At 33.6% G+C, this 144,179-nt stretch overlaps 12 protein-coding genes, 3 long non-coding RNA genes and 2 pseudogenes across 27 annotated transcripts; 6 read left to right on the plus strand and 11 right to left on the minus strand.

Moving 5' to 3' along the window:
* Positions 1-2,808: 2,808 nt before the first annotated feature.
* On the minus strand, positions 2,809-5,540 carry LOC123889457 (tyrosine-protein phosphatase DSP3). Its single transcript, XM_045938795.1, has 5 exons — positions 5,072-5,540; positions 4,849-4,942; positions 3,564-3,621; positions 3,414-3,457; positions 2,809-3,299 (listed from the first exon to the last, which is right to left on the minus strand). The coding sequence occupies exons 1-5, from the start codon at positions 5,227-5,229 to the stop codon at positions 3,045-3,047; spliced, it is 609 nt and encodes a 202-aa protein (XP_045794751.1). The 5' UTR covers positions 5,230-5,540; the 3' UTR covers positions 2,809-3,044.
* A 21,032-nt stretch (positions 5,541-26,572) lies between these two features.
* LOC123889754 lies at positions 26,573-28,182 on the minus strand. The gene is made up of 2 exons (XR_006802636.1): positions 26,988-28,182; positions 26,573-26,887 (listed from the first exon to the last, which is right to left on the minus strand). It is a non-coding gene; the product is annotated as an uncharacterized LOC123889754 (long non-coding RNA).
* A 5,116-nt stretch (positions 28,183-33,298) lies between these two features.
* Positions 33,299-34,933, plus strand: LOC123888603 (photosystem I reaction center subunit XI, chloroplastic). The gene is made up of 2 exons (XM_045937684.1): positions 33,299-33,505; positions 34,312-34,933. The coding sequence occupies exons 1-2, from the start codon at positions 33,347-33,349 to the stop codon at positions 34,801-34,803; spliced, it is 651 nt and encodes a 216-aa protein (XP_045793640.1). The 5' UTR covers positions 33,299-33,346; the 3' UTR covers positions 34,804-34,933.
* A 5,742-nt stretch (positions 34,934-40,675) lies between these two features.
* LOC123888604 (CRIB domain-containing protein RIC4-like) lies at positions 40,676-42,655 on the minus strand. The gene is made up of 3 exons (XM_045937685.1): positions 42,355-42,655; positions 41,582-41,725; positions 40,676-41,078 (listed from the first exon to the last, which is right to left on the minus strand). The coding sequence occupies exons 1-3, from the start codon at positions 42,488-42,490 to the stop codon at positions 40,846-40,848; spliced, it is 513 nt and encodes a 170-aa protein (XP_045793641.1). The 5' UTR covers positions 42,491-42,655; the 3' UTR covers positions 40,676-40,845.
* A 4,616-nt stretch (positions 42,656-47,271) lies between these two features.
* On the minus strand, positions 47,272-50,545 carry LOC123888605 (putative pentatricopeptide repeat-containing protein At3g23330). 2 transcript variants are annotated; one of them, XM_045937687.1, is made up of 3 exons: positions 47,959-50,545; positions 47,805-47,886; positions 47,272-47,450 (listed from the first exon to the last, which is right to left on the minus strand). In XM_045937687.1, the coding sequence occupies exon 1, from the start codon at positions 50,455-50,457 to the stop codon at positions 48,154-48,156; it is 2,304 nt and encodes a 767-aa protein (XP_045793643.1). In that variant the 5' UTR covers positions 50,458-50,545; the 3' UTR covers positions 47,272-47,450; positions 47,805-47,886; positions 47,959-48,153. The 2 variants fall into 2 exon arrangements, with proteins under 2 accessions (XP_045793643.1, XP_045793642.1); XM_045937686.1 differs by having other exon boundaries at positions 47,805-50,545.
* A 4,314-nt stretch (positions 50,546-54,859) lies between these two features.
* LOC123888606 (GDT1-like protein 3) lies at positions 54,860-58,450 on the minus strand. The gene is made up of 9 exons (XM_045937688.1): positions 57,945-58,450; positions 57,797-57,862; positions 57,588-57,701; positions 56,694-56,792; positions 56,502-56,574; positions 56,101-56,186; positions 55,559-55,642; positions 55,420-55,479; positions 54,860-55,269 (listed from the first exon to the last, which is right to left on the minus strand). Exons 1-9 carry the CDS (start codon positions 58,029-58,031, stop codon positions 55,078-55,080), a joined length of 861 nt encoding a protein of 286 aa, XP_045793644.1. The 5' UTR covers positions 58,032-58,450; the 3' UTR covers positions 54,860-55,077.
* A 1,573-nt stretch (positions 58,451-60,023) lies between these two features.
* LOC123888608 (L10-interacting MYB domain-containing protein-like) lies at positions 60,024-65,249 on the plus strand. Of its 2 annotated transcripts, none has more exons than XM_045937689.1 (3): positions 60,024-60,261; positions 63,855-64,202; positions 64,304-65,126. In XM_045937689.1, exons 2-3 carry the CDS (start codon positions 63,855-63,857, stop codon positions 64,688-64,690), a joined length of 735 nt encoding a protein of 244 aa, XP_045793645.1. In that variant the 5' UTR covers positions 60,024-60,261; the 3' UTR covers positions 64,691-65,126. The 2 variants fall into 2 exon arrangements, with proteins under 2 accessions (XP_045793645.1, XP_045793646.1); XM_045937690.1 differs by lacking the exon at positions 60,024-60,261 and adding an exon at positions 62,076-63,056 and having other exon boundaries at positions 63,148-64,202; positions 64,304-65,249.
* On the plus strand, positions 61,009-63,593 carry LOC123892319. The gene is made up of 4 exons (XM_045942111.1): positions 61,009-61,650; positions 62,696-62,766; positions 62,947-63,056; positions 63,148-63,593. Exons 1-4 carry the CDS (start codon positions 61,009-61,011, stop codon positions 63,591-63,593), a joined length of 1,269 nt encoding a protein of 422 aa, XP_045798067.1.
* Positions 65,250-82,917: 17,668 nt separating the features above from the next.
* Positions 82,918-89,696, plus strand: LOC123889251 (zinc finger CCCH domain-containing protein ZFN-like). The gene is given in 8 exon segments (XM_045938509.1): positions 82,918-83,240; positions 84,136-84,293; positions 84,954-85,016; positions 86,220-86,339; positions 86,641-86,931; positions 87,551-87,662; positions 87,665-87,867; positions 89,066-89,696. Coding segments are annotated over 8 exon segments (1,257 nt in total). The 5' UTR covers positions 82,918-83,212; the 3' UTR covers positions 89,348-89,696.
* A 7,757-nt stretch (positions 89,697-97,453) lies between these two features.
* Positions 97,454-101,107, plus strand: LOC123890586. Of its 2 annotated transcripts, none has more exons than XR_006802876.1 (7): positions 97,454-98,097; positions 98,519-98,676; positions 98,760-98,824; positions 99,533-99,584; positions 99,764-99,926; positions 100,203-100,274; positions 100,470-101,107. It is a non-coding gene; the product is annotated as an uncharacterized LOC123890586 (long non-coding RNA). The 2 variants fall into 2 exon arrangements; XR_006802875.1 differs by having other exon boundaries at positions 97,533-98,097; positions 100,484-101,107.
* A 2,127-nt stretch (positions 101,108-103,234) lies between these two features.
* Positions 103,235-104,287, plus strand: LOC123889797. Its single transcript, XM_045939293.1, has 2 exons — positions 103,235-103,708; positions 103,828-104,287. The coding sequence occupies exons 1-2, from the start codon at positions 103,631-103,633 to the stop codon at positions 104,080-104,082; spliced, it is 333 nt and encodes a 110-aa protein (XP_045795249.1). The 5' UTR covers positions 103,235-103,630; the 3' UTR covers positions 104,083-104,287.
* Positions 104,288-108,834: 4,547 nt separating this feature from the next.
* Positions 108,835-109,463, minus strand: LOC123892320. The gene is made up of 2 exons (XM_045942112.1): positions 109,417-109,463; positions 108,835-109,303 (listed from the first exon to the last, which is right to left on the minus strand). Exons 1-2 carry the CDS (start codon positions 109,431-109,433, stop codon positions 108,835-108,837), a joined length of 486 nt encoding a protein of 161 aa, XP_045798068.1. The 5' UTR covers positions 109,434-109,463.
* Positions 109,464-112,758: 3,295 nt separating this feature from the next.
* Positions 112,759-114,069, minus strand: LOC123891237. Its single transcript, XR_006803033.1, has 2 exons — positions 113,699-114,069; positions 112,759-113,416 (listed from the first exon to the last, which is right to left on the minus strand). It is a non-coding gene; the product is annotated as an uncharacterized LOC123891237 (long non-coding RNA).
* Positions 114,070-117,055: 2,986 nt separating this feature from the next.
* LOC123892321 lies at positions 117,056-118,039 on the minus strand (annotated as a pseudogene).
* Positions 118,040-118,173: 134 nt separating this feature from the next.
* On the minus strand, positions 118,174-120,236 carry LOC123890220 (annotated as a pseudogene).
* A 2,610-nt stretch (positions 120,237-122,846) lies between these two features.
* On the minus strand, positions 122,847-129,453 carry LOC123892966 (auxin efflux carrier component 5). The gene is made up of 5 exons (XM_045942876.1): positions 128,642-129,453; positions 125,083-125,168; positions 124,738-124,895; positions 124,255-124,331; positions 122,847-123,232 (listed from the first exon to the last, which is right to left on the minus strand). Exons 1-5 carry the CDS (start codon positions 129,343-129,345, stop codon positions 123,160-123,162), a joined length of 1,098 nt encoding a protein of 365 aa, XP_045798832.1. The 5' UTR covers positions 129,346-129,453; the 3' UTR covers positions 122,847-123,159.
* Positions 129,454-137,867: 8,414 nt separating this feature from the next.
* On the minus strand, positions 137,868-141,368 carry LOC123892575. Of its 10 annotated transcripts, XM_045942391.1 has the most exons (5): positions 141,059-141,368; positions 140,105-140,196; positions 139,775-139,866; positions 139,295-139,357; positions 137,868-138,936 (listed from the first exon to the last, which is right to left on the minus strand). In XM_045942391.1, the coding sequence occupies exons 1-4, from the start codon at positions 141,211-141,213 to the stop codon at positions 139,322-139,324; spliced, it is 375 nt and encodes a 124-aa protein (XP_045798347.1). In that variant the 5' UTR covers positions 141,214-141,368; the 3' UTR covers positions 137,868-138,936; positions 139,295-139,321. The 10 variants fall into 10 exon arrangements, 6 of the variants coding, with proteins under 6 accessions (XP_045798347.1, XP_045798348.1, XP_045798344.1 ...); XM_045942392.1 differs by lacking the exon at positions 139,295-139,357 and having other exon boundaries at positions 140,105-140,191; XM_045942388.1 differs by lacking the exon at positions 139,295-139,357.
* Positions 141,369-144,179: the final 2,811 nt, after the last annotated feature.

Consider the following 144,179-nt stretch of genomic DNA (forward strand, 5'->3'; position numbering starts at 1 on the left):
AGAGACAGACGTTTTTTTTTATTAAATTCAGCTCTTTAAGGGATTGATCAAAGAGGTTTGGAATATCAAAGTGACTCACTTGCTTGAAATATAATGATTCCTTTTTTATATTAGTATTAGTATTGAAAGAATTCCAATAGTCATGAATATTTTGTGGTTCTATAAATCTTATATATTAGTTGGTCCATTTTAATTTAATAATTTTTCATTTTAGTTAGTTGGTCCCTTTTAAGAAGTTATATAGTGATAATTTGATATATTGATAATTAAAATTAAAATGATTTAATTAAAGATAATTAAAATTAAAATGATTTAATCAAAGGAGATGATGAAAAGGTTTTTTAATAGAGATTGTAAACTTGATAATTTGATATATTGATAATTAAAATTAAAATGATTTAATTAAAGGAGATGATGAAAATGTTTTTTAATAGAGATTGTAAACTTTTCTTGTAGAGTGCCACATCATCAAAATACTTGATTGTGAGCAACTCAACATTTTTTTTACTTGTAAAAGATTAGATCTATCATATGCTCCTTATTTTGACAGGTGGTCTTATTTTTTGAGGAAAAAACTAAATGGAACAACCGAAGAACATCCCAGGCAAATCTCCTTCAGTTTTTTTTCTTTTTATTTAAAAAAAATAAAAAATTAAACCAAAAAAAAATTCCAATAACTCTTTTTTTTTTTTTTAATAAATTCCAATAACTTCTGTGTAGTGAACTAATGATCTAAAATACTATCAAGTAAATTGAAAAGGACTAATGTAATAGTGATTAAAGACTCAAATTAAGAATAGTTACAAAGCATAGTAGCATACATTGAGTGAACTGCATATTTAACGAGCAACCGATCAAAAAATCATCATTCCAATAATTGATACCGTCAACTTCTCTCTCTTCTTTTGGGGTTGTTCTTGACCAAATTCATCCTTGATAGAGTTCGGCCATGTGACTACTTATACCTCTTCTTTTTCAATTGTTGTCGAGTCTATCCAATTTAAAATTTTAGTATTTTTTGTCTTTTTTTTTTCTTTTAAGGATTGATATGGACCATTAAGCTATATTGGATGGTAACAATATGTTGTATATTGCATTTGGATCGGATCCTCTTCTATCTTTCTTCTCCATTTTTTTGTCATCCACTGATTTGAACTGTCAATCAATTATACTAGAGTATAAAGTGTCAAAATTTAATGAAAATTAAAGATTGAGATCCATACGATTTAGTAGTTGAAGAGCATCTAAATCCTATTATTGTCACAAGCCCAATAGAGTAGTATCTCTATATATTGGACTTTTGTATCTGGTCTAAATTGTCTATGATAATAAAATCATGCGGTTAGCCGCTGTTTTAGATATCGGCCTTTGATTTGTAATCGGACGGTTTGAATCATGCAGCACAAATTTCTATAATTTCTCACGGTTTAAGATTTCAACCACTCATTTTAGATTGAACGATCCTGATCAATTACTGTGTTAACACAGTTACGACACAAAATCCTTTTCCCCAAGTATATGTGCTTGGAGTTTATGATCTAAAGGCTTAAACATATTGGACTTTCACCTCACCTTGCTTGGAAAGCCATTTAATCTAATTATTTCTCTGACTAAAAAAAGTCTAATCATTTCATGAAATTTTATTTTGTTACTCACGTGCCTTACGTCTTTTCCATTTTAAATAACGGACGTTATAAAACTGAGAATTTTTTAAAAATGTCATCCGTTACTTAAGTAGTGGACGTTATAAAGGTAGAGTGTTTTAGGGAGTATCCGCTACTTAAGTAACAGACAAAAGTATTTTGTTAATTTTGTAAAACGCGCATGGAAAGCAGTAGAGTGACCAAAGCAAACCTCTTATTTCATCTAATGCATGCCTTCATTTGCAAAAATTAGATTGCAGTTTAAAGTTCTTAGTATCTCCCATTAAATAACTGATCCACAAGAGTTTAAATTTTTTTATCATCCACCTGTTTTGGTTATAGTGGAAATGTTTTTCTATATGTTCATTAGGTACATCATCTATTCATCGGACCCTGACGTTTTACTCATGCTTTGCATTACAAGTTGCCCGAATCAAAAACACTAATAGCTATTAGCTAATAATAATATGGAACACGTGGATTTCATTCTCAGGAAGATATCCTTGTGATTCTTGCCTTCTGCTCAGGGTAGCTTAGTCTGCTTTGTTTTTAGTTTTTATTTTTACAATTTTTTTTTGTCAATTAGCCTAGTAGCTAGAAAATCCACCTTAATTGTGAATAAGTAGAGTGTCATGAGTTCGAACCCGGGCTTCTACACATATAGTGTGATGCCCCTACCAACTGAGATAAACTCACGGGAACATTTTTACAGTTATGAAAACTTAGTTACAGTGCCTTAGGCATAGCTTTAATGCGTTGTCTGAATCATTTTAAGATGCATGCTTTAATGCACGGTTTTGACAGTTTTGGTAAAAATCAACACAGAACTGGATGAACAGTTCATAAGGAACTGAATGTAAGTATTTTCCAACTTATATTTACATTAAAAAAAAAAAAAAAAGAATTTTCTTTCGTAGAAGTAGTGGTAAGACTTTGGTTAAAGCATTATTACCTTATTTTTCTTAAATATAAAGAGTGAGTCTGACCTTTATTTAGATTGTGACCTATAAATCATTAGTGTTTCATCCTCCATTTTGAGTTACCAACACACATCTTCAATCAATCATTCTCCTTTTTACACGAAAAGAAGAGTGAAAGAAAGATGTGCACTCAGATGGATTCGATTCTTGGAACAACAGAATAAAACTTATACACAAAGAAAGGCTCAAGATATGTGGCTTACGAAGCCTACAATTAATCTCATAAACGTTGGTAAAAAGAAGTACTATTTGCAAATTGCACCAATGTATTTGTTTGATGTTTAAAACAATTAAATTTGGAAGCCAAACAAAAGACAAATATGCATGTTAATAACAGCACTTAAAAAATCTTTGGAAATCCTAAAAATATGAAGTATGTGTATTCTACTAAATCAAATAATGGAGTCGAAACCCGGTGCAGTTAAAATGATGTCAGCCGAGGTTTCTGTAAATTCTCATCTTGGTACATCAATCTGCGCTTCTTTGAAGCACCTTGGTACTGGTAGATGATGCTGTAGAGGCACTGCCTAAGACTTAAGACGTCAAACATCTCTATAAATGTTAAATCCGCTGTCCTGGACTTAACACCGGCGAATCGCTGATACTCCTCAAACACAGAAGACAAACACCAATTCTGCAACTTTCTGAAGCATCCAACAAGGGAACCTGTTCTATGCTGCATAGAGAAGAAAAAATCATCATTAGATTTAGAACAAATACAAAAAAGATTAGAAGGAATTAAAAAACAAATGAGAATTGAGAAGATAAATTTGCAGGTCAATCTTTATACCTTTCCTCGTTTGCAATGAATCAAAATAGGGTGATTTCTCACATCTGAAACCAAACAAAATGAAGGAATTAAACATCTAGCAAACTAACAATATAGATGTACAAAAATTCTGCATCTCAAAGTTGACTGAGCTTGTTAGAAATTCATTACCAATCAAAACTTTCAAAGCCTCCATAATAGAATCCTTGAGAACGGGCAAGGAAACTTCCTGCAAATAATACAAAAACTCATTACTAACTCTCAATCTCAAATAAAATAAGGCAGACAAAACCAAAATTGAGTCAGCAACCCACATGCCTCAAATTTCACAACCATCCACAACACATGACAGTAACTAAGACCAACCCATACTTTTATGATAAAAGCTATAAAGCCCTGATACGTGACACGGTACCAATACGATACGACACCGATACGGGAAATTTTTTAAAATTCCCGATACGATATGTCCGGGATACGTTATTTAAAAATTAAATTTAAAATTAAATATATAAATGCACAATATATAAACATAACTAAAATCAATAATGATAAAAATTAACATTCAAATTACTCAAAATAAGAAAACAAGTGACAATTACATATATTAAGTTAAGTACTACCCAAAAAGGGGGTGGGATGGGTAGCTTAACTGGTTAAGCTAGTTGAGCTAAGGGTTAAAGAGTTGAAGGTCCACAGTTCAAGTCATGACAAGGAGAAAAACTAATAAAGACATAGTTGGTAACATCATACTCTAACATTCAATACTTAAGATAAAATACGAATTGTATCCGTCTCCTCTCCTACGTTTCCATCATCAAAGAGCTTTAATTGCCCGATACTTTTTCGATCGATACGCATATCGGAAAAGTATCCGACAAGTATTGGTTATATTTTATTTTAAAAAAATAATATTAATTGTCAATACTTCTCGGATACGATACTTCTCTGATACGTGTATCGAACGATTATCGGTATCGAGTACCTATCGGACACGATACTTTGCCATTTTTGGAACATCCGGGCTTCACAGGATAAAACCCAAATTCTCTTTCCCCTAATTACACTACCAAACACAAAACCATAATCTAATGACCCAACAAGCGCCTTTTGAATTAAAACTTTTGCATTGAAAGTAGTGTATTTATTACTTTGACAAGTATTTGGGAGACAAAATTTCCTTTCAGAGATTCTTTAAACAGTTTATTTAAGACACTTGTTAGCATACGTATTTCAATGGAATTTAAACTTTGAGGTAATACATATTTCAATGGAATTTTCATCAAAAAAACTCAGGATGCAGATAACCTAATAATAATAATAATAATAATAATAATAATAATAATAATAATAATAATTGAAACAATGACAGCCTTTAACAAGAATCATAAATCAATTGAAAATAACATGATTAAACACATATATTATTATATGATGAAAAGAATATAAAAATTACCGTTTTCCCCTCAATTCCAAATTGAAATAAGCGAATATTCTGTGAGTTTAGGAACTCCAAATTCTCTTCCGGATAGGATTCAGGACACAAGTATCTGCATAAATTCCCAAATAAGATTTTGTACCCTAACTAACCATATATATAACATCAATCAACAATATCAATAAATTAAGAATTAAAAACATAGAATTTTGAAAGAATGAAAGAAAGAAAAAAAACTAACATGATTGAACGAAGGTTAAGGGTTCTGAGGAAAGGAAAACTGGAAGGTTGAGGAAGACTAGATCGGTAAATGCAATCTTCAACCATTGAGAAATTGGATGGAGGAATCAAAACGGCGTCGTCTTGATCAACGTTTTCAACTTCCACTATTAGACCCATGATGATGAATTGAATGAATGAGTATAGTAGTTAGTGTTGTTGTGTGTGTGTGATTGAAGTAGTTTGAATGAAGATTCAGAATCCAGTACCTAATAATAATAATAATAATAATAATAATAATAATAATAATAATAATAATAATAATAATGCTATAATAATAATTATAACTTGTTCAATGAAGGTTCCATCTTCTTCTATTCGACTTTATAGAAGAAGAAGATTTGGTTAGTTAAGGCGTCGTTTTAGAATTGGGGATTGTTCGTTTGTTTGTGACTAATGAATGAATCGTGTTTGTTTTTCTGAATCTAAAACGGATTACAACTAGATTGCTATTGGCGGGGTGCGGGGAAAGCGCAGCAAATATTTCTCATTTTTCGATTATTATTTATTATTATTATTATTATTATTATTATTATTATTATTATTATTATTATTTATTTTTATTTTTTTGAAGAAATTAATTTTATTTTTTTTTGGTACATAAAATTATTATTATTATTATTATTATTACTATTAATTTTGTATTATGGGATTCTAGAACTACTTCTACTCTTTTATTCCTTCATTGGTTCATTTATTTTTATTTTTGACGTGAATAATTCTTTCACTTTAATAGATATCCACTGATTCCCGTAAGCTTAGTTCAATTGGTTGGGATATCGCACAATATATGCAGGAGTTGAGGTTCGAACTTTAGACACTTCACTTATTAATCTTTAAAATAAATTTTTTAATGATTAGACTACTTAACAAAAAAAATAGATATTCACCGGTGTAAATTAGTTTTATACTACTTATCTCTTCACCAATATAATACATGTAGTGAAGTGGTTTGACAAAATATATAATTATTATTGATTCTAATGGATTTCAATTGGAATATGTGATGTAAAATTATACGTTAAATTACAACATAACGATATTTGAGGAAAAAAATTAAGTAACATATAAAAGTGACATTATAATTAATGTACACTAATTTCTTTACTAATTATTATAATATTGGTATAAAATTTTCACGACTATTAGCAATATTTTTTTATATATAATATATTTTACTAAGCATTATTAGTATTTTTTTTTTATAATTGTTTCTCTTTCTCGTATGTGATAGTGATATTTATCTATATAGTTTTATTTTTTTAAAAAAGAAAGAAATGATAATGCCAAGAAGATAACGATGGGTGATTTCTGTTAGAAAAATAAAACAAACAAACAAGCAAAGGGTGAATGTCAGCAACGATATTTTGTTATCAGTAAAAATAAAAATAAAACGATTTTATTTTTTGAATTTTCACCAATTTTATTTTTGTTGTTACATTTTTTTCACCAAATATATGATATATAACAAACTCTCATTTTACTCCTTCAAAAAAAAACAAACACTTATTTTACGTCAAATAACAAACTCTGATTATACGATGGAAATTTGAGAAATTTGTTACATTGTTACCTTTTTTGTTACATTGTTATTTTTTTTGTGGTGAGAAAATTTGTTACAATGTTAATTTGTTGTTAGGATCTTGCGTTCGTTTTTTTTTATATATAAAAAATGATTTAGTAGTTAATTTTTTTTTTATGATAATTTAAAATCATTTAAAATTTCACTTTGTCTGCATAACTAAGTTGACAGGAAATTGTATTATATGCAAGTTGTCGGTGTTCGAATCGGTCATTCCACTCTTATACATTTTAATGGTGAATTTTTTTTTTCACACTCTGTTTCCTAGGAAAATGGGCCCTAGTAGTCCATGTTAGAAATAATATAAAACCATTGATATGGCTCTATCCTAACACCTTAAGGTTTTGGGATAATCGGTTATTTAACATGGTATCAGAGCCTCTATGACTAAGTGGTCTAGAGTTCGATCCCCGCTCCCCTCACTTTCTAATTAAAAAGTGGAATTTAAGCATATGGTAGGTGGGCCTATGCATTATCCACGCTTCAAGCCCAAGTGGGCTCTTGCGTGAGGGGACGTGTTAGAAATAATATAAAACCATTGATATGGCTCTATCCTAACACCTTAAGGTTTTGGGATAATCGGTTATTTAACAGTCCAGAGTTCGGGGCGAGTTCTGGCATCAAGTGGTTCAAGTCCCCTCCCAAATGCAGTTGTGAAAGATCGAACTGTGATCCTCCCTACCAAGTTCAGCGTCAATCATCATTGAACCAACTAACATTTGGTAATGGTGGAATTTTAACTTATAGATTACTTGACAAAATAACTCCACTTTTTAATAGGTTTTAAAGCTACTTTAAGAATAAAGTTGAAAATAAAAAATTTAAAGTTGAAGTTTTTTTATTTGGGTACTGTTTGACCTGACTTTTAATTACTTTAAAACAAAGTTCAAATTAATTACCTTAGAAATAAAGTTAAAGTTGTTTGCATACTATGGTTATCGATGCTTCCGCATTATTTCTAAACATGTCATTGAATCTTCCAATCAATTACGACCATTCCATAGTATAAGCACTTTTCCGCGGTGTACCATATGGTTTGATATCATATTAACACCAGAAATGGTTACAAAAACCACATTAGTTGAGTAATACTTTCAATTTCTATTTATTATTATTTTATTATTCATTTTTTTTAACTATATCTGACTATTTTTTAAAAAAAATTTGTAGGATTTACAAAAATCATTTAGTCAATTTATCAGATTATATTCATTCGATGAATTAAAAATCTGTACTGATGATGGTCGAGATAACAAATTTTATGTTATTAAGAAGAATTATCCAAGGAAGAAAACAAAATTAGGATATCAATGGAATGATGTTTATAGCAGAAACAATTTTCTGCCAGGAATTACTCTACGATTTAAATTTTGTAACTTATATAGATGTCATCTTTTTCAAATTTCATTATAATTTATGACATTTATATATTTGCATATCATGATAAATTATCCAACATTATATATTTATATATTTTGTAACTTTTTTCCTTATATATTTCCGTTTTGTTTATTAAATATATTTCATTTTTTCATAATTTTATTGAATATTTTTAATGTAATTAAATACTTTTTTCTTACTTTTTATATATAAATTTCAAATTAAAATAAAAAAATGCAGCCGACGACTTAAGTAACGCGCCGCAGGCGCGACCCGTGCGGACGCACGGGTACTATCCTAGTTACCTTAGAAATAAAGTTAAAGTTGTTTGGTGATTTGTTTTTAAAAATCTTAAATTGAATTCTAATTTAATTTTTTTTAGCCCAACTTTTTTTGTTTTCATATAATAAACAAATAAAACAATTTAAAAATATAATAAACAAATATTAACGTTTTATGTGCAATATTTTATCTTCAATTTCTAAGTCTATATATAATATTTAACTAATATTATTTTATAAAATCTACCGTTTGATTAGAAGTATATATTATAGATCATTTATTTAATTTTTTACACGAATCTAAAACAATTTGAAATGTTATTGATATTCATAAAAATTAAAAATGTTCAATAAAAATGCATAAATTCTTAATTTTAGTGGGTCTCGATAACATATAAAATTATTCTAATTTTTTGTAAAATTTTACATAAATAATCTAAATGATGTAAATTTTAAATCCAGTAAATATTTTATAAAATTTATATTTGTTAAAATAGTCATAACATCATCGGTATAATTTTATCCATCATATATAGTTATTGTAATGAATAATTTCATAATTTAAAGAAGTAGAAAAAAACACACTTTTTTGGACAAGAGTAGAAGAAAAACACTATTGTGCATGGTGCTACATTTTATTTTATTATTTTAATTAATAGCAGTATACACTTTTATTGTAAAGGTAAAAATAATAATGCATTTTTCAAAATAAGTAATTCATGTAATAACAATACTGCACTTGAAAAAAAAAAGTAAAAATAATATTGCACGATGCAAATATCATTTAAATATATAAATATGGATTTAATTGATATGTATCGACGGTGTAAAATAATTTTACATTGTCAACCAATATCAACCATGTTTTTCGCCACATCACTCCACTTCATCCTACTTTCTTGATATGACATGGCAAAATGATGATTATTTATTAGATGATCGTGTAAAACTAATTTACACCGTTAGTGATATCAATTAAACTCTATAAATATATATGATTTGCTTGTAGCGGGATTCAGAGGTGGATATTGCCGAAAAGCTAGTTTTGTTTAGAAAAAGTTCATTATATTAACTTTATCAAAAACTTATTATTGATGTATTTTACACATAAAAATAAGCAACTTTTTTTATCAGGCACTTTTAAAAAAGAATTTAATTTATATGTACCGTCGGTGTAAAGTTATTTTGCACATGCATTCAATAATATACCGACATATCATGTATGGTAATTAAAAACACATGATGTGTGACATTCATTAAATGGTGTGGCAACGCGTCATTGAATGTATGTGTAACAAAAAATACACCGACGGTGTACAACAATTAAACCCTTTAAAAAAACCTGTTTGGCCTGACTTTTCCTTTTATGGAGTAAAAAGTTAACAATAAGCTGGGTCAAACGGTACCTTAATGTCCATTTGGCCCTACTTATTTAAGACTTAAAAATTACTTTAAGAATAAAGTTTAAAATAAAAATGTTAAACTTAAAGTTGAAATTGTTTGGTAATTTATTATTTTTTTCAACTTAATTTAAAAGACAATAATTTTAATAATAACAAAATTAAAAAAGATAATAACTAACTAATAATAACAACTTAAAAAAGATAATTATCGAGCACTAAAAAAAAAGATAATTATCATAATTTTTTTAAGTCATTTTATTGTGTTTTCTTCGTTAAAAAAAGACACTTCTTATTTCTTATTTTCAATAACTTTATCAAAATTGTGTTTGACGATACTTCTCCTTAAAAGAAGTAGAGAAGTAAAAAAATAAGTGAGGTCAAACGTGCACTTATTATTTTTTTCAACTTAACTATCACTTTTAAGTTAAAATCTGTTTGGTAAAATATTTTTATAAAAGTTTTGATATTTTAATACAAATTTATCATAAATAATTGGATTATGAAATTCGTGTTTTTTTAATAAAAAAAGATTGTATTATTTAGAGACTAGGGGCGGCAAAATGGGTCGAGTCAGTCAAACCGACACGCTTGACGTTTTTGCGGGCCAAGCTATAACATCTAAGTTAAATATCTAGAATATAACAGGTTTGTACATAATTAATACTTGGTACATTAAGTTTACAATTCCTGACATAATTAAAATGGCACACATAAGTGCTATAACATAAGTATAAAGTCATATACAGTACATGCCATGATCAAAATACATGATAGAAGTACAAAAAGGCATCTAAACATAATTCATCCAGCTGCAGCAGCTACTCCATAGCCTGCTTACCATGTGATTTCTGCTTATCTGAAAAAAATTAATAAGCGTGGGATGAGACTACTAAGCCTCAGTGAGTTCTACTACCCAACTAACGGTGACTACACCGGTGTACCTGAATGTCAGTCCATAGCATAATTTTCATAACATAATTCATAACATAGCATAAAATCATAAATGTGTATCACAATTTATCATCTTGTTCATTTTAACATAACTAAGACACTCTGAGGTGAGCCATTCTCAGAGGCCTGACATATCCGTCGTCGATGATTATACGCATCGGCACGGCATGAAGCTCACAATTATAACATGATTGGATTCATCGAATCCCATAACGTGGTACAAAAGTATCCACCATGATTGACTGACTAACTAAACTGTCCTGAGTTTTTATCCTGCCCATGATTCCCTTCCGGGGCATAACTAACATATTCTAATTTCTTGATTATCGTATACTTAACGTGTAATTAACATTGTAATTATGTATTTTACTTGCGGTAGTCACATAAAATAGCTAGAAGGCTTAGGGATTCAAAAAGAGTGAGATTGTTGTGTTTAAAAAATTCTGCAGGTAATGACCTGCTACTTTGTTTTCATATTTTTCACCAAATTTTTGCAGCAACTCTCACCACAATCCTTTTTCCTACTAGCCATGAATATTACAGCATATAATACATATTTAAAATGGAGAGAAGCTTTGGGATTAAGCTCCTCTCATACACAATTTGATCCTAAACTTATGTTGGCATACAAAGTTCATAATTTGGGGCAATTAACTAACTAAACTTAAGAACCCACCTGATAAATGGAGCTTAATCCTAGCCTTGAAACTTGGTTACAGATCTGAAATGAGAGCTTCAGCTCCCTCTTGAGCTTTGGCCTTCAATTCCACTTCCTAAATCACCACATAAAAACAAATAAGCCCCATTTCATTACATGTATGTAAAGGTCATAATTTGGGTCTTAAGAGAATGAATGAACAGTGCACGAATCCAAGAGATTGAAATTGAATTTGGAACACATGAACTTACCACTAGTGAGATTGGAGCTTGAGGAATTTAAAACACTACATACATGAGAGTTTTATGAGGAAGTTTAGAGAGATTGAGATGGTTGGGTGTTGTTGTTTTGTTAAACAAGAGAGATGAGATGAGAGAAGGGAGTATTCTGATTATGCAGGAAAAGAAAAATGAAAGTGAACTAAGGGGTTTGGTACTTTAGTAATAGCGTGAGGTCCACTACAGGTTATCTCATTGGTTACACTTGGTCTTTATTTTCTAGTATTTGGTCATGTCATAATATGATACTCATAATATCTCTAATTGATACATAATACTCATAAAGAAAATGAGGATGTTACAACTTACCCTCCTTAAAGAAATTTCGTCCGCGAAATTTAAAATTTACCTGAGAAAAGATAAGAATAGTTTTTCATCATTTCGGATTCTAACTCCCAAGTGAACTCGCCATCCGGTGACTGAGCCCATTGAACCTTAACTATTGGAATTGTCTTGTTCCGAAGAGTCTTAACATCACGGTCTACAATGCGAACGGGATTGGGCTGATACGTTAAATCTGGTTTCAAGTCTATGGTTTCCAATTCTACTGGCTGGAACGGATCTGGAATGAATTTCCTGAGTTGAGACACATGGAATACATCATGCATCCCTGACATAGATGGAGGCAATGCTAACTGATAGGCCACAGGACCGACACGCCTAAGGATCTGATATGGTCCAATGTACCTTGGACAAAGTTTCTTAGTTTTGAAAACACCGCGCAAACCCAATTTAGGCGTTACGCGTAAGAAAACATGGTCACCCTCATTGAACTCTAAAGGTCTCCTTCTGTGATCAGCATAACTCTTTTGTCTACTCTGAGCAATTTTCATATTCTCCTTGACTGATTTGATCTTCAAAGTAGTCTCTTGAATAATATCCGGTCCTAACAGTCCTTTATCACCTACTTCCGTCCAACACAACGGTGTCCGGCATTTTCTTCCATAAAGAGCTTCATATGGTGCCATTCCGATACTAGCATGATAACTGTTGTTGTATGCGAACTCAATGAGATGCAAATGTTTACTCCAAGTACCACCGTCCTCTAAAACACAAGCTCGGAGCATATCTTCCAAGGTCTGAATTGTTCTTTCCGATTGACCATCTGTCTGAGGATGATACGAAGTACTCATCTTAAGTCGTGTCCCCAATGCTCTTTGGAAAGCATGCCAAAAGTGTGAAGTGAAGATGGGATCTCTATCTGATACAATACTGAGTGGCACACCATGCAGCTTCACAATTTCCTCTATGAAAAGTTCTGCATACTGTGGAGCCTTATAGGTTGATTTCACTGCAATGAAGTGGGCTGACTTCGTTAAACGATCCACAATTACCCAAATTGAATCTTGTCCCTTTTGATTGCGGGGTAGTCCGCTCACAAAATCCATAGTAATGTGTTCCCACTTCCATTCGGGTATCTCTAAAGGTTGCAATGGACCGGCTGGTTTTTGGTGTTCAATCTTAACTTGTTGACATACGATACATCTTGACACAAACTCCGCAATTTCTGCCTTCATGTTTGGCCACCAGTAATTCTTCCTCAAATCATGATACATTTTGGTGGAACCGGGGTGAATTGAAAATCCGCTCTTATGTGCTTCTTCTAAAATTAATCTCTTTAATTCAACATCATTAGGCACACAAATTCTTCCTTCAAACTGAATTATACCGTCTTCAGATACGGTGAACTCTGGTTTACCAATTCTATTTTGCAAGTTCATATCAAACGCTTGTGCACGGCCTATCATAGATCGTAGATCACATGATAACTCAATTCTATTCAGCCTAACTCCATTCTTCTGGTAAGTGACATTCAAATCAAGGTCTCTAAATTTCTCGTATAATCCACACCGATGCATTAATAACTCTGACGCATACAGTGCCTTTCTACTCAAAGCATCAGCTACCACATTTGCTTTTCCCGGGTGATAGTTCAATTCAAAATCAAAGTCCTTCAAGTATTCCATCCACCTTCGTTGTCTCATATTTAATTCTTTTTGATCAAACAAATATCTCAAACTCTTGTGGTCGCTGTACAAGTCAAACTGCACACCATACAAATGATGTCTCCAAATTTTCAATGCGAAAATAATGGCTGCAAGTTCCAGGTCATGGGTGGGGTAATTCTCTTCATGTGGTTTCAACTGTCTTGATGCATACGCCACTACTGCACCATCTTGCATAAGCACGCATCCCAGTCCTTTATTTGAAGCATCACAGTACACGACGTACTTCTTGTTTGGATCTGGAATAACTAACACCGGTGCACTGGTCAATTTCTCTTTCAACATGTTGAAACTTTGTTCACATGCTGCATCCCAATCAAACGAAACTCCTTTTCTAGTTAGATGTGTTAAGGGCAACGCCATTTCCGAAAATCCCAAAATGAATCTTCGGTAATAACCTGCCAAGCCTAGAAAACTTCTAACTTCTGAAACATTTCTAGGTCTTTCCCAATTAAGCACTGCTTCTACTTTCGACTGATCCACTGACACACCTCCTTGAGATATGACATGGCCTAGGAATTTAACTTCCGTAAGCCAAAATTCACATTTACTGAACTTAGCATAAAGTTGCTTCTCTCTTAGAATTTCTAGTACTATCCTTAGATGTTCAGCATGCTCCTGAGAATTTCTCGAATAGATTAGAATATCATCGATGAAGATTACGACAAACTTGTCAAGATAAGGTTGGAAAATCCGATTCATATAGTCCATAAACACTGCTGGTGCGTTGGTCAAACCAAATGGCATGACTAGGAACTCGTAATGGCCATAACGGGTCCTGAAGGCAGTCTTTGACACATCAGAAGTCTTGATGCGAATTTGATGATATCCAGATCTAAGGTCAATTTTTGAAAAGATAGTGGCTCCTCTGAGTTGATCTAGCAAATCATCAATACGGGGTAAAGGATATTTGTTCTTAATCGTGACTTTATTGAGCTGGCGGTAATCAATGCACAACCGCATAGTGCCGTCTTTCTTCTTGACTAACAGAACCGGTGCACCCCATGGTGAAACACTAGGGCGAATGAAGTGTTTTTGAAGCAGTTCTTCTAACTGAGATTTTAACTCTCTGAGCTCTAAAGGAGACATTCTATAAGGTGCAATAGAGATAGGCTGAGATCCTGGAACAAGATCAATGGAGAATTCAATTTCTCTTTCCGGTGGTAAACTAGTTACTTCTTCCGGAAATACATCTAAGTATTCATTGACAATAGGAATGTCGCTGGGACGTAAGTTAGGTTCTGGATTCATTGTGAACATGATACTAAAGCATTTATTCTCGGCAAAGAGATACTGAATCATCTGATGAGTGTTCTGCAGCAGAGCAGTAAGGGCTCTACTCTCTGCAGTGATGTCAATGGGGACATAAAGATTTTTCTCGGCACAACCGATGTACACAGTATTGGCAGAAAGCCAATCCATGCCTAAAACTATATCCATATCCTTGATAGGCAGACAAATTAGATCAACATAATAAATTTTCCCAGAAACGTTGACAGGACAGTTCTGACACACCCGCTTGGATGTAACTTTGCCACCAGTAGCGACAACGACAGTCATTGGAGGAATTAAGGAGGTTGACGGTAATCCTAACCGTATAACGCAATCAACAGCAATAAAAGAATTTGTGGCTCCACAATCAAACAACACAAAAACTTCGGACTGATCCAGCAAACATATATCAGTAATTAAGGCATTATTAGTTTTTGCGTTCTTACCATCAAGTGAATACACCCTTCCTTTGCTCTTGGTAGTCCCGCTGGCATCTCCTTGCTTTTGCAGTTTAGGACAATCACTCCTGTAATGTCCCGGCTGCTTACAATAAAAGCACACATCTTTTCCTTTCATGCATTCTCCGCTGTGAGGAATACCACAATCTGGACACTTCCTTGGAGATCGAGGAGAGTAATTCTGTTTGTTCTTACTTGGGGAACTCTTAGGCTTCAGATGCATGTTATACTTTTCAGAATCCTTCTTCTTTTGGGCAATCTCACCCCTTTCCCTTCTAATATCATTAAGACTTGCCTCAGCATGATAACTTTTCTGGATTAAATCACCAAGATTGGTAACTGGCTGCATGAACACATCATGTGCAATATCGGCCCGCAATCCAAAGCGGTACTTCTTCATCTTCCACGCCTCCGTTGGCACATCATTACCATCGGCCACATAACGAACTAACTCATTGAACCTTGTAGTGTACTCAGCAACTGACATGCTTCCTTGTTTCAACTCGGTCAATTCTCGCTCCATTTGCAATTGATAGCTTTCGGGAATATAGTGGGATATGAATTGCCGTCTGAAATTTTCCCAATTCACTTCAGTTTGGCTTGACAACATGGATGCTCGGGCGCCATCCCACCAATTGCAAGCAGCTCCGCGAAAAAATCTGGTCGCGAAAGTAACTTTCTCGGCTTCTGTGCATTCCATGGATTCAAGGATACCACTCATTCTTTGAATCCATTCTCTTGCAGTGGCGGGAACATACTCTCCAATGAACTCAGGTGGATTCATGCGACAAAACTCTCTGAAAGCTGCACTTCCCATGTTTTGATTTTGTGCATTATTCATTTGCTGCTGGAACATCATCATCATCTCCTGATGTTGTTGGGCTTGCTGGGCTTGGAACTGCTGGTGTTGATGCATCATGTGTGCCCACATATTAGCATTCGCTTCTCCCTCATATTCATAAGTCTCTTCTTCCGCCACATTACGCCTCGGCCTTCCGCGTCCGCGTCCTCTTGGAGCTCCAAACATAGTACTCTAACTGTCATAATCAAATCGAGTTAGCTAGGCTCAAAGTGATATAACATCTAGAATAAACGTGAGGAAATCCAAAAGTCCACACTAGATTGATATTGTACTCTTAATAACCAAAGGCACAGTCTGAATCGACCTGCTCTGATACCAATTATAACATCTAAGTTAAATATCTAGAATATAACAGGTTTGTACATAATTAATACTTGGTACATTAAGTTTACAATTCCTGACATAATTAAAATGGCACACATAAGTGCTATAACATAAGTATAAAGTCATATACAGTACATGCCATGATCAAAATACATGATAGAAGTACAAAAAGGCATCTAAACATAATTCATCCAGCTGCAGCAGCTACTCCATAGCCTGCTTACCATGTGATTTCTGCTTATCTGAAAAAAATTAATAAGCGTGGGATGAGACTACTAAGCCTCAGTGAGTTCTACTACCCAACTAACGGTGACTACACCGGTGTACCTGAATGTCAGTCCATAGCATAATTTTCATAACATAATTCATAACATAGCATAAAATCATAAATGTGTATCACAATTTATCATCTTGTTCATTTTAACATAACTAAGACACTCTGAGGTGAGCCATTCTCAGAGGCCTGACATATCCGTCGTCGATGATTATACGCATCGGCACGGCATGAAGCTCACAATTATAACATGATTGGATTCATCGAATCCCATAACGTGGTACAAAAGTATCCACCATGATTGACTGACTAACTAAACTGTCCTGAGTTTTTATCCTGCCCATGATTCCCTTCCGGGGCATAACTAACATATTCTAATTTCTTGATTATCGTATACTTAACGTGTAATTAACATTGTAATTATGTATTTTACTTGCGGTAGTCACATAAAATAGCTAGAAGGCTTAGGGATTCAAAAAGAGTGAGATTGTTGTGTTTAAAAAATTCTGCAGGTACTGACCTGCTACTTTGTTTTCATATTTTTCACCAAATTTTTGCAGCAACTCTCACCACAATCCTTTTTCCTACTAGCCATGAATATTACAGCATATAATACATATTTAAAATGGAGAGAAGTTTTGGGATTAAGCTCCTCTCATACACAATTTGATCCTAAACTTATGTTGGCATACAAAGTTCATAATTTGGGGCAATTAACTAACTAAACTTAAGAACCCACCTGATAAATGGAGCTTAATCCTAGCCTTGAAACTTGGTTACAGATCTGAAATGAGAGCTTCAGCTCCCTCTTGAGCTTTGGCCTTCAATTCCACTTCCTAAATCACCACATAAAAACAAATAAGCCCCATTTCATTACATGTATGTAAAGGTCATAATTTGGGTCTTAAGAGAATGAATGAACAGTGCACGAATCCAAGAGATTGAAATTGAATTTGGAACACATGAACTTACCACTAGTGAGATTGGAGCTTGAGGAATTTAAAACACTACATACATGAGAGTTTTATGAGGAAGTTTAGAGAGATTGAGATGGTTGGGTGTTGTTGTTTTGTTAAACAAGAGAGATGAGATGAGAGAAGGGAGTATTCTGATTATGCAGGAAAAGAAAAATGAAAGTGAACTAAGGGGTTTGGTACTTTAGTAATAGCGTGGGGTCCACTACAGGTTATCTCATTGGTTACACTTGGTCTTTATTTTCTAGTATTTGGTCATGTCATAATATGATACTCATAATATCTCTAATTGATACATAATACTCATAAAGAAAATGAGGATGTTACACAAGCTGGGGTTTTCGACTTGGTATTTTAAGTTGTCTCGCCTAGCCCACTTAAAAAACGGGCAGTAGCGGGGGAATTTTGTCCATATACTTTAATTTTTTATTTATCATTTTCTTTTACTTAAAATGAAATTTGGGTTTTAAGTATATGACACATCATTTTTTTTCTTAAAAAGTGCATTGTGGTATGAGGACTGAGGAGCTCCATCCACACTATTTTTTTTTCTTTCTCTTTACCTCTTCCTTATATAAATATACTTATATGTCATATACTTCCAAAACTATGTTTTATTGCTTTTGGTGTTATAGTTAAGTTGTTTTGTTTATGCCGAAGAATATGACATTGACATTAAAACTTGTTGAATTTTATTTTGATTTTGTTTGGTCTTTGTTGAAGTTCTATTATGCGATATTAAAAAATATCTTTTGTCGGTCCGGCCCATCAATTATCTTAATAATAACAAACTTAAAAAACGATGTAAACAATATTTGGATAAACATCGAAAAAATATAATAATAATAATAATAATAATAATAATAACAAAGACAAAAAAAAAAAACAGATAATTATCCTAATAATAACAAACGTAAGTAAAAAAAAAACTAAAAATAACAACTTAAAAAGATAATTATCATAAATTATATTTTTTAAAGTCACCTATATTATGTTTTCTTTATTAAAAAAATATCAGGTGAAAAAATGTGTGAAAATAAATAGAACTGGGGAAAAAAGAGTGAACCTTGTAAAAATCAATTACTTTTGTCCCCTCTACCCTTCTCTCATCCTCATGAAACAATTTTGATTGAAACACGATTTGAAAGTTAAAGTGTGTACGAGAGAGTGATTAAAAAAAAAGTTTCAATTTATAGAATTATACATACATAATTACCATGAAGCTACTAATTGTCAGCTGATGCACATAGCCACAAAATATTTTTTTTTCTATAGTGTGTGATCGGTCGATATTGTCATAGCCGCTCCAGTGACCAATCAAAATATAATATTGGACGGTGGTCACATTTTTATAAATTCATCTTCACTCTTCTTTCGTCTCCCGTGAAATAATTTTGATTGAAACATAGTTTAGAAGTTAAAGTGTGAACCTTCATTCACCCCCAAAAAAATATTTTGAGTGAAACAGTGTATGAGCAAATGATTAAAAAAATAAAAGAACCGTTTCAATTTATAGAATTATATTTCGTGTGTATTGAATTATCATGTACATAATTATCAATAAACTATAAATTTTGATAGTTCTCAATAACATATAAAATGATTTTCAATTTTTCTAAATTTTTTTATGGATGATCTATATGATATAAACTTTCAATCTAATAATAAATTTTGTAAAATTCGTATTCGTTATAATCAGAGACGGATCCAGAAACTAATCAAACAGGGGGCTGACCATTTTTTTATAAGAAATATTACATAAAATTTAATTGTAATTTATATGAATAGAGATCAAATTATACCGATATAAAATTATTTATACTGATTTATTTATCGGAATTAATTTACACTATAAATATACATACAAATTAATAATAATTATATATAAAAAACAACTTTGAAGATATAATATATACACCATTGGGGGTGGGACGGAGGGGCCGAAGCCCACCCTTTCGTTTGGATCTTTCCTGGTTGCTTTTGCTATATATATTTCGGATTGCCTTCTTCCTCCATCATTATCCGCTTTCGCTCTCTCTCTTTCTCTCTCTTTCTTGCTTGTTTTGTGTCTGCTTTCGATTTTCCGGATGGCTGGTAAGTTCGATTCTTTGTGCGATGCAGTTCCCGGAAGGACTTCCTGGCGGTTCAAAGTTCGGGTTGCAAGGCTCTGGGAGACAGCTGGTTTATCTCAGATCTGATCAGGTTAACTCTGTTGAGATGGTTCTTCTTGATTTCAGTGTATGTTTACTCCTTTCATTTTTTACCTGGTTGTTGGTTTACAGTTTCGTACCGATTTTGTTTTTGTATGTTTGCTTGTTGGTGATTTGTTGCTTTACTTGCAAAAAAATAAAATAACAAGTTCTGATTCGTTTTGGATGTCTAGGGTGGCAAGATACATGCTACTGTTCGAAAACAACTGCTGTATCTTTTTCAGAACAAGTTGGAGGAAGGGCTTGTTTATGTCATGTCCTTCTTTACTGTGGCTCCTAGCTCTGGTGCCTATCGAAGCACGCACCATCCATATAAGCTTGTTTTCCAGATGAAGACTCGGGTTGAGTTGTGTGAGGGCCCGGAGATTGCTCGCTATGGTCTTTCCTTGAGTACCATTGGTCAGATTACTGCTCATCCTCCTGATTATGACTACTTAGTTGGTGCGCTTTTTATTCTTTTGTTGTGGTTGTATTTTTCTCTTTGGGGTTGTGCTTGTGTTGTTTTCTTTGTTCATGTTTTTCTCTTGCTCGCTTTCAGAAGTAAAAAACGAAATCACCACCACAACAAAGCAAAAAGAATAACAAAAATCCCACACAACACAGCATAACAAACAAACACAAAAATCAACAATAAATGAACCATAAATCAACACAAGGGGATTGAACCGAATGGGAGCTAAGAGCCCTCCCTCGTGCGTGGCCTTCACGCATCAATTCGGCTTCAAGTCGCTGCGTGGCCTTCACGCCCGCGTCGCCTCTCCTCAGGTCTCCTTCGTTCCCTTTTCGTTCTGTAAGCTTTTCGCGTTCTCCTTTTGGGTTCGTCTGGATTCGGCGGAAAGGTTTGTGCAGAAAACTTTCGATTTCTATCTCCTTTTCAATTTCCTTTTTGATCTCCTTTTCAATTTCCTTTTCGATTTCCTTTGTCTCCTTTTTGATATATATGGATGGGTTTGGGTTTCGTTTTCATTCATTCGCTCTCTCTCTCTCTCTCTCTCTCTCTCTCTCTCTCTTTCTTTGTTGTTTGTTTTGGGGTTGTCTCAGATGGCTAGTAGGTTTGTGCGATGCAGTGCCCGGAAGAACTTCCTGACGTTTCAAGGTCTGGGTCTCAAGGATTTGGGAGGTAACTGGTTATCTGAGTTCGTCTTGATTCCAAGGTTTATTTTCTTGCTTTATTTATTGATGATTTTTTATTTATTGTTCGATTTTGGGATTGTGGTTGATTCTCGTGTTTTCCTGTTGGCTTGATCATGATTTTGTTGTTCCATTTTTTGTACTATGCAGTGTCGGGAAGAACTTCTTGGCGTTTATCACCCCTTAAATCCGTCCCTGATTATAATGTTATTCATGACTGAATTTTTCACATATAGAATACTTTATGCGCAAAACTGAGCGAGGTCAAATTTAATGCGCAAAACTTTATGGTCAATTGAAGTATTTTGGACGGTCAAGTTAATGCGGCAAACAAAACTTTTGATGTCATTAAAATTGTCATCTTTTCTCTAATGGAGCAACCCAAATACAATTATCCATAAAATGCAAGTAAAGTCAATCAAATTCTCAAGAATTCAAAAGAATGTTCCAATATTAATAAACCATCAAATGCAAGTGATAATAAGAGTTTTGGTCCCCTTAAACATGTGGTTAGAGATTTTCGATTTTTAACTCATGCGTATGAAAAAATAAATCAGTTGGGAGGGGATAATTCATCTTGTATGCTGCATAGATTCCTCGACAGTGATTAATCATCGTTAATGACAGTAAAAACTTCATACCAATATCATGATAACCAAAAAATGTTAAATCCATATTACAATCCTGTACTTAAATATTCTTAATAAATTAAATATTTAAATTTTTTCATAAATTTGTCCTTACTTGTGAATCCAATCCAACAACAACCATGTAAAAAGTATCTGCACAATAGTGACAACTTGAGTACCCAACCTATAAAATTGGGCTACTTGACCCATTCTAATTGTCATAAATATAGTGGTTTAAAGTATCACTTTTATGATTTTTAATTATAGCAATATCACTTTTAATAATTGCAAATTGAGCCCATTTTGAAGCATTTGATTTGCACATTATCCCATGAGTCAATGCTTATACTTACGAGAAGGAATTCACACGGTTCCTTTACAACACTGCTTTCAAAACACAAATTGGCATTTGTCAAAAAAAAAATATATATATAAAAACACACAAATTGGCATAGTAGTAGTAATTAAGGACACAAGTTTTTTTTACTAAGTTTTGCTTCTCTTTTTCTTCATTTCATTTAACCTTCACCCAAAACCAAAAATAAGGGGTTTGAGTAGTACGTTATAAGTTTGGGTTCGATCTACAGCTCATTGTAAAAAAAAAAAAACCAAAAATAAGCAAGGCAAAGTTTATTTCCATACTTTTATTTATTTTAAAACTTTTTTTATTTTAATAAGAGATTAATGTGTATACACTTGTGGTGTAAAAAATTTAAATTTTACACATGTATTTATAGGTTTTTTTTTAAGTTGTTATATATATTATATTTTTTTGTTTGATACTTTATGATTTTTATTGAATTACTATTTTTTATCGTAGTTTATGTTATGATATTTATGCTAGATTCCCTTTTAAATTATTTTTCCCCCTATTTTTATGTTTTGTATTTTTTTTCTTCTTATTTTTATGTTTTGTATCTTTTTTATTTAATTTTTAGAGGTAAAATTACATTTAAGGTATGAGGTTTGAAAAATGATTAAGTCCCCCGCTTTAAAAAACGATGATGATTAAGTTCACGGGGTTACAAATACTGTGGATCCTCTGACTCTCAGTATTTGTAGATGGTTGTCTCTTGTCCTGTGCCGGTGGGGAATCCGCTCCCGTCTTCGCTTGCGTCTTATGGCCTGTCCTTTAGGCACCTTTTGAAGGAAAGGAGCGTGACAACGTACAAAACTTCCCTTTACTCCATATGCATTCTCATCGGTTGCAGTTGCAGGGTTTGGTGGCCAGGATTTAGCCTGGCTTCGCCAAAAAGCATAATCTCTATAAGGCCGGCTCGCGATGCGTCTCTCTCGTAGTAGGGTTCCAAACCTCGCCTCACTCTTGTGACATGTGTTGTTTCCCTTTCTTCACTCCCAGGTAAAGGGTGAGTCTTATGCGTCCGTTTTTTGATCGCGGTCTCACGCACTAATCCCTACAGGTGCCTTAGACCATCCTACCTAAATCAATCATCATATCGATATTCCTAGACATAGTCTTTTGTGTGTGAACTGCCTCATTAAAAACCTTACTAGGAAAATCCAGTGGAATAAAACCATAGTGAAGGAAAAAAGAGTGCAGAACATATTTATATCTCCCCTTGATAAATACAAATATATCTAAGAAGAAAAATGTCAAATAATCTCCAATATTAGTTGCTCCAAAGCTTTGATGATTGGTGATGATGTGTTGACAATCTTATATCTTCGTAATTAATTATATTCTTCTTCAAATTAGCAGTGTTTGTGATATGATCTTCATGTTGAATTGTAGCAAAAACCCTTTATAAGAAAAATCACAACCCCTTGTATCACGCAATGTATATTAATTCAAATTAATTAAATAATATTTAACTATTTCTAAATATAATAATTAAATTGATAATTTATTTTAATATATTTTCAGTAGATATAATAATTTTAAATTTTATAATCAAATATATATTGTGCAGACTTGACTGGAGTTTTCTCAATTGTCGGATTGAGGACAGGGGAATTTTTTGTAGGACAATTGGGGCTCAAAGCTACTTCAAGCAACGTGGCGCTAAAAAATTTAGATTTTTTTTAAAAAAAATGAATTTAATATGAATTTTTAAGTACAAAAAAACTTAAAATTTATAATTAATTCAACCCTTGTTAAAAAATATTAAACTTTTGTGAGAGATTTCTATAATTATACTGAATATTGCCGTAGAAAAAATCTAAATTTTAAATGATACATATGAGTTGACTTAAAAACACAGACAAAAAATTAAAATGAAAAATATTTGAGGATCAAAACTTGTTGAAAAAGATTTTATAATGGACTAAAACTGTGTACAAAATATTTTATATGGATTAAAAATGCAGTAAAAATTAAGTAAGGACTAACTGATAAGTGTCTCATTTTGCAGGAACTAAAAATATATTTAACCTTAATAAAAAAAATTATATTCTATTGTATTTTTATTTTTACCTCTATCTTCTACCACATCTTTATCATATCTGACGATCAAAGAGAATTAAGTGACTAAATAAATAAAAAAAAAGAAAAATCATGAGACTAAGTGACCAAATACAAAAGAGAACTCAAAATAATTATAGTTGTAGAAGTTTGTGTGGTCACTATTATAAAAATATCACACATTTTTACAATACAAGTAGCCAATATCGACCGTTAATTAAAAATAGAACGGTTCAAAATTTAAAATTCAGTTTTACATTGTAAAACAATCTCAACCATCATTTAAAAATCGGATGACTGAGATACATTACAGCGTATTACATTGATTGCGGCGAATCAAATTGAGTGAGAAAAGACCAATTTTACAAATTTGGATTTCATTATTCTATAAAAAAATTTATCAATATTTTTTTTGGTTAAGTAGTCTAGTGGCTAAAAATTCCACCCTTAAGTGGATAAGTGGGATGACCGAAGTTCGAACTCCGACTCCCTGCATATATAATTCAATGCCCTACTAACTGAGCTAAGATCACAGAACATAATAATTTATGAATATTTGATGCAACTGTTCATCACAAAATTCTCCCTTAAATTTTCACAAAATAAAGTTGACTAATTCGATAAGCAAAATAAAATGAATTTTGTTATTGAAAAATTATATCAAATGTTTAAAAAAAAAGCAACAACAATATATTTAAAATGTAGAAAATATTTATTTGAAAAAAGAAGTGGTGGTGCTCACTGCCCTCCTTTCTATTATCGTTTTGGTCAAAGTGCTAGAAAAAAACAATTCCCACAAATCAAAATTGACTTGGAAATGAAAGACTACAATTAATATATTTGGGGTAAATGTGCAATTATAAAAACCTGGCATCTAATAATAACAATATCAAACAAAGACTCATAAATATTTCTACCTTTGACAACTAGGATGGGTAGAGTAGCCCAATTCTTATGGATGGGTAGTTAAGAATTTGCCCCGCACAATTTTCTTTTTTCATCCAACTTTATTAAAAGGTGTTTATATAAAAGATAAAGTGACAGATTCAAATTTCTAAAAAAATAGACTTATTATATAGGCGTATTATATAATAACGCGATTTATGATGTTTTTTTGACCGAAACGTGATTTATGATGTTGTTAATGATATTTTATTGACAAAATTATATTAAATGTTATTTATCTTATTTATTTGTATTATATTTGGCCTTTATCTTCTTGTTTTTATATAGGTCATTTATCTTCATAAACATGCACGTGTTGATCATTTATCTTATTTATTTGTAGCATAACAAATGTTTGAAATATGGACACGGAGGGTTTCAAATATTTCATTAAACCTCAATTTTTTTAAGTCCGGTATATATATATATATATATTTAGGGTCTGTTTGGTTCTATGAAAAGAAAGTGGGAGGAAATAAAATTACGCAAACTAATGCATGAACTTGAACTAAAGTTTGTTTGTCTAAGTTCATGTTTTGTGTAATTTTCTTTTCTTTCACTTTCTTTCTATAAAACCAAACGAACCATAGAGTTTATTGAGAAGGGGTGCACAATTTTTTTTGGGAAACTGAAAACTATATTTCCAAGCGATAGCGAATATAATCAAGGTTAAAGTAGCTTATTGGAAGTGTGTCATGTTGTCGGTTATGAGTGGGTACAATTTAAATCGATCAATCATTCACGACATGCGAGTCTACTCTTTTCATATTTATGATTGGCCGCAACCTCTGCTGAAAAGCTTAATATTTGGATTTGTGATTTCATATGGAGTGATGTTAGTACGAGGAAAATTTGTACGAACACGATTGAACCTAAAATCAATGATTCCCTTGTGCTCCTACGAGGAAAATTTGTCCGAACACGATTGAACCTAAGATCAATGATTCCCTTGTGCTCCATCTTTGTTGGAAGTAATTCATGTCTAGCAAAGATCAATGGGCAAATCTAATGGTATGCACTACAACAAAAAAGGGGCTTTAATAGCACTTGTTTTGACTTTTAATAGCGCTTAAAAACGCTATTATTGATACCACTATTATAGGTTATGTACCTATAATAGCGCTTAAAAATGCTATCATTTGTCATCATTTAATAGCGCTTATTTATAAAACCGCTGTCGTATGTTGTTTTCTGCTTTCTTGGAAAGAGATTTAATAGCGCTTTATTGTGAAACAGCTATTATAGGTCATATATTTAATAGCGCCCGTGCATAAAGCGCTATTATAGTCTTCAAATATACTAGCTTTAATAGCGCCCGCACCTACCTATAATAACGCTTTCTTGAATAAACGCTATTAAAAGTCTTTTTTAAAATAAAAAAAAATCCATTTTCTTTATCAGGCTATACTTGAATACAACAAAAAAAGAGCCAACAAATTTCATTGATTATAATTAAACACCACATAAGACATTCGAAGAGGTACCATACAAAAGTATTGGTTAGAAAATATGCTACTCAAATCTCTTTACAAGTTACTAGAATACAATGGATATCTTCAAATCCAAATATAATTTACATTTAAACTAATCAATATATGAATTACAGAGCATTAAATGCATTGCTAAGCATTGATAAAGCCAAAATTCGAAAGCATGCCTTCACGAACAGTCCATATTCCTGCACAAACTCAGCTTCAGACCCTCCACTTCGAAATCATGCCTAGAGCTCAATATAACTCTGAATTCCACCAAATCAACACCCAGACGAAGATAATTTCGTTATCTATCCATAGAAACAAACCACACTAAGTTCAGAGTTACAGAGAGAGATTTATTACCGTTTGAGTGGAGCCCTGTCCCAAATACGGATTTTACACAACTTAAGCAATTCCTCTTGTTTTCTTGTTCCATCAACAGTCCTTCCAAGCTCCGACCTTCAATTCTTTTCTCCATTTCAATATCAGTTCCCTAGCACTTTCAATTACCCCAATTTACAGAGTATGTGTACATGCAATTGACCCCAAATGAGTGAAGGCTTTAAGGGTGAGTTTAGGGTTCATAAAAAGAGGGAAAGAGAGTGGAATTGAAATTACTAATTTTACCTTAGCTTTTAATACTCAAAACCAGCAGATTAAGATTGTTTCCAACACATGCAACCCTTTGGCCATGAGAGCACATGAAACTGGTTCAAGGTGTGGAGAGGAGAGAATCACGTTGCCTGAGAGAGAGAAAAACAAGGGAAAGGTGAGTTCATGAAGAAGGGCAAATGAATCTGAAGCTACACATGCATTTCTCTTTGGTTGAGATTTGGATTTTTGTGTGGGGTGGAGTTAAGAAAGGGAATGAACGGACAGAGAAGAAAGAAGGGAATGGGTCTTCACTATACTGATGTTTGCTTCCTCCCAATACATACCTGTAATACTAGTCTTACTAGTAATGATACTTGTCCACTTTACCCTCCAACTTATTACTAAAACATGTTTATGCCTTTGAACTATCTCATACTTTGAGCAATAATTCTTCGAGTAACTTCAATCACCATTTCTAATTAATATTACTTATTTTAATTAAAGTCGGGTTGTTACACTTCATGACTGTAATAATAGAATGAGGTTACTATTGCAGCAACCATGGTAGAATGCAAATGATAACAGAACCGGTTGATTATGAATCTAAAGAAGGGGATTTTACCTTGAGAGTAGCAAAGATATACCTGAAGCCAAATGTAAGATGAAGTAAATAAATAACACTTGCAAACCACAAAACAGAAGAAAAGTAGAGAAGACAAGACCTGCCACCATCTTGTTTCTTACATTGTACCTGTTCAAACTTAAAATAGAGCAATTATACTTAATACTATTCAATTCCAACATTCTTCGGCTCCCTGGTAACCACTTAATCTTAACTATCTTTTGATTTTCTATAGAAGAATCACAGTTTATATCAAAGAAAGAATCTAGAAACACACACACACCAATACAGTTTCACATAAAACTAAAAGATGTATACTTCTATATATTTGATTAACAAAGCTTATTCTCAAATTCACAAAGCACAAAATACACTGTGCCTCAAAACAGAAGCACTGCAAGGCCAATAAAACACACATAGTAACGACCAGCAGGCACCGGAAGAAGCATATACAGGGATCAAAAAAACACCCAAAAAGAAAGTAATAGCAGGCCTCTTCGACGAACAACAACAAGAACAACAAAATTGAGAAAGCTGCTAGTTACCATACCTAATCATAAAGGACGACATCCTAGTAGCGATGTCAACACAGCTGTAATATATGGCAACCACAAACAAACCAAAACTACCCATTCTCAATACATACCACAAACACCAACCACACACCTAAATTGTAAGGCACCAAAAACCAGCCAAAGATACAACATTTCTAGCACCAAATGCCCAAGATGGAGACAAAAAAACAGAAGGCACACTAAAAAAAGCTAGCTACATCCAAACAAAGTACCCCTCTCTAAAGCTACAAAAACAAATCCAATACAAAACTCTAATGCAGTCCGAATAGCAAAAAAAACACAGGCAGTAGCTACACATCAAAAAATTGTAGCAACACAAAAATATAGAACAGCAGTAGCTAAAACACTAAGCATCACAGCTTGAAGATTTTGTTTGCCAAATTCACAACTTCTAAAGCATGATAAGAAATCAAACATTGTAGGCATAGTCTATTTTTTTTTTTTGACTAAATGGTAGGCATGGTCTTATCCTCCCTTTAATTTGATTTCAAAGCATCTTTTTCTAAAGTTCTAATTCTAATATATATCAAATATATTCTTTGTAAATATGAAGTTCAATACACATGATGGGCATAATAGGTTCACTAGTCCAAATATGAAAAATAACAAACCACAAATACAAAACAATCGCTTTAAACCCTAAATTAATTGTAGTAACAAACCACAAACACAAACCAATCACCTAAAACCCTAAATCAATTGTAGTAACTAGAGCTGTCAAAGGGGCCGGTCCGGTCCGGCCTGGCCCGGCCTGCAGGGGCCCGGTCAAATAAAGGGGCCGGCCCGATTAGCCCGACCCGATAAGCAAAAGCCTACATGGCCCGATGGGCCGGCCCACTAATTTTCATAGTATTTTTTTTTTGAAAAAAAAAATATTCTACTAATTTTATGTTATATTTCTCAACTAAATCTTCAAGAAGGTAATTCGTATCCCTATATTTTCTCACATAATCTCCCAAACAACAATATCTTCCTCTTTATCCTCATCAAACAAACAAACAAATCTCTAACAAATAATCTCATTCTAATCCAATAAGTTTTTCGTCATATTATTATTATTACTACCAAAAAAAATTCCAAGTTTTATATCTTTCATTCATCCATTGTAATTTAAGTAAAAATAAAAATATAGAAAGAATATAAAAAAAATATAAAAGGCTAAATTGCAGTTTTGGCCCCCCACGTTTCATAATTGTGCGATTTTGGCCCCCCATGTTTCAAATGTGCGATTTTGGCCTCCCACGTTTCATAATTGTGCGCTTTTGGCCCCCCACGTTTCAAATGTGCGATTTTGATCCCCACGTTTGCCCCCTTTTGCATTTCTTGGTCCCGTTGACTATTTTGACCAAAAAATTGATGACATGGAATATTTTTTAATAAATTTTGGTTGGCCAATACAATTAAGACACGTGTAAAAAATATTCCATGTCATCAATTTTTTGGTCAAAATAGTCAACGGGGACCAAGAAATGCAAAAGGGGGCAAACGTGGGGGACCAAAATCGCACATTTGAAACGTGGGGGGCCAAAATCGCACAATTATGAAACGTGGGGGGCCAAAACTGCAATTTAGCCAATATAAAAAGATGATCTGCTTAAAAATAGGAATAAAACAGATTATAGATAGGAACAAAACACAAATAATAACAATAAAACAACAAAAATAATAATAAAAAATTATATATGAATTTATGCATAAAAATAGGACCAAAATATAACAATAAAAAGATTATAATTTTTTTTAATTATTTAAGGGGCCGGCCCAAAAGCTTGTGGGCCGGCCCATGACGGCCCATGAAAAGCCTGACCCAATAAGGCCCGGCCCCCTTTTTATGAAGCTCGGCCCGTGTAAAATGATAGGGCTAATGGGCCGGCCCGATAGCCCGACCCTTTTTGACAGCTCTAGTAGTAACATACAACAAAGAGCAAAAGTGGAGGAAGAAGAGGCATCCTGCAGTAGTCAGAGCTAAAAAATTCAAAGAAATCTGCAATTGAACATAGGGCTCAACATCAAATTTCTACAACTCAGGCAAAATTGAAAAGTGAAAACAAGAATGAACAGAAAAGAAAGCAGAAATAAATTGATCAAAGGAATGACCTGTTTCGTATAATTGTTCGCAGTGAGGGAGAAGGGAGGCGTAGCTGTTGATAACCAAAACAGAGTGGATGAAAATTTGAGTACTGTGTTGCTATTTTTAGGATTTATGAGTTCTGGGTTCAATTGATTTTTGTTTTAGGGTTCAAAGGAGGGAAACGATGGAGAGAAGGTAGTTTCTAGGGTTCAGGTGAGTTTGACTGAGAAAAGACAGTTTATGAGTTCGACAGAGAGAAGAACGGAGAGGACAAAGGTTTCTAGGGTTGAAGTGATCGAACTGCTGAGGGAGAGAAGAAGAAAGATGAGTTCGATAGAGAGAGTGATGGGTTTCTGAATTTTGCGTGATTTCTTATTTATTTTTATTCGATAAAATTCCTATGATAACGCTTCACAAAAAGCGCTAACAAAGGACTACCTCTGTAATAGCGTTTATCCACAAAGCGCTATTAAATGCCACCTTTATTTTTCAATTAGCAACCTATAATAGCGTGTTTTCAAACAGCGCTATTATAAGCGACATCTATAATAGCGCCCGACCCAAAAACGCTGTTATAAGTCGCGGGGTGTAATTTTTAATAGTGTTTTACATAAAAGCGCTATTAAATTGGCGCTATTATATGTCAAAATTGTAGTAGTGATGTTTGGTTTTGATGGATGAACTTAGACTAGTGTCCGTTTCTTGAGATATGGTGTGCTGCCTACCCCCACTTTTTTTTTTATTTTTTTAATTTGTGTTCTTCCAAGTGAAAAATAAAACATCAACATTCTAAAAAGTAAAAACAGTAAAATATAAATATATTTAGAATGTATATGAGAGGGAAACATATCATCTCCGGTGAGTTTTTTTTACCGGAAAGTGTTTAAATGTTTAATGCAAATTATGACTCAAAAAAAAAAATTCTTTAAGGTTTCACAATAGTCCCTTAAAGAAAAAAAATTTCGTCTAAGTCCCTTAAAGATACCTCTGTTAGTCATAACAATCCTTTCCGTTACTTTTTAACTTTAAATATCTTAGGTGGACCAATATTATCGATGGTCCACCATAGACCTCATTAATTTTTTTAATTTAAACCATTTGATTTTTTCTATAAAAAAACACCCTTGGATCTGTAAGGTGCATTGTATCTACCTGTGAACTACCAACACTTAATACTTCTTCATCTTCTTCACCCTCCTTCTTCGTCAATTTCATCAAACAACCCCCATTTCTTCAAACAACAAACCCAATAAAAAATATCTCAAATCAAAAAATATCACTCTTTCTCATTTCAGATCTGAATTTCTGGTTTCACTCAAAAAAATTCTGGTTCCAGATCTGAAATTCTGAATTTTTGAATCTTGCCCATCCAATGTCAATGCAACCTTCATCGGCTCCCATTCCCTTGGGGTTTTTCTGGATCAATCAAGATAATGTGAGTTCTACAAGTATTATACTTGCTTGTTGTTTTGGTGTTTCTGTACCCTTGTGTTCTTGCATACAAATACACATAATTTGAACGTCCACTGTCTAAGCACACTTGAAGCTTTGCAGGTCCTGTGTTCAACATACTTGATGATTTATCTGAATTTTCCGAATCTGAATTTATGTGTTTGATTTTAATTTTCTGGGTTGATGAAGATGAAGGAAGGGAGAAGATGAGGAACAACTGAAGGAAGATGAAGGAAGGGAGAAGATGAAGAACAACTGAAGGAAGACGAAGGAAGGGAAAAAATTGGATGTTGGTAGTACACTATTAGTAATAGTGGACTTAACAGTTTTTTGAAAAAAATTGACGGAAAGGATCATTTTGACTGACAGAGACGTCTTTAAGGACTAAAGCGAATTTTATTTTCCATTGTGAAACCTAAAATGTCTTTAAAAGATCATTTTACTAAATAAGCCAAAATTAAATTAGGTACACTTCAAAAGATCTTTATCGGTCCCTAATTTCCTAACTAGCAAACCTTAAATTTGATATGCCAACATTTCTTTTTCGCCTCTAATTACATCTTGTAGGAACTACAAGAAGTAATTGAAACATCTTTTTTACACACACGTGCGCACACACACACAAACAAACACACACAAACTGGAATTCTATAAATTGAAATATTGTTTTTCATTTTTCAATCACTACAAAGATGTAATTGAAACATCTTTTTTACACACACGTGCGCGCACACACACAAACAAACACACACACACACACACACACACAAACTGGAATTATATAAATTGAAATATTGTTTTTCATTTTTCAATCACTCACTCGTATGATGTTTCATTCAAAATGTTTTTATGAAAGTGAGGGAAGGGTTCGCATTTTAACTTGTGAACGGTGTTTCATTTAGAATATTTTCACGGGGTAATGAAAGGGTAAGGGCGACAGAAGAATTAGGTTTTTATAAAGTTCGCTAGTTAAAGGGTGAGGGTGAGGAAATGGTGAGTTCTCACTTTAAATAGCGAACTGTGAATTTTTTTTAATTTCTTTTGTATTTGCACACTCGCTACTTAACTTGCGAAGGGAATAAAAATTGAAGCGCATGAGCACTTGAGAAGGTCGGGGGCGCAAAAAGAATTCCTTTTGAAGTATTAATGGGTGGATCAATTGAGTGGGCCTTCAAAGATGGGCTTTACTCAACCCAAAATGTTCATAAAAAAAATGAAAAAAATATCAGCCAAATACTAAAGGTTTAAATTTTGGATAAGGGATAAGATTTTTGAAATGCATTTCAGCCAATAAGAAGTGAGGAGCTTCAACAGCCACAACCTTGAATTTGCATTGAACTAAAATGGAAGTACTTAGCCACTCGGGTCCCTCATTTCAACAACTTGTGGAATCAAAAAAACTTAAGCTATGGCAGCTGCTTCTCCAATGGCAAGTCAATTACTCAAGTCCAGCTTCACTAGACCTTTGGTCACACCTAAGGGACTTTGTGGCTCTTCACCACTTCATCAATTTACTTCTTCTAGAAGGCAATTTAACTTCACTGTTAAAGCCATCCAATCTGAAAAGGTAGGATACTTCCCTTCTTCTAAAGATACTTTAATTCATGTTGCTTCAATTATAAGAATAAATGATGTTTTAGATTAAGATTTACAAACTATAATATGTTCATTATTTAATGATAAATATGTTGTGAAAATATATATAATATGTTCATCACTTGGCACCTATTACATTAGTAAACTAGACTATTGAATTTTTATTAGCATTAGTTAATTTCTATAATTGAATAGGATATAAAACATATTACGCACCATTATGCAGAGGAACACATTGTTTTGTTTAATTTAAGGAATCTTATCATTAACATTCAATAAGAAGCCATTATTATGATTGGTTAAGATAAAATTCTGACCCCTTATCTTAATTTTGTTAGTTTTTTTTAGTCATATAACTCTTAAAATGTTCAATTGTGTCATTTATTTATATTTAGTTTAGATTTAAAAAAAAAATTGTAATAGAAAAAAATCATCATCTTGGTATAATAACTTTTATAAAATTGAGACCTGCGCATGCAATCAAGGGTGCTGACTGCACCCAATTCAGGTCCCCCATTTTACAACTTAAACGGGGAGTAGATTCGTTCAACTTTTACGTACACTGCCATTCAATAACACATGTATATTTCATAAAATCATCTCACTACACTTTATTTTAATTTAATGGTGTGATGTGGAAAAATAGCTGGACGTAAACACATATCTATTAAACTCAAATAAAATATAAATTAAAACTTTTCAAAAGTTAATAAGGGACTAAAAATGTATTTTAACGTTAATGTTTTGTTGTTAAATTGGCAAATTCCATTGTTGCAGCCCACATACCAAGTGATTCAACCAATCAACGGTGACCCATTCATTGGAAGCCTTGAAACTCCAGTCACATCAAGCCCATTGGTGGCATGGTACCTCTCCAACCTACCAGCCTATAGAACTGCAGTCAACCCACTACTTCGTGGCATCGAAGTGGGCTTAGCTCATGGGTTCCTCCTCGTAGGCCCATTCGTGAAAGCCGGGCCTCTAAGGAACACCGAATATGCTGGATCAGCGGGCTCTCTCGCAGCTGCCGGGCTTGTTGTTATCCTTAGCCTTACCCTAACAATCTACGGGATTTCTTCCTTCAACGAAGGCGATCCATCGACCGCACCATCATTGACCTTAACGGGCCGTAAGAAGCAGCCCGATCCGCTTCAAACAGCTGATGGTTGGGCCAAGTTCACTGGTGGGTTTTTCTTTGGAGGCATTTCTGGTGTTACTTGGGCTTACTTCCTTCTTTATGTTTTGGATCTTCCATACTTTGTCAAGTAAAAAAAAAATAATTACTCTCTTAATTTCTAATGCTTTTGTGTGCTAATGAGATGATGGATGTACATGTTGTATTTTATGAATCTCATTTTGTTACTACAATGTTAAGTTAAATACTCTCTTATGTTTTTCATTTGTTTTCTGATAATATTTGTTTTCCGTCTTTTATTAGAATTATTGAACTATGTACAATTGATGGAAATGGAGTCTTTGCAGTAAAAACGCGACTATAGGGATGATATTGACATTGATAATTGAAATTGGTTTGCTAAATTTATGATACTTGTCTGATTTTTCACCAAGGATGGTGATATACTTGACTGTATGGAATTGTGATTGCGGACAATCCATGTCCCAAACGTATCACGAATGAATGACGAGTCTTAATTATATTTAAATATAGCATTCAACTTCTTCAGAACATCAGCAACACAGAAAGAAAGCATACAAATCAACAATGTGAACTATGGCAAGTGAAAAGAAATCGCAAACACAAAAGCGTGAGGGAAGAAGTTTTAGCATGATGTCTCCGCTGTGGTGATTGCTTGCAGTAATGGAGAAAGAGTGATAGAGGCAAAAGGAGGAACCGAACAAAACACGAAATGCATTCACTAGAAATTAACTTCATTACAAACACGAATTGACATTCAATTAAAACATGTCACAAGAACCGTGTTGGCAACATTGTCAGCATTGTCGATGTTGAGGGATAACAATCACAATGAATGAATTCTTACAGTGAAGTAGCTAGGTACTAAAAGTAGTTTCTAATCAACTTATCACTATGACTTTTTACAATAAAGTAACTACACCATGTTCATTCAATTCAGTTCAGTTCAGTTTAAACTTTAAACAACAACAGTAGTACAAAAGGAACAATAATGTACCAGAACATCATCGTAGGCAAATAGCTTTCATCAAAGAAAATGTCATCTTTGAGAACACAAAAAAGAAGAGTTTTAAGAACACAAAAAATGAAAATTTCGATTTATTAATTTTCATCTTTGAGAACACAAAAAAGACATTAGGTACTTATATAGGTACCCATTAGGTACTACCATTGCAGCAATACCCATTAGGTACTTATGTAGGTACTTTGAGAAACAATACCTATTAGGTACTCAATGGGTATTGCTACAATGGTAATATCTAATAAGTACCTACATAAGTACCTATCATTGGAGAGGTCTTAGGGTTCTCGTGCCTTCACTAGTAGTAGGTCAGTTTCTTCTTCGAGAATGTTCTATTTGTATCCCTCTTTTTTGCTTTTTAAATGCATGACACCAGATTTACCTATATTGCGGAGACTGAATATTTTTCTATAATTTCATGCATTTTGAACCATTTCTTCATAGGGGTGGCAGGGTTAGCGCAAGCTTGTTCATGCCATGTTAATAGTCATTGTAGAATGAGGTGAAGAGCACCTATAACTATTTTTCAGATTGGTGAGTAAACCAGTACCTAATTTTATAGGAATTGTTTAATTTTCCATATTTTGTTTGTATGTTGATTAATTTTATCATTGGATTCATCTCTAACTGAAATAGTGACATGCCATTTAGAGATGGAATATTAATTTTGACTTTTCTAGTCATATTTTCTTCTCTTTTCTATGTCACTAATCAGCTTTTCTATTGGTACCATAGAATTAGGAGTGCTGATTGGAAAAGGTGGCTGTTTTGGAAATGTATTAAAAATTAGGCCTTTCTTATGTTTCAGCCAAGAAGATGCAGGTTACATATGTCTCTAATAAGGGTCCCATTGGTTCGAGGTAGATGGAGGGGAGGAGGGTATTCTTGACAAAAAAAAAATTCTTTTTATTAAATCATTTTTTAAAAAAAAAATGTTTTTTATTCTTGAAAAAAAGAAACAAAATTTAAAAACATTTTTTTTTTAAAATGTTCCCTCACAATTTAAAATGTTCTATGAATTTAAAATATTCTTTTTGCCAATTTAAAACGTTTTTTTAACCAATCAAATTTCTCTAATAATTGAGATTTTTTGTTTTTGTTTTTTAATTTTTTTTCAAGAATAAAAAAAGTTTTTTTTTAAAAAAAATATTTAATAAAAATAAATTTTTTTTTGTCAAGATTACTCCCCCACCTCCCCTCTCCTCCCCTTCATCTACCTCAAACCAATCGGGCCCTAATTCTCTCTTTTGTTAACATTACATAAACAAATAGTCTGTGGCGGAGCTAGCCCAAAAAGTTGGGGAGGGCCGCTATAAATATAAATCGAATACTCTGAAAAAATTACTAAAAAAATAGCATATCATATTGAGGGTGTGTCTAATATGAATATCTCAAAATAGTCAAAAGATCGACCATTACCAATTTTAATAAATAAATTTTTAAAATATATTTTATGTCAATTGATGTGTAAACTTGATACTTTTTAATTAGTTCTTGTATTTATATTTATAATATTATATGAATCTCTCTAACAAAAAATTAAAATTATTTAACAAACGATTGATCAAACATGAATTTTTATACACTAAAACTCATATTTTCAATAAAAACGTGAGTACATTTTTCTCAATTTTTTTTTTGAATATTTTGACAAAATAAATTGTACATTTTAAAACATCTATAAATTATTAAACAACAAAACATTTGAAGGGAACCTTCAAAAAGTACATTAGACTTATTAATAATAGAAAAAAAGTTTAAAACAATTTAAAGGAGATTAATAACCCTCTAAATAAGAATGTACAATTCCAAATAGAGGGGGTTTGAAACCCCCACAAACTAGAAAGCTGTTACAGAATTGTGAGGTCATCCAAATAGCAGAGGTTAGAAACCCCAGCAAACATGAAAGCAGACAAACAACATAGACTATTTAGCAGGGGTTCATAACCGCCGCTAAATAGTATACCTATGAAGAAAAAGAATCTGGGGCGGACCATGTCTCTGCCTAGCCCATGAGGGGCTCCGCCACTGTAAACAGTACTAGTCAATGTCTTGTAACTTTTTAATTTTTTGGGTGCAAATTTCCTAGTGGATGCTATGGACTACACATTATCTAAAATGTTAAGTTTAAATTAGATTGAAGTGTTAGTTGAACCTACAATTTATCAATGTTTTTTTTTTTCCAGATATATTAATAGCTGTCTTGGTTCAGGTTGGAATTGTAGCTGCAATTATTTAATTATGGTATTGGTGAGCTTAGAAAGTAAGGATTTGTTGAGTTGTTGCTCGAGGACATTATTCAAGACTATTAAATGAAATCATATTTATAGTCAGTGAGATTTAAGCATTATGGTTTCATGATATGGTGCGTGGTCTATGTAATTCCATTTGTACTTTCTTCTCTGTTGTTGTATCATTTCATATAAGTTATAGTTTTTTTGTTAAGATTGCTGGATCTTGATTTAGGTGTAGTTCTGCATTATTGTCAATGCAGAGCAACTAATCAAATATTTTGTAATTTTGGCACTTCAAAGTATTCTCTGTGCTTTGTGGTTGTCTTTCATTTTAATGTAAGTGTTGTTTATTCAAAAAAATAAAATAGATTATTATCTATTTAGACTCAACCAAGTAAAGTTTCTCAATTTTACATGCAGGCTTTAAGTCCATATAGTTGCAACAACAATAGTGGAAATTATTTTAGAGCTGAAATTATTTTTTGATGTGATCCTAAAATTCTATCCCTTAACAAGAAGAATTATTCGGTCATGGAATAAAAAGAATCAAAGTTGAAGATTATCATCCAAGCATGTGATAGTGGAAAATAAAGAGCTCCTCCACTAAGCATATGAAAGTGGTGCACCAAGCAATAAAAGAGCACCACTATCTCTTCTTTTATTTTGCATTTTCCTTGTAATAATTCAGGCCCACTATCATGATAGTTAGTGGCTGAAATCCTTTTGTTTTCTTAGGAGTTACTTTTTGCTTATTACATCATCATAAGTCATTCTTATATATAGGAGGCATGTAACTGTTGTTAAAAGATATTTTGGATTGAGTAAAAATATGAGATTTATTCTCTTTGGTTCTCTGAACCTCATTTTTAGCTTATCGGCTTGCCGTGACGCTAATCTTTGACTTATCAACCGGAGCCTCCATAGCCGGTTGTGGCGTCCTCACGACTTATCAATAGGGTTTTTCCATCCCGGTTGTGGCGTCTTTCCACCACCTCTATCATCACAACTCTTGTTTTGTTCCAACCGCTCCGCGATTCTCATCATTTGGTATCAGAGCTCAGGTTCAAATCAGGTGTTATCTATCCTTTTCAATTTTGTTGTTGGTTTTATTTTTGTTTTTCATAGTTTGAAAAAAAAAGTGAAAAAAAAACCGGAAAGAAAAAAGATGGATGAAGAAATGCTGCAAGTCTTCACCAATGAGTTAGAGAAGTTATTTCATAGTGAGTTTAAAAAAATTCATGAAAAGTTCAACCGCATAGAGAGAAAATATAGAAGAAATTATGATAAAAGAGATAGAGAAAAGGAGATAGAAGAAAGAAAAGTGAGGAACAAATAAAAAGTCATATGACAAGTTTTGAAGTATTGTGGGAGAATTATCTCCTAAAAAATCTAGAGAAGAAGGATAAAGAAAATGAAAAAAAAAGGTGTAAGGAGATACTTGAAAGTGAGGTGAACGAAAAAGAGATAATTGTGAAAGAGGTGAACAATAAAGAAATTTATGAAGAAGAAGAAGAGCAGATGAAAAATAAAGAAAAAATAGAGATCAATGAGAGGGAGAAAGAGAAAAGTGTTGAGAAGTTATTGCATGCAACTACACTAGTCCCTTCTTCTAAGTTGGTTTGTATGATTAAGTGTTGGGACTCTTCTAATCATATTGATTTGTCTAACATTTCTCGTTTATGTCATGAAGGGAACAAAGTAAATGAAGAAGAATTTCCTCAACCAGTGGAAACAAATTACGAGTCTTGGAAAGATCATTTTGTCTGTGAATCACAATGTATAAAAGGGCAAACATATCTTTTAAATCAAAATGAAAACTTATCAAAGGTGAAAGTTATATGTGATGGATTCTTTAGATTTATTTTTGTCTCAGGAGGTATTTAAGCTACAAATTCGAGGTCGAATTCTCTTAAAGAGGGAGGGAATGATGTGATCCTAAAATTCTATCCCTTAACAAGAAGAATTACTTCGGTCATGGAATAAAAAGAACCAAAGTTGAAGATTATCATCCAAGCATGTGATAGTGGAAAATAAAGAGCTCCTCCACTAAGCATATGAAAGTGGTGCACCAAGCAATAAAAGAGCACCACTATCTCTTCTTTTATTTTGCATTTTCCTTGTAATAATTCAGGCCCACTATCATGATAGTTAGTGGCTGAAATCCTTTTGTTTTCTTAGGAGTTACTTTTTGCTTATTATATCATCATAAGTCATTCCTATATATAGGAGACATGTAACTCTTGCTAAAAGAGATTTTGGATTGAGTAAAAATATGAGATTTATTCTCTATGGTTCTCTGAACCTCATTTTTAGCTTATCGGCTTGTCGTGACGCTAATATTTGACTTATCAATCGGAGCCTCCATAGCCGGTTGTGGCGTCCTCACGACTTATCAATCGGGTTTTTCCATCCCGATTGTGGCGTCTTTCCACCAACTCTATCATCACAACTCTTGTTTTGTTCCAACCGCTCCGTGATTCTCATCATTTTTTAAAAAATAATATTATTATTAGAGACGAATTATTTTCCAAGTAGTTTAATGACTAGAATTTCTGTGGTTCAAATCCCAACCCTATATATAAAATGCAATATTCTATATTCACGAGAACTCTGACAATGACATATTATCCACACCTTATCACTGAATACATATTATATTGGTCATATTTTACTCCTTCTAGTTCTAGCATTAATTAAGAGAGTTGGGAACTTCTTATGTTGGTTTAAGTATACATTAATATATCATATGTTATGTCTAACATTAATACAAATGAAACTCGCCATAATATATACTGTACTTATAAAATATTTGTATATATCATCCAGCACAATCAAATCACACTTTCGTGTTTCTAGTTTCTCATATATATCATCATGCAAAAGATACAATCTTCAATTAATTATGCAATAGAAGGCATGATGGGAGATGAAGTTTCATGTTTTGGCCGTAAAGATTGAGAGGCTGCTAGAGAAAGGAGCTCGGGAGGAATAAGAGCATCCCATCCCCTCATTGAGTCAGCAGCATTACAGCTTGTAACACCATCCCAACCAATGTGTGTCACATGTTGCACATCTGTTGGGCACCCTATTTCCATGTCCATTTCTACTTCTTCTAATTCCTCTTCTTTCTCCCCTACAATCATTCATATAAAAAAAATTACAAAACTAGAATTTAAACAAAAATTAAAACTTAAATATATAAAATGTTATGTGTGTAATTAATTTTTCATTATGAATTTTTATGATAACTCGTTCTAGCTAGTTTTTCTCATTAATATCTATTTATTTAAAGATGTCGTAATTATCATAAATACATGTTACTATTGTCGCATAAGATTAATAATGTCAAATTGACATGCACTTTTACTGAAAATATTTATTGGGCGCATAATTTTTACAAAAACTTATAAGTGATCAAAACTTATAATAGTTTTAACGTTGCTACATGCTCAAAACAAATATTGAACTCAAGATTTTGATTAAATTAGAAGATACTCACATCATTGCATCTAATCAGTGCTCTTGAATAATATATTAAATGAAATAAAAACATAGGGATCATAATTAAAAGAGATAATTTAATATAGGGATCATAAAGTTAATATGTTAAAACCATATACACGTGCATATACTCACCAAACAATTGAGAAAGGTTCTTGAAGCCTTTGAACAACTTGTTGAAGGACATGTTAGGCTTTGGAACAACATCAAGGAGTCTCAACGAATTCTTCATACTTTCACCAGACAAATCATCTGAATCCTCGACTCCTTTAGATCCTTCTAATCTTATCATATCATCATCTAATTAGTAACAGATCATGTACAAAATATATACATAAATTTAAACATATCATGATTTTGAAATATATTACCAAAGATATTAGAAAGAAAATAATATCAAATGCTAAATATTTTTGCACACCAATTTTTAGATTAACTTTTTCTTGAATTACCATGTTTTATGTACGAATTTTATCGTCGTTTTACACTGACTAATTTCTGTCGGAGATTCTATGAGACAAACAACGTGGATCAAACTTCTGACTATTTGGCCAAGGAACCTAAGACCTTTATCACTTGGATCAATTCATTTTTGGTATTTTTTTTATGTACATTTTCTCATGCCTATTCTTGTTTGGGGCAACAAAAAAAAGATTTCATAAACGATTGAAAAACTACACAATTGATGAAGACAACAAATTAGACCATATATGATGAAAATACATAATATTAATATAGTACATATATTTAAACTATTGTAGATAAATATGTTTGTGTTTGTCTTATTTTATTTTATTAGCTAAATAAAAGAAAGGGAAACAATACAAAGAATTAATGATGTGCTAATTAAAAATAGCACGTAATATATGATTAATGTTTATATCATATTAAAAGAGAGAGGGAGAGACTTATTGCATCATGTGGTGAATTGGTATCTACATGTTTTGATCTTCTTTGTTGTGGAACACCAACAGCAACACTAGCCTCGGAAATACAACCAGAAGAGAAAGGAAGAATGACAAGCCTTTCCATTCGTTGTCTCATTCTTTCTTAGGTATTGAAGATCAATTGAAATTGGATCCACCAAAAAAATGCAACCCTTTGTATTGAGATATGACAACTATAATATATAGATAGATAGCTACTCGAGAAAATGTTGTTGTTATAATATAGTAAGACACACATGGGGTATGATCCCTTTGGATTCAATTTGTTGTGAAGCATGCTATGATTACGTATATAAATTAGTCAAGCTACATATTATTAATAAATTCGTTTGGTGAGTGAAGGTGACATACACACACATACGCAATAGTGGAATACACATGATTTGGACAATTCTTTAAAGTTATTATTAAGAGAAATATTAATGGGACATTCTTTATATATTGGCTTATCATTTAAAACATTGCTTAATATTGAGATTGTTTAGGTTTCTTTCAACTTAATCAGATGACATTGGTTCAAATTCGATCTTATGAATATAATAATGTCAAAACTCTTAAGGAGAGTTGTACAATCTCCGGTACGGCCTTACTCGGCCCTACATTTTTATGCAGGGAGGCCTAATTTTATACATGGAAAAAATGTAAAACACTTTAATTAGGAAATCAAACATATAAGATTATTTTTTTGGTTAACTAATACGAAGTATCCACTGACTTTGTCGGTAACTAATATCTGTTGAATACTTGACTGATCACTTTTAGTAGAACAAAGACCTTGCTTAAGAAATCCGAGTCACATTTCACCCGGATCAATGAAATATCAGTAATCAAACATATAAGATGTTGAATTTGACTCATCTAAAGTAGTTAAGTGAAAAATCAATGATTAATATTATAACCACGCGTGATTAATTATTGATTATCGAAAGTTGATATTGTTGGGTTTTTGTATGTTGGCTACATTTTGCAAAAACATATTTTAGCCAAGTGTTGAGACATATGTGTTGACCCCAAGTGTTGTGACAAATGTTGGTACACTTTGGAACAACACCTGTCTGTCTGACTGTGCGCGCCAGCTAGCGGGTTTTAATTTCTACTCAATCTTTTGAAGATTTGATTGAAGAATTGTTTCAAGGTTTCTTACAGAGGAAGGCGCACGTGTTTAATGTGTTTCAGGAGGCAGCCGAAACCCTAGTTATATTTTCTAAAGGAATTATATTTTTGGAAAATATATTTTTGTGTTTCAAAAATAGAACTATTATTTTCAAAAATATATCATTGCTGTCGCAATTCAAGAAGCCCTAATTTTGTCTTGAAGCCCAAGTCGTTCTACTACTATAAATACGAAGGCAAGCATATGGTTTCAAGCATCTAAAATCGTGTCTTACAAAGCGTGTGTTTTTAGGGATTTTAGAGTGTTAATTGTGAGTCTTTCTTGTGTCTCATTGATGCAAGCTTAGGACTTGTGTTTATTGAGTTGTAAGTGTGAACTTCTCCTAAGCTTTGAAGTACGGAGATTGTTCTATTGTGTTGTGTGGTTTGCTCGCAAGCTTTTAAGCAAGAGTGAATCCTAGTTTCTTAGGAGTGTGTCTCCACCTTTTGTAATCGTTGAAGTTTATAACAACGCTGTCTGTGTTGTTAAGGTGGGAATTGGGACGGGGTCTCATATCTAGGAGTTCCTAGGTAGAAGTGTCATTGGGTAGTGATTAAGTGAGAAGTTGTAAACGGGTGAGTTTAGCTTCGAAGTAATACTGCTGATAGTGGACTTCATTCCTGGATTGGTATCCCCCAGAGTAGGCTTTAGGCTGAACTGAGTTAACAACTCTTGTGTGTTATTTACTTTACTGTTTTTATTGTTTTATGTTAAGTGCTCTGTTTATAGACAAGTGTTGGCGCACCGGTAACAACATCTGTCTACAACAGACAAGTGTTGATACACCTTGATCAACACCTGTCCACTGTGTGGCAGGAATTTCAGATATTATTCATTTTACTTTGTCAAAAAATAATCATTTTACTCTTTAAAAATAAATTGTTGTCTTTGTCCATAAGATGAGTGTGTTGATTTAAAAAAAGATGGAGCAATCACAAAGAGTGTTATTCAGTTGAGTGTGTTTGTAGTACATAATTTTATTTTATTTTTATTTTATAAAAGTACATGATATTTTAATGAAGTGTATAATTCTATAAAATCATTTCACTTATAACGAACATTACGTTACATAGGAAAAGTTGGTTGAGTAGTGAATGAATAAAGTGAAACCAATACCAATGCACATTGAGATAATAGATCACATCATAATTTTCTCATTCAAGTGCCTCTCCGTATCTACTTTAATCAATCTCCATAATTCATTCACTTACCTCTCTTCTACAATAAGTCATCAACAATATTTAATTATTTTTTATTTATCTTTTCCTTGTAATTGGTTTGTTTATAAAATACATTTAACTTTTATTTTAAACAAAATTCCCTTATATATCTAATACTCCTTTTCAATGTTTTAAGAACCGGACCGGACCGGCCGGTTCAACTGGTTCAACCGGGAACCGGACACAGCAGCGGTCCGGGCTAGTGTTGAGAACCGGTAGTCTGCAGAACCGGAAAAAAACCGCTTAAAATCGGTACGAACCGTCCGGAACCGTTCGAACCGGTGAACCGGAGGCTGTTTGAAAAAACCGGCCGGTTCGGAATCTTTTGAAAACTAAAAATAAAAAAAAAATTGAAAATGGGGAATTAGATATATAAGTGAATTTTTTTTTTTTTTTCGTAGAGAAGAGATTAAATTGAAAATGGGGAAAAACAGCTTCACCGGCGAGACGGCAGCGAAATTCCGGCCGACAAGCAAGGTGGTTGTCGGCGACATGCACAAACAATGGATTAGCCAGATCCATTGTCACTCGGAGCTTATCTGTGAAAAAATGAACTAATCACCGGAAAATCGGAGAATCGCCGCACCGGAGAGTCATGACTGAGAAAATGGAGAAATAAATGGCTATTAACAAGCTTGATGAGTTGCTGGAAAATCCTTGCTTCGTTCATAGTTGTTGCCTTGTAAGTTGGTATGAAAGGTGGAAAGAGAAAAACAGTACCAGTAAAAAGAAAGAGATGAGCGTTACATATTCTTTTAATATATTTTAATTAACATTTATCTGCATCTCTCTTCAATCAAGGCAAAATAAGTGGGACCCATTCACTTTAGTGTTTCTTAAATAGTGCTCCAGGGGCACTGTTTAGCATTTGCCTTTAATATAATTGATATACTTTTTTGATATGCATTGACCAGCATTATTTACATGTCTACCTTATTGATATGCATTAATATGCATTCATTGATATCTTGATATTTGCCATAATTGTATAATATATTCTTAATTCTTAACAAACAATTTTAAGTTTATATGATTATGTAAAGTTTATATGATTTTGTCCAATTTAAAGTTTAACAATTTATATGAATTATGAATTTCAAATTTATGTATAATTATTTGGTATAAATTATGCATTTTGGATTTATGATTTCTTTATTTTAAGTTTCTTATTTTGTTAATGTTACTTTATTAATTTGTTTATTAGTTGTGAAATAAGAAAGTTATATGAACGGTTCAATATAAACGGTTTAATAACGATTGAACCGGTCCGTCCGGTTGACCCTTGAACCAGTAGCCACACCGGTTCGACCTCCGGTCCGGTTCTTAAAACATTGCTCCTTTTTGTTTACTTGTTTTGCACTCGAGCTAGGAGTATTGCATTCCAAGCAAAACTTCCAAATAAATCTCCACCATTCTGAAGATAGAGACCAAATCTGATATATACTAGTATATTTCTTCAATGCAAAAGAAGCATCATTTTTTTTTTATAAGCACAAAAGAAGCATCATTGATTGTAAGAATCGAAAATGGGTTTGTTGAAGCAGGTTGAGTTGTCTACCTTTGAGTGCGTTACTTATACCTGATGTATGTTTATTAACGAAGATTAGCAAATTAACAAAGCTTAATTTAAATCTTAATTAATTAGAGTAACAAATCCATATTGTGACGATATATTGTGCAGGTCAAACTGATCATGTAATGTTAATTAATTAAGCACAAAAAAAAAATGTAATTTTGTCTTTTATCTTAACCAACAATGTTGTTTGTTCATCTAGACCATCATTAGTGCAAAGTAGTAAGAACTAAGAACAATTAAGCTCAACAGTTACTTTTACTAGACCAAACAAATGCTATGTAAGGAAGGTTTAATAACTCCAGCATGTTTTCACTTCAAGATATTAATCCTTAAGAACAAAAATTGATCTTGTGATGTGATTGAACCTGCATTATATATAGATAGTCTCCTGATGAGACCATCTTTTGATTTTTATGTTAATTTTGAGGCAAAATTACACTACACGTCTTTTATCTTATTTTTTTGTAACATTTTAGTCTTTTATCTTTTTTTTATAACAATTTGGTCCTTTATCTTTTTTTTTTGTAAGATTTTGGTCCTTATTTATTTATAAAAAATAAAGGACCAAAGTGTTACAAATAAAAAAAGATAAAGAGCCAAACTGTTACAAAAATATGGACTAAAGTGTTACAAATAAAAAAAAATAAAGGACTAAAGTGTTACAAATAAAAGATAAAGGACCAAAATATTACAAAAAAAGATAAAGGATCAAAATGTTACAAAAAAAAATAAAAAAATAAAGACCTTAGTGTAATTTTGCCTAATTTTAATGTTGTGAGTAGAGACTATAGATTGACAGAGATGAATTGTTTAGTGCTTAATTTAAGTGATTAATTTGTTATTTCTCAACTTTTTGAGGGAATTATCTGTTAAATTTAAAGGGACTAATTTGTTATTTTTCAAATTTAAGAAGATTAAATTGTGGGACACTTACAATTTCAAGCATATAATACTGATTTGATCTTATAATAATGCTTAACTACTAAAGCCACAGATCACTAGAAGAATACAAAGGAATAATAAAAGTGCTACAAATTTAAAACTTGTGCCAGAGCATCCTTGATGTACACTCCCTTAAGCATCAAGATTCAAGAGAATTAGGTGAGTCCTGTGTCAGAATAAACAAGTAAACAACAAAAACTTTTAACTGAATCCAATAAAAAATCTGCTTTCTTCACCCATTTTTTTAATCCAATAGGATCCATTTTGATTCTTTGGCAAACTGTAAGTTTTTGTCTGCAAAGTTGAGTAATTAAGTTCTAATCCAGAACCTTCAGAAGGTGCTTCAACATATTTTTACTTATACTGCTTCTATATGAAATTCTTCCATGATTTAATTATGTTTTTATGCCATCGGGTATTCTAAAATAAGCTGAACACTTATTTTTTTAAAAATTGGTAGACTATACAAGTTGACTTGTTTTTAGCATACAACAATATAAGGCCAAATCAGGAACACAACCTTATAGGGTCTTGTGAATGTCTCATCCTAGCCCAGTCCTGATTTAACTGGCCCGGCTAAGCCAGGCCAGGCCATTTGAATGCTGAATACACAAAAATCATAATATATCAGGAAAAATTAAATCTTTGGTTACAAATACTGATACAATACATACCAGGGTCATGTTTTGAGCATAACTTAGATGATTAAGTCTCGGAATGTAACTTTCATCCGATTTGATGCTCTACTTCATCAACACTTTGTAACAACTTAGATGATTGAGTCTCGGAATATAGATGATATCGATATTGAAATGATTGGTCATGGTCAGTCTAGCATCTACTGTTGTATAGATACATTTTACCTTATGTCACCAATAGTCTCCACAAGAGCAATTACCCTGCTTAAAATGATGGAACCTATGTGTATCTCTGACAATTATGTCACGTTCTAGAAGTTGAGATGCATACTTGATGAAGTTATGGCAATCGGTACAAATCCGGAGGTTCTTCATGATTCGAATTGGAGTCCTCTGTGATGTGTTAATGATACCAAACACAAGTGCAAGTTTTTCACTGTGATGACTAATAAGTACTTCCCTTTGTTCTTCTTCTACATCCTGCATGACCAATTTTACATCGAGGGAATATCCAATTTCCTTCAATCTTCCTATTAAAGAATCAAGATGTGAATATATTTCCTTGTCTTGTGGGTGAGACCTATCTCCCACTATAAAAGTGTGGATTTGATCCTTTAGTTGAATCCAAGATTGACCAGGCTGCTTCTTAACACCTCTTTGATGCATTAAACCCCTTACTTTGGCAGCTTCGTCCCATCTATGATTCGAAGAACACATGTTTGATAGCAAAATATACGCGTCTGGATCAGACGGCGCACTTTGAAGTAGCATTTCAGAAACCGACTTTCCCATCTCAATATTTTTATGAAGACGACACGAAGATAAAAATGACCTCCATACAGGAGTCAAGTGAGAGATGCCATTTTCAAAGATGAAGTTTTTTGCCTCAAACAAGTGACCTGATCTACCATAAAGATTGACCATAGAAGTGTAGTGCTCAACTTCAGGGTTGATGTGATAAATATCTTTCATCATCTTAAAATATCTACATCCTTCTTCAATAAGCCCTACATGGCTGCATGCATTTAAAACCGCTACAAAACTAACCTCATTTGGAATGATACCCTGATGCAACATTCCTTCAAAGAGACTAATTGCATTCCTTCCTTGACCATGTAGAGCACAGCCAGATATCATTGAAGTCCACAAGACAACATTTGGTTCATTGATTCGTCTGAAAATCATCCAAGCGTCGTCCAAGCTACCAGATTTAGAATACATATCAATTAACGAAGAACCAACGTAAGCATCTATCCTAAGCCCGATTTTCTGAATGTATGCATGAATCTGTTTACCAAACTCCAAAATTCCAGCATTAGCACAGGCCGAAATAATGGTTACAACAGTTCGAATGTCGACTACAACCAGTTCGCGAACCATTGACCTGAAAATTTTCATACCATCTTCATACTTTCCATTCCAAACATAACCAGAAACCATTGAACTCCATGAAACCATTCCTGCCTTTGGTTCCTTGCAAGTAACTCCAAAATTCTCTTTTCTCAAAAAATTGAGAGGTACATCTTTGAGAATTGTAGATGCCTTATCCATTCTCCCACACTTGCCATACATTTCCACAAGTGAACTCCTTATAAAGCCATCACTGTTGAGACCAAATTTTAAGACCCTTCCATGAAGTTGTCTCCCAACTTCCACAAGTGACAAAGAGGACGCCAAAATGAGAGCTATGGAGAAAGTGATAGCAGAGAATTCAGTCCCATATTCCACCATACGATAGAGTTGTTCCAAAGCCAGTCTTTCATAACCGCATTGCATAAACCCGTCTATGATAGTATTCCAACTCACAACATCCTTGTAAGGAAACTTCCTGAACATGTCAAGAGACTTCTCCACATCTCCTACACGGAGATATGAACCGGTCATTATATTCCACGACACAATGTCTTTCTCAATCATCAACTCAAAAAAACTTTCAGCATATTCAAAAGCCTTGCATTTCAAGTAAAGATCAAGAATAGAATTCTCCAGCACAACATCTCCATCAACCCCATTCCTGAGAACCCACGCATGGATTCCTTTACCCATTTGAAGATTGTTTTCAGCTGAACAACACTTGAAAACACTAGACAATGTATACTGATTTGGAAGAGCACCCTTTGCCTGCATTTCTCTAAAAAGGTTAAAGACCATCTCTGAGGAGCCAGCTCTAGCAAAACCTGATATAAGGATTGTCCATGTCTGAGTGTTTTTATGGGGAATTTCATAGAACAGCTTATGGGCATGGTTCATATTGCTGGATTTAACATAGAGAGACAAAAGATAGTTAGCCAAGTTCAAATTTTGAAGAGAGCCATTCTTGAGTAAGTGGGAATGATATGCACCCAATGGTGGTGGTGACCCAAATGATATGGTGGAGTAAAGAAACGAACATGGGTGGCGCGGCAATGGAGTGGTAACAATGTGAAAATTGTTCCGTAAAACAGGGTTGGTGAATCTACTACAAGACACAACAATGTGATAACCCATAAAAAGGAGTGTTGCCCCCACAACCTTAGCTTTGGAAAGCTTAGTCATTCATAGATATACAAATTTCAGCACGTAATGTTAGGCTGGTTTATTGAGTGAGAAAAGTTTTTATAACCGAAAAATGAAACAAAAGAGTTTTCACTAATATAATCTTCTTGCACCCTCATGATAATTTTTTGGCTTAATTGTAGACTTCATCATCTTAATTATAGATTTCATGGTCTCCTTATTTTAAAATCATTAAATTTTGATTGTTTTCTTGAAAAATATATTATCCAAACCCCTCACCACTGGACCAAACCTAATAAAACAAAATAATTTTAAAATAAGTTGATTGACTTTGGGTAAATCTTACCAAGAGATATTTTTTTAATAGTACTTTGTTTAGTGTGAGCAATGCAGGGACAAAGAGTAACCTTATTATTTTAATTCAACAATCCTAGAAAAATTGACCAAGAACTTTTAGTGATCAGTCACTTTGTCAAATTTGTATGACTAGCCAATATTTTCCTATTAAATCATTACTTACATCTTAAATTATTTTAGTATATTCACTTTGTTTACATAAAAACACGATATTTTTATTAATTTACAATTCATAACAAATTTGGGAAGCAAGTCTTCTATTCACAATTAGAAGGTCAAATTAATAATTGTGCTGTAGAGTTCCTGGTCAAAAAGTCATTCTTGCAATCGTGTTCGTTGGCTGCTGCCGTACTCCTTGAAATTTGCATGAATATCTTGATCTATGGACGACCATTATCTATTGATCCACTTTAGAATATCCGGCTAATGCTACGGTGAACCACCTTGAGACGGGAAAATAGATTCTAGGAACGAAACCGATAGAATCAAGTCTCAAAGTAGGAATTCTAACAAATTGAATAGAATTCCGTACAAATGAGATTATGCAAACATAAATGAGAGAGTTTTGAGAGAATAAGATAATTGTTCATTGATTGATTGATTATCAAATGAGGCTCAAGGCCTTTAAATACAACCCTAGAGGATAAAAATGTAAAATGACATAAAATAAACTATTAATTGATACTTAATTCTTGTCACAATACCCTCCCCTTCAAACATCCTTGTCCTCAAGGATGAAAATTTCTAAGTATCATGCTTAGGAGGTAAGGTCTTTCATTTGAGCACAACTAAAGGAACATGAACACTTCCCCTTTCGATCATTTTCCTATGTAGAATAGCCACAACAAAATATTCTTGATAGTCAAACATAATCATAGAGATGAAACCATCTTCCTGATAATGCTGAGCACATTTGAAATTCAGCTCTAGAGTTTCACCGTCGCTTTCTTTGTCCGTAGAAGCATCACTCAGAGAAGCAAATGACTTTGCAACTTGGAGATAGCTTGTGATATATAGCCCCATAAAAAATTCAAAGTTAGCATAAAACTCCACACCCATCACAGGGTAATAATTTCTCACCCTCTTATTGATAATTAAGGTAACCTCATTGACTAAACCCACATGGTTGCTACTGAAAAAACTGCAGAACTGGTAGCTTGGTATATTGTGATTCCAAGGGAGATTGGTATTTCCTCAAGACAGCACATGCCCTTAAAATAATTCAGTTTCATATGAGCAGACATGAGAGCCCTCCAATAAATTGTCTCCCTATTAACCACTGTATTAAATACTCTCAAGGACCAGTGCAAAGATCCACCATTCGAATGCATAATTATCATGGGGGTATTCTCTAAAGAAATGTTCAAATATGATCCATGTGTTGAAAACCAATCCTTCCACTTGCTTAACACTTTTAGAGCATAAAAATGACCATTGTAGATCATCTTCCTATGCAAAACGATCACCAATTTTGTGTGTTGAAAGATTAGCAACAATTTCTTAGTTAAACAGTGATAAGTATCATAAAGTGGTGCTAAACATGGTTTCCACGCAGGAGAATTATAGACATCAACCAACCACTTTTTTGCACTATCCAAATTAGCTTCAACCCACGAGTCTACATAAATCATAACCATCGGTAACAGAAAACCATAAGTTCTCGCTATCATATTATAATAGAATGCAACACCATCAATTAATCTTACACTGCGATCAAAATAACCTTGACGATCCACCAAAACATAACCATAATCATCAAGAAAAAGAGCATTCAAGTAATTCCAAATGTGAACGTGTAGTGCAATTGACAACTCATGGAACTGTTGCAGATTAAATTCATTTATTTCTAAAGAATCAAAACTACCATTATTTTTAATGGTATTAGCATGCTTTTGAATACAAGCATAAATATTTGGTACTTCAGTCTGCCAATTTGTACCCAAGAGTTCTGCACCAGTGCACAACAATTTAATAGGAATTTGATCAAATTCAAATTTTGGAGTTTGATCTTGAGTGTTAGAATCACTGTCATAATAGAAATTGGTGAACCCAGTCACAAACTTGACATTGCTGAACATGGATGTAAGTTCAACAAGATTAGGTGTATCTTGTAATGAGGCTAAATTAACAAGTTGTGTTTCCAAAAAATAGCAAGACATATCAAACACTTGGAGGGTATAATCAGGGTCTTCAAGTGGATTATGGTAAGTACAATTTATAAACAAATTTGCCTCCACATAGTTCAGTAAATAAATCCACATCCTTCTTAAAAGCAATTAAGTATCAATTAATAGTTTATTTTATGTCATTTTACATTATAATAAATCCAAACACAATTAGAGTCACAACCATTAATAAGGAAATGGTATTGAAAAACCTGGAATAACACTTTCATCGACTGAAAATGTTGATATGGTGGTATTGGCGGTGATGTCGGAATCTCCGTGACATTATAATTGTCGTTCGGTGGTGTGTTGAACAACAACCTTTCAAATATGGCACGTTTAAGCTTTTCCCAATCCAATATTGGGTCTGTAATTCTCAACTCCTTTACCCAAAACCATGGCAGTTTCATCCTCCATGTTGGTGCGAGGCTTGCTTGCAACTGCAATAGATTTTCACACGTTGTCGAATCTCGGGGTTTGGTCTTTGGCAAACTCTCCTCTATAGCAGCTTGGTGGATGTTTCTCGATGAAACTGAGGCGGCGACCTTGTCTGGTGGTTCCGGCAGCGGAATTATTGTCGGAATCGAAACGGGGAGAACACAGTGGGTGTCGTAACAATCGCTTAAGATGGACGAGGTTTTGTCAAGACACTCCATTTTCGTGTTGAGTTCCATGATTTTCTCTTTACCATGCAATTTATCAGTGTCGTTGTCACCGAACTTCAATGGGTCGAAGGAAAAGATTTTAGTGGAATTGTGGTTGAACTAGGGGTTTTCTGAATTTGCTCGTCTCTTTCTGGTTCATGAACATTTGTGTTGTGGTTGAATGTGTCTATACCTTGTGATTTAGGAGTAACTGTGGTGGTTCCGGTGGTGAGGGAATAAGCTTCTGCAGATTTAGAACCATGTCCCTCATTCTGCTTCTGCTCTATAGGACCTTCACTGTCCAGTTCAGTTTCTTCTTCATTTTCCTTCATTATCATTTGAATATTTGTGTGATGAAGCAATTGATGTTCTACAGTAAAAGGTTTATCACATATGAAACATATACCCATTTCCATCTTTTCTCCAGCTTCCTCAACGGTACAAATTCTCACCAATTTGTATTTTGCACCCATTAGCGCTGAATCGAAGCTCTAGATACCAATTGAGACGGGAAAATAGATTCTAGGGACGAAACCGATAGAATCAAGTCTCAAAGTAGGAATTCTAACAAATTGAATAGAATTCGGTACAAATGAGATTATGCAAACATAAATGAGAGTTTTGAGAGAATAAGATAATTGTTCATTGATTGATTGATTATCAAATGAGGCTCAAGGCCTTTAAATACAACCCTAGAGGATAAAAATGTAAAATGACATAAAATAAACTATTAATTGATACTTAATTCCTGTCACACACCTTCACAAGTGATTCACCGTGGACAAATGATCTATCGAATATGAATTTTACAAAATTCACTATTGGATTGAAAGTTTATATCGTATAGATCATACATAAATTTTTTAAATTTTTTTGAAAATCATTTGATATGTTATTGAGACCCATCAAAATTTACGTTATTTAATAAACCGTTAATCTTGATGTGTCTAATAACATATCAAATGATTTTCAATTTTTCTAAATTTTTCTATGGATGATCTATATGATCTAAACTTTCAATCCAACAGTGCATTTTGTAAAATTCGTATTCGTTATAATGTTATTCGTAGTCCACCATGGACCATTTGATAAAGTGATCCATATTAAAATTTACCTAGAATATTCACTTACGAAATTCCAAAATTCAAAAGTAGGAGGGAGTCCATCAAATCAAAATAAGGCTAAAACTAATTCTGCATAAAGCTGGATCAAAATTCAACGAAGTGTGGAGATTAAAGGGATATACTTTTACCTGCTTTTGCCCTTGGAAAATAATGACAATAACAATGGCTGTCTATTAAAAAATATATTTTACAAAAAAGAATGGGATACAAAATCTTATATTCCAATTAGGATCGAGCTTTCCTAGGGAGTAGATACTACATACATACAACAAAACAAATTCTATAGCAAGGACAACCATCGAGTAAAAAAAATTAAGGTAAAAAGGAGCACAAACAAGCCATTAGGAATAAGATTAATCTGCACTTGTATTAATCTAGCGGAGGGTAGAAGTAAGAAGACAAAGAAAAACCAAGGAAGAGAAGGCCACCGACAGTGGCTACAGAACGCTGGGAAATCCTAGATGCCAACATGCTTCCTCCCACCACTGCCACTGAGGTACAGATTGTGTGTCCTATAGTGGCCCCAGTTGCTACTCCGAGTGCGTTTTTGTGTGTTGCCAGCTGCACAAGGAAAAGGACATGAACAAAAGTACAAAACAAACATAGAACAGAAACAAAATCCACCGACAAAAATTAAGTACTGAAGTCATTAAAATTTAAAAGCAGAAAATGTGCAAATATTTAGGGTGTTGAAAAGATAGAGTTTCTTACTGCAATTGTTGCAATCTGGCTACGGTCACCCCACTCAGCAAGGAATGTTAAAACAAAAGACTGCATAAGTTATAAGAAAGTGTTACCATAAAGTTACTACTCACATAAGTCAAATGAATGATGCAAGAATTGTGCTTACCTCCAAAAATATGGGTGTACAAAATCTTGAAAAGAACCGCCGAAATGAAGTTTTCCCTTGTCCACTTTCTAGTTTTTCTTCAACCTGGTTAAACAAGAGCAAATTCTTAGCAATTACAAAGTTTGACTCTTTTAACTGAACCAACTAATGCATCATCATCAACCATCCAATCCCTGCATGCTAGAGCATGTTTAGAGGTAATTAATTGAGCTCCACTATCCATGGCAAAGTGACCAGGTGGAGCAATAAGGAAACTACAACAGAAACAAAGTAACAACCTGAAGAGTTGCATCTATATCAGGATTCCAGATCGTAACATATTTAAACAACCATTAAAGCCAGTCATCAGTATATTTGAATTTTTAACTAACACAAATACAGTAACTGTTAAACAAATGTGCCATTTAGAATAAAGGCACTCGAAGCAATACATTTCCATGCCTGTACAAGTATAAAGCCATAGTATAAATGCATATCATTGAACTTTGGAAATGCATATCAAGATTCTATAGTATAGAGCTATAAAGGCACTAAAAGCATACTTCTTCCATTTCTTTCTTCTGTGAAGATTTTGGATCTGATCTCCAAGCAATGTACAGCAGTCGTAACCCAAAGAAAAGATAGAGAACTGCATATGACAAAAAAATAAGGGATAGGCTTAGTACAAAAAAATTAAAGTTATAAATGAAAGTAGCAACTATCCATGAACAGAAGAAGATAATGGATGGAAATTTGGAAACAATTATATCAGTCAATCCCACAGGCAGGGCATAGATGGAATGAAACAAACACAGTCAAGCAATATTGAAACAAATAACAACAGTACATAGAATTAAACAGAAACACCTAAACAATGCTAATTATAGTAGCTTTTGTCACAGGTGCCGAATATAGACTCTGCCATTATGATTCAAGAATGCATCAGTATCACCGACAATTTTACCTGTGGCAGCACTATTTGTATGCTTCTTTGAAATCAAATTTGGCACAATCCTTCCTAGTCCAGTAGAAAGTACCTAATAGATGCGTACAAATAACTTTAATCTCGATACCATTGATAATAGGAATTAGAGCATCCCTTAGTTAGAACCAAAAAGCAGGAACATTAAAGCTAACACGTTACTGTTGCGCTTACCGTCATTATAATCAAGGCGGAGAGTGCACCAGACAAGACAATTGACTTAGGATGACGCATAGCCATAAGAGCTGCTATAATAAATGTTTCATCCCCAATCTAGCATTAAAAAAGGTTTTCAGTTAAAAGGCATAACCCAAACATAACTAAACATAGAACCAGCAAACCATTCTTAACAATCCAATTGCTCTTACTTGTTACATTATAGCTAGAAGCACTGGTTACTTGTTACATTAGAGACTTAGTTGAATAAAGATCTAAAGAACATTTTTAGAAAGAAAACACTAAAAGAATCTTACAGAATGCAATAATTATTAGTTTTTTAAACAACCCATTCTCGAATGAGTGGAATGATTAGCTCCTGCATCTCAATTTTTCAGAACATCTCATTTAATTTCAACATCTATAAGCTTATAAGAACTTTTTTCGTTGACTTATTATAACAGAGAGACCTGTATACTAAACGCTAATCCATGCCGAGCTTGAGTTTGATAACAAATACTGTAGTTAGAAATTAGTTAGGTTAATTTAGGTTGCAGAATGCAGAGTCAACAAATAGTTACTACACTGTTTCTTTCTGTATAAGCTGGCTTATTAATTTTATACAACACACTTTTACTTATTCAACCAATTTCAGATTCCTCTAAGGACATTTTGTCTTTTGAAATCCTCTTGCTCCTATCACAGTTCACAACTTAAAAATTTCTGCAACAGTTTATACAATGCAATATAATCGAAACCGAAACCAAAAAAACATACCAAAACATCTTAAAATCAAGATTGGATCAAGCGATAATGTTTGACAACATTAGTATTACTATTATACAAGCTAAAAATTAAATTAGGTAATTAAAATTAAGCAATGTTTTAAGCACAAGGTGTTGTTAAACTAACCTCGCTGACGAGAATCATTGATAAACTAGCAAAGAAAGCATCGAATAGTCCAACGCCAGATGAATCCAAGCTAAGAGAAATAACCGAACCATTCTCTATATCATTCAACGCAACCTGTTCAATAAATCACTCACAAACATTCAATTCAGTTTCCTCGACAATTCAATTGAACAAAAAACGGTAAAAAGATAGAAATTAACGATTCTTACTTTGGCGCGGCGACCGAGATCCACAGATCCATCGGAATCTTGCCTCTCGTCGTGTGCTAGAGAATCCTATGCATATACAAACACATTACGGAGGCGATTGATTCATGGAAACTGAAAACGCGTAGTACGGATGATAAATGAAGCTGACCTGAGCAAAGGTTTGAAAGACGAAGCAGAGAAGAAGAAAGAGACGAAGAGCGATAACGGTTCTTCGATTGTTGAATTGAAGCGCCATGGTGGTGAATCTGTGGAGGTTGAATTTGCGAGGGAAGAAGAAGAAAATTGAGAATAAAAAGAAAAATTAATAATTATTATTTTATTTAAATTATGATTATATTAATTTTTCTTGTTTTGAGTAAAAAAAAGGAAGAAAATTAGAAAGTGTGAGAGAGAGAGAGAGAGAGGGAGAGATCTTTAGCGGGATCTGGTTATGATTTGATTCGGATCTGAGTTTACGATTGCGTAAATTGAAATGAAATGATGGAGAGATCTTTCTTGTTCGATGCAAGATCCCTAAAGAGTGTTTTCGCTACTTTACGCATTTTGTATGATTTTTTTTTTTTTTTTGGCTTTGCGAGTTTTTGCCGCTATGATGACAAAAGCTTCAGAACTCGCCCTCTTCGTTCTCTTGCCTAGAAGCTAAGCAAGCAGGTCAAAACTATCTAACGTAAATGGGATTTTAACGGATCATGTTTGTCCCTGATCGGGTATTTGACTGTTACCGTTGGATTGAAATTCAACGGATTAAATTTCTTTCTAATTTCAAAATTTCAGTTCAACGATCATGATTTTTTTTATTTTTTTATGGGTTTCTTAACGAGTTCAGATATGCTTCATTACCTTATTCTCATTACCTTTCCATTATCTTGGCCAGATCGTAACACGTGAATAAAACCTAATCAATGGTTCAGATGTTAAATTGAAAAAGAAGTACTCCTCTTTGGAAAAGAAGCGTACACGCTTCATCTTCTTCCTTGCAGAGCAACATTCATCGTTCGCGATTGAAGTTTCTGCATTTTTTTATTTTTTTTCTTTTTATGTATTTTCAGTTTCATTCTCCTTCCCTACTCCCTCAAAAATAGCTTGCTTCTTTCCCGATTCTTCTGCTACCTCGTCAAAAAATTGTTCCGCTGCAATTCATTATTTTATTGTTTATTTTTTTTCTAATTTTTTTTATTGTTCCCGGTGAACAATTTTGATAAAAGCTTGCAAAGGTTGTTCTATTTTGTGGAGGGATTTGTGCAATTTTTCTTAGCACCACTTTGCAAAATTGGGGAATAAATATTGAAGAAAAATCAGAGAATTAAAATAGTAATTTGAAAAGCAGCGATATATTTTGAGTCTGTCGGAGCTGTAGAGCACTGTTGAAAAGAGTGGTTGTCGTTATAATGACGGCGGCGCTGCTGCTATATATTAACGAGGTGCGTGAGATGCCAACAAAGGGGTAGCGAGACAGAGAGATGGTAAGCCGGAAGTACAACAAGATGGCGAGGTGGTACGGTGAGGTGGTCACAGTGTGACATGGAAATATGGTGAAACAACGGCGACAAGACGGTGACAGAAAGCTGGGCGGATCTGACTTTATGAAGTAGGAGAACTCATGATTTTTTTTTGTTTGGAAAAGAAACTATTTTACTGAGTCTTAATCTGGACCATTTATTAGGTTTTATCCACGTGTCACGATTTGAGCAAGGTAATGGAAAGGCAATGGAGCATATCTGAACTCCGTGTTAACATGTGTTATGTTAAGATACCTTAATATAGAAACTCAATATTTAATGATACAATGGTCCGTTTGGCCTGACTTTTTTTTACATTTTAAGTTACTTTAAGATTAAGGTAAAGTTGTTTGGCAATTTTATATTTTTTTTCTAACTTGATTATAGTTATGTTTAAATAATTTGCTATCTTTTCTAATAATGTTTGTTAAATTTTTTTATTGAAAACATTGATCATGGAAAAAAATAAAATAAGTGAATGAAATATTTTATACAGAATCTTTTATAAAAGATGACTAATTTTGAGAATTTATTTTTAATAAATTTATAAGAGTATTTATAAGAGAAATCAATAGTAATACATAAATTATAAAATTATAATTATTATCTAGTAAAATGTTTTACCACTACTCTTACACTGTGTTTGTTTCGATAGATTTATGAAAGAGAGAAATAGCAAAGAAATAAGGCATTTCTTCAGTTTGGATGAAGAGAGAAATAAGGAAAGAGAGAAGTTTTTTAGGTGGGTCCCATATAAAAATAAATCTCTCCTCATGAGGCGAGATTTGTGTTTGAGAGAGTGAAAAACTGCATCTTCCCACGATGCCCTTCTCCACTTTGGCGGCAATTTGTGAACTTTCCCTCTTCTTTTTTTTTCTCCACCTTCATATAGCAGTTCCTCACATCTCTTTGTTGGTATAGCAGGAACTTCATCTTCACCCTCTCTATTTTGCACCTATCAATCAGGTAATAAATTTCATATTCACTCTCATCTTATTGTTTGAGATCTTGATTAGTATCATAATTTGCGTTATTACTCCATAATAATTTAAATTGGAACAAGTATTGTTGTTATGTTCTTTCTCTTTTCCCTTAGGTTTAATACAATAGATGTTCTTTGTATTCCTTATTTTTGTTGTCGTTAGGTTTTAAGAATTGAAAAAATCACTTTTTTGTGTATTACCTAGTTTGGGTTTATTGGTTTTGGTTCAATTTGTTAATGTCAATGGGTGTTTTAGCAATGAAAAAAAATGACGTTATATGTTAACAATGGAGACTTGATTAACTCACCAACATCTATGTTAGGACATAAATGCTCATCAGTTTAGTATATTCTGTCATTTTTTATGAACTTACAACTTGACATATGACTTAAAAGTGTTGAATATAAGATTGGATTAAGATTTAAGTAGTGTTAAATAATTTAAGAAAATAACATAATTAAATTTAATTATAAGTGTCGGTGTCGGACATTTACACGTCGACACCGATAATAATTTAAGAAAATGACATAAGTCAATTTCGTTATAAGTGTCGGTGTCGTGTCACCATCGCATGTCTAACACCGAGACATGCCTAATTAGAGGATTTTATGTGTTTCATAAGTAAATTCAATATACTTGAATTAGGAAAGAGTTATTCTTAGTTTCATTATATTTTATTAGTATTACTTAATGTCTGCAAAAATGATAGCAGTCCTCAAAAAGTTCAAATATGGATAGAGAAATGGTTGTTGACAATGGGGATAGTGTGAACAATGATGATTTGATCAATGACATTAATCAAGTGAAGTCACAGCTAAAACAAATTACTAATGTGAAGATGGGTTATGAAATCCAACTGCTGAATGTTTTGATGGAAGACATAGATAAGAGGCAGCGTATATGCGTTGTAGTTTTGTTGTGTCATATTGTCCATGCATTGCATTTGTTGGAAATGATATTGCCAAGGCATGCTCGTAATCTTACTATTCGTGATCATTATGAGAAGGAGCGTAGACGTGTTCAATTAATGACACATTTAGTACAAACTGAAAGATGTCGAGACATCATCCGCATGAGCCCTGCAGCATTTATGAAATTATGTGAAAAATTGAGGTCCACTGGTATAGTAAAGGATTCCACAAAAGCAACTATTGAGGAGCAAGTTGCTAAGTTCTTGCACATTGTTGGACATAATGTTAAAAATCGAACAGTGTCTTTCTTTTTTCATCGTTCGGGAGAAACAGTAAGTCGTCATTTCCACAATGTGTTATGGGCTATAATATCTTTAGTAGATGAGTTCATTGTTCAGCCCACTGGTGCAGAAGTACCTCCAGAAATACTTCACAATCCTAGATTCTTCCCTTTTTTTAAGGTAAAATTAATTTAACAAAGTCAGAGTGTCTTGAAGTAAATAATAGCATTACTTTTTACTAATAATTTGTTTTAATCATTTAAAAAGGATTGCATTGGGGCTATAGATGGGAGAATTTTTTTCCAGTATCCCTATTTTTTTTATTTTTTTCCGTAATACCCCCATTTTTAAAAAAATTTCCGTAATACCCCTATTCTGGGACAAAAACTGACGCATGCAGGTCCCCACCAATGGCGGAACCCACAACTGCGCCATCAAGGAGGCATGGCGGAACTGACAATTTCGCCATTGATTTGTGCCGTTTGATTCATCAAACGATTGTGAGAGCGAAGGTGCACAATAGGCGGGCGCGCACAGGATCACGGGCCTATATAAATACAAAAAACATCAGAAAAAATTCATTTTTCTCTTTTGTTTCTCTCTCTTCTCTTTCTCACTCTCACGCTCTCTCTTCTCTTCTCTTCTCTTCTCTCCTTTCACTTCTTCAAGAACATTCATCATCACCAAACCAGGACCCGCCGCGCCTACCACCGTGTCGACTGGGTTCCGTCGGCGGTGCCACCACTACTAGAACCCTAAAAACCCAAAAAAAATCTCCATATCACCTTTAAAAACACTTATTTAATAGTTATAAACACAAATCAAACCCAAAATCGTCAAATTTAAACAAACAAAACAAAACCCCAAAAAACCCAGTTTTCATTGATCTAGATCTAGATTTGAAATCTGATTTTGTTAGATCTAGATCTCTCTGTTGATTTTCGTTTACCAGTGGATTTAATTCTCGTTTACTACTGGATTTGATTTTCGTTCTTCCCAGATCTTCTTGTTGATTTTTGTTTTCTTCTACTGCTATGGTTTCTTCTACTGGATTTAATTTGCGTTCTTCCCCGATCTAGATCTCTCTATCATAATTATTATTATTATTAATAATATTAATTTTTGTTTAAAAAAAACCAAAAAAGGCCATTTCTGGCCGGAAAACGAAAAAAAAAAAAAAAAAAGTCTTGGTCAATGGTGGTATTGCCATTTCCGCCATTTACAGGTGATGGCGACATTGTCAGTTCCGCCATTGGGGTGGACCTGCAACGCGTCAGTTTTTGTCTCAAAAGAGGGGTATTACGGCAATTTTTTTGAAAACAAGGGTATTGTTGTAAAAAACGTTTTTTTAAGGGGCAAGTAAAGAAAAAAATCTATAGATGGCACACATAGTCGTGTCAAGGTACGAAGAGCAGATGCCCCTCGATTTCATGGAAGGAAAGAGTACACCACACAAAATGTTTTTGCTGCATGTAGCTTCGATATGAAATTCACATATGTGTTAAGTGGTTGGGAAGGAACAGCATCCGACTCTAGAATTTTAAAAGATGCTTTGTCTAGAGAAGATTCATTACTAATTCCTGAAGGTGAGTGGTAATTAATATATTAGTATTTGTTAGAGTTAGAGTTTTATAATATAATTATTCTTTAGGAGTAATGTGGACATAATTTTTGTAGGGAAATATTACCTTGGGGATGCAGGATTTCCCTTAAAGGGAGGGATACTTACACCATATAGAGGTGTTCGTTACCATCTGAAGGAGTACTCAGCTAGAGGTCCCCAAAATCACAAAGAATTATTCAATCTTCGACACTCATCACTTCGAAATGTCATCGAGAGGACATTTGATGTACTTAAGAAGAGATTTCCAATTATAGGTGGTGGTAATGAGCCATATTATTCGTTTCCCGTCATGACAGATATTTTCATCGCGTGTTGCATACTGCATAACTACTTGATGGGAGTTGATATTGACAACCAAATCATAGCTGAAGTTGATCAAGAATTGCAACAACGTGGCATAGATCGAAGTTCCACGAATCAATGTGACGAAGATTATAGACAAGGAGCAAATATAAGAGAGAATGTTTCGACTGGAATGTGGAATGAATACCCACTATAATTCTTAATGCAAACCTTTTTCGTTGTATTTTATTTGGCGTGAATGTTGAAACAATAATTTGTAGTCATAGTGTCGGTGTTTTCTATTTCATTGTAGTTGTTAATGGAACAAGACTAGTTTTAATATTTGCTTGCAACATTTTTGTACAACCACATTATCAGTTTATTATATTACTTTTTTAGCTCCACAATGTCATTCTCTTTATTTCTAATATTAATGATAATTAGTGTGTACCTATTTTTTTCATGTAATTTTTTTCAGATGAAAGAAGATTCAAAAATGATGAAGGGAAGTCAACAACCAAAGGACATGATGAGGTGGTCAGAAGAAATGGATCTAGCACTTTTGAATGCATTAACAGAAGAAGCACACAAAGGAAATAGGCATGATGGTTCTTGGACTTCTGAAGCTTACAACAATGTTGTTGAGTTGTTGAGAAACACAATTGGAGGTCATATTACAAAGCAACACATAAAGAATAGAATGAAGACACTAAAAGAGAACTTTGGTGAAGCGTATGATTTGTTCAATAGCTTGAGTGGTTTTGCATGGGATCCAATCACCCGAAAGTTTGATGCAGAGGAGGAAGTGTGGGATGCCTTGATAAAGGTATTTACTACTAGTATCCAATTTGAATTTTATTTACTGTGTAATGTGACATATATAATGATTGTATTTGAAACTAATGTGATGATTATTATTACGTTTAGGAAAAGCCACATGCTGTGAAGTGGAAGAGAATGTGTATCAAGAATTATGACATGATGAAAGATTTGTTTGGAGTAGATAGAGCTAAAGGAAAAACTTCAGGAACTGGTAAGGATAAGAAGAAAAGGTGGGAGAAGGAAAGAGAAAAGGAAAAAGAAAAAGAATTTATTGACTTAAATGATAGTTTTGAGGATACAAGGATGCATGAAACAGAATCAAACTATGTGGATGAAACACCTCTTTCTCCGTCGAACTTTGATGCATTCAGTCAAGGTCAATCTAACCAGTCAAATGGAACCACTGCAAATAGGGTGCAAAGCGAAAGGCCCATGTTGTGGAACCCGTTGAGTCGCAATATGAGAAGGTTTCAGTTGGCATTGATGCATTAGCGGAGGCTGTCAAAGATGGTAACAATCGGTCTGAAAAGTTGTATCAAGTTGTAGAAAGACAAGTTGTTGTTGCTGAAAGACAAGTATCTGTGGCTGAAAGGCAAGTGGACATAGCTGAGAAGGAGCTAACCATCATCCAACAGAGTAGGCCTCGCCATTATAGTGAGTCTGATGTGTGGAATGTGCTAACCGATTTGGGCATCAACAATAATTGTAAAATGGATTGCTATCGCTTTTTCTGTGCAAATGAATAAAAGAAAAGAGAACTATTTGGTGTCCCCCCTGAAATGTGCCTTCAAGTACTCATAGATATGATGGCAGAGGCTAACAAAAAATGATAGCACCTGATAATATTTGTTTGCCTTTGGTTTATGTTGAATTGTTTTTCTCTTTCAATTTTCTTTAAGTATTTAATATTACTGTTATGATACTTTGCAATTTGGGTTGCTGAATATTTCACATGCTTATGGAATTTTTTGGTATTTGTTAATTTGAAGGGGAAATTTCCTTTTATTTCTAAGCCTCATAATTTATATACTTGTTGAAAAAAAATTTGGAGCAGTGTTGATGTGAATCATTCCAACGCCGCATATATTACATGAATTTAAAATTTATATAATGAGATATTGATCCATACATGATATGACTATATCTTTTTTTTTTTTTTGATAAGTATGATATGACTATATCTAATTTATGCTGTTTTTTCATTGATTTCTATCTGCCGGTGTTTATGATTCGGTGATGTTTGTGGTTTTTTTTGCTGGTTTTTAGTGTGTGTAAATTAGTAAATGGTTTAGGACTTGGCCACAAAGTGTTGTTGTAATTGTCATTTGATTTCTCTAGCATCCTGTTGTTATTGCCTGCATCCTGTTAGTGTACAATGTATGAACATGAAAGTATAGGTGTTCAGAGTTAGGTAATAATTAACTATATTTAATTTTAAATAAGAAGGATAAATTTGTCTTTTATCATTTTTATTAATTTCTCTCTATCCATATTTCTACTCATCATCTTCTCCATTTCTATTCATCCAAACAATAGAGAATTTCCACCCAACTTCTCTCTTATTTCTCTCTCTCTTACTTCTCTCTTCACTATTTCTCTCTTTCTTATTTCTTTGATCATCCAAATACAGTGTTAGTATGATTTTAATATTATATTCTCGTGTTCTATATTTTAATTATAATTACCTCAAAAAAAAAACAAAATTAATTATGATAATAGTATGTTAGAATAGCATTGTACAAAAATAATTACAATAGCACTAGACAAGTATATTTTAATTTAGTCGTAACTAAAAAAAATCTTTGATCTAGTCTTCCTGGCAAAAAAATGAGTGTACTTTAATTTTAATTCATAAAAAGTAAAAAGAGTACGGTGTTTCTTTACTTCAAATATATATATATATATATATATATATATATATATATATATATATATATATATATATATATATATATATATATATATATAATATATATATGGGTCCCCCTAATATGCACCCTCTTAAAAAGGGTCCAAGCATGGACCTTTCAAAATTACCTATAATAGCCGGTTATTTCTTTTAATAATTATTTTAAGTCACTTTTACATATGCTTTTCTATTGCTATTTTTTTTTTCCTCTCTCTCTCTCAATGAACAGTATTATCCCATTTTATTTTGATAAGGATTATTTTAGATTTTTAGTATTTGAGTATTTTATTTTGTTTTTTCTCCTAATACCATTTTCGAAATGGACCATTGTAAATTCATTGATCAAAATCAAGTTTTTAGTCGTAAATAATCTAGTGTATTGAAATTATAACTTTAACAGCCATTAAAGCAGATCTTGAACAACCATACGAAAAAAAATCTCATCTTAATTCTTTCTACAATATTGGTTGGTTTTATTAAAGCTATTTTGTTTCCAAAAAAAAAAAGAGTCAATGGAAACTTGAACTCAAAATTATTGAGCAACAATGGTGGCACTGGGAAGAAAAAAATGATGCTGTGGAAATCAAAGAGGACTCTTTTGTTTCAAAAACTAACCATAGTACTGGGAAGAAAAAAACGATGCTGCGAAAAGTTTGCACCTTTTCGATGGAGAGGAATGGAAGATAGATCACTGTTGTAGGAATTGAAAGATGGGTTTGTAGATTAAAGTGTAATTTTGTTTTTGGCAATTTATAGATTAAAGTGTTGAAGTCTGAAGAAGATGAAACAAAGTTTTTTTTTTCTTTTTCTAAAAAAAAACAGTGTCCGGCTAGAACAGGTCATTTGTTGAGGTCCACTCATGATCCTTTTAATTTGAGGTCCATATTAGGGGCTCCCTATATATATATATATATATATATATATATATATATATATATATATATATATAGCGTGCCTTATGTAAAAATATTAATAAAATTGTTAAATGTGTTGTTGCCTGGTTTCGAAAGCAGTACCAGGAAAAAATCAAGCATATAAGTCACTACAAAGTTGCTATTTATGACTTTTTTTCAAACTCCTTATATGTTGTTTTTCTTCATTAAAATAAGTTCCTTATTTTTAGTAGAGCTTCTATCAATTTTGTGTTTGGCCAAATTTCTCCTTAAATAAAAAAAATAAGTTATAGAAAAGTCAGGCCAAACGGTACCTTAATATTTTAAAAATTAAAATTCACAAATTAACATTTAATAATTTTTATTTTTGCTCATTTTAACATGAGATTGGATTCTCTCAATTTGGTGAAAAAATTGAGGAAATAATGTCTTTAAATCTTGTCCCTTCATTTCATCTAATAATAAATTAAGGTTATGAAAAAGGAAGGTAATTTGGACAAATCAGATTGTCTTCTTTTTGTAGCTTCAGTATCGTCTTCTCCACTCCTTGTTTTTTCATTTGAAACAATTAAAATTGGATGCAATAGAGCTAGAAACTTTTATCATCCTGAAATTGGAGCACATACAATAAAGAGACGTGATGAAAGTGATGGTGTGGTGGTCACGGGTGGCGAAAACGAAGCAAGCTGACGTTGTGATGAAGGTGGAAGACGACGAAGCTAGACAGCGTGAGTAGATTGAGATCAGATCTCTTTGAATGACGGTGGTGGAGGTCGGTGACGGGTGTGAACCAGGAGGAGAGAACTCGGGCGTGAGAGAGAGCGAACGGAGATGGAGATGTGATGCTGGCGGCTGTGTCCGTGGTGAACTCAAGCGAGACTGCCGGAGTCGCCGCCGCCGCCGCCGCCGCAGCAGCATGGAAGTGGGGAACGGAAGAGAGAAGTGTTACATGAAAGAGGGAAAGAAAGGAGAAAAAAAATTAGGTGAAACAACATTGATTTGCCTCTTTTAATTTTGTCTATTGGATCTATAATTACATGAAATGGAAGGTTGAGATTGCACATTATTTCCTCAATTTTTTCATCAAATTCTCAATTTTTTCATCAAATTGAGTGAATCCACTCTCGGGAAATACTTACTATTTTGGTCCTAGAATCTGCAGTTGTTTCTTTTTTTTTTTGGTACATGAATCTGCAGTTGTTAAATTGGTCTATACTGTAATTCACACAAAAACATAAATAGTTCTTAATTTTACAATCTGTTAGTTTTATTTTATCTTAGTCTTTGACATTAAAATCAAACGTAACTTTTAAAAAAAAATAAAAAATTAACGTGACACTTTTTGAATTAGATGGGTCTCTGATTTGGCATAAATGACCAAAGTGAATAATAATTAGACAAAAATTGAATTGTTAAAATATAACTTTAATTCGTTTCTATATTAATAGAAGTTGAGCGATCATTGTGGTTCCCTCGACACAACACCAACTTTTCATCACATTTCCATATCATTTTCCCTTCATTTCCATTACCGTCATTTCTGACCAACCTAACCACTGTATGTCACCATTGTCGCCTCTGTTTGCTCTGTCATTTCTTAAAATTGGTTAATGGAGTTATTGAGAAGATAACACTACTGAAGTAGTGATCAACTATGACATAACTAGTGACAAAAATGTGCTTATCAAAAAAAGTTAATGGTTACCTAAATTTAAACTATTTAAACTAAATGCATAATGGGAAATTGGATACCTAAATTTTTCGAAGAAGTTGGATACCTTATTTTTATAAAAGGATAAACACAAGTGATTATAACTATTATTCATAGCTATACATCATCAACAAGAAACTAACAACGATTAACAAGAAACCATCAGTCCTTGATTATAACATAAAGTGTTGTTGATGATGTATGTGTTCTCATGTGAAAGAAGTCTAAGCATTTAGTTATGGTTGTTCAAATATTTGCGCAGAGTTATGTGCTTCATAAACTGCACAAAGATAAAATAAAGTAAATAAATATATTTACTAACAATTTTAGATTACACTACCAATAAAAAAAATCACTTACCACCGCCAGCCAAAAAATTTCAATGTTTTCGATTACTCCCTTCCCTGCTTCAAACAAATTATCATGTTCTTGTACAAATTCGCATCCTTTTCATAAACACGAGTTTTTTGTTTCCTAATTTTCTAAATTCATTACACAAACAAGAGATCAACTATTTTTTTTTTTATTACTCCCTCCGGTCCTTATTATAAGGAACAGTTTGGATTTTGTTTTTGGTCCTTTATATAAGAAACACTCCTTAAATCTATGCTTTATTAAACAAGTAATTTCTTTTATACCCTTATTGAATTGAATTGTATACTCCAATATAACCTATTACAATGCTTAACATTAATTACACACACATTTCCTATACAAAAAAATTGGAGGCAAACTTTAGTAAACAAAGGGACACGTAAATTGGAGCCTTGTGTATAGGAGGAGTTACATTGGAATTAAGAATAGTGGTTTAGTACATTGATAATTATAAGAGACAACAATCAATTAAGACCGAGGTTATTTTTGAAATTAAACATAGGGTCATGCTAACTAGTGCCCCTGGGGCACTAGTTAAGGAACCAAAAATAGAAATTTTTGCTTTTAAAAGATTACTTTTTACACTTTTAAAAAGTTGACTACACAAGTTTCAAAACACTTTTACTATTCTTAGCTTCCTTAACTAGTGCCCCAGGGGCACTATTTATTTAGCATTTTCCTTAAACATAACATTTTAAAAAATTTAATAAAAAAAATAGGTCTCCTTGATCTGTGTGTTTTTGTCAAACTGTTCCTTATAATAAGGACCGGAGGGAGTATTAACAAATAAGAATAATAAAATTGTCTATCATTTATCGACTTATTTTTCACAAATAAACTTATTTGGGGATTGGGGTAGTTAATTCTACGTACATTAATACAATGGCTAAACATAAAAATGCACTAGTTTCATTTCAAGATAAACTGTACCAAGAAATAATAATACTGTATATGTAAATATTACAATAATATCTTGAAAATTATTAGACACGAAAAAAAATAAAATCTTGAAAATTGTATAATCAAATCATCAAAAGTTTAAATAATGACCTTTTCAATATATCTTTTTTTCTTTTTAAATAGTTGGACAACTTGACACCAAAACAACACGCATGCCAATGGTTCCAAATTTAATTTGATTATCTACTACTCATTTACTATGCACACCAGATACTCAACCATTACCTTTTTCCCATTATTATTTTGAAAAAGTGGGCAATTTCATTTTTTTATTTTATTTTTTATAATTCGGCAATTTCAACTTTGTCAACGACAAAATATTATATATAAAATATAATGAGGAAAAACAACATAATATAGAAATTAGGGCAAACAATAGATTATGTGAGTGTTGTAAATTTAAAATACTAAATTTCATTTCTATCGTTAAAAAGAAAAATAGTACAATTTTTATTAAAAAAATAGTACACGTAAAAAGTAAAAAAGTTTTATACGATTTAATTTAATTAAAAATGGGGTGATTTTGAGTCTTTTTTTTACTTGTAATCACATATGTGCAGTGGCGGCTTGCACACATGTGCAGGGTGTGCGACGGCATCGGACCTCAAAATTTTGAGGGCCTCAGTTCAAAATGTTGAGGTCCTATAATATTACTTATATATCATTTATACCTATAAAATATCAGATGTATATTAATAGATTAATTTTTAGGCCCTAAACTAATAGTTATATATTGTTAATGTTCATATAATATCATATGAGTATCAATAGATTAGTTATCTATACTCGGAAATATAGTTTTAGTCCATTTTAATCTTTCCATAAAATTTAAACTCAGATTAGGAGGTTCCTTTTTGACGTTATATATAAAGATAATTATTTTGTATTTCTTATCCCATTTGATTTGATGCAATTGGTTTAATATTGATAATCTATATGTTTACAAGAATAAAAATGATTTTTTTATATTATACGCAATTTAAATCGACAGTTTTTTTTTATAAAAAAAATAAATTTTTTATATTAAGGGGCCACTTTTATATTTTGCGCAGGTCTCCTAAAACCCGGAGACGCCCCTGTATATGTGCATCTGTTTTTCATATGTTTTAATCATTGTCTAAATTCAAAATGGTTATTCAATAAAAGATTATGGTCAGCCCAATAATTTTAAATAATGAGTGAAGTATGAATTTTGCTCTTTACGCCCTCTGAGTTGCTTTTAAACCTCCCAATATTCCATTTTTAATCCTCAAACTCAGTTCGGAAGTTACGAACTATAATACACTTAGACACAATTTTTTCCTTCTTCCTCCTCACCCCCCAAAAATTAAATAAAAAACAATACACTTAGACATTATTCGGGACTTGTCTACCGAAACACATGAAACCCATTCCTTCTCCATATCCAATTCCTCTGCAACTACCACAATCACCCAGGGCTGGTCCCGAGTATTTGCTGGTCCTGTTTGAAAATTAAAAATAGATCTTGTTCTGGGCCGAGCACAGATGCTCGGGCAGAGAAGGATGTCGAACAATAATGTCCCGAGCTAGCCTATCATGAAGAGCCCGCGAGCCTAGCTCGACTCTCCAATGGTCTGATACTCTCACGTATCGTAACGGCCATAAACCGGAATGATGAGCATTTACTGCACATCAAGGCCTCCAAGCCGTTTTCCGGCAGCCACTTAATGGCCATTAATGCCATCAAGGGCCTTGGCCCTGCGCTGGGGGCTATATATATGTGACTCCACTCTATTCACAAGGTACGCATATCCTAGCTAAGAAAACCTTCACTCCACACTTAAACTGACTTGAGCGTCGGAGTGCCTGCAGGTACACAACCCCCCTCCGCTTCAACAGGGGCCTTGCAAACAACAAACGCCGGCGCGGTCGCATACTTCTGGTCAAGCACGATCCAATGGACTATGCGCCGTACCACCCTCTCGACGGCCAATTTGCATCCGTAACGGAAGATAGTCAAGGAGGGCGAAACATGAATGACGAGCCCTACAACCCTGAAGAGTCGCAGATCCCTGTGGCTACCCCGCCACAGGCGACTCCGGCAATGGCTATTCCTCCGGGCGCTCCCATGCAGGACATCATGGCTGCTTTGGTCAACGCAATCAATCGCCATTCAGACTTAATCCTGCAACAGAACCAGAAATTCGAGCAGCATAATAGGAGGCTCGAATCCCAAAGCCGTCGAATAGACGCAATCGCTGAGTCAAGAGTGATGGTGCAAGCCCGTCGAGCTCAACGCTCACCCACACCTGTGAGAAGCAGAACTTTTTTCCAGGTCGCGGTCACCACCTCCTCATAGAAGGAGTGAGAGGAGGGTGAGCCCAAGGAGAAACGAGGAATCATCTCCAAACTCCACACCTCCGAGGAGACGCTCCCCAAGAAGGGACAATCCTCCTCGACATCAGAGGCAGAGATCCCCGGCAGAGAGGGATAGCCACCAAGGCCCCCTCTCCCGGAGGATACGGGAGCTTCCTTTACCGGTCGGATTAGAGAAGCCCCCGGCAATGGACACTAACGATGGCTCGACAGACCCCGACGAGCACATCGAGAATTTAGAAGCACTCCTCGAGTACAGGAATGTACGAGGATCTATCAAGTGCAAGCTCTTTCCCACTACCTTGAGGAAAGGCGCGATGACTTGGTATAAGAGCTTAGCTCCAGGATCCATCGATTCTTGGTCGGATCTTTGCGCCAGATTTCGAGCACATTTCACATCTTTGAAACGCCATCCGAAGACAGAAGCAACGCTCGAGGCTATCATCCAGGGCGAAACTAAGCCTCTCAGATCTTACCTCGAACGTTTCACCAAAGCATCCGTCGAGGTAAAAGTCGAAGAAAGCATGAAGTTGTATCTCCTCGACAGGGGACTTCGTCGAGACAACGATTTTGCTAAAGTTGTTGGCATCGAAGAACCAAAGACGCTGGACGCTTTCTTCGAAAATGCGCAAAAATACATCGCCTACGAGGAAAAGCAAAAATCCATAGACCTGAGAAGACCTAAAGGTTATGAGAAATCCAAGAATCACGAGAAGGATGAAGCTGGAACCTCACGAAGAGGTAATGAAAAAGGAAGGGAGGATAGGATCAAGGAATTCAAACCTCCACGTGGAAAGTTTACAGGGTACACTCCACTAAATGCTCCAAGGGAGCGTACTTTTGCAGAAGTTTCCGCTGCGGACTTCAAGAAAGCTGGGATCCACTTCCCAAGGCAGCAGCCCCTGAAGGCAAATACTGATAGGACAAAATTTTGTCGCTATCATAAAAGCCATGGGCACGTCACTGAAGACTGCGTCCATTTGAAAGACGCCATTGAGATCTTAATACAAAAGGGCTACGCCCGAAAATCCATCCAAAACGATGAGCAAGTACAACAACGGGAACCTCGAGAGGTCGTCATGGCCATCGATGCTTCCGAGCAGGAGGACAACCGAGCCGTAGTCCCACAGGCTCTCGCCATCTCGGCACCAGAAATCCCTCTCCCCTCCCCGGGATCGGATGAAGAAGAACTCATGAGGCATTTCAATGCACACATGAACGGCTCATGGGAAAATTTCCCAAAAGCAATGGTAATAACAGGAAGAGGGATCAGCAAAACCACCATTGGGTCGGTAAAAAGAAAATTCCAAGAGCTGGAGAGCATTTGTTCGGTGAACCCCGTCATCGTCTCAAAGCCCGAGGAAGGCTCCAACCCGCTGGCCTTTTACAAAGAAGAAGTTCCCGGAGGCTCACCCAACTACCAGATACCATTGCTGGTAAGAGCTCGCATGGCGAACTTCGACGTTCACCGAATCCTCGTAGATCAGGGGAGCTCGTGTGACGTGATGTATTCAGGGCTCTTCAAAACGCTGCAGCTGTCGGAGAAGAACCTGATCCCGTATGTAGGACCTGACCTTCAAGGGTTCAATGGGTCAACTACCAAACCTTGGGGATACGTGGACCTCATCGTCACCTTCGGCGAGGGGAAAGCAATGAAGTCGGTGAGAACACAATTCATGGTCGTCGACTGCCCCTCGTTGTACAACTGCATTATTGGCAGGACTACACTAGCTGAGCTGTACGCTGTGTCGTCCACCATTCACCTGAAGATGAAATACTACACGCAAGACGATCAGGTCGCAACCATCAACGGAGATATAGCTGCTGCGAGGAGATGCTTTGAAGCCGCGACAAAAAATCTGAGCACCGTGGTGACCCTTAAGAAATCAGAACCAAAGAAAAATCCGCGGGTAAACACCATTGGAACCTCTGTGGATCTTGATGCTCGAATCACAAAAAAGGAGCACCAAGAGGATAAGCAAAAGGACCTTCCCATTGCTGAAAAGAAAATCTATCGCCCAATTCCGGACGGAGATTTCGAGCTGGTGCCACTGGGCGAAGATCCCCTCAAAGGAATCAAGATCGAAACTAGACTCCCCGACTTGGTCAAAGAACAGCTGATCGCCTGCCTCAAAGAAAACGCTGAACTGTTCGCCTGGAGCGCTGCGGAGATACCCGGAATCGACCTTGAGGTCGCTTGTCATCAATTGACTTTAGATCCTAGGGCTAGTGCCGTTGTTCAGCGGCGTAGGAAGCAGTCTCCCGAAAAAGCGGAGGCTGCTGAAAAAGCTGTAAAAGACCTCCTGGAGGCAAATTTCATTTCGGAAGCTAGGTATACTACCTGGCTATCCAATGTTGTACTTGTTAAGAAATCAAATGGAAAATGGCGCATGTGTGTTGATTATACCGATCTTAATAGGGCTTGCCCTAAAGACGCTTACCCTTTACCTAACATAGACAAATTAGTAGATAATTCATCAGGATTTAAATTACTATCGTTTATGGACGCGTACTCGAGTTATAATCAAATAAAAATGGCTGAAATTGATAAAAGGAAAACAGCGTTTATGACCGAATCGGGTAATTATTACTACAACGTAATGCCTTTCGGGCTCAAAAATGCAGGCGCCACATACCAAAGGATGATGAACAAAGTCTTCAATAATGAAATAGGAGACATGCTCGAAGTTTACATGGATGATATGATCGTTAAATCCGAAGAGGAAGTCGATGATACAACCCATTTGAAAAAAGTGTTCGACCAGGCGAGAAAGTATAACATGAGATTTAATCCCGAAAAATGCACGTTCGGCGTAAAGGCTGGGAAGTTCCTTGGGTTTTACTTAACCGAAAGAGGAATCGAAGCCAACCCCGATAAGTGTAGAGCATTCTTCGAATTCCCTACACCGGACTCAAAAAAATCGATCCAGGCCGAAGTCAAACATGTTCCCCGCGAACACAATGCAAGAGCAGATATTCTATCGAAGCTCGCAAGTACGAAGAAGAAGAAAGGCGGAAACCAATCACTTATTCAGGAAACGCTATCCAAACCAAGTATAACAAAACCTTATGAGGTGTTCCTGATATGCGAAATCAACGCCAACAGTTGGATGACGCCCATGTTCGAATTTTTGAACACGGGAAACCTCCCAATTGACAAAAGAGGCAGCTAAAATCAAAAGAAGAGCCTGCGCATACGTAATCCTTAATGGGAAAATGTATCGCCGAGGATTTTCCATCGCTCTGCTGAGATGCGTCGAGGAAAGCGAAGTAAGCTCGATCCTCAGCGAAATCCACGAAGGAATAAACGGCCAACACATTGGCGGACGCTCCTTGGCCAGAAAGGCTTTGCGAGCAGGATTTTATTGTCCCACCATGCAGGCAGACGCAAAAGAGCATGTCAAAAAATGCGATAAATGCCAACAACACGGGGATATGCACTTGGCCCCACCAAACGAGCTAAAGACACTCTCATCCCCGTGGCCCTTTTCTTGGTGGGGGATGGATCTCCTAGGACCGTTTCCAACGGCAGCATGACAAAATAAATACCTAATAGTAGCTGTCGACTACTTCACAAAATGGATCGAAGCCGAACCTCTCGCCAACATCACAACATTCAATGTGCTGTGATTCTTCAAACGCAATATACTTGCGAGATTTGAGATCCCTCAAGTTGTCGTTACATATAACGGGACTCAATTCACAGACAAGAAAGTGCGAGAGTTTATGGCAAAGATAGGCACAACCCAGCATTTCACCTCTGTCGAACACCCTGAAACAAACGGCCAAGCCGAGGCTGCGAACAGGGTTATATTACGAGGACTTAAAAGGAGATTGGATGAAGCAAAGGGGAAATGGACAGAAGAACTACACAGCGTACTCTGGTCCTACCGAACAACTCCACATTCTACGACGGGAGAAACGCCTTTCCGATTAACATACGGAACAGAGGCCGTAATTCCAGTAGAAACCGGGGCATCCTCCTTCCGAACGGAAATACCCCTCGAAGGGGAAGACAACCATGAAATGCTCAAAGAGAAGCTCGACCTCTTGGAAGAACTCCGGGACGGCGCGACCCTTCGAGAAGCAACTTTGAAACAAAAAATAGCAAAACGACACGATAAAAAGGTCATCAAGCGAGAATTCGACGTTGGTACACTAGTACTACGAAGTAATCAAAAAGACTCCCGCGAGGGCAAACTCGCGGCAAATTGGGAAGGACCTTATCGAGTCCGAGCCAAAACCGAAAACGGCGCTTATTACTTGGAAGACCTTTATGTAAAAGAAATTCCCCGACCTTGGAATGCCGAAAAGCTCAAACAATACTACAGTTGAGGGGAGCTCAAAAGCTATCCCTCGACGAAGGTTGTGTCTTCGCCCATGAGAAGCACGCCTATACAACGGAGGAGTGCTTAGGTACGGGCATGAATCTTAAAATATAAAACAAAGTCGAGACATTGGGGGCTCGACAATGTTGGCGAGGAAAGTTCTAGACCACGGAACGCCATCGTCGTAGTACACGCCTGGTAGAACCCCAGCTCGCGATGGGATGTTCACACCCCGAGGAGGAAAGCTTAACAACAGCCCCTCTCCTCGTTATTAGTTTGGATAAACATCTCCAAACACTTAGAATGGTTCCCCGCACCTTCTAAGCTCGGCATCAATGGTACCAGCTATCATAACGATGACCACCGACCAAACACACACTAGCGCGAAGACATGAATAGCTCGGCGTATAGAATGTTTGGAAAATTGCTTAAGTTAAAAACCTCAAGTTTAGTCGAGCACAAACAAAAGGCATCAAGTATACAGGTCGTCATAACGAAAAGACAATCGAAGCACGAACCTAAAAGTGTCGAGCATGCAAAACGTTCGATTCGACATTCAGGAAAAATTAAAACATCGCCACATAAAACCTAAATCTAAATGCGAAGATAAAGGTAAAAAGGCAAGCAAATAAATAAAAAGTGCTGAAATATAAAGACCACGAAGGGCCATAATTGTCGAATACATCAAAAGGGCGAACAGAGCGCCCGAACAAAAGAAAGAAAAACAAATTACACTTCATCATCAGGAGGGGTAACGATAGCTCCATCAAGCACTTCCTTCTCCTCATCCAAACCCTCTTCGATCAAGCCAGGGTTGAGGATCCTAAGCTGAGCCACTGCATTGTTGAAACTGAAGGTAGCTGCAGCGACCATGTTGGACTCGAGCTCCTGGATCTTCGCGATCAAAACTGTACGAGAGGAAGAGGCATACACCCCCTGAGGGTCGAGCTCCTTCTCCCCTTCCTCAACAACCCCAGTGACTTGGAGCCTCGATAGCTTCCCCTCCAGCTCACCAATCATAACCTTCTGCTCCTCAACCTTCTGCACGGCACCGTCCCTCTCCTCCGACACTGTCTTGAGCCTGTCCTCCGCTTCCTTGAGTCTTGCGCTCCTCCCTATAACCCTCGCAGGAGGCCTCGGATTCTGCTAGCCTTCGCTTCAACAGGGGCAACTCTTTACGAGCTTCATCCCTTTCCTCCAAGTATTTGCACTCCCGGCCATTTAAAAAAGTCGCTACTTCGACTAATTTGAGCAGAGCCTGGACTAGGTAGCAATTTCGGACCGCAGAGCTTCAGGACCCATGTCCTCGAGGATTGCCTCATCCGCTGGGTTAATCTTCACCTTAGTAGCTCCAGTCAGCAGAGTGTCATGGGCATAAATGGGAGGGAGGACGAAGTCATCTGCGGGAACGCCAGCAGACAACCTGTGAGGGCCAAGATTTGGAGGATCATCTTGACCAACAAGATCCACCACTTCCTGCACCTGTCGAAAAGAAGTGTCTTCATCCCCGACCAGCCGCATCCTTTTTGAACGGTCCGTAGCAGAGGCCGTCGGGGATTGAGGAGATGAGGAGGTCGTCGCGGCACTACTCGCTTCCCTTTTGTTCTTTGCGGCGCGAGCTTGGCGGAGAGCGGCAGAAGCACTTGTCATTGTACCTACACAAATCAGATCAACAGTCAATAAACAAAGGCGAGCAAATAAAAGTCGAAACACGCAAAGTAAAAAGCAAAGCATAAAGAATAAAGAGGGAGCTACGAGCATACTCCAAAAAGCAGATAATTTATCCGGAGTATCACAAATGATCAACTCTTGGGTTGCGATCAATTTTATCTTGGTCAACCTCTGACCGTCTGCTCCAAATAAAGGCTCGCCCTCAGGATCGCTCAGGAGGTAAGGAGGCAAGCCCTCCACAAACTCCTTCAGCTTCCTATAATCAGCTCTATCCTCAGCAGAAAGCTCCCCCAGCGTGAAGACGAATTCTTTGGTCGACATTGAATAATGCTTTTTGCGCCAGTAGAAGGGAAACCTAGCAAAATCTTCATCTATGGGGCGCCCCTGCTCGTCGAGCACTTTCTGTCCCAGCTCATCTATACGATGCCCTCTGCGGACGAAGTTTCCCCAACCCTTCGTCGTCATGGGCCTGACCCCGTAGAAAACGGACTTAAACCCCCGCACCGATTCATCATACATATCAAAGAGGCGCTTCTGTTGCCTCAAAGAAACCCATCCGTGCTTGGTGTCCGGTAGCGGGGCCCCTTTTGCGAGCTTCCCTTTCGTCTGCTCCCCCCGAGGACAGCTTCGCTGGAGGCCAAAATGATAGAAAAATAAAGGCAAAGTAGGACCCAGGCCTAGATACTCGGCGGTCATTTCAAAAGCCTTGATAAAGGCCAAAGAGTTCGAGTGAAGTCGAGAAGGGGCTAAGAGATGGTGGCGGAAGATGGACACCTCGAGATCCCTAAAGGGCAACCTAATTCCCAAATGCTTGAAAGCAATCTCGTACATAGGAATCGTCCCCCATGCCCAATTGCTGCAGATCCTATGACGAGCAGTAGGGATCCGCACTTCAAAGTCTTCAGTGGGAGGAGTCTGGATATCCGTACACATCGACTCCGGAATATCACTCTCGCAGTGCTTATAAATTGACTCCGTCTCTCGAGGTTCGTCCGCCACCCACGAAAGGTCGGCTCGAACGCGAATCAACGAGGATGGCTGTTGATCTATAAACGAGACTTGACTTTGAGACCCTTCAGCCATCTAAAGAAAAACCTGAAAAAGCAGAGGAAGGAAAAATGAATTCGACATTCAAATCCACCCTTCCACCGCCAAATCAAGTGAAAGGGCGAGGATCTCGACAATACTTAGAAGATTACGCGAAAGCTAAAAGGGACAAGGCTATCCCTCCGGACGCTAAGTTCATGAAACAACCGGGCACGAAACGCATGTGATGCTCGACGTTGTTCTTGAGCAAAAACCCAAACGTCAGTGGGTAAAAACAGCGATTTTTCACCTTAAAACCGCCTCAAATCCTTATTTGGGGGGAAAGGGTGCTAATCACCACTTACAACCCTCAAAAAGACTACACAAGCTACATGGGAAACACACTACCTACTGCATGAACTAACTATGTCCTACTTAACCAAACAATCAAAGCAAAATCCAAAGATTCAAAAGGGATAAGGCACTTACTTGTTGGTTAAATAGAGATGAGAAGAAGGCGCTTGTAGTGTAGCAGCAAAGCAGCGAGAATCACCAGAGGGAATGAAAGCAAAAAACTAATGGAAGAGGTAAGAAACTATAAAGTTTCAAACGGAAAAACCTCCCTCCTATATATAGGCCAACGCGCCCGTACAGGAAAATCTGCGCCATTCTCATCTGGACCATCGATTTGATCCAACGAGCCAGATCAATCGCGAACAAGCGGCCCAGATTCATTCTCAGGAAAAACGAAAGGGCGCGAATATCCAACGGCCCACGACGACCTCGAGATTCAAATCCCAGAGTAATAGCCACTCGAGTGCTATTTAAATAGCCTTTACACGTGGCGAGAGAAAGCGAAGCGACTCGTCCTTTCAAGTCACATCCCTCTGCTCGCGCAAATCTCGCGGAACCCAAGACGCCACGTCCCGAGAAAATCGCAGCCAAAAAGGAAATGCAAGATCCTCGGGATTTAATCCCCTATTTTCGCCAAAAATACGGGGAAGGCCGCAACTACCAAATTGGAACACCGCGTTCTTCGGCGTGCTCGAAAGAATTTGGTTTCGCTCGAGTAATCCGCTCGGCATCGTTCGGAAAATCCACGACATTATTAAATTAAGAGCATAAATAAAGCGCGAATGCAAACAAGAGGTGCTCGAAACATTTAAAGTAAAAACGTTCTTTATTAACGGAAAGCCAATACAAGGAAAGAAAAATTACAAAGGACTCGAGCATCTAATCCTCATGCTCGGAATCCGAATCAATCTTCAACACCTCCGCTGGCTCCATCTTGGATTCTACCTCCTCCTGAGATTTCCCTTTGCCGGAAGAGAGGAAAGGAGGGTAGAGATCTGGAAACTTATGAGCCTTCAGGAACTCCTCAATATAGTCATCCGACCCATCGGAGCTTGACGTGTCGGAGGTTTCTGAAGAGAGGATTATCACCTTGGCCTCCTTTGCCTTCTGGGAACAAGCCACCACAGCGGTGGACGCTTCCGCTCTCTTCTTTCCCCTCTGGGACTTGAAGCTCTCAACGGCAACCTTCTTGGAATTCTTCTTATCCATGGCTGACACTCAAAGCACAAAATGTGAAAGGCAAAAGAAAAGCAGCAAGTATTTATAAAGAAACTTGCCGCCCAAAAGGCCCAACATCGTGCCTAACGCCTCATAAATGCAAGAGGCGGCTACAAATACCTAGGGTTGACCACTTGGAAAAAAACGCTTTCCCTTTTCCAGAGCTTGACTTTGGCCAAAGGGAACCGCGAAAATTCAAAGAAGAAAAGCACGGCGAACCAGCTCGAAATAGTTATGTTCGACAAATCGAAAGATCTCCTAAAAACACAAGATGAATCGATCAAGCTTCAAGTTATTATCCTCATCAACGAGCATAACAACTTGGGGGGCTCCTGTTCTGGGCCGAGCATCACGCTCGAGCATCAGAGGGTGTCGAACAAGTACGATCCGAGCAAGCCTGCCATAAAGAGCCCGCAAGACGTGCTCGACCTTCCAACGGTCTGATACTCTTACGTATCGTAACGGCCGTAAACCGGAATGATGGGCATTTACTGCACATCAAGGTCTCCAAGCCGTTTTCCGGCAGCCACTTGATGGCCATTAATGCCATCAAGGGCCTTGGCCCTGCGCTGGGGGCTATATATATGTGACTCCACTTCATTCACAAGGTACGCATATTTTTAGCACAAAAAACCTACTCACACACAAACTGACTTGAGCGTTGGAGTGCTTGCAGGTACACAACCCCCCTCCGCTCCAACAGGGGTTTCAACCGTCTTCAACACTCTCAACCACCTTCAACGCCGGTGCAGTCGCATTCTCCTGGTCTACACGATCAGATTTCTTTTGCGATGAATATTAATAAGAGTCAGGGACAATCTTTAAAGCATGTTGGGATATATCTTTCGTCGTCAGTGTTTTCACATGGTCAGTTGTATCTTGCAATTTCAAGAGTTACTTCTAGAAAAGGATTAAAAATATTGATCATCGATGACGACGGTGAAAATACGACTAAGACTTCGAATGTGGTCTATAAAGAAGTCTTTCGTAATATAACATAATTTTCTTTGTATGAATATTTATCCAAAATTATTGTTGAACTATCGTTTAATTTTTTTTTTTTGACTAAAAATAAAGGATATTCATTCATTCAAACTGATAGAGTACATCGATGTAATACAAATACAAATTTGCTAAAAACAAAAAGGATGAATCTGCAAACAAACTCACAGCATCCATGTTAATAGCATAAAACGGCAAATTACATAAGCCTACATATATGACTATATTGAAGTGTCTGGAATGTCCATGCTCCCAGATCTGCAGCGTTGATGACACAAAAGTCGACATTGGATAGATTTGTACTTGATCGGATCTAATCCTTCAACCTGAAACAAATGAACACCGCACAAAGACGGGAAAACAAAATACACCGCACAGAGACGGCACAACAGAATACACCGCACAAGGACGGGATAACAAATAACACAAAACCAAACAAATATGTGAAAAATCACACTTATTTAATAACGAGAAAGAAAAAACAATTTGGAGGGGTGATTTTAGGTCAAGATTTGACCTGAAATCACCCCTCTTTGATAAACTAAGAAGAATTGAACTATCGTTTAATGTTACTCAACTTTTTTCATATATCTTACATCATTGGAATTATCATATTTTATTTAATCATTATATATGCACGGGTCGATGTTCTAGGAAAGAAAATTAGAATATACTGTAAGTGGATTAAAGAAAAAAGAAAAGATGGTACAAAAAAAAAAAAAAAACGCGGGTGAGGTTTTGTTTTGTATGAAATAGGAAGAGAACAGGAACGTGTGTTGTGGAAAAGGCGGGTGAAAAAAGCGAACGAGCGATCATCATTAGTAACAGTAACACAAAGATAGATAGATAGATAGATAGATAGATGAGATGAGGTTGGTTGGTTGGTTTCTATTCTTTGTTCTCATTTGTGGAGTGGAGAACACACCACCACACTCTCTCTCTCACACACACAGACACACACACTCTTTAGTTTTTTTCTTCTATTATTAATTAAATATTATTATTATTATTATTATTATTATTAAATTATTATAATATTATAATAATACAATTAATTAATTAATTATTATTATTCTCGTTGAGAAGTGGAGGTTGATCTCGGGTAGTTAGATACAGAGAGAGTGAGTTAACGAAACGTGGGGCTGTGAGTTGTGACTGTGACACACAGCGAGCGAGCGAGCGAGCTCTCATGATTCTGATTCTAATCTGATACTATATGCCGCAACTTCAATGGATCAATTCGATTCTATCCCTCAAGGTTCTAATTCTCATTCTCTTACCTTTCATCCTTTACCTATCACCACCGATCATCATCATCATCATCATCATCATCATCATCATAATTGCTTATTTCAACTTAATTCTCGATTCTTCAAAACTCTTTTGTCAGATCATTGTATGAGATCTAAGAATCTATCTTCACTCCTTGTTTCTCTCTATGTGTTAAGTAGTATGTTTTTTTCTTTTCTTTTTCTTCACTATGTAGTAAAAAATAACTGTCACACTAAATCTTTTTTTCTTTTTTTTTGATTGGTTTTCAATTCCATTTGTTTCTGTTGGTAATGTTTATGTTTATGCTCATGCTTCTGATTGTTTTCGCAGAATTATCTCTCTTAAATTTAAATGAATATTATTATTATTGAATGTCTTTCCTTTTTCAAACTAGTAACACCTTTGTTTTGATTTTTTTATTTTTTATTTTCTTCTGCTAATTTTTTATTTACATAGTACTCGCTAACATATGCATGCAATTTGCTATTGCAGAAAATTATGAATAAATTTTAAAACCATGATTTCTTCATAAATTGTTTTTATTCAACAATTATTATTATTCATCAACTTGCAATTGATTGAAACTTTTACATTTATTTTTTATCATAGCAGCTTTTGAAAAGTCTTGCATTTGTCATAGTAGTATTTCCAAAGGTCTAACTTTTTCGTCACAGAGTGGGGCCATTAAGGACCCTGCTACAGTGTCTGTGACTTGGAGCTTTCTATACTTCAATTTTTCAGATATATATCCATAAGTTAAAGCCAAGTTATGTTACACTACAATAATCATTGGAATGGGGTGAAATTGATGATTTATGAATTATTATAGCTATGTTACTTCATACTTTCTTATGAGATATTGACATGTTATGCTATTTCAGAAGCAATGTGGCAAATGAACTTGAGGTCAAGTGAAACAATGGAATCCGGACCTTATCCCGAGCATCCAGGAGAACCAGATTGTTCTTATTACATCAGAACTGGTCTTTGTAGATTTGGAGCAACATGTCGATTTAATCATCCTCCTAATAGGAAGTTGGTATGAACTATGCAATGCGTTTGGGAAAATTGTTATTATAAATTTATTATGTATGTAGTAGATATTGTTAATAATTGAATACAATTCTTTGATTTTTATAATTAATTCGTTCAGTAGGTGATAATTAATCCATATTATCACATATGAAGCACTGACACGGACACCACACTGACACCGGTAAAAATTTGAAAAGATGAATTAATCGAACTTAATCACATGGGTTGGTGTCATGTCGGTGTCCGACACCTGACACGCCTTCCATCAGAAGTGTTGATGCTACAGAGATTAGCATCACTTTCCAAGGTGATGGAAGCAATAGACAGTTGAGAAATTGAAACTATGTGGCTTTGCTGTTTCCGCTTCATATCCATCTCTCAATAAGTGTTCTTTTCTTGGTTTCTTTCAGAAAACGATCACGCGTACACATGCTCGGTAGTATATTACTTTGCATTGTGTATAACATTTTTTCTCTCTACAGACACATGTTCTTTTAGGCAGTAAATTCCTTTTAATTGTTTTTACCTATTTTTAAAAAAGATCTTGTTTCTGTGCAGTATAATGTTGAAACTATCATGCTGTGTTGTTGATGATTTTTTCTATTTGATCAGACATAAACGAATAATATAGATATCTCATAAGTTTTACTTTGAATACTATCAGGCTATTGCCACTGCACGGATGAAAGGCGAGTTCCCAGAAAGGTTAGGGCAGCCAGAATGTCAGGCATGTACTTGTTTCTCAATGAGTGCATAAGGTGCATATTGCTTGTTCATGTGCATGCTCTGTGAATTTTCTATTTTTAAGAAGGAATTTTACCAAGTTTTAAGGTCCATATCTGACAATGTGTATATAGTCTAGCGGTTTGGTTTCTTCCATATTCTCAATGAGTGCATAAGGTCCATATTGTCAATGTGTTTACAGTCTAGTGACTCGGTTCATTCCAAAATATCAAGGATATTTGATGCCTTCTTGATAGTTTCTTGTAGTAATGATATATACGAAATAACAAATATGTAAACTTATTAGAGGATATAAGATTATAGAACACAAAATGATCTGCCTCAGTACGTACTATTACTGTGCTGTATAACTTTACTAATTCATCCAAACTGTGCATTGAAAATTTATTGACCATATATAGACAAGTTGGACAAAAGGGAAGTTTAGTATCAGGGGGTAAAGTATCCCCATGATCAAGGTCGGAAGTTTGGTATCAGGGGGTAAAGTATCCCCATGATCAAGGTCGGAGTCAAAATGATGCTCTCTTACACCAACTTGAACTTTACAATACTTGGAATTTTCTGAGAGATCAGCCTGTATGCATTTATATTTATATTTGATTGCAATTCAAATTCCTGATACAAGATAATGATGTTAGAAGTCACAGTAGTAATCTATGTAGGATAATTAGATTTTGAGTCCTCATGTCCATGTAAAGAAACAACATACTTTGTCTTTAAAATTGAAAGGTTTAAACACTTTTCTGAATGGTGGTTGGCAGTGGGGGTAAAGAGATTTGGCTGTCTATGAGTGTTGTATGCATGAATTTGAAAGTAGTGTATTTGTTCAGAAAGCTGAAAGTTAATCAAATTTAAATGTGCTTTTTGTATGCATGAATTCACATTAATTTTGAGGTAACTGGTCTATTTTCATTTCAAATTAGTTCAGTTTACCTTTAACTAAAAACAAGTTTAACAATTTACTAGTTGCAGTGCGTTAATTATTTATATGAAAAAACTTATCCATGTTTCTCTTAAGATCAATTTATTATATTTAGTTGGATGACATGTTGATGTTAACACCAAACCTATAAATGTTAAGCCCTAGTTTTGTTTTGGACATGGTATATATAAATGTACTTGTGTAACTATATTACAAATGCTGATATATATATATATATATATATTTTTTTTTTGTGTTTTCCAGTACTATCTGAAAACGGGAACTTGCAAATTTGGAGCCACGTGTAGGTTTCATCACCCTAAAGACAAGGCTGGGATTGCTGGAAGAGTTGCCTTGAACATTTTAGGCTATCCACTCCGCCCAGTTAGTATTGAAAATTTCCCTCTTGTTTATATGTAATTACAGCTAAGACAGTAATTGCTCTTCAATTTGCGGCCCATTCTTGTTTAATCACTCATTTAATTTCACGCCATTAACTTGCCTTATAAACTTTTATACTGAAATGCTTTGATCAGACAATTCTTCTGTGTTCTGTTTCTGTTTGTTTTCTAGAATTTTGTGGCCTTGTATGTTTCTATTTATTACCTGGCACTTGAATGTTTTATGGGATCCTTAATATTGACATAGTCTAATTCTATATTTTCTTTGTTTCTTGTTTATGCAGAATGAGTCTGAATGTGCATATTATTTAAGAACCGGTCAATGTAAATTTGGGAACACTTGCAAATTTCACCATCCTCAACCAAATAATATGGTACTTTCAATGAGGGGTTCCCCTGCTTATCCTACTGTCCAGTCTCCAACTACACCAGGACAGCAGTCATATGCGGCAGGAATTACAAATTGGTCTAGTTCATCCTATATTCCCAGTCCGAGGTGGCAAGGCCCTTCAAGTTACGCACCCTTAATTCTACCTCAAGGAATGGTTTCAGTGCCTGGGTGGAGTACATACAATGTAAGCTGATATAACCTTTCTTGAAAGGTGGTTATAACAAAGGAATAGAAAGACATAATATTCTTGCTAGTAGTTAATTATGAGCCACACTTTTGTCACAGGAATGTGTCACATTGTTTCGATCCGTTAGATATAAAATTAAAATCATTTGTGTTTTCACCTAAAAGCTTAAGGTTTTGGTATTGGTTCATGACATGATCTTAGAGCCTCTTACCATGTTAGAAATTGGAGCCTTGTTTTCCCCTTATTTTTTTTTTTTAAATTGCTAGGCATAAAACTATTCATGTGCTCTCACTTACTGGCTTTAACTTTTTGGTGAGTTGGTTCATGACATGACACCGTCATTAACTTTGTTGGGTTATTGGTATATATACCCATCCCATGACCTTGTCCATAAAAGCATTTTTCTTCTAAAAATATTAAAACATGTACCTTTATTGAAGAGTAATTTCATTGTCTGATTTTTTTCACGTATTACCTTTGCTCATCTGTATGATATGGTTAACAATCTTTTAACCTCTAATTTAATGTAATATGGCAGATACGCAATCACCTTTTTACTAAAAATTTACCAATACTGTGATGTGTCAGCATTCTAATGGAATATTCATTATTCCAGGGTCAAATGGGATCAGACAGTCCACAACAAACAATGAGAAATGATCAAACTTATGGAACTTCTCACCAAGGTGAACCAGAAAATGCAGGACTCCAAGGGGCATATTCTCAATACGTTCTGGATCTGTTCCAGTAGGATTCTATGCTTTGCAAAGGGAGAACATTTTTCCAGAGAGACCTGATCAGCCTGAATGCCAATTCTACATGAAGACTGGAGATTGCAAGTTTGGTGCAGTTTGTCGTTTTCACCATCCACGCGAGAGGACGGTTCCTACCCCTGATTGTATTTTGAGTCCCATTGGCCTTCCTTTGCGTCCTGTGAGTTGATATCTTGTTATCGGGTTCTATATCATCTTTATGTTTCATTGTTAAATTATTTTATTTCTGAATGTATACTTTATTATAATTCTCAAAGGTTTTAGAGTTTACCAAGGTCTTGAAAATGAACGAATCTTCTTAATTTTGCTTGTGGTTGATTTGATTTTTTACTGCATTATTGTTGAAGCTTTTCATTTTCTGTTACTTGTATTTGGATCCTCCGAATTTTATCTCCCGACAGGACCCTATGAATTTAGTAGAGATATACTCAACACAATTGTTAGGCTATATGCTGTCTGAAGGAATATCGGGACCTTATACTCAAAATATGGGTCCTATGATTAGGGTGTCATATATCTATCTCTGTCCTAAAATGTCGAACTCAATGCTGGAGCTAAAAGGATCAAAAACTTAATTTGTAAGCCAAAATAGTGTTGTATTGTATATTTTACCCACCCTAAAGGAAGACTTATTATAACTTCTTTGGGCTTCTGTGTTGATAAATTTGCTGTTCTATGTTGATAACGTTTTGGTCCTTTTTAAACATTTTACCACTTTGTTTCTAATTTCTAATAGTTATGCTTTTAAGTTTTAACACATTCCAAAAGTTATCAACACAGAACAAGAAGTTACTATCAAGAAAAGGGTGAACTGCTAACAGTAATAACAGTTTAAAATTATTATTACTTCTGTGTTGGTCGGATAGATTCCCACCTTAGAAGTTACACGAGAAACAGCGGAGCCGATCCCCATGTAAGCATGACTAGCAACGGGAGTAGCTAATATCCTATGGTCACATATTGGAGAGAGGAAAAAGAGAGGATGCGGCATGGGATATATGGGTACCGAGGGAAAGAGTACGTAGCCCGCATGAGTTGTTTGAAATATACTTTTTCCTGGCTATGTTATCTATTAACAAATTTTGATCATTGACAGCATTGGTGTTGATGAAGCATATCATTCCCAAAATATGTATCCAGTATATTTTTGTGTTATTATTTCTTTCTTTGAAATGTGTGAAATACAGTAAAATATTGGCTTTTTTTTAGTGTGAAGTGAACAAATGCATTTGTTGTAGCTATTCGAGAGAGATTAGAAGACATACAATTATCTGTATCAGTATTCTCTTGTCACATTAATTTTGTACATTGATTGATTTTGGTTCAATCTGATAGAGGTAGTGTCCCATTTTCTGCAGGGAGAACCTCTTTGTGTCTTCTATTCGCGGTATGGCATATGCAAGTTTGGCCCAAGCTGCAAGTTTGATCACCCAATGGGAATCTTCACCTATAATGTACCCGCATCACCATTAGCTGATGCCTCAGGACGTCGTCTGTTAGGTTCTTCATCAGGAACTGCTGCATTAAGTTTATCATCAGAAGGACTTGTTGAGTCGGGCTCAGCAAAGCCAAGGAGGCTTTCACTATCAGAAACTAGACCGATTCCTTCTGGTGATGATAACATTGATGATGAGGGATAATGTTGTCTCTTGAAAATGGGCTATCTTCTTTTTACAATTTTTTTCTCAGGGGAGAAAGGGTAATCTGTGAATTGATTTCCCCATTACTGGAGATGTACAGAGTGCCGACCACAGAGTTCATGTCAAAATGATTCTGTCAATCTACTATTGAATGCAGTTAACAAATCCAGTCGTTCTGGATTTCATACTGCTACATTGTATAAATTTCATAAATATTTGTCGCATTTGGTCAAAACCCAATGTGAACATTTCTTCAGCTCTTAAGCCAATCTATTTAAAATATTCTCCAGTGTAAAAAAATATCTTTCTGGGAATCTATAATAATAATAATAATAAATATTTGGCTTCAGCTTGATAGTTTCAGCAAATCTTTTTTTCTTTCTCAAAATAGTGTGTTTATGCTTTACACTGTGCCTGTATAGAAATCTGTTTCAATAGCAACCCAACAGAAGGATCAATATTCTTTTAATTTTTTTTTTTTTTTAATATTTTTGTACATTCTTATTAGAATTCAACTGCTGTCCAAGGAAGTATTGATTATTCTATGCATTTATGTATGCATATTTTTTAAAAGTAAAAACAAAAGTTACGGTTCTAGAGTTTTTATCTGTAATAGTACTTTCCCATGTCAGTTTTGCAGTGATGGACTATCTTGGATAGAGTTCATTTTGTGGAAGTTGAAGGACAAAAAGTCTAAACAGTGAATTTCAGTGGCAGCAGAAGAACATGTAAAGTATGTGCTATTTTGCAGATATCAAGCCACAATGCCTTTTGTCCTTGAAGAGTTCAAGAATTACATTCTCCAACAAAAGGTGCAAATAATTCAAAGTAGGGAATTTAAATCCTTTCTGGTAGCTTTATAAGATGCAGTATTTTGTGACTAAACTAGAAGAAACATGTGCAATATGCTTGATATGTTGGCCACTGATTCTGGCAAGTGTTATCTATAAGCTTATGCAGGTAGGTACTATGTCGATTCTTTCGTTCTCCCTACTTCCACTTTTGATTCATAGAAAACGGTATAACGAGTAAATCCATGAGTTTGGCTGATCATGTATTTTGCATTCTAGTTTTTGCCACCCAAATATTGGTAAGTTTGGTTAATTGTGCCAGTTTTTTTTTTTTTTGGTAAACCAAGGTATCATTCGCGTGAAACTTCAGAGACTAATCCCCTCGAGGTAACTGAGATTCATTTAAGGGGTTGACCTCTCCCAATAAATGCTTCTCCATACGCACCGGTCGGGGATCGAACCCAGGACCAAATTGTGCCAGTTTTTTTAATATCTGAAAAAAACAATTTAAAGGAATTGTTTCCTTATTTTATCACGGTTGATGTACACTTTCTTTGTAGATATTTCTGCTTGCTTAAATCTTCGTATTCCATGATAAGTGCAGTTAACTTGCATGTATTGGTACTTGGCCTATTATACCAAGTGAGAAAAGGAGTGACTCATTGGTTAATAATAGACACCAGAACTACGCATGACTTTTGTGGGATACACCATTAATTAAGTTGGTTGATGAGTCACAATCTACGTTGAGACCTCAACTACTTTATGATGCCCCTTTGAAAAAACAAAACAAAAATTGAAAAACTGATGGTAAAAGGATACATACACCATTATGAATTTGTTGCTGGATTAGCAAAAATGTTTATAAATAGAGCTTGATTTAAGTTTGGCTTAAATGCAGTTTTACCCCCTGTTTTGATTAAATCGGAATTTTACCCCTTGTTTTAAAACGCGGACTTTTACCCCCCTGTTTTATAATTTTTTGAATTTTGCCCCCCCTAAAATTCTGCTTTCGAGTCACAACTTCAAAGCGTCGCACACAACTCAATTTGGATCAATAATTCACCAAACGTATACCGAAATGACCGTAATCGAGTTATCTTTCCACGGAATCAAACCTCACTAAATTTAGAGTTACAAAGAGATATTAATTACCGTTTTAGTGAAGGTATGTCATCCAAAATTCTGCACAAAATCTGCTTTCGAGTCACAACTTCAAAACTTCGCACAAAATTCCATTTGGATCCATAATTCACCAAACTGGTACCGAAATGACCGCAATCGAGTTAATTTTCCACAGAATCAAACTCAACTAAATTTGGAGTTACAGAGAGAGATTAATTATCATTTTAGTGAAGGTCTGTCCAAATCAATTATTCTATGGAACTACTACTGGTATTTTTGTCATGTCTCTCACCCTGTAGCTCATTTTCAATAGTATTTACATGTCCAGAAAGCTAACGAAATTACCCTTGTTGTCATTTAAATTTCGTCAAATTTGGATTTACGGTGTGTTTGGTAGACGATGTTGAATTTGAAGGTCATAAGTAGATTTCTGCAAAATTAGTAATTGGACAGACCTTCAATAAAACGGTAATTAATCTCTCTTTGCAACTCTAAATTTAGTGGGGTTTGATTCTGTGGAAAGCTAACTCGATTATGGTCATTTCGGTATCCGTTTGGTGAATTATTGATCCAAATTGAGTTGTGTGCGATGCTTTGAAGTTGTGACTCGAAAACAGATTTTGTGCAGAATTTTTGGGGACATACCTTCACTAAAACGGTAATTAATCCCTTTTTGTAACTCCAAATTTAGTGGGGTTTGATTCTGTGGAAAGATAACTCGATTACGGTCATTTCGATATCCGTTTGGTGAATTATTGATCCAAATTGAGTTGTGTGCAAAGCTTTGAAGTTGTTACTCGAAAGCAAAATTTTAGGGGGGGCAAAATCCAAAAAATTATAAAACAGGGTGTAAAAATCCGTGTTTTAAAACAGGAGGTAAAATTCCGATTTAATCAAAATAGGGGGAGCAAAACTGCATTTAAGCCTTTAAGTTTTATATTTTCCTTTAATGGGATTATTATTATTATTTTTCTGCAGAATATATTATATCATTAAAAGAAGGAATGGACACTAAATACATTATTAGTATTCACAGTGTAAATTGCATAGGATAAGCAAACAACTATAGGTAAGCTGTTTTCTGCTAATTAGTATTTATGCAGTGCTAATCTGCTGTGCTTTTAACCTTTTTTTTTCCACCACGAATATCCGGCCCATTGGATTTTGGTTCTTTTATCATGTGTTTTGGTATCATGTTTAGATATAAATTTGGTAGTTTGTTTAAATACGCCATTAATTTATTGGTACGAAATGGCGGATATCAACTTTTTTTTTTAGGGAAAAAAATATATTGAAGAATTAATCAAGAATTACAAAACATTTATTTTTTTGGATAAAAGGCCAAATGCACATGGGTACACAATTGCTCCAATCACTATTGGGCTCAAATTCGGCCCACTTGGCCATCTCATGGGCGACCCGATTTGCACCTCTAGGAGCCCATCTAATATCAGCATTAGGGTTGTTGTCTAGGAACTTGATGCATCGCAGAACCACCCATCCCCAATTCTTCCTAATCTCCGCTTTATCCTTGATAGCCTTCACGATGATTTGAGAATCCATCTCCAATATCACATGATGTTCGTCTAGTTTTTCAATCCAATCAAGAGCATCATTCAAACCTAAAGCTTCTCCCGTTAGCGGATATCAACTTTTAAAACTAATGATAAATATTATAAGTAAAAACATCAACAATAATTTTACCAAAAAAATAAGTAAATATCTTGTTTATTTTTATTTTGAGGATAGTAAATATCTTGTTTAGCGGTAGATATATTTGCGTTTTTTGTGTCAAAGTTGTCAAATAAGGATTATTTTTATATTAATAAAAAGGCTTGAGAAAGAGTACACTATTATTTTCTGTTGTGTTTGTAGATAGAATCGTAAATAACATGAATTTAACAACACAAGTGAGAGTTGCTTCAAAAAAAAAAACAACACAAGTGAGAGATCATGAGTCCAAATCCGAAGTGTCACGGATATTTGGTCTAATAATTTTAGTATTTGTCAATTGAATAAGAAATTGTAGATCACTACTCAATATTTTAATTGAGACTGATTTTTATTTTGACACAAGTCCTTACTCTTTTACTTTAGGTCAAAAAACGCAAGTCTTTTACCATTGCTTCAGTCTAGACAACTTTGACAGAGGCGTGTCCCTCCAATAAAACATAAAATATTTTTAGGACTAAAGTCTAAAACCGATTGTAAGTTGGTTTTATAATTTATAAGTAATCTCATATTATATATTATATAATACAATGCGTAAATATTTTTAAATATAAAGTTTAGTATTCTAAGGCTGATTTCAACTTAAAAATGATTATTGTTAATTATTTAAACCGTTAGATCTTAATTTTTTTTTGGTGGGCAGATCTTAATTTTGTTTTTTATTAGACAAGAAGAGTATCATCATATTCATATCGGAGCAGATTGTCTCCCGTCACTTTTTTATAGAGTGAAATCTGGTCCCTTGGTTTTCTTTGCTAGTTGCCCTTCCAATTTTTTAAGAATAAAATGAAAGGTGGATATAGCAACTGGACTTTCTCCAGTGAATCCTCCACGGGAGAGGATCCATTCCCTATTCATATTAGTCTAAAACCTCTAATATAATGTTGACGACAAAAACTACCACATCTAACAGGGCCGGCCTTGTGGGTGTGCAAGGTGAGCCACCGTACAGGGCCTCAAACATTTAGGGCCTCTAATTATTTATATTGGTCTATTAAAAAATTTATATAAGTAAAAAAAGTTAATGACTTTGTTACTACTAAAAATATTTTATAACTCAAAAAATAAAATATTTAATAAATACACTCTTAATTTTATAAATAACTTGTGGTTGATTGTAAAAAAAGAAGCAACATTACAAGAAAGTTTTTTTCCCAAGAAAATGTAAGGTTGATAATGATATTAGATTGAAGATGTATTTTAATGTCATTGATTAAAATATGTCGCTTTTAGATGTTATTTACTATGATGACTATTTTTGATGTTATTTACAATTTAAATAGAGAATGACTTTTTAAAAAAAAATTATATTTTTATTAAAGATTCATTTTAAATTTTTAAACAGGGCCTCCAAATACTCGGGACCGGCCCTGCTAACAAGAACACATAAATATGACATAATCGAACTTTATTTTATCTTATCTACATTTATACAAACAACCAATCTTGTATCACAATTTATTTTACTCTTTCAGTAATAAAGTACACCTTACTTTGTGTCTTCTTCAACATAAGCCCTGTAACTTAGGTTAGTGCCAACTTGCATGTTTTTAACTTATTATTTGGATTTAGGAGAGAATCTGTGAAGTTCATATGCTAAATTAATTGATATTTGATGTACTATAGACTATAGTGCTTCTGTTCACATAATCCCCAATAGTGTGAGGTACACTTATTTATTTATTAGTATTACAAGATCAGTACACTTATTTTTTGCTATTTTCCTTTAGCTTTAAATATTTAATCATTACGTATATCAATTATCTTTAAACGATTCTACATTTATTTTCACTTTAATTTATACCAAAACATAATTATAGGATAGTAAATTATACTTAAAAAATTGTAAAAAAAAAAAAACTAAGAAGATAAAAATGATTATGATTTTTTTAATTTTTTATAAAAAAATTATAGTCATCAAGCATGTGTATATTTTGAATGGAACCAACGGCAACAAGTGTACATTCAAAAGTTAAAATTGGTAGCTACATTTTTTAGCTTCCAATTTGCTCCCGTGAGTTTAGCCCATAGTCAATGGGAATATCACATTATATATATAAAAGCAGGTCGGAGTTCGAACCTTGAACACCCCACAATGAACTCACATTGAATTACGAAACATAGTTTTGTGATGCAGATCCAATTAATAATTACATTTTAAAGTATTAATAATTAAAGTATTAATAACGAGTTTGATAAAATTAAGGTATTAATAATTACATTTTAAAACTTTTTTTACTCAATATAAAGAGGGATAAAATTAAAGAAATAGGGACTAACACAAAAAAAAAAACCTCCCTTAACATACTCACTTATAGTCTAATAAATTTAACCTCAAAATTTAAATTTATAGTCAATCTAAAACTAATAGAGATTACATTGTTAAACTCGGAGATACATAAGTAAGTTGGAATAAATAGAGATAACTATTACTTGAGAGTTGAGAGTCACAACTCAATCGAATCCCAAATTAGATGTCATTGTGATTGTATAAAGAGTAGTAGCTTCGCTTTCCATATGTCTGTTACCAACTTTGGCCTTTGTTTAGTTTGAGAGAAATAGAGGAGAGAGATTGAGAAGAGAAAAAGAGAAGAGAAGTTGGAGATTTAGTGATTGACAATGAGATAAATTGAGAGTAGAGAAACAAAAATGGTGGGTCCCCATGCCTTTTATATTTCTCTCCACTTTTGAGGATAAATGCATGAGAGAGAAACATTTTGTATTAAAAAGTCAAAAATGCACACAGTAATAGTACTATATTACTACATTTATATATTAAAATAAAAATAAAGTAAGGATATTTTTGTCTTTTTAAATATTAGACCCATTTCTCTTATACCAATCAATACCTCAAATATACTCTATTTTTCTTCTCTTTCTCTCTTCTTATACTCTCTCTACACCATTAGTGTTTAACTATTTGTAATTTATCACCTATTTCTCTCATTGTTTGGTTGGGGTGAAATAAAGAAGAGAGAAGTTGGGGAGAGAGAAATTGAAGAGAAAGATCCAATTTTCTTCTGTTTGATTTGCAGAGAGATAGGAAAGAGAGAAATTAAAAACATGGGATCCACACCTTTTTTTTTTCTTCACAAGAGAGCGAAGAAAGAGCAGAGAAAATGGCTTTATTTATGAATTTACTGCTCTACCCTTGTTTTCTCTATCGGTTGTACATCTGAATGCAGCAAAGTTTTTAAAGGTTAATTGACTTTGTATTATAAGGACGCAGTTCATAACCGTTGTATCCACTTAAACAAAACAATTGTTGAAAAAAATTGCATGATGATTCAATAAATTGTTTCGGCTAATTGAATTAATTTTTATAACAAAGAACTTGTTTTAGAGCTTGGATGAAGTTAAGGCCAACATGATACACAGTGGCGGAACCAGAAAAAATAATTTGGGGGGGCCATATTTTTTTTTAATATACAAATTAAATACGAAAATAATATTGTAAAAATATATGTTGGTCAAATTTGTCTTCAAATAAGATTTTTTTTAAGCAAATAAGATGTGATGTTCATATTTATATATATTTTATTTTTTTTGTTTATAATGAGCTGAGGATCGAACCCAGAACCTATTTATATACGTTGGTTCAGTTAATTTTACTCGATATTATAAATTCAATTAGGTATGCGTTATTTTTGGACGAACAAAATCAAAGTTCATTATTATAAAATTAAACTATATAACTTAAAAAATAATACTCTACGTGTATATACAGAGTGAAAATCATCAATAATAGAATATAAACCAATATTTACACTAATACTTTGAAATAATATATATGTTGAGTTTCTTATAGTCATTAAAAATAAACTCTAAACAAATATTTACATTAATATTTGTACAAATACGTGTATAAAATTTCTTAAAATCATCAATAATATATTTGAATTAATAATACACCTATAAAAAAATTAATTTTTTGGTGTGGGGGAGGGCCGTGGCCACCCTAAGCCCCACCCTAGTACCGCCAATGATGATACATGATTACAAGTGCGGGTGGGAGGCTTAAACACGTTGATTGGAGGTGAGCAAATTGTTTAATTTAACAAAAATAAATTAACTTTGATATAAGACAAATTGTATAATGACTTTTTGATTAAGGGTATTTTTGTCATTTCCAAAAATAAATACATTTCTCTCTTTTCTGTTTATTTTCTTTCTTATTCTCTTATACCACAATACATTAACTATATTCTATTTCTCACATATTTCTCTCTATCCTTACTCTCTCTCTCTCACCTATTTCTCTGTTCACAACTTCTCTTCTAAACCAAACATACCATTTGAGAAGTAAGTGTGAAAAGAGAAAGAGATAAGAAAGAGTGTGAGAAGAGACAAATAAAAAGAAATATAGTAGATTTGTGGTACTGTTTAGTAGAAGAGAGAAATAAAGGAGAGAGAAATGTGTTTGATGGTTGAAAGGGCAAAAATATCCTTATGATAAAGTGAGTTGTGCTGGAAACAAAAGATGTAAGGTTGAAAATATGATAAAACTGTGTATCTCTTCTCTCTTTAAAAAGTGAATGAGACCCACATTTTTTAAATCTTTCTTCTTAATTTCGTTGTAAACCAATCAAGGGAAACTCCTTATATATCTCTTCTAACTCTCTCTTCCCCAACTCTCTCTCACTACAAGAAAAAGGAATATGGCGCGGTCAATTTGCGGCGGTTGGTGTAGAACTGCCGCGGCCTTCCACATACACCGGCAGTTTAGGAACCGTCGCAGTTTTTAGTATATTAACGGCGGTTCCGAAATGCCGCGGTTTACATTTTTCGTTTAAATGGTTTTGTACCGGCGGTTCCAAATCGCCTTCGCTGTTTGTGTTTTGTTTTTCGTTTATTTATTTTCACTTTTTCCCTCATATTTATTTCTTTGGATTCTTTACAGTTCGATTTTCCATCTTATTCTCCATCTTAGGGTTCCTTCTTCATCTCTATTTTCGTTTTCCATATCTGAGCGTTATGTTCTTGTTGCAGTTGTAGAAGGACACGAATATAGCTCTCGAGAATAGTTCGAATTTGCGTTCATGAGGATGAGGACAAGAAATAGTTTGAAGTTGCGAATCTGAAGGAGAAGATTGATAGACCCAGGTCCGATTTGGCTCTTTTCTTGTTATAATTAATTTAAGAATTTCCCTATTCTTAGGTTTAAACTGGTGCGTTTTTGAATAACTGAAGGTGAGTGTTAGATTAAAATCAATGCTTCAAAATCGCTAAATTAGGGTGCGTTTTCGAGTTTCATTTTCTAAAGGTTGTGTTCATTTATGTTTCTAATAATAAGATGGAAGACTCGTGTAGTGAATAATTGAATCAGTTTTCAGAAATTATAACCGAAAATAGTGTGTCAAGTAATGAAATCTATATTCTATCACGTTCTCAATTTCTCACTCGCTAAATGTTGTGTTAATATGGTTTTGCTATCTTTTTTTGAGTGGACTGCTATCAGTTGGAGTTCCACCAGAAATTTAATATGAATTTATTATTGACGAGTGTTTTTATTGTTTTTTTGTAGGGATTGAGATGAGTGAAGACAAAATCTCAAGACTCGCTACAAGAAATCAAGCATATACTGGCGGTCAAATAGCGGCATTTGCTCCCTAACCGCCGCCGCCTTCCACATATGCCAGCAGTTTGGCAGCCGCCGTTACTGTTCAACCTTTTTGCATTAGTGTTATGTATCTTGCCTATGAAATCCTTTTTATGGATACTTCGTTGCCTATTCGATTCTTTTTGAAGTTGAGCTGTTCATGCAGGGCTGGAGTTGCTTATTGGACTTCTTGGTTCATCCTGCCTTAAGCAGCAACTCGACGATGCCGTGGTAAACCTCAAATAAGTCTCGTAAATGCTTATGCTAGTAGTAAACCTCAAATAAGTTAATCCAAACAAGACAATGTGATTACTTTTATCATTTCAAACATATCCTCTCAAGAAGCTTTGGACAAAAACAAGAGGATAGTTTAATGACTTTAATTAACATTTGTTTATGCCTAACAGGTCCTAATGTTGCTATTAGTTTTCTTAACATTTAAATATATTCTCATGCTTATACATATTGTTTTTGATACAGTCATATAGTTTTCTTAACATTTAAATATATTCTCAGCATATACTTACAAGGTATTAATACTTATGCTTATTGAAGTTTAAGTGCCACCTAAAACCATTCTTTAAATATCTCTAATCTAATTCTTTTGTCGTGACTCTGCCTGATGCATGTGAACGGACTAAGAAAGGATATGATGCATTTTGAATATGTATGTAAATAGAAAGACTAACACCTGTTAAAAAAAAAGGATAAAAAAATAGAAAGACTAACATGTTGAATGAAGTTTTAAGTATATATAAAGATCTTAATTGATCCGCCTTTCTTTGTAAGTCAACAACTAACCCGAAAAACTCAGAGATCAAGGTTGATTTGCTTACCATGCTTACATTTTGTGTTGAGATTGAATATGTGAACAAGTTTTTGTGTTGATTTATTTATATTTATGCTAACTTTATGATTTATGTTGCTTTTCCCCTCTAGGTGTATGGTGTAGAACCACCTGAAAGTGCAGTATTGAATGGAGGAAAATCAGGTGATTTTACAACTCTGAATATTTTTTTTTGGTTTTTCAGTCTTTATATGTGAATGTTATTGTATTCAATATTCATGGAAGATTACAACTCTGAATGTTCATATTTGATGGTTTCAGTTGTTCATATTGATGGTTTCAGGTGATTTTATAACTCTGAATGTTCATATTGATGGTTTCAGTCGTTCTTTCAAAGACATTGGCTGAAGATGTTGCATGATCGTTGGTGGTGAAGGTGCATAGCTGAACTAATGAAGCAATTCTTTGCAAGAGGCAGTTCTGGTGTGTAGCTCAAGTAATTTTTATGGGTGTGGGGTATCAATAGCAACCTGCAAAATCTTGTAGGTTAGGATTCATATTTGGCTTATTTTTCATTCTCTTTTGATTTTGTGTGGGTGAGACAGTGTGGCCTCTATTATAGAGTGTCATGTGCTGGATGCCAACATCTATTCCCTATTTTGATCTCTCATTTTTCTGGTGATGTCCTGTTTTTATTCTATTAGCATACATGTCTTGTCTTGTCTAATTATGCTCCCAGTCTTTATATCCGATGTACAATGTTTGCAGCATCAGAGTGTTGTATACCTTATTGCAATTTTTTACTATTGGTTCTCTTTTCAGGCTAAAGCTGATGAGATAGCAAAATTGATGAATGAGAATGAACAATTCAAAGCTTTAATTGAAGATTTAAAGGTATATTTATTTTTTCAATACATCATAATTAGGATCATGTTTTTCTTTAATGTTCAATTTTTTTTTATACAATCCACTAATCAAAAGAAGGAAAAGAAATAATTTCTCTAATTGAACTCTAGGGTTTGAATGATTAAATATGTCAGCATGTGGTTTCTTGTCTTTGTTGAGGTTTGGTTAATTTCTTGTTGATAGTGTGGAGTTAACAGGAAGTACAAGTTGGCTTGGAGTTGACAGGTCTGATATGGAACATCTTGCTCTAAAGTCTATTTTGATGTGTAAATCCCATTTTAATTATTAATGTTGTAATATTCAAATCATTCTAATAACCTATGAAGCACGGAGATAGAGACAGACACGAACACGGGACATGACACGGACACTGACACGTCGACATCGATAATAATTTGAAAAAATGACATAATTTAGTGTAATCATAAGTGTCGGTGTCGGTGTCTGACACCGAAATTGACACGTGTCCGACACGGACACGCCTAATTTGAGAAGTGTCGGTGCTTTGTAGCTAATAACTCAGTTCACTATATGTTGACTAGAAACAACATATATCTCTAAGGTTCTGGTAAAATAGTGGTTTTTACTTGGTTAACTAGTGTTCTTTGGAGTTGAAGAAACACATTCAGCCAAGAAAAGTCACCATTTTGTATCAGCGAACATGGTGGATAATAAGGTTCCACTTTATGGAGCTGGATCAACCATAATAGTATCGCAAACTGGCAGTGCTGAAGTTGCACTTTATGCCCTTGTGTTTAAATTGTAACTTAAAATTGTATAATTTAAAGTTTGTGAGTATTATTTTTGATTGAGGATGTCCATTTGCGAGAGAAGTCTCTCAATCAATATGTGTATTTTACTCTTGTGCAAATAAATGCATGTACATCTTTATATGCATATATATATATATACACACACATAAAATGAGGCAAGTCTCATAAAACAATTCAATTCGTAAAGTAAATAATTCAAGTTGTGAATGTAGGTCTTTTTGTTTTATTTTATATTACTTTGTGGGGAAAATATATTTTGCAGCGGTTACGAACCGACACTATAAGCTCAAAAAACCTGCAAAATAATTAGAAATAGTGACGGTTGGAAACTGCCACAAACATCAACACAACCGACGCAAATATCCTTTCAGCGATTATTTCGACACTTTGCCGGAACCGCCCCTGTATGTCGTAGTGATGCTTCTTGTTTCGGCGGACGCCCAACCGCTGCAGCAATCATTTAGATTATACTCCATCCAGTGGCGGCTTGCACATACGTGCAAGGTGTGCGACGGCATCGGGCCTCAAAAATTTGAGGGCCTCGGTTCAAAATTTTGAGGTCCTATAATATTACTTATATATTATTTATACCTATAAAATATCAGATGTATATTAATAGATTAATTTTTAGGCCCTAAACTAATAGTTATATATTGTTAATGTTCATATAATATCATATGAGTATCAATAGATTAGTTATCTATACTCGGAAATATTGTTTTAGTCCATTTTAATCTTTCCATAAAATTTAAACTCATATTAGGAGGTTCCTTTTTGACGTTATATACAAAAATAATTATTTTGTATTTTTTATCCCATTTGATTTGATGCAATTGGTTTAATATTGATAATCTATATGTTTACAAGAATAAAAATGATTTTTTTATATTATACGCAATTTAAATCGACAATTTTTTTTTATAAAAAAATAAATTATATTAAGGGACCACTTTTATATTTTGCGCAGGGTCTCCTAAAACCCGGAGACGCCCCTGACTCCATCTGTCCCAAAATATAAGCAAAATTTGATCATAATTTATTTTGATAAGTTAATTCAATTAACTTATACTAGTTTTTAACTTATTATATTTCCTTTCAGTTTTATCCATATTATTTTACGTGAAAAAATTAAATTAACTTATACTAGTTTTTAACTTATTATATTTCCTTTCAGTTTTATCCATATTATTTTACGTGAAAAAATTAAATATTAATTAAATATATATATTTGTATGTCATTTTATATTTACAAGTTAGTTCAACCATTAATTTTACGAAATACTATTAATTCAATCAATTAATTTATCTACTATTTTAAACTAACTTATCAATTATCCAACCAGGAAGCCTTGTATATTCAAAGATGTCCTACATGTAAGTTCCAACCCCGCTAATTTATTGCCAAATTCAAGGAGAGTATACGAGTACTAGTGTAAATTCAAGGACTATGTATGTAGTCATCATGCTGATACAGATACTAATGTAAACTCTAGAATAGAAAGTAGAAAGTATTCATACCCAAATCTTCTGCCTTTATTAGGGGTGGGGTTTAGTATGCATAATTACACATTTAACCCTAATGGTCTGTTTGGTACAAGAGAAAAAGAGAATAGAGAAATAGAGAAGAGAGAAAGAGGAGAGAAATATGGCATTTATCTTGCTTGGCACATGTGAGAAACAGAGAAGAGAGAAAAATTTGATGTGGGGCCAACTCACTTTTGTTTCTCTTCTTATGAGGGAAGAAAGAGGAGAGAAATTGATGCTTTTTCCATTAATGCCCTTCCATTTAAGATACTCCACCATATTTTTTTTTGTTTTATTCATGGACATTCTTGTACTTTTATAAGTAATGAATACTTCTCTCTTCTCTATATCTCTTCTTTTTCTCTTATACCAATCAACACATTAAATTTACTAAAATTCTCACATTTTTTCTCTCTTCTTTTACTCTCTCTCACTTATTTCTCTCTTCTCACTTTCTCTTTACAACCAAACAAACAGTAAGTTTTTGTAAAGAAAACTTATAAAATTTTAAAAGTGAGATGTAGAGAGAGAAAGAAAGGAAATTTTTGTGCCCTTGATTTGTTTTTTTGTACTTATATTATTATTAGTGACATGTAGAGAGAGAAAGTGTGAGAGACAGTTCAATATTTTCAATTAAATATAATCTCATTTGTTTGTTTGTTTCTTTCTCTGTCACTCTCTTCTCTTTACTTCCAAGGTCACTCCTGTGGCCTATGTTTCCAAAGGAAACCCTTTTTCCCCCCTTCTTCTCTTTCTCCTTTCTTAAACCCTCTCTTCCAAATTCCAACTCATAATTCATTTCCCTTCTATTTTTAATTCCCATTTCTTCCATTTACTTTTACAATCTTCAAAGCTAGTTTGGTTACTTCAACTCTCTACATAATCAATACCAAGCCAAAGCTCACCAATTCATCTATTAATTTCCACCAAATACTCATTTTTGATACACCAATTTGAAGTTCACCAAAATAAGTCAAGATTACCAAATAGCCCTTTTGAAAAACACAAACCTAAGACTAAGAAACTTTGTCAGTGACAAAACAAACCATGATGATTCCTTCTCATAGTCTCATTTTCTCTCTCATTTTTGTTTCCATTTTAGCCAATGAAGCAACCTTGTTACATGTAAGTATTCTCTTTTCTTTCTATATCTTTCACAACCCTTTTGAATTTAATTCATAGATCTAGCTAATTTCTTTGTGGGTAGTACTAAAAACTGAAAAAGATTGTTTTTTTATGATTAGGAAGCAAATGGGTCATTTCCAATGGTACCTGTGATGGAAGCTGGGAAGATGGAGATGATGATGGTGATGAATGATAGCAGAAGGAAACTTGGAGTGTTCAGAATATGTGCTCTATGTACTTGCTGCGGTGGAGCAAAAGGGGTTTGTATACCCTCTCCTTGTTGCTATGCAATCAATTGCAACCTTCCCAATAAGCCTTTTGGTTTCTGTTCATTTGCACCTAAGTACTGTAATTGCTTTGGGTGCCATCTTTAATTTCTCTCTTAGTTTGCTTCATTCCCCTATTATTATAATTTTATCATTATTATAAGCTATTATAATAACATTAATCTAAATTGAGGATTGATTATCTTTAATTAATTATGTTGCAAGTGTGAATGAGAAGTTAAGATTAAGAATATCTGTTCTTGATTTGTATGTTTGTTTAATTATTAATTTATTATTGTCATCATGATTATTATATTGTTAATTATTACTGGGATTTTTTAGGAGTGTCACATTGTTTGTTTGTCAGAATAGCAATGTTTGTATGATTATATTATTATATGAAGTACTAGTACATGAGGAATCAAGAAACATTGTCCCTTAAAATGGAGGTATTGGGGTTCATAATCATCTCAAATTTTCACTTTTTTTGTTTATAATGAATATAGTAATGCAAGTGCTCAGTGAGGGTGTCGTTTGGCTACGTCTAAGATTCAACTTCACAACATTTTTTCTCATTTGGTTAAGAAGACTTGTTGTGTCTTTCTATCTTTTTATTATTTTCAATTGTTTATTTTAATGATGATAAGTGTTCTTGTGTAGATTGAAATATTGACTGATTTTTTTATTGTATATTTGGCTGCTTCCACTATACTCTCTCTTCATCACTTCCCCCAAGCAATTGTTTTATGGGAAAAGCTAAAAATGTGCCCTAAGGGCACATGTTAGTGATTCAAAAAGGAAATGTTTTATCCTAAATCATGCATTTAATTCACTTTTTAAACTTGATCAAATATTAATTGCACAAAATTTAAGAGAATGTTCCTACTTTTGGATTCTTAACATGTGCCAAGGGCACATATTAGGCACATGTTAGCAAGACCCGTTTTATTTGTGTCATAAAGTAGCACTCATGGTATGTTTGGTTTTAGATTAGATTTGATGGTTAATTAATAGAAGGCTCTTATCTTAATAATAAGGGTCTTGCTAACTATTGCTATCGGGACACTCTTTAAGCATTTCTGTTCTTTGAATTTGTATGTTTAATACGATTAGTTAGTTTTAACAAATGCAAAACTTATGACCAAACTTGTAATCAAAGTAAAATAGTGGTATTTAGCTCATATAATATATGAAGAGAATCATAGTCATGTTTATTGATTTGTGTCTGGCCCCATATGGTACACCCCTATGATGGAAGATAGTCAGTTTTTCACTTGCATTTGACAGAGAGTAGTGAAGAGTGACAAATTTGGATAGAAGCCACATTGTGATGAGTTTTAATTGTGTTTGGAGAGGATAGATATAATGATATTAATGCATATTGGTGTACCCAACTGCATATATTATAAGGTGGGTGGTAGTTGGGTAGGAGTAGGGCAATTAAACCTTAGCTACTTGCAATTTTAAGTTGTTGGTTCATTTCACTGCCTTTTGTTGTATAATTGACTCACACCACATGCATCAATCAACACAATTAGGATAGGTACTCCCGAGTTTGATCCTGGCTAGGACAATTTTTGGTCACGTTTTATTTATCTCTTGAGCGAATTCTGAATTATTAGGGCTTTTTTTCTTCTAGGAACCAGAGTTAAGACTGAAAAAAACAATAAGATTTGGTCAATGAATTATCCTTTCTTATCTAGAAAATGGTATAATACTAATGCTAATTATCTATGTAATATTTTTATGCAACATGAATACTTATCAATATTATTGGTAAATTTGTGAGTAGTTATTACATCATAAAAAATGTGGTTATAACTTTATAAGCTTTGCATGTGAATGTGGTGTGTTGAGAACATTATGTTAGAATCTTTCTGGTTTAATTTTGGCTACCAACCCATGTGTTGTTCATGAAAGCATATTTTAAGGATCAAATTAATGGCAGTACTCACTGCTCAGTAGTCGTTTCAATATTTTGTCTAATTATTATTATTATTTTTTATTTTTATGAACTTGCTTTGTTTGTTCCTCCTATGTTGATTGGTGAGTCAACATGTTCTGCTGGCGTTCTCTGCAGTCTGCAGCATATACAAGTAAAATTTGTTCCATATTTAGACTTCGCTGCTGCTGGTACATTTTTTTAGGCCAGGGGTTTGGATTGGATCTTCTTGATCCATCTTCAAGAGATTTATTTTGCCATTTTTGTTTTCAAAACATATTTTGATATCTGTAGAGATTTAGTTTTTTGAACTGCAAAGATACTAGTATATTAATTATCGTGGACTAAAGTATAATTAGTAGTACACCCAATGATATGGAAAAAGTACAAGAGATACTCTCTAACCATCCAAAAAGAATTACAAATACAAAATTAATCCCAGGCTAGGATCCTTATTGAAAATACACTCAATCGGAAAATTTGACCATGCATAGAAAAGAACTTCAAAGATAGGATCTAGCTCCAAGAGACATGTTTGATAGCTTCCATTACCTCTTCTATATTGCTGACCGAGTATAGAATGTAAGGTCGTCTCTCACCCTCTAAATAGACTAAATCGCTGAGTGCCAAATCAAAGTTAGCTTCTTTTTCCCTTTCTTACCTCCTATGTGTGATGTGAAGGACTTTAAAAAAAGAGAAATGATCCGACAATATCCGAAGCTTCTTAAAGAAAAAGGGAAGATGGAGTGATTAGCTTGTTGCTCAAATCCAAGTATGCTTGCTTTACAGAGAATGCACCCTCCTTTACATTCCTCCATCTCCAAGTGTCTTCAAAATTAGAGATTTGATATTGATTTATCAAGTTACAAAGGTTATGTAATAAGTGTTCTTCCCAACTAAAGAAAAGCCGAAAAATTCTCAACGCACCCACCCACTTTCTCCCCCACTCCCCAAAAAATTCGGAAAACGTTTTCCGAATTTTTTATAGTGTAAATTTTACACTAAAAAACAGTTCGGAACGTATTTTCCGAATTTTTTTAGGTGCGCTAGGGAGTGGGGGAGAAATGTTGAGGTGCGTTGAGAAATTTTCAGAAAAGTCTTCTCCAAGTTAACTCCGAAGCCCCAATCCAAGCACCCTATACCATGAGCCCATTTGAGGAGTAAAAAGATCATGTGTTGACATTGTGAATAATCTCCGGAAGAATTCAATTGTGTCTCTATATAGACAAAGTGATAAACAACACTTGAAGTTGACACGCACACCCCGAGGTTTCATGTCAAATTTGTGTGAATGTTCAGTTAAATAATATCAGCATTGTCAATTAAACTAGGTCTTACAGACTTTTTACTATTGTTTCTAACACACACGTTCCTAATTCATAAAGTTAGTTAAAATAATACATAAGCTTACATAAAACTAAGGTTGGATAGCAGGGTCAACGATGTCCCGTGAGCATGGCCGATCCAAGCCCAAAGCTATCCAAGTTAGGGCTTTAGGCCCCCAAAATATTTTTATTTTTTTAAATTTCAATAGGCTCCAAATTTATAACTTTGAATATTATTAATACTAATTAAAAGGCCACAAGTTTAAAACATTGCATCCATTTCAATTGGTTGTGCGTTGTGTTGTCATGGCAAGGCTCAAGGGTTCAAAACTCTGCAGAGTCAAAGACTTTTTTTTTTTGGTACTCTTTTTTGTTTACTACCCTTTGTACTCTTTTTTTTTTTTACTAATTCTGAGGTAGGGGGTTAAGTCATCGAATTTATAAGAAATGAGGCCTAAAGGGGAAGGGTAGAAGGTGGATTGAAGTATTAAAGATTTTAAATGGGAGCAAAATCCTGTGTTGGTCTATAAGGAGGAATTTTAACTATCTAAAACAAATTGCTCTCTATTCAATTCGGTTTTCGGGAGAAGGATTTGTGCTTTATGGAATCAGTTCTTATGTTATTTTAATGTGCATGCTCCTAATCATATCGATGAAAAGTGCAAGTTTTGGGAGGTTTACTATGTCAAAAAGTTGTTTTTAAAGAGAGGTACTTAACCACTTATTCTCATTTTATAGGCGATGCGAGACTTAACCGCTCACACTTATATATATATATATATGGGTTTTGCTAACGTACACCCGCTTATTTTTAAGAAGGTGTGTGTTAGCAAGTTATAACTAAAAAGTAGTTAAATACACCTTAGGGTGCATGTTGCTAATGCACACCTTCTAAAAAATAAGTGGGTGTACGTTAGCAACTCCTATATGCATTTGCTATAATACACCTACTTAATTTTTAGAAGGCGTGTGTTAGCAAATGATAACTAAAAAGTAGTTAAATACACCTTAAGGTGTATGTTGCTAATGCACACCTTCATAAAAAATAGTGGGTGTGCATTAGCAAATCCCTATATATATATAGGGTATTGCTACAAGACACCCATGAAGGTGTTTGTTAGCATCAAACACCCATAGTAAAAGACAAAAAATCAAAGTAAAAGTTGATAGGTGTATTTTAGCATGAAACACCCATAGTAAAAGACAAAAAAACTGATTTTTCCACCTATACAATCTTTTTCTCATTTTTCCACCTATACAAAAATCTCTGCAATTTTTTTACTCAATCATCTATTTTCATTTTATATAGCTAGAGATCCAAGATTAGACAAGTTTAGATAGACTCTCATACAAAATTACTTGCAGCATAACATTACTATCATAAATACATAATCCTACATAAAATCTCCTATCAACAAAAAAATATAGTGCCTAACATTGCTATTACAAAATAGACAGCAGCACAACTACTTGAAGAAGGCTATTTCTAACCCCTTCATGATCCTATCAAAGCAACAAAAAGAAGAAAAACAAAGTTAATATTAGTATTCAATAAATTTAGACATGAACAAAACAACATATAACAATTGAAACTTACTTATTAGGAGACTGAGAAGGCAATACTTTAATATTTTTCTTTTTGTTTGGACAATTTCTTGTGTCATGATCAGTTTGATTACAACCTGGAACATGACAATAACGAGGCTTCTTTGCACCTTCAACTCCTCCTTTTGGTCTTGATCTTGATCCTTTTGGTCGACCTTTGCTTTTTGTAACAACGGGATTTTCAACATCACAACCATCATTGTTTGCATCATCGGGTTGCAAATCAATTACATGTTCTTCACTTTCTGGCATATTTTTTATCTCTTTGACAACTTTTTCTAATTCTCTAATAGCAATTTGTTCTCGTTCTTTTGTCTTTGATGATTCAACTTCCAAACATCGAATTAGAGACTGAAACTCAGCAGAGGAACCACCATTGCAATTTACTACATGGCTAGATTTTGGGATCAATGAACTTTCTCGTCTCCATCGGAATGGAAGATATTTTGATGGGAGGCTAAAATAATTTTTAAGAGTTAGAACTCGAATAGCATGTCTGCATAATATTCCAGAAAATTGAAATTCTTTACAAGAACAATGAATTGACTCTTTTTCTACTATCCAACTTACTAGACGACCACCATCATCTTTAGTATGATGTTTCACAATATAAGAACTGTTATCAATTTCAGTTGCTGCATATTTTGTTGATAACTCGATCTCGTGTTGGAGCAAATCAAAGGCATATGGAGTAAGTACAGATGCAGCATGTTCCTCAATCGGAAAACATGTTCTAATATGAGGATTATGATACTTTTGACGCATTCTTGCCTCTTCTCCAGCTTGATTTCTAATTTTGACAGCAACCCCAACCTACACAAAAATATAATAATTATGTCTCATTATAAGCTAATTGATTAATAATTACTAGTGTACTAACAAGTAACACATATAAACACCCATTGGATTATGCTCAGACTCGTGTATACAAGATCGATAAACATGATCACGTCTAATCGAAAATCCATTTTTTCGTGCAAATAAAAAATAAAAATCATAAGCATCATCATCACTGTTAAATATTTGTCCTTCAAAAGGAACCAACTCATCAATGTTATGGACTTGTGGAAAGAGTTCATATTGTGGTTCATGAAATGGTAAAGAACTTACATGTTCATCTGCATATATAGAAGTATAATCTTTAAGAGCTCCCAAGTGCCAATCACTAGCATCATTATTTTCTTCGGATGTCATGTTAACCTAGTTTTGTTAAAGAGAATAAATTTTACCATTTGATGAATAAATCCCAAAATACATGATTTGAAAAGAAAAATATTATACCTTTTGATGAAAGTCACTCCGGCGTACCGATCTCCGCAATGTTGAAGCTGATTTCTTTTTTTTCTTCCCCTGCTTCTGCGTTTCCTTCACTGTTGTTCACTGCTTAAGCTTTGAACAGTGATATTATCTTTAATTATCTCAATCAGACAGGTAGAGAGGTGTGGGTTGATGGTGGCTTACAGGTAGGGGTGTGCAAAAAATTTGGTTATCCTTAACCAAATTACTAACCAATCCATATCCAATTTTAATTTGCAAAATCCATTTAAAAAAAAAACCACACCACTCCAATAAAAAAACACCAATTATAAACCATAACCACATTTTGTAATTTGGTTTGGAATTGGTTTGAAAATTTAGGCCCAATAGATAATTCAGGCCCAATCTTCAATTTTTTAAAATTCTTTATTATATAATAAAATAATTAATTAAAAGAGGGGTGGAGGACCGGTGGTCAACCGGTGGTCAACGTCGGACCACCGGCGGCCGGTGCGGCGGCGCTCCGGCGGCGGGAGGCGGCGGGCGGCGGTTTCCGGCGGACCTCCGGCAACTTTCACGGCGGCCGGCGGTGGTGCTCCGGCGGCCGGCCACCACCAACCACCCATACTATTTTAATATTATTTTATTTTAAAAATCAGATTTTTAATAATTATTTTAAAAATAATTAAAAAAATCAGTTTTTAATGTTTTTAATTTTTAAAAATAATTAAAAAATTCAGTTTTTTTTTAAAATAATTAAAAAATCAGTTTTTAATGTTTTTAGTTTTTCAAAAATTTAGTATTTTAATTTTTTTCCTATTTATTAGTTTTTTTTTGTATTTAAAAATCAGATTTTTTAATTTTAAAAATTACTCTTTTTTTAAATAATAAAAAATATTTTTAAAACAATATAAAAAATAAGTTTTCGGCTAAGTAAAAAATAATTTGGGTTTAAAAAAAATATTTTGTGGGTTGATTATAAACCAATTCAATCATAAAATTAATGAAAAATTATGTTTTTAAAATAATTAATAAATCTATTTTTTTTAATCAACTAATAAAAAAAATTAGTTTAAGTAAAAAACCTATTTAAAATTGGATCATGTGAATAACTTAAATTTTATTACAAACCGGTTATAAATTGGTTCGATCCGGTTAATAACCAAATCCAAATTAGTTTTAAAAAATAACCGGTTTGTTATTGAAATGGTTTTGGTTCTGGTTTAGAACCAAAACCATCAATTAGGTGTGGTGTGGTGTAGTTTCCAAACCATGCACACCCCTACTTACAGGAGGCTTTTTTTCTTCTGTGTTTCCATTTTTCTCTGCTTCTGCGTTTCCTTTTTTTCTTCTTCTTCTTCTTCTTTCAACTCACACAAGCCTTTGATCCTGGTCTGGGTTGATGGTCGCTTACTGCCACCGGTAACGGCGGCGCTCTTGAGACGAAAGGAAACGCAGGTTACCAACGGCGAACGGCGATGATGAAAGGGAACGGAAAGGTTCTTTCTTGTTTACACACGGGAAAGGAAAGGTTTCTAGGTTGTGGGTTGTTTTGATTTATTTTATAAAATTTAATAAATGAATAATGAGAAGCACAACCATTCTTTCCCGCAAAAAAAAAGTCAATAGCGGCAAATGAAAAACAAATCTTACTTTTACTTTAATTTTTGTCTTTTACTACCCATATATATATATGGATATGCTATAAGACACCCACTAAAGTGTTTTTTTAGCAATAAACACCTTTTTGTTTGGACGAAAAACCTCATTCTTTTCTTTATAGAAGCTATTAAATATATAAGTTTAATTGTAATTTTACAAATTATGTTTTTTATTCTTAATAATTTTTTATTCCTCTCTCTTGTCGGTTCCATTTCCATGTCTGCACCTAATTTCTTCTTCCTATCCTCCTCACCAACGATCTCATTCTTTGAATCAAATGGAAACAAATTATACAATCTCATGTTTTGGAATTAAAAAACAACAACCCATTTTTCTTATATAAAACGAAATAAAAATAAACAAATGAAAAGAGGATAGAATTTTGTAGTTCTTAAAGCCAGGAGCTTGCTGCAACTCCCCTTGTTTTGCGTCGTCACAAGCCATCTCATCACTAGCCAATTTTGGGTAGTTCTTCGGGTATATAGAGACGTAACCACCGGTTGGCGGCAGCAAACAAAATTGGGCATAAAATTGGAAATTGTAGAACTTCGATTCGACACATACTAGAACAAGTTCAGGATCAACTGGAGTGGATATGCTGCTTTTTGAGCTGCACCGGCGAAGTGAACTTTCATCACTTTGGTAATGGCGTAAAGTACGATAGAGGAGAGCAAAGACAAAAATAATATTGAAAAATTAATTAAATTTTGAATTACTTAATTACCCTAAACCTATGTTGCATGGATATTTCATTTTAGACAGAGTACCGATATTGGGTATCAGTACGCGTATAGTACTCCCCCGATACGTATCGACGCCGTACCTAATTTTTATTTTTATTTTGCAATGGATACGCACGCACACCAACCCCAAAAAAAATACGGTTTTTTTTTTCTCTTTTTCTTTTATTAGTTTTTTTTTATAGGAAGATTTTGGTTTTTTATTTGTTTATAATATAAAATTAGCAAATACCGCTAAAAACCAATAACAAAGTAGCGCTGGAATTATTCACTCATTCATTGAAAAGAAATAGACTCAATTCAAAGAGAGATGAAGATCTCATTTTTATTCCTACCAATCTTTGTCTTCTCTCGAGAAAGAAAAATAGTAATACTTATAATAAAGAAAACAATGTATTACTGGCGGCCAAAAGCCCTCAATAATGCACAAATTTCGTCAAAATTGCAAGCATTACTGACGGCCATGGGCCCTCTGCAATTTACTCGTCGGTAATGTTTACTGGCGGTCCAGGACCATCAATAACGTTACTGACGGCCTTGAGCCTTCAATAAGTAATTTTTTTAAAATAAAAAAAAAGAAAGAAAATTCTACACAAATTCCACCAGCGCTCATCAAACCACCTCCCCAATCAATCCCTCCTCCACTGCTCCACACCGATCATCACAACCACCACCGAACAACATCTTTACTTCAACCACCTCAACTACACCCACCATCACAAACCACCACCGAACAATAAATTAAATAAAAGGACGAATATCCATTGTGAATTTGTGAGTTTGGAAATCTCAGCTTCTTCTTCAACGTCTGCAAAAGGGTTTTCACTTGACCCCTCAACAAAGCTTCACCAGATCCTGGAGTCTTCACCACCGAACAATAATCCTGAAATCTCAGCTTCTTCTTCGACTTTCTGCAAAAGGGTTTTCACTTTCCAAAATGAAATTTTTTATATAAAAAAATCATGACTCACTTTAAAATAATTAAAACCCATTTCAAAAAATCTAATTTTTTGATAAAGACAATCATCACTAAATAATCAAACCCATTTTAAAAAATCAATTTTTTTATCACTAAATAATCAAAACCCATTTTAAAAAATCAAATTTTTTGATAAAAGAAAATTTAACACATGAAAATCATCATAACCCATTTTCAGAAATCAAATTTTTGATAAAGAAAAATCATGACTTACTTGAAAATGGAATGTTGTTGTTGTTGAAAGCAAACAAGGTGGTCGTTTGTGAACTTGTGACTCTTCTTGAAGTGGACGATGGAGTCTCCATTGTTGAAAGTGATTGACAAATTGATATTGCAGTGAGAAAGAATTGAGGAGAAAATGGAGTGGTACAGCGGCTAGAGAGAAAGAGAGTTAGACTTAGATGACTTCTTTGAGAAAGAGAGAGAATGAAACAACAATAATTAATCGATATGGTTTACAGCTTTTTATTTTTTATTTTATTATTCTTTTGATTTATCGAGGCTCAAGGCCGTCATTAAGTGCTATGTCAGATTGCGCTTTTTCCGGTGTGCATTATTGACGGCCATTAGCCTTCAATAATGCTTAGTTTATTTGTTGTTTTTTTGTTAACCATTTTGTCGACAGACTTTGTACATTATTGACGGACTTTGTATATTATTGAGGGCTTTTGGCCATCAATAATCCTCAATGCATTATTGAGGGTTTCTAGCCCTCAAAAAATTTGGTCAACAAAAATATGAGATATTCGTAGAGATAAATGAGATTTATTTAAATATAGTAGATATTCTTGAAATTATTAGTCTTTATCGCGGTGAACCTGACTAGAGATCGCTCTTTTAAATGATGATCGAGAGGGAAACAATTGACTCTTTTTGAGCTAATTGTTTTTTAATTTCATATTTTAATATTTCGAACAATTTAAATTACTTTTAAAGTGTGGTGTGATATTTTTTATGTTTAATTATTTGTTTTAACAATATAATTCTATTATTTAATATATATAATTATATATAAAAAAAAGGCAAAATTACACTATAAGTCCTTTATCTTATTTTTTGGTAACATTTTGGTCCTTTATTTTTTTTTTTGTAACATTTTTGTCCTTTATCTTTTTTTTTTGTAACACTTTGGTCCTTATCTTATTTATTTATAAAAAATAAAGGATCAAAGTATTACAAATAAAAAAATATAAAGGACCAAACTGTTACAAAAAAAGGGACTAAAGTGTTGCAGATAAAAAAAATAAAGGACTAAAGTGTTACAAATAAAAGATAAAGGACCAAAATGTTACAGAAAAAAGATAAAGGACCAAAGTGTTACAAAAAAATAAGATAAAGGACCTGTAGTGTAATTTTGCCTAAAAAAAATTATAGATACGTACTCATACCTTAGTTTTTCTAAAAATGACGTACCCCGTACCGGTACCGTACCCGCATCCGGGCAACATAGCCCCAAACCATGACTTGTTTTTAAAAAGAGAAAGTGGCATTTTTGGTCAAAATTAAACGGTGTTCATTGCTAAAAGACAATGGTAGTGGGGAGAAAGTCTTTTATAACACATATATAACACCTAAAATTCGGGCACATCCAATAAATTCACTACAGCTCATAAATGTCATAGATGGAAAAGAGTATTGTCTCAGCCTGTCTCACAGTTGTATTAGAAATGATACCTTGGGATGGATGTAAAGCTAAACAAATAGCATCTGCCCCAAGAACAGAGGACTGTGTAGGTTGTAAGAGGTGTGAGTCCGCTTGTCCGACGAATTTCTTAAGTGTTCGAGTTTATTTATGGAGTGAAACAACTCGAAGTATGGGTCTATCTTATTGATACGTTTCAAAAAATACCACACGAATACGTTTTTTACTGGCAAAAACCCGTGCTCCAGATAAAATATTTTTGGAGCACGGGTTTTTCTGGCCCAACTGTATCTTATTTTTATCACAAATTATTTTCCTTGATTAACAATAGTTGTAGTTTTTTTTTTTTTGAGCAGCATAAATTATATTAAAAAGCACCCTTCATAACATAAGATATGTTTATGTTATGACAACTAAAACAATGTACAAGAGATGCATACAAAGTGGAACAACAAATGCTAAAAAAACTAAAAAACTAATCAGACATAACAGCAAACCGCAGAAACACAGAAAACAAAAAGCATCAGCCAAAACAAAACAACCCTTGAAGCAGACACGCGCAACAGCCCCGTCATCTCTGCATACAATCGACTGGACTCCACTTCCAATTGGATGATCCACTAATTCAACTGGCAGAGAATTATAAATGGATCCATTTTTTTGATTTTTACTAGAGATTGGGAATAGATGGACTCTCTCTATAGATCCACTTTCAAATTTTTTAAGACAATATAACCCATGACTATCTCTCTTTTCTGGAAAAAAAAAAAAAAAAAACCATTGTCTTCTCAAATTTTTCCTTTTGCCTTTCCATTCTGCCACTGAGTTCGGACCTCTGCCAAAGATGAGATTAGCAAGAACTCAAGATTTTAACCATGAAATTTGTGGAGGTTCGGGTGATGATTTTGGATTTTAGGGTTCCAAATATTTTCAATTAGGTGAGAATCAAATTGGATATTAGGATTTTATATTTGGGCTATGTAGCAACCTTTTTCATCCCAATCCTGTTTAATTTTTTATTGGTGGAAGAATATAATTTTGGAAATCAAGAAATACTGCATGTGAGAAGAGCCATGATGGATTTGGATATTATGCTTGCTGGAAACTTCTATCCACACAATAAAATAGTGATTCAGTTCTTACCACACAATAAAAAAATGATTTATCAAAGAATGAAAAAAAATAAAAAAAACAAAGAAGCTCTAACAGGATGATGAGCAATACAAAAAAGGAATGGGTTTATTCTGAAAGGGAGAAAGTGCAATAGGTTGTTGGAGCTTACTGAAATGTATAAATCAGATGAAGAAATTTTAAAAATGAGAATCATATGGAAGATTGATGATGAAATAAAACGATGGAGAAATGGGGTGAGTGATGAGGACAGATAGACAGACATGCACTCTAAAACAAAAAAAATAATATTTTTTAATAAAAAATTTTAAAAAAATTTAAATTGTAGCTTGTTATGAGTTAGTTTGATTGGTTGTGTCTAAAGTTTAGGTGTTGTATCCGTGCGTATTGAAGGCTTTCTCTAGTAGTGGGTGTCTTGTAGCATATATATAATGGATAAGAGCATCTTTAGTGGGAGTAAACTAAGTGGGTAAACTAAGTTACTTTTTGTGGGCTCAGAGTGATGTGTAGGATTTAAGAGATTTATAGTTGATTTGAGTAGTTTTTACTTTAATGGTGGTTGGTTATAAAGAACCAAACATTGACCCCACATGTTTATATTTTTTTATTTGTAATTAGTTTTGATTCAAAATTAACATTAATTTAATAGGCATAAAATATTTAAAAAAATGACAAAATAAATATTAAAATAATACATATAACAATAATAAATAAAATTACATTTTCATAGGAATTTAAAATAATACATAACAATAAGCAACAATTACATTTTAAACAAAATACAAAATAAGATAAAATTTAACTTTCGTTATTCTCATGACCAAATCTCTCCCAAATATGCTCTACCAAATCTGCTTGAAGTTGGCGATGGTTTTTTCTTTCATGAACATGTGCTATCCTTTCAAACAATGTTGTCAAATTGGGATCAGGACCAGCAGATACTTCAGTTGTGGAGAAATTATTATTGTGGTCGTAATCAAAATTACCAGCATATGTGTCTCGCTCATCTTCAACAATCATGTTATGCAATATGATACACGCTAACATTATGTGTTTCATTGTATTCACGTGCCAAGCACGCGCCGGACCACGTACAATAGCAAATCGGGCTTGGAGTACTCCAAATGCTCGTTCAACGTCCTTCCGTGCTGATTCTTGTCGTTAGGCAAATAGCTTTCTTTTTTCTCCTTGCGGCATAGGGATAGTCTTGACAAATGTTGCCCACTCAGGATAAATACCATCTGCTAGGTAGTACCCCATATGATATGTGGTTCGATTCACGGTGTATTGCACTGCAGGAGCTTTTCCACTCAAAACATCATTAAACACATCAGACGTGTTCAACACATTGATGTCGTTGTTAGAACCCGCAGTGCCAAAATATGCATGCCAAATCCACAAGTCTTGAGATGCCACAACTTCAAGCATGATTGTGGGTTTACCATGATCACCTCTAGAAAATTGACCCCTACAAGGGAATATGGCCGTTGCTTTTCATGTCATATGCTGATTTTCTACTACTACAAGGGAACCCCTACTACAATATTCAAAAGGTGATAGTAATAAAGTATTGAAATAATTATTTGAATAGATATGTGGTCATGTGCAATTTTGCTTTGAATAAAATAATAATTATTTGCCTTTTGTTGCCGTTGGCTATTTAGAGCATGTACAGAAAAGTTAGTTCACTTGCTATGCCATGTCATACATCTTTATTGCAAGTTCCTTGTTATTTACGTTGGCTATAAGCAATTTTGGTGTTAGTTCACCAGCGCTAAACATGCTCTAAGAGGCACAAAATTTATTTCTGATTTATTTATTCATAGTGGAAACGTGGAGCTCTAGTTATCATTACAAGAGAATGCTCGTTTATTTTTTGCTCGCTTTGAGCTACATTCATAATATTTGACCACTCATTAAAAACCTCCAAAAATTGAAGAAATATGACCCATTTTCCTCTGACTTTCTTCCTCCCTTTGTTGAGGCTAAGCATTTGCAAAGTAAGATTGTTTCTGATTCTTTAATAGTCTATCAACTTGTTGAGCAGATCCGGGGAATGCAAGTTCTTTTACTGGTCTATGTATCTGGCTTATCACATTGTCCTCCTCACCTTCAAATATTCAATCACAAAAAAAAAAAACTTAATTAGCTTTTTGTCATTCAATAAAGTAGAAGAAAATACTGTAATCAATGTTAAAATGTCATGAAAAATATAAATAGTTAATAATATGCTAATGAAATAATATGCAAATGAATATAGTATACCTGCAAGGAAGTTCCTCCGATTGTTCTCAGCATTGATACCAAATCCAACTAAATAGAGATTTGAGGATGCACTTACAGCAACTGGATGACCTGCCGGAATTACAAAAACATCACCTGGAGACAACCTAGCTCTGTACCTTTGCACTTGTCTGCTTCTCTCTTGTCCTTCTTCTTCCTCTTCTTCATTTTCTTCTCTTTGCTCCTGTTGATTCTCATTTCTTTGACCCACAAGTTCAAATTCTCCTTTTCCTTCAACAGCTGTTACTATCAATGTGGCCCTTGAATTGTAGTGTGGCAACAAAAGGGATCCCTAAAATTTAATTTGAAAAAATCATTAAATTAAGTATGATATATATAATAATAAATTAATTTTGATATACCTCCTTAATCTCTATGGCGTTGACCAGTATATCCAAGTCTTGTAGTTGTGGATTTTTCTCTGGGGTGATCTCAAAGAAGTTGCCAAACTTGTTGGAATAGATAGGGTCGCGGTTTCCCAAGTTGAATGGTCCAGATTCAGAAGATACATTTTTTTTGGAGCTAGACTTAGCATTTTTGCTCAGTTCCTCAATTTGTTCCCTTGATAATTTGACTATTATATTTGCTTCCTGGCTCTGCTGCCTCCTCCTATCCCTAAGGTCTCTTCCGTGTAGTTGCTCTTTCCCCTGCTCTTCTATAAGGACCCTCTCTATTTCCTCATAATTAGCCTATATTTATAACAATATGTACAAGTAGATAGTGAATATCTACACAAATTAAACAAAAGACATGCATGCATGTAAAATCAATAAATGATGCGTTGTATGCTTACATTGTAGGCAGCCTCTAGAATATTCTTGCTGAATCCAGATAAGAAGGATTGTTGGTTTTCACTTCCAGACAATACGAAAGACTGTGAAAATGATGAAGAACAATGGTATGAGGGGAAGAAAAAAAAGTTAAGCTGCAAATTTTTATAATTAATATTGTAAAATGTGGGCATATATAGTTGCAATTGCTGTTATGACCTCTAAAACTGTTATATTACCTCAAATTGACCATGTCTGTTTACGGGGATGACAAGATCTAATATTTTAAGATCTTCTTTTTCGTCTCGGTTTGCCAAATAAGCAATGGTGCCAGCAGGGGAGTTTGACGGTATCACCACGCTCAAGATTGACGGAGTTTCTATTATTAGGAGTCAACACAGTGAGAATGGCTTTCCCTGCAAATTCAAATTTCCAATAGAATTTTATATTAAAATTAATTCATCGTTATAAAGAAAGTTTTGAAATAAAAAATTACTCATTCTTTATTAATTTAGTTAACTTCTTAAAGTAAGAAAAAAAAAACATATAAAACCTTAAATAAAGATTTCTTTATGTAAATTAAAATAAAATAAACTACTTGTGATAAATATTTAATTACCACTTAAAACTGCAAGGATGAAGTCAGCATCATTATGTTGTGGAAGAAAGAGTGTGTGAGGTTTAAAATTATATTCCAACAAACGGTAGTTTTGGAGATTCTCAAATATTTTAGAACGTTTATCGAACCTTTGAAGGAGACGGATGTGACCATTTTCGTTTTCGAAAAGAGTTTGGACACTGTTAGACTTAAACAAAAATGGATTCTCTTGATCTTGATCGTGCTGTCTAGAAGAGACACAAGCTGAAGAGGCTAGGAAAACAATTCCTAGCAGCATGAAAAGTTGAAATGGAGCTTTGATTGCCATATTGATTTTTAATTAATGTCACTTTTAGCTTGGAAGATGAGATGATGGAGAGTACACTGAGATCAAAGGGTATTTATAGCTATAGAGATGAAAGAGATCAAAGGGTCATGCTAAACAGTGCTCCTGGGGCACTAGTTAAGCATACTAAAAAAGGAAACAAATGATAAAGTTAATGATGAGAGAGAATAACTTTTCACATCATTAAAATATTGAATGCACAATTTACGAGATAAAACTTCTATATTTGTATTCTTAACTAGTGCCCGGGGGCACTGTTTAGCATTTTCCTTTATTTATTTATTTATTTTCATCAATGACCAATCGTGTGACCACTCGTGCGTATGAATATTGAAGTCGGAATTTTTTTTTTACACCCAAACAATTATACCTCTACCTCTACAAATCAATTTTTTTCCAACTTTACCCTTTATTGTTTTTGGTAGAATAATTTTACGCATTATTATTTGAGTTTAAAAGAAATTTGACTTACAGTGACAGACAAACCTGTTATTAAAAGTAAAAAATATGTAGATATATCTCGTTTTCCTTTCTACCGAAACACTTTATCAAAGTAATCCGGTTCTTTATTTCTTATTGGAACACCTTCTTTAGGATTTCCGGTATACTTATTTAAATACAAGATTTTCGACTTATAGTGACAGACAAAACTGTCACTAAAAGTCAAAAATCTGTAGATAGATCTCGTTTCACTTATGCTGGAAATCGTTTTCAAAGTATTCCGGTTTAATATCTTTTACCGGAACACCTTATTTATTAACGGTTCATTATTTCGAAGTAAATATGACTTTTAGTCACAGTTTTGTTTGTCACTATAAGTCAAATTTCTTATATTTAAATAGAAGATCGAAAATTTTAAAGAAGATGTTCCGGGAAGAGATAGTTAACCTAATTAATTTGAAAAAGAGTTTCGATATAGGTTAAAACGAGATCTATCTACAAATTTTTGACTTTTAGTGACAGTTTTGTCTTTCACTATAAGTCAATTTTTTTGTATCGAAATAAGTATACCGAAAATTTTAAAGCAGGTGTTCTGGTAAAAAATAGTGAACCGTATTATTTTAAAAAAATGTTGCAGTAGCGTTGAAAACGAGATCTATTTACAGATTTTTTTTAGTTTTAGTGACAGGTTTGTCTGTCACCATAAGTCTAAATTCTTTTAAACTCAAATAATAAAGAGTAAAATTATTCTAACAAAATAAGTAAAGATTAAAATTGAAAAAAGAATGATTTATAGGGATAGAGCTATAATTATTGGGTAGGGAAAAAAATTTCATTGAAGTTAGGGGCAGGATCCACACTTGGCCCAGGGTGTGCAAAGTACCAATTATCCTAAGTTTTTTAATTTTGCGCCCCTTGAAAATTCTACCTTGCACCATTTGTTTTTAGAAATTGATTGTTGCAGTTGTGAAGGCTTGGTTAATTTACAATGACCTGACCACTATGACATGGTAATTAATTAATATCTCTATTAATTTATACCGTAGTTCTTAATATATGTACTCCCTCTGTCCCAAAATATAAGCAAAAAATGATCAACTAAAGTGGATGTATTTGGTTAAAAATTTAGTTCAAATACATCCATTTTAGTTGGACCATTTTTGCTTATATTTTGAGACGGAGGGAGTATATCTTTACAAATATTAATTAATCTTGAAAGATTAACATTTGTTAATTATTTTATTAAATCAAAATCATTTTCAAACAAACAAAGCGATTGCAATTTATCTTCTGTTTAAATTTATAATTGAAACTAGCAGTTTTGACACGATCTCTGTAGATATGAACTCATTCTAAACCAAGAGTGTGAATTATTACTCGACGATAGACTAGTCCACTTCTCAGAATGCAATCGGTCCCTACTTTTATTTCAACTCATGTGTATCATTAAAAAATTTGAATTTTTTTCTGTGATCATGTTTGGTACACTATAGAAATCTCTCTTGTAAAATTTAATTTTTTTTAACAAGTGATGAATTAAATGAATTTTTACTTAAAAATTCATCTTTTGTTGAAAAATTCTAAATTTTTATGGAAGAGAATTCTTATAATAAATAATATAAACATAATATGTAAATAAATTAAACTCGTTAAAAAATACGAAGAGTACAAATAAGTTGATTAAAATCAGGGATCAAAAGTTGTGATGAAAAATATTTGAAGGATCAAAACCGGCTAATATATTTTAAGGGTCATGCTAAATAGTGTTCCGGAGCAATGGTCAAGGATACAAAATAGAAATTAAAACAAAAGTTTTCAATAAAAAAGATTCTTTTTTAACATTTCAATGCATTGAATCACTATTTCCAAGAATATATTACCATTTTTGTTTTCTTAATCATTGCCCCAGAGGCACTATATAATCCTTTTTATGGAAAATTTGAGATATTTATATATAAAGACCGAAAACTTATTTAACCCTTTTTTTAACTCCTCCGATTCTAAAAAATAGAGTCTATGATAATCTAAAATTTAAGTATGAGTCGAAATAAGTAAAATCTGGACAATAATTTTGTCAACCATAATTCAAATATGAATTCTTTTAAACAATTTCTTTTTTTAGTGAAACTCGCAAGTCATAACATAGTGACATTATGGTTTGAATTTTTTGATATATGTATAAAAAATAATTACATTTTGATAATAATTAATCTCATATATAAATAAAATTGCATTCGAAAATATAGATTCTTTTTTTTTTTTCCTTTTACTGGGATAATTCACTAGCTGTCTAATGGGAATCATAATAAAATTCAAGCACGTGCATATCCATGATGTATTTGGGTTGCTAGAGTTTTAGTCGATAAATTTGAAGAAGAAACTTTGAATTGTCTTGCCTCCCTTAATTTTGACCCTTAATTAAGTTTCAAAATTAATTAATGGTATATAATAATCTCTCTACGAATCAATGAATGAAGTCCAATATTGCATAGTAGGCAACTAAGATTGGAAGCGAAACAATCATTCCAAAGATCACCCTGCAGAGACCAAAAAGTTTAAAATTAATGTATTGCAATTGCAATATTAAAAAGGCGGATTCTAGTGTGGGAGACCATGATAGGTCTCTCATCGATGAGTCATGTGATCTGTGGACTGGATTGAATGTGTACATGATATTATGATGTACTGTCAGTATTAAATTTTTTTTTTTTGAAAAAAAAGTTTTTGATATTTTTTCGGGAAAAAATTAGCGATTATTTTTTTCCGGAAAACAGTTCCCGATTTTTTAGGGAAAAAATTTCGATTTCAGATAAAAACAATTCCGGAGTTTTTTTGGAAAAATAAGTTTCCGTTCTTTTTTCGGGAAAAAAGTTTCGGATTTTTTCCGAAAAAAAGATTTCGATTTTTCTAGAAAAAGTTCCCGATTTTTTGGGGAAAATAGTTTCGAAATGTTCATCTGAAAAAATTTTGCTGATACAAAAAAGAGTGACAAAACAGAAAATATTTAAAACTTTTTTTCGAATGAAATATTAGAACTTTTCCAGAAAAATATCGAAAACTTTTTTTCCGGAAAATATCCGAAACTTTTTTCCGAATAAAATATCGGAACTTTTTTCCCGAAAAAAGAACGGAAACTTTTTTGTTCAGACAAAGCCTTTGGAATTGTTTTTATCTAAAATCGAAAATTTCCCCCCGAAAATCGGGAACTTTTTTCCGAAAAAAAAATCGAAAATTTTTTCCCCAAAAAAGATCGAAAACTTTTTTCGAAAAAAAAAATGAAAATTTTTTCCCCAAAAAAGATCGAAAACTTTTTTCCGAAAAAATTGGAAACTTTTTTTTAAAAATAGAAAATAATATAATACTGACAGTACACCATAATATCACGTACACATTCAATCCGGTCCACAAAACACATGACTCATTGGTGAGAGACCTATCATGGTCTCCCACCCTAGAATCCCCCTATTAAAAATACTAGCATATTACTATTAGATTAGATTAATGAGGCCTAATATTGTATAATTTTTCAACATTGCATATTAATAAATATTAAACTTACGCAGTGCTAAGAACCTCAGCATGCAGTCCGTATTCTTTAGCAAAAATGAAGGAAGTGATGGATTGTGGAACTGCTGCCTGCACAAAAAAGAGGTATATATAATTTAAAAATACATTAGTTGAAGATCATCTATTTATTTCATAGATAATAAATTTAATACAATTTTTCTTTGTGCCAAACATTTTCTGATTAGACGAGAACAAATAAATAAACTTATGTCTTTCTAAATAGTTTGTCTTTATAGAATTGTCTGGTTGATAGAATTTCACTTTTAAAAGCAAGTAATTGGGAGTACCAGAAATCAAACTCATATCTGACATATTGCATGCGATGTCCCTACAACTAAGTTATACTTGTATGGACTTTTAAGCGGAGTTTTGAGTCTATTGATTTGAACTTTTAAACTATAGACCTTTGCACTAAAAAAAATATTATATTCATTTATCTAAAAAAAATAAAAAGAGAACACAATTAATTAACTACCTGAATGATGGCAATTCGTAAAACATCACCACGCAATCCAACAACGAAGGCACTAATAGCCATTGCTGCTGGTCCAGCAATGAACTTTAAAACTAAACCAAATAGTGTCAAACTTGGTCCACACGAAATCAACTTCTCCTGAAGTGCCATGAAAATACCTGAATATATCAACAAACAAATCTCACATATATTTTATGCCAAAAAAAATCTCACACATATATTTAAACATTCTTAATTTCAAGATATATATAAATATAATATAGCGCTAAACATGACCAAGTTTAATTATTATTATTATTATTATTATTTTAATTACTCATAAATACTACTAGTATATAAGCTCACCCATACTAAACATGGCGGTGCCTGTCCCAGCCTTTGACATGATCGATATAGAACCCTCTACCATGCTTGGCAATTCCAAATTCCACCTGCATGTATATATATATATGTGACATCATATTACACTCAATAATCACATCACATATATAACATATTTGGAATTTGTAGATACAAATTTAATTTCAAGAGAGAAATTAAATATGAGCATAAGATTGAAATAGTAATCAAAGTTGTTCACATGTCTTCACCTAATAATTTAATAATTATTGACACGATAAAATAAGATGAACTCTTTATTATAAAACTTACATTGTTTGGTATCAGTACGTACATCTATATAAAATCCATTTTAAATATAAACTAGCGTTAAATTTGTTTTTATCCCTACAGTTTCGCAGAATTTTCGTTTTAGTCTCTGAAGTTTGTTTTCACACATTTTAGTCCCTGAAGTTTCATCAGTCAATGGTTTTAGTCTCTGTCGTCCACATGAATTAAATGGATGATGACATGGCAGTGACGTGGCACTGTCACGTGAATTTTCTTTTTTTTTTTGTTTGCCACGTCACCAATCAGTTTTTTTTCAATTTTTTTTTTCAGTATTTTTTTTGGCACCTCCAATCCCAATTAAAAGGAAAAAAAATTCTAATTATTTGCAATTTCTTCTCTAATAAGTTGGTTTTGTTATAACCAAATTTCTATGAATGAAAGAATTTAGAAAAATAAATTTGGGAAATTAATAATTAAATTGAGAGAAAGAAAAATTATATTAAACAAATTGTTAAAAGACCAGTAACGCAGAACAGAACCAGTAGAAAACAAAATGCGATGAACACAGAACAAAACCTAGAATCCATGGCGCCATAAACCTCCCAATCTTCCCAATCCCATAAATCAAAACCGAAATCGTGTTCGGTTTAATTTAATTAAATTATTAATTAACTAAATCACGTTCGGTTAATTTAATTAAATTATTAGATTAACTAAATTTATTTTTATTAATTTACCAAATTTTTAAAAGACCATAAACCTAATTTTTCTTTTTCTCAATTTAATTATTAATTAACTAAATTTATTTTTATTTATTTTTCTAAATTCTTTCATTCATATAAATTTGGTTATAACAAAACCAACTAATTAGAGAAGAAATTGCAAATAATTACGATTTTTTTTCCTTTTAATTGGGATTAGCGATGCCCAAAAAAAACTGAAAAAAAAATTATTTTTTTTTTAAAAAAACAACTGAATGGTGACGTGGCAAGCCAAAAAAATTAAAAATACATGTGGCAGTGCCACGTCGCTGCCACATCATCCTCCCTTAAACCCATGTGGACGGCAAGGACTAAAACTATTGACTGATAAAACTTCGGGGACTAAAAAGTGTGAAAACAAACTTCAGGGACTAAAACAAAAATTTTGTGAAACTATAGGGACCAAAAACATATTTAACCTATATGAAAACATGACATTGAATTCTTCTCTGACTGTACCGATACTCAATAATATTAGTTGGGTACCAAAGTATTCGCATGTATTTTCTTTATCACAAGTATATGTATTTTTTAGGGTAAATGCCTATTTACCCCCCTGTAAAATTAGGGTTTTTTCGTTTACCCCCTACGCGAATATTTTTTCTGTTTACCCCTCTACAATGTGCAGATTCTTTCATTTTGTCCTCTAGGTGGACAACAGGGCATCTGACTATGCATCTTTGCTGACGTGGCATGCACACATGGAAATACATTTAATTTATATTTATTTTAAAAAAATCCACCTCAGTTAATATTCTTTTAAAAATAATAATAAAAAAAATTCTTAAAACTTTATTATTATTTTTTTTACTGCCAAAAATAGAAATCCAAAAAATAATAATTTACAAAAAAAAAATTATTTAAGATTTTTTTTTAAGAATTTTTAAAAATAATAAAAATTAAATTTAAAAAGATTTTTAACAAATAAATTTAAAAAATAATAAACTTATTTTTTAAATTTATTTTTACAAAGTCATAAAGCTTTAGTATTATTTTTTTTAACAGTCAAAAAACAAATTATAAAAAAATAATAATAAAGTTTTAAGAGTTTTTTTTTATAAATAATTTTTTTTTATAGTAAACAAAAATTATTAAAAAAACATAATAATAAAGTTTTAAAAGTTTTTTTATAAATAATTTCTTTTTTATAGTAAAAAAAATTATTAAAAAAACATAATAATAAAGTTTTGAGAGTTTTTTTTAATATAAAAAAAATTATTTTTTGAAAAAAAAAAGTATTATTGTTTTTTACAGTAAAAAAATTATTAAAAAAATAATAATAAAGTTTTAAGAAAAATTATTTAAAAAGAATTTTTTATTATTTTTTTGACAAAATATATATTTTTTAAAATAATTTATTAACTGACGTGGATTTTTAAAAATAAATATAAATTTAATGTATTTCCACGTGTGCATGCCACGTAAGCAAAGATGCACAGTCAGATGCCCATTTGTCCATCTAGGGGGCAAAATTAGAAAATCTTTACATTGCAGTGGGTAAACAGAAAAAAAATTCGCTTAGGGCGTAAACGAAAAATCCTTAATTTTGCAAGGTGTAAATAGCTATTTACCCTATTTTTTATTATCACAAATCCAAGTTTATAATGGATGTAAATATAAGTTAAGATCGGTTTTTGAATTTCATTAAAGATGTTTTTTTTCTTAAAAATGAAATAAAGGATTATTTTTTGAGAATAGAAGGTATTAATTCCAAATTAAGACATAAGAATGAGAATAAAACCATGTCTAATGTTTATACGTACCTTAATTCTTATATTATACAACAAAATTGTAAATTTAAAAGAATTATTCATACGACATATGTGAGTTTGTGTATTTCAAGCCGAAATAGTGTAACAAAAAAGCCCAAATAGGATTTTTTTTTTCTTTCTTAAGACCGGGCCAAGCCCCAATACTACTCCTGCTTGAGATGCAAGTGATTTTTTTTTTTTTTGCAAACACCAGTGATTAATTTTTAGCGGAGTAGGATTTTTTTATTATTATTATGGAGCTGATGATCGAACTCAAGATCTCTAATTTAGTACTCAAAATTTTCACCACTAGACCAAACATAGTAGTTTAGCAGGGTAGGAAATATTATTTAGTAGTAAATATCTAACCCACATAGCATGTATTTAATTACAAGATTCAGATTAAGGTTAAAGTCCTTTTTGTAAATCTTGTATACAAAACATACTTTGATATGTATGAAGGGATGTTGATCCTCTCATGTTGGAAGTCAATATGATTAAGTTTATATATTAATGATCTCCCAACTTTAAAAAAAAAAAAATACTAATAAATTTCAATGGTGAGACATGAATATAATTCCTTGATCATATTGATATTTACTCTTCAATTAAATTTAATTTTGAATCAAAACTCAAATTTATATGAGAGAATTTTAATCTATGTACATGTACCTAACTAACACTAGACGAAAATGAGGCATATGATACTAAAGGAAGAGTGAACAAAAAATTAATCAAGCTAGCTAGGTGAAAACATAAAATTAAGAAATATAATACTAGTACCTATTAGATATGAAAGCCCATGAAATGCCAATAACACAACCATAAGAATTTGGGTTGACTATAAATTTGAGCCACACACGCTTCATCAATTCAAAGAAAGGAAGCCTAGTACTTGTATATTCAACTATGTTATTTGCCTCCACATCTTTACTTTCTTCACCTCCACTTATCATCATCACATTACTAACACTACTAGCCTTTGGTTTTATAGTAGTGATTGTGCCTTCTATTCCCGTTCTTCTAAACTCCAATACAAATAGAAGCAAAGTGAGCCATATAATAGCTTGAACAACCGAAGCTTGAACCACAAGATCCACACCTATGGCTCCATACATAGGTTTCACCATTGGTATTCCAACAACAAGAGAATTTGTTAGAGTACACAAAGAGAAACTTGTTATAGACCATTGATAGTTTCCTTTGCTACTACACTTAGCCCAAAGGGCAATCACCGCGACAATTATTAACTTCGATAGAGTGTCGGCACCTATAAATAAAAAGTTCATCTTGAAAGGATCGATGTGCGCGGTGAATTCGAAAGCGAATAGTGGTAATGTGAAGTAACAAACTAGTTTGTTTATTGCGTCACATTGTTCTCTTGTGAAAATATTCCACCACCTCACTGAACCATAACCTAAAAATAGTGCAAAGTAGAGTGGCACCACTGCTACTATTACTTTGTACACATCTTCCCACCCAATCATTTTTTAAGTGTTTCTCTTATCTTTTGTGTGCTCTCTATAATCTCAAATCCTCCAATTTCTTGCACAACACTTATAGCTTGTTTGCTATAAGCAAAATGCATGATATACAACTATGAGTAAGTTGATCCCAAGTATTTATATACAAACATTTAGAAGAGGACAAAAGTTGTACGAACAAAAGCAATAAGATTATTCCATTGAGATTGAGGTCATTTTATTTAATGTGTGGGCACAATAAAAAGGGCTATGTTTTAGACTGGGCCCAGACCCTATATGAAATTTACTCGATGTTTTCTCTCTCGACCCCCCGTGTTTCTTTTATACCCCATGAATTTCCAATTTTGCCTTTGAAAAAACTTCGGTTTGTAGAAATCGAAGTTTTTTTTTGCCTTGAAAACAAATTTAGGTTTTTAGAAACCGAAATTTACTTTGAATTTGCACTAGAAAAAATTCGGTTTCTGCAAACTGAATTTTTCTGCAAGGACAAAATTGGAATATTTGGGGATATAAAAGAATCACGGGGGTCAGGAGAGAAAGCATCAATTTACTCTAGTGCGAAGGGATATATGTGATGGACGATATGTTGCCAACACACTTGAATGAGTATGTAACCCTAGCTAGGCAATTGATCACCACGTACGTGATGATGATCGATTGGATAGTGATCCGTCAGTTTTAATGTGAATTCCTCAACAACCTAAACGGGTTTTTACTTGTCTCTCCTCAAACTCTATGCCGAGAGAAAGGTACACAATTTATTATGTTAAATTTCTCGGCCATCATTTAAAAACTGATTTGAGCATTAAAGTGTTTACAGATATAACTTCTCTACCGAGAGCATTGTCGCCACGTTTCGCCAACTCTCAACGTCGTTCTTGATCCACCTTATATCAAGTTTTAAATTACACTTAATAATATCGCGATCTTTGATATGGTAGTAGAATATTACGGATAAATACAACTAAATTTGAATTATCAACGAAAAATGCTAGCAACACACTCTTTAACAAACACACTCCAACACACTCTCTTTTATTAGTTGAAATTCACACGGGTCCCATAAAAAAATGTGGACCCATATAACTTTTATGGGACCCATATAAATTTTAACCAATAAAAGAGAGTGTGTTAGAGTGTGTTTGTTAAAGAGTGTGTTGCTAGCACTCCTCTGATCAACATAAATTATAAAGGCCAAAAAAAATTATCCTCAATAAGTCTCTTGACACTTAATAAAATTAATTAGGGGCAAATTTAATTTATTTTTTACATCTCCAATTCCCTATCGCAAAGTGTGATGGTTAAAACTTAAAACAATATTGCAGTCAAGTTGAAGTTATGAAAACTTCCAAAACTTTTTGTATTGAGATTTTTTTTTTGGTCTCGTTTACAGTAATGCTAAGGATCGAACCCGAAACTTCTATCCAGCCCAAACCCCTAGACCATACTGAATTAAAAACAGAGAGGTTTCTAGTGAAAGCAAGGTATATAAAGAGGAATTAATATGCACCAGAAAATGTCAATTTTGGTGTTTTAGTATTGTCAATATCACTAATGAAATTATTTTAGATGTAGAGATGGGTTGGTGGACTGGACAATGAGAGAATTGGATGCCATGCACATATATTGATTCCTGAGGTGTGACGCGATCGAGTGTGTCTTAGTGCATGTAAATGTGTGGTTGCAATATCCACCGTGTGCTATTTCTGGTCAGCATTTTTTTTATGTCAAGAATAAATTAAGAATGAGGTGCAGCTAGCTAGCTATACAATACAATAGTACTATTCCACTAGTCGCATTTTTTTTTTAATTAATCATGTCATTGGTACGATATATTTATGATTTAATTTTTATTGTCAAAAAAAAATATTAATTCATTTCAATAAAAAATTTCTTAGATATATAAAGTGAATTTTCTTTTTGATTAGATTTTATTCAAACTTAAGTTATAATTTGAATTCTCGTCAATTTATTTAAGGTGTGTGAAATTTCTTACTATTGGAGTGGATCACATGTTGGTGTCCACTCAATCATCTTCACAAATATTTTTTGAGATGTGAATTTTATTAAGGGATGACACATGTTAGTGATTTAAAAAAGAAAATGTTTTATTATATTTCATCATCTAATTTATTTTTTAAACTTGATCGCAAATTAATTACACAAAAACAGATTAATGTTTCTACTTCTGAATTCTTAGCAAAAACCTTTTATTAATTATTGGGCTATTTCCTATTATTGTAAGCACACACAAAGTGAGTTTGCATATAATGCAAGCATCCTAAATTCCTTATTGTGATTGATATACTGTCACCACTATTAAATACTTTTATCATAGTTAGAAGCTGACAACACCAACCAATTACTAATCTTAAGTTCAGTCAGCGAAAACTTTATAAATAGAAGAAGTGGAACATTTTGATGCGTTGTGCTTGAGCATCAAATAATTTATTTATAATTTTTTGGTTCCCCCAATGTATATAAATAATTTATGTATCAGCATTAATATATTGCGTTTTTTATATTTGTTGTGTCGATGTGTATATATTATTTCGGGAGAAATTCTTATATAGGCACAACCCCAAATAAAAATTATTTGGGCACACACACATAAGTGGAAAAATTTAAATGTAAAACAATTTAGTCACATCATGTAACATCACTTCATCATCTTTTTAATTAATTTTTTCAAATTTTTGTATGTGTGCCTAAATTAAATTATTTAGGTTTGTGCCTAAGTAAGTATATCTCATTATTTCGATGTCCGAATTTGTGCTTCAGCAAATACATATTGCTCTGCCTCTTACACTTTTGGGCTTTGAATAAAGTTATGGGTATGTTTGTTTCAGATTTTTTTAAAAAAAAATTTTGTGTTTGTTTCGGATTTTTTCAAAAATCATTTTAGTAAATTTTTTTTTTTTCATTAAAATGAGAATCTATTTTCAATAGCTTTTATCAAATTTCATTTTTTTATCACTCATCATCTCTCACCATTTTAAAAAAATAGATTTTTATGATTGTAAACAAACGGCAAATAGCTTTAGATTTTCTTCAAAATCTCTATATTTTTTTCAAAAAAAATCCATTTTTTTTAAAGCTTAAACAAACAGGCCCTATAATTTATGCATGCGTAGTTGTAGATGTTTCCAGAATATATACACCATTCAAAATTCAATAGAATATCAATTGATTAGCTTTAAAAAATATGGTTTGATTTTGACTTAAATTGATGCTTTATTTTTAATTTACTGATTGAATGATACATGAATTACCAAATGGCTTGATTATATATATATATATATATATATATATATATATATATATATATATATATATATGGGGTTTTCTAACTTAGACCCTAGTTAGGTCTAAGTTAGCAAGGTGCACCTTTTGAGTTGGACAAAAATACCTATTTTTTTTTTTTTTTGAAACAATAGAGCAACTGGGGCATGTATGTAATTTGCATCATAAAAATACCTTTTTTTTTTTTTTTGAAACAATAGAACAACTATTACATTTTTTAAATTTCTTCCAAATTTTGACCTCATTTTACGTGCGAATCGAACGCCGATTTCAAAAACTAATACCGGAAACCTTTGTAAAATTGAAAAACGATCAAAATCCATATAAGGAACGTCGAGTTTCGTTGAGTATTGAGGGAGATCGAACCGGGTCAAAAACCGGGTCGCACGACCCGTTTCTGCATAAAACGGGTGGGAGGGACGATGAACAGTGCGCGTCGCCCACGCCCACTCTCACCGGCGGCGCGTGGGGGCGCGTGCGGCCTCCGGGAGGCTCTATGTTTTTTTTATTTTTTCATAATAAAATAGTAGATAATATTCTGGAAATTTTGGTATATTGTATGAAATTTTTGGAGACCCGAAACTATTTTTAGTTAATTAAATGAGTAAAAAGGTAATTAAAAATATTATAATTCCAAAAAATTTCCAAAATTTTATGTAAAGTACTATGAATTATTTAGAACCCTCTTGTGTACCTCACTCTCCCTAGTTCAAGTCATGAAATTATTTTCACAAATTCCGCTAATTATTTAAAACCATTTAACAAATAATAATAATAATTTCATAGATTTGTACTCTGAAACCAATTGTTTTTTTATTTGTTTCTAATAAAATATTAGATAATATTCTGGAACTTTTGGTATATTTTATGAAATTTTTTGAGACCTGAAACTATTTTTCGTTAATTAAATGAGATAAAACGGTAATTAAAAACTATTGTTTGCTTCTGAAACCATTTAGCTGGAAGAATGGTTTCAGAGAGTTATACCGTGAAACCATTCTAGCAGTAAAATGGTTTCAGAAGCAAACAATTAAAAATCAACTCCCCTGAAACCATTCTATCAGTGAAATGGTTTCAAAGTACAACGCTCTGAAACCATTGTACCAGCTAAATGGTTTCAGAATGGTTTCAGAAGCAAACAATTAAGAAATTACTCACTGAAACCATTCTACCAGTAAAATGGTTTCAGAGAGTTATACTGTGAAACCATTCTACCAGCTAAATGGTTTCACAGTATTATATAAAGATAATTAAAGGTAGTGAAAAATTGAGTTTTTTTTTTGTGTCCAAATCAAACGAACCAAGTCTCTATTTGTAGACAAAAAAAAATTATGAATTTTGGTATAAAAATAAAAAAATAAAAAATTAATTTACAACGAAATAATTGAGTTTAAAGTATTAAATGAAAAAAAAAACACGCCAACCACCCAGCAGTTGACACGTGTCCTGCTTTTTAAAAATGAAATTTTCTCTCTCCAGGCGCAGATCTAGTGTGGTGCACGCGCTGGCTTATCATGGAGATGGATGATCTGGACTGTCTGATTGATCCGACAGCCATGATGAGATCATCTCTTGGCCGTCTGATGGAAATCAACGGTCTTTAACGGTGGTCCTGCGGTAGGCGCGCGACACTGGAACAGCGCCAATATGTTTTTTTTTTTTAAAAAAAAAAAAAGAAAGGGTATTTTTGTCCAACTCAAAAGGTGCACCTTGCTAATTTAGACCCAACTGGGTCTAAATTAGCAGCCCCCTATATATATATATATATATATATATATATATATATATATATATATATATATATATATATATATATATATGCATGTGTGTGTGTGGAGAATAGATTCATTTTGTGTATAGAAAATTCCAAATTCGATCTTTATGAGATAGCTAAGTGAGTACGTACCCGATATACATGGTTGCCAATGGATTACAACTGAAGTGGAAGCATGCATATAGGGTGATCAAATTCAAACAACTATGTCTCTTCTATCTTTTTTTCTTGGTCAAGAATTGTGTCTCTTCTTTATTCCAATTTATATGTGAAGTGTGAGTGACGCAGGTTCTTATTAAGTTGTTGATTGATTATTTGATTTTCAATTAAATGAAAGCGTAAGCCACTGAAAAAATCATACACTTGAAATTAAGAGATCGGGGTTCGAGAATGGAAAACACTTCAGATTTAAAAAATGGAAAAATAACAAAAAGCACTTCCCTCAACTTAATCAATGAATTCAGAAATTTGCCGACATGTATTTATCGAAAATGAATTCTCTCCATATTTTATGTTACCGTAATTATTTTCTATCTCGCATTTAAATTTTCTCTCTCCATTTTTTAATATAACAAACTTCTCCCACCTTTTTTCTATCCAAATGTCAATAATATTTCGCTCTACCCTCATGTCAAGAGAGCTCATTCTCTCATGGCTTAAATATCACATTCGTCCCTGTATGTTCCCGTTTTTTTTTTGTTTTAGTCTCTATATTGTTTTTTTGGTTAAAAAAATCCATGCATGTGCAAATTGTGTTGGTTTTCGTGTCTCCCATCAATTGTCATCTCAAAAACATTGATGTGGTTAACGACTTGACATGTGGCAACTATGATGTGACAAATGAAGTTGATTCGTCAATTAATGAGGGGACTAAAACCAAAAAATATTGCATATATCATTAAATCCCTAAAATCCCAATTTTCACCATTCTTTCTCTTCTCACCTTACCAAAATCTGTTTGTCTCTGCAATAATAACATCCTCTTCTGTTTCCAATTCAATCATATTCCATATCCCAGAATGCGGTTATAACAAATCAATGAGGATGTTCATCTCTAATTCGGATGAAACCCATAATTAGAGGAGATTTTGAGTTTAATTACTATGCTATGCTTTTGATTTTGGTTTAAGTGTTTAATTATGAGCATAGTAAGGTTGTACATGGAGAGTTAAACTTTAAAAAAAATAATTGAGACGCAAATTAACTCAGAGGTTGTTTGTTATAGCTTGTTTTAGAGAAAAAAAATCATTTTTTTTATAAAAATAATCACTTTTAATCGTTTTGTGTCTGTTTGTTACAAATTTATAAAATAATCAGAAAACAACTAAAAATGAGAATCTACTAAGAGTAGCTTATAAAATAATAGATTTTTTTTAGAGGAGAGAGAAAAGAAATGTTAAAAGGAGAAAATTGTTTGTAATTAAAAAAAAATCACTTTTATAAGTAGTATCCAAACAAACTAAAGATTATTTTATTTAAAAAAAGTGATTTTTATTATAATAAACAAACACAAAGTAAATTCAATTTTTATAAAAATCTCTAAATTATTTTATATCAAAATCACTATTTTTTTAAGGGTCTTGTTAACATGTGTCCTAAGGGCACATGTTAAGATATATCAAAATAGAAATTCAACATTTAATGATACAAGAAATTTAATGCTTCAAAAGTCAAAATGCACAAATTAGCATTTAATAATTTCTATTTTTGCTTCCTTAACATGTGCCTTAAGGGCACAAGTTAACATTCTCCTTTTTTTAATCCGTAACAAACGCACCCTCAATTCATTTGGTTTCAAATCCGAATAATTTAAAATTGACTTGTTTGTTTGTTTTATTCTTATAAGTGGACGCAACGCAATCTAATTTTGTGGTTCCATCGAATTGTCTACATCTAGAGATGAAATTAGTAATAATATGTGTGTGTTGTTACTGTTTATTTGGGCATCTAATCTTTTCAACTTTTCTATATGAATATTCTGGTATTATCATTGAATGATGTCTCCTATTTTTAAAATCTTATATTAATTATATATATTAGTGGTGTGAAGAGGAGTTTAAAGTTTAAACCTGCTTTCATCGTCACCTTTGGCAGAGTGGTATGACTATGATATGCTCTTTTTTTACTAAAAAATGACTATGCCATTGTATGACTATGCTATGCCGTATACCAGTTCTTCGGCTATTTGATAATGGCAAATGCTATCATAATAAGTATATGCATTTAATTAGTTATCGAAGAAACTAATTGGTTTGTCCATGTGAGCTTAGCTCAGTTGGTAGGAAGAGACATCACATATATTATGCAAAAATCGAGGTTTGAATTTCAGACACTTCACTTATTCACCTTTAAGGTGAAATTTCTAACCACTAGACTACTGGACGGAAAAAAAAACAGAAATTAATCGGTTCAAGTGATAAGAATTTTGAGTTTTTGAGTTTTTTAAGTAATTATGAATTTGAGTTTTTGTTATAAAAAATTCAGTGTGGAGGAGAGTGTGTACTGTACAATTTCTTCAATAGATATTAGTTATCATTTAATGGCGATGACAATTTCATACTATTAGTCCAAAAAAAGTTCATACTAATAATATAATAAAAAGAAAATTGTTGTTAAAGAAAATAAGATGTAACTTGTGTATACAAAAAAATATTCTTGTGATCCATCCAACTTAATTTCAGATAATGATTTTATTTTTCGTTTTTTTAACACTTTATTTTGATCCATCACTCAGGTTCGCATATGGATTTTCAAATTTTAAATCTTTGGTCTTCTTTGGAGACATAACATATATTTAACACTGAGAAACTTATAGGGAAAGAAAACCCTATATTTGAAGCCGAAAATTAATATTCAAACATGGATAAAGGATCAAAATAACGTGAAAGAAATATAAATGACCGAATTGTTACTTAATTAAGCTAAAGAACCGCGGAAGCAATGTTGTTATAAAAAAAATATAACTAGTGTAAAAAAAATTACATTGTCAAGCATGTCACAATGATTTATGTGTAACTTCAAAAGTATTCAAAGGTTCACTACAAGAAAATTGACTTATAGTGACAACAAAATGCAGTAGGTAGGGCACAAATCCATTGCTATATCACAAAAAACCTATTCCAACAGCGGTGTGTAGCCGCCACCTTTAATTTCCTATACCAACAGATATTTACCGTCACAATAAGCCTATATAGTGATTTTTTTTAGATGTTGGAAAAGACATTGGTGTTATACCCACGGCTTATTCCGTTGGAAGAGGGGCTTTTGGAACCAATTAATTGGCTATACCCACAGCAGCCGAGTCTCCATTGCTATAGGCTTTAGTGACACCTTTTAACCAACTTACAACAGTTGGTATAGGTTTTTTCATTAGGCATTAATCATGTAAGCCCTTGCCAAAATTATAATCACCTGTTTTTCTTAATAAACTGCAAGCTTAGTTAATAGATTAGAGAAAAGGTTAATAGATTTCAACTACTCTTTTTAACATTTTCTAAAAATAACCCCTCTGCACCATTTAAGCTCTCTTGTATCTAACCATTAACATTCTATCGAACCATTTATCTAAATAAACTATGTCAAACTGTTTATAATACAACTTTCTTTTGTTAGCCCCGTTTGGCCCTACTTATTTTTTTACTTTTCTACTTCTCCTTAAAAGAAATAGAGAAGTAGAAAATTGTATTTGACCCTATTTCTCCTTAAAAGAATTAGAGAAATAAAGTAAAGAAGTAGAAAATAAGGAGAAGTTGGGTCAAACACAATTTTTTGCTTCTTTACTACTTTTAAGGAGAAGAAAAAAAGTAGAAAAAAAGTAGGGCCAAACGGGGCTGTCTATTTTATTGAATTCAACTAGGTACATCAGATTGAACATACTACAAAATCTGTCAAAACTCAAAACACCCAAAAGTATTTCAAAGAACAACCTAATCTAAACTAGGCAGCAGCAAGATCCATCCATGAACACCAAACAAACTACAAAGACTATCAACACCAAGAGTAGCCACTAGAGAATAGTGAATAACATCTTTCCATGCAATACCAATAGCAGCAACACACCACATCAAAAACAAGACACTCCCTACTTTCCATCCACATAACTTATTCAAAATTGGCAGCAATACGAAAGAATTATGACAGCAGACCAGTGGCCAATATCTAACCCTTCTTTAGTTTCTAGACTACATTGTCCATATTACCAAAATTCATAAATTCTGTCAACATCCCTACTTTCTGTTTTGCATCAAGGGATTTTCAAAACTGATAAGAAGAAATAGTTTGATATGTATTGACTATGCCAAACAAATGAGAAGTCTAATTGACATTTAGAGAACAGAAAGCATATTATATCATAGTAAATGTTTATAGATCAAATCAAGGCAACAGTTGAAAGCTTAAACTATAAGACAAAAACACACATACTTGTCTTGCAGCTTGATTTTGTAACCCTCCGGCCCCTGATGACATAACAGAGCTAGCACAAATCCAAAAAGATAGATTGTGTAACCCTCTGGCCCCTGATGACATAACAGAGTCAGGCACGAAGCTTAAACAAACACAAAAAAATCATGCAAACACACAATTAAGCCAACAGAAAAACCAGAAAAGAGAAACAAAACTAGACCAAAAATCAATGTAACAATTAATCTGCATTCTAGATTTGTTCTAGAGTTGTTCCTGCATTTGAACATGACCAAAATGGAACAATTCCAGATTAGCAAGATTCAACTAAGGTTTTGGATGCCAAAGTAAATAAGCTAGCACAAGCATTAGTGCCAACAAGTAATCATATGTTTTATTACAAAATTGAAATTCAAGCTCATATTAATTAGAAAACAATAAAGCATTGGTTAAGTCTATCCATTAACTTCATACTTGCAAACTAAGGAATAGATTTGTTCTCTAGAACACATGAATCTGAATCACTTGTTCTGTAACCTGTATGTATGTAAACAAAATAAAAAACAATGAGGACATTAAAAACCACATTTTAGCAATTCAATATAAGATAGAGTAGCTTAACTTGATGCTTTTTACTTCCCCAATTGAATTTAGAGTTATTGATGCTGATTCATAAACCATGATATATCTCTAAGTGTAGGGAGGGACTAACAATTATACTATTCACCTATGAAGCTATACCTCTGATACACCCTTGACGAATTTAATTCCTCTAATGTAAAATCAACTGCCTATGGGACTTAACTATTTCAATAGATAGGCATGGAAATACATAACTGATATATACATGTAGTCAAAGCTGAGCATTTAGCTTGATAGTGGAATAAGAATCTATTAGCATTTAGCTTGATAGTGGAACAATGAACTATGTGCAAAAGTATTGTGAAAGCTTACGAGACAAGTTGAAGCTACTGCATAAACTTGTCCAAATTTTGCAGAGTTGTAATGAATCCACACTTCAACCACCCAACACGAAGTATCTACAACTAAAAGAAGTTCCAAAAAGACCACAGTCACCATATTCTTCAATAACGAAAAGGAACATAAAAAATCTTCAAAGCCATTTTACGTTAACTAATATATCTCTATCTATCTCAACACCTATGCCATAACCATAAATACGCAGATAATTTAGTATTCGCACACTTATCTTGGTCTTTAAGGAAAATTAAGAGTATGTGAATTTCATACTAACACCAATAGATAAATAATAAATTACAAGACCTTGTTGATCAAATGCATCAGACACAAGATGATGGCCATTACTGTAAGCCCCTCCTGCATCACCAACCCATGCTTCAGCTGAGGTTCCTGAACTTTGAAGTTCATTTTTAAGGATAAGTTAGTACACAATCATAACATTAGAACAGGTTGAATGTACCACTCACAGTACATTTTTAAGTTCAAATTTTGCAAAATTTTGAAGTACATTTTGAAGTTCAAATTTTGCAAAATTTTGAAGTACATTTTTAAGGCTAAGTGAGTGACTCACTACTATTAGCTTCAAAAATTTGCAAAACACTAAGTTCAACCCTAAACCACTAAGCCCTGATTTGTGCATCCAACCTAGACTAAAATTAAGCATGAATCAACACTAACATACTTCATATTCTCAACACTTTCCTCAATTGGCTTATGATCAGTATGAAATTCATATACAAGCTATAAGAAAGTAACCATAACATACTTCATATTCTCACACTTTCCCAACTTATACCACCCTAGAGGATGTTGAGATCTAAATTTGTCTTGACACAACCAGAATGCATGTTCTGCCCTCAGAAACAAATAATCACAATAATACTCTCACAAAACAAAAGCACAAATCCTTATCCTTAGCAGTAGAAAATTATTGATGCAAAAATTATCTAACTGACATTATAAATAGCATTTCAATTTGTATCCAATTATCAACAAGATCACTATGAAATTAACAAAATATTCAGTGAGTACTTTTATCAAACACTTTCACTGCAATTCAAAGAAAACATGAAGAAGAAGAAGAAGAAGAAGAAGAAGAAGAATCATGAATTGCAAAATTCTTACAGAAGCAAATAGAAATTGATCATAATTCAAATTAATTTGACTATAAGCTAGGTCATAGGAATACAAATAAAGTCATTTAGAAGATTAAATTGAGGTAATAGAGAGCGGGAATAAAAAGATTAGGGTTCTTACCGAAGAGATGCATGACAGAAAATTGACTGTATCGGAGAGAGACTTAGCGTAAGTGAATCGGAAATGCAAGGTTCCTTGCGGTGGAGAACAATTAAAGGTCGTGTCGGAGAACGAAGTAGAAGGTGCTGAAACCAAGAATTAAGGTTCTCAGCCATGGCAGATCGGTAAGAGAGCGATGGTGCCGATCAGTGAGAGAAGAATTAAGTTACTCCTTTTTCCTATCAGAATATATGTCACTTCACACTTTTACACAAAGGTAATTAATGTTTTACAAAATTTTCTTTCATTTATTCTAATGAAAAAATAAATTGAAAAATTGAAAAAAATAGAGTAATAAATAGTTAAGAGTATAATAAAAAAAATAGTATTAAATGTTTCATTGGTAATATAAAACGACATATATTATGGTACAATTTTTTCCCCTAAAATAACATATATTGTGTTATGGGGAAGTATTAAATTTCATTTCTATTTAAAAAATACTCATTTTTTTATAATTAATGATATTCTTTTTCTTTCCACATATTCTCCCATAGAGTAATTTTAATTTTATTCAAGCCACATTATGTCATTAAATGTAAATATGTCATTATGTCAAATGTTCAATCAAAGAGATGGTGCTGAAATAATCAAAATTCCAATCAACAGGGCACACAATGAGGATACACCAATATGGTGTTTAGTAAGAACGGGATCTACTCCGTTCGATCTGCATACTACAAGTTCATGGAAGTAATAATAGATAATTCACACATTCGAGAACCTGGTGATTGGAGGAAGCTATGGAATCTTAGAATTCTGGTCAAAGCAAGGTTGATTTAAAGAGGAGTACAGTGTGGATCGATGTGCCCTTGTTGTGAAGCCGCTTATGAAAATGAATGGCATTACTTTTTTCGGATGTGTGGCGGTACATGAGGTATGGAAGGAGGAAGGAATGTGGGATTTGTTGGAACAATTGGTCCTTTATGCATCAGGTTATGTTCCACTGATTTTTACATTGCTAGAAAAGTTAGATGGAGAGATTATGGCATAAGTTGTTATACTCTTGTGGACAGTTTGGTGGCGACGAAACCAAAAATGTTGGAACAACAATCTCTACCTACCTATGAAACAAATAGGCGAGCTAAGGATGTGTTAGCTGACTGGGTGTGAGCTCGATGCAAGCCAAACCATGATAGAACGATGACAGGTCAGGCTACGCAGAGATGGTCAAAACCGCAACAAGGATTGTTAAAATGTAACATTGATGCGGCATGCTATAATGCATAAAATAAATATTCTACTGCTGCATGCTTGCGAGATGTTGAAGGTGAAGTAGCAAAGTTTTTCACAAGAAAGGGGGGACTGAATTGTGAACCTATTAAAATTTACCTCTTAAAAATATAACTCAACAGAAAGCGTTAGAATGATCTCAGAACGATCTGGTTAGCAGTAAAACAAATTCAAAGTGAATTGTGTGCTTAGTGTTTGCAGAAAATAAAAGATAAGGGAAGAGAGAATTAACACACAACAATTATACTGGTTCACCCCCTAATAGTATGGGTTACGTCAAGTCCCTCACGCTCCGTGAGTATCCACTATAATCTTGAGATACTAGTAATCTCAAATTACAAACCTCCTTGATCTAAACCAAGATCAATAACCTTAAGCCCTACAAGCTTAATATCTACCTCAGTCCTACAAACTAAGGTGTCACTCAATCAATAGTTACGTATTGACTTGAGCCAATCTTTTACAATGAATTGTTCGGATCACAAGCTTTCAAATGAAGAGAAAATCAAGTTGAGAAGCTAATAGAAGAATACACTCAGTTCACTCAATGATATACTGATCCAAGTATGTGATGTTAGAGAGCTGGAGTGAGAGTGGAAGAGTTTAATGACTTGGTCGAAAAAGACAAGTGTGGATGTTGAAATTTGTAGTTGAAACTCTTGAATCTTCAAAGCACCCAAGTGTGCTATTTATAGATGTTGTTTGTCCTTTGTTCCGTGGTCTCCAAGCAGGTTGGAGTGTTGCCAAAGACTAGCCGTTAGTCCTTTAAAAGATCAGATCAAATATTATTCAAATAATATTTGATGAGAGAGAAGATGCTTCTTGAGAACATTCTTAGAATGATGATGTCATGAGGAGCGTGAGGTTGGGCATCTTTGAGCTGTATGAACTTGTTCTCCAAGAACAAGCACTGTTGAAGCCTTGGAAGATTAATTACAACAGCTGGTGAGAATCTTTCGATCAAGAGCAGAAAGTCTGCTTGATTCTGGAACGTTCTTAGATCGTTCTCCCAGAGTATTTTCTGATTCTTGGCCTAGATCAAATAGAGAGATGTGCATTGCTTGTTTTGATTTCGTGGGCCTCAAGATATTCATGATGATCATATGATGATAGCTGGTCTTCTTATCCTTTTACTATTCATGTGTACTTGTAAAAGTACAAGTAGTTTTCCATTGTAGATTAAGATCATAGTGAAATATATTTTATGAAGTCCTTTGAGAAGTACCATTTCAAACTTGTTGTCTCCTTTTCATTGGTCCATAAATGTCTTCAAATAATCTCTGAATAGAGCATATGAGCTTGAGAAATAAATTGTCAAAGACATGTTCATGTTTATTCCTTAAACATAAACAAATAGGAAGCTTTCTTTTGCTATCATTTAATCCTTGCTTTAAATGACTTATATCCTGTAGAGATTCTCTTCAATAAAGTCCTTTGCAAAAGTGCTTATTTGTCTCTTGTTCAGATGATATCAATTAAGTGCTTATTTGTTGATGTATAGCTTTGCACGTGAGAAAAAGTGCAGACTGAAGAATGTTCTCTGATCATTCTCATAAACTTGCAGTTTTCAATCAATTTAAGTGTAGTGATATATAATGAATGAGCTTTTGTTCCTGTATATATTAATCACTCAAGAGCACTTGTTAGATCACAAAAAGATCAGAATTCACTTAAAATATAATTAAGATGTTTGTTATCTTTAAAACATCAAATTAGGATTTTGCCTCAACAATCTCCCCCTTTTTGATGATGACAAACTTCTTGAATAAGATTTTAATTGAGATTCTGATTTAATCAAATAAGTAATAATACTTGTGCTTAATTATCAAAGTTCCCCCTCAATTTAAGC

The sequence above is a fragment of the Trifolium pratense genome, linkage group LG6 (genome assembly GCF_020283565.1).
Source record: "Trifolium pratense cultivar HEN17-A07 linkage group LG6, ARS_RC_1.1, whole genome shotgun sequence".
NCBI classification, from domain to species: domain Eukaryota; kingdom Viridiplantae; phylum Streptophyta; class Magnoliopsida; order Fabales; family Fabaceae; genus Trifolium; species Trifolium pratense.

What these genes read in the sequence shown, in the direction of transcription:
- LOC123889457 (XM_045938795.1), bottom strand. Translation starts at nt 5,229, where the DNA reads ATGGGTCTAATAGTGGAAGTTGAAAACGTTGATCAAGACGACGCCGTT. An exon ending in GGCTTTGAAAGTTTTGATTG is followed by an intron (nt 3,458 to 3,563) that starts GTAATGAATTTC and finishes GTTTGGTTTCAG; the next exon opens with ATGTGAGAAATCACCCTATT. An exon ending in TTCATTGCAAACGAGGAAAG is followed by an intron (nt 3,300 to 3,413) that starts GTATAAAGATTG and finishes TTCTCTATGCAG; the next exon opens with CATAGAACAGGTTCCCTTGT.
- LOC123888603 (XM_045937684.1), top strand. Translation starts at nt 33,347, where the DNA reads ATGGCAGCTGCTTCTCCAATGGCAAGTCAATTACTCAAGTCCAGCTTC. An exon ending in AAGCCATCCAATCTGAAAAG is followed by an intron (nt 33,506 to 34,311) that starts GTAGGATACTTC and finishes CCATTGTTGCAG; the next exon opens with CCCACATACCAAGTGATTCA.
- LOC123888604 (XM_045937685.1), bottom strand. Translation starts at nt 42,490, where the DNA reads ATGAGACAACGAATGGAAAGGCTTGTCATTCTTCCTTTCTCTTCTGGT. An exon ending in TTCACCACATGATGCAATAA is followed by an intron (nt 41,726 to 42,354) that starts GTCTCTCCCTCT and finishes TGATAAGATTAG; the next exon opens with AAGGATCTAAAGGAGTCGAG. An exon ending in GAACCTTTCTCAATTGTTTG is followed by an intron (nt 41,079 to 41,581) that starts GTGAGTATATGC and finishes GAATGATTGTAG; the next exon opens with GGGAGAAAGAAGAGGAATTA.
- LOC123888605 (XM_045937687.1), bottom strand. Translation starts at nt 50,457, where the DNA reads ATGACTAAGCTTTCCAAAGCTAAGGTTGTGGGGGCAACACTCCTTTTT.
- LOC123888606 (XM_045937688.1), bottom strand. Translation starts at nt 58,031, where the DNA reads ATGGCGCTTCAATTCAACAATCGAAGAACCGTTATCGCTCTTCGTCTC. An exon ending in ATCTCGGTCGCCGCGCCAAA is followed by an intron (nt 57,702 to 57,796) that starts GTAAGAATCGTT and finishes TTTATTGAACAG; the next exon opens with GTTGCGTTGAATGATATAGA. An exon ending in GTACACCCATATTTTTGGAG is followed by an intron (nt 55,480 to 55,558) that starts GTAAGCACAATT and finishes TAACTTATGCAG; the next exon opens with TCTTTTGTTTTAACATTCCT.
- LOC123892319 (XM_045942111.1), top strand. Translation starts at nt 61,009, where the DNA reads ATGGATAGAGAAATGGTTGTTGACAATGGGGATAGTGTGAACAATGAT. An exon ending in GATTCTTCCCTTTTTTTAAG is followed by an intron (nt 61,651 to 62,695) that starts GTAAAATTAATT and finishes CGCCATTTACAG; the next exon opens with GTGATGGCGACATTGTCAGT. An exon ending in TTCATTACTAATTCCTGAAG is followed by an intron (nt 63,057 to 63,147) that starts GTGAGTGGTAAT and finishes TAATTTTTGTAG; the next exon opens with GGAAATATTACCTTGGGGAT.
- LOC123888608 (XM_045937690.1), top strand. Translation starts at nt 63,783, where the DNA reads ATGTCATTCTCTTTATTTCTAATATTAATGATAATTAGTGTGTACCTA. An exon ending in TGTGGGATGCCTTGATAAAG is followed by an intron (nt 64,203 to 64,303) that starts GTATTTACTACT and finishes TATTACGTTTAG; the next exon opens with GAAAAGCCACATGCTGTGAA.
- LOC123889797 (XM_045939293.1), top strand. Translation starts at nt 103,631, where the DNA reads ATGATGATTCCTTCTCATAGTCTCATTTTCTCTCTCATTTTTGTTTCC. An exon ending in ATGAAGCAACCTTGTTACAT is followed by an intron (nt 103,709 to 103,827) that starts GTAAGTATTCTC and finishes TTTTATGATTAG; the next exon opens with GAAGCAAATGGGTCATTTCC.
- LOC123892966 (XM_045942876.1), bottom strand. Translation starts at nt 129,345, where the DNA reads ATGATTGGGTGGGAAGATGTGTACAAAGTAATAGTAGCAGTGGTGCCA. An exon ending in TGGGCTTTCATATCTAATAG is followed by an intron (nt 125,169 to 128,641) that starts GTACTAGTATTA and finishes ATATACATGCAG; the next exon opens with GTGGAATTTGGAATTGCCAA. An exon ending in CACCGCCATGTTTAGTATGG is followed by an intron (nt 124,896 to 125,082) that starts GTGAGCTTATAT and finishes TGATATATTCAG; the next exon opens with GTATTTTCATGGCACTTCAG.
- LOC123892575 (XM_045942388.1), bottom strand. Translation starts at nt 141,213, where the DNA reads ATGGCTGAGAACCTTAATTCTTGGTTTCAGCACCTTCTACTTCGTTCT. An exon ending in TTCTGTCATGCATCTCTTCG is followed by an intron (nt 140,197 to 141,058) that starts GTAAGAACCCTA and finishes TGAACTTCAAAG; the next exon opens with TTCAGGAACCTCAGCTGAAG. An exon ending in CAGTAGCTTCAACTTGTCTC is followed by an intron (nt 138,937 to 139,774) that starts GTAAGCTTTCAC and finishes TTATGTCATCAG; the next exon opens with GGGCCAGAGGGTTACACAAT.